This window comes from Xenopus tropicalis, chromosome 7, assembly GCF_000004195.4.
Source record: "Xenopus tropicalis strain Nigerian chromosome 7, UCB_Xtro_10.0, whole genome shotgun sequence".
Lineage (NCBI taxonomy): Eukaryota > Metazoa > Chordata > Amphibia > Anura > Pipidae > Xenopus > Xenopus tropicalis.
In genome coordinates this window covers 85,045,912-85,190,090 of record NC_030683.2, presented here as the reverse complement: position 1 = coordinate 85,190,090, position 144,179 = coordinate 85,045,912, and the positions used below count along the sequence as shown (strand labels likewise).

Below are 144,179 nucleotides of genomic sequence, written 5' to 3'. Positions count from 1 at the left end.
CTGCACAGACATGTAACCAAAATGCAGATATTCTACTTGATAAGTGGAAATCAGTCCTTTTCCATATTGCAGACAAACATAGATTTCCTTCACTTGTACATTACAAAAAATGCCAGCACAAAAGGTTTACAGCTGCACAAAGGGAGGATTGTAGATGGATTGGGCCCACACACCCTGCATATGCTGCCTTGCGAAAGATTATAATGGATCCATTTTTGTTATGTGACCTGTGCAAAGTGGAAAAATTTTGCCATACAGGAGACCTAGAGAATTTTCATAGTAAAGTTTTAAAGTACAGACCAAAACATTTGTCATTCTGAATGGACTCCATGATTGCTAGAACAAGTCTAAAATACCCCAAAATGATGACCTTTAATTGCAGTTGCCCTGGGCAACATCACCAGTAATGCTTCACTCCACTATTTACTGAGAGCTAACCTCCCTGTGCTGCCTGTGTGTGCGTCATGCTCTGGCCGCACTGTCAGGGCCGCCATCAGAAATCACGGGGCCCCTCACAACAAAATTTTCTGGTCCCCCCTCCTTCCATGCCTCACCCCCAATGGCCCTTCCCCCAGTGACCCCTCTCATCAGTCCAAAGGACACACAGACATTGGTAGGCAGGGCCCCCTAAAAAATTGGTAGCCAGGGGTTATGCATTGGTGCCAGGGCAAGGACCCCCTAAAAGATTGCTAGCCAGCACAGGGTCCCCTAAAACATTGGTGGTCCTCATACTATGGGCCTTTTCCCGCTACTTCCTGCTCCCCCACTTCTTTCTCCCATTTCCCCCTATGTCCTCAAGCTCCCCCCAGTGTCCTCCTGCTAATCCCCCAAGCATCCTCCAGCTCCCCCCAGCGTCCTCCAGTTTCCCCCCAACACCCTCAAGCTTCCCCCCAGGATCCTCCAGGTCCCCCCAGCAACCTCCAGATCCCCCCAAGCTTCATCCTGCTTCCTCCAGCTCCCCTCCTCCTTCCTCCCTTCAGCTCCCCGCCAGCATCCACCAGCTCCCCCCCCAGCATCCTCCGCCCCCCCATCATCCTCCTTAGCATCCTTCAGCTCCCCCCAGCATCATCCAGCTCCCCCTGCATCTTACGGCTTCCCCTGCTGCAGCTTCCCCAGCGTCCTCGGGCTGTGACCTCCTGCTGTGTCCCCAGGCTCCCCCGCTGCATTCTCACTTTTATAAGGTTGCGTCTTGTGCATACTGACATCACGTGTACGCACGGGGCATGACTAATAGGATTACTCACTGACCACCAATGACAGGGGCATGGAAGGAGGAGGGGGCCCAGAAAATTTTGTTGTGAGGGGCCCCGTGATTTCTGATGGCGACCCTGTCCATGTATTCATAATTATTCACTGTTTTTATTATAGTACCTGTGAGTGCTTTTTCAGGCTGCAATGTCGTACACTGTGTTGTGTGACCATGAAGCCTTTTTAAAAAATAGTTATACATACATTTTACAAAACAAAAAAAAAATACTTTTAATAATGCACTAAGATAAAACAGCTCAAACACAAATTAGAAACATAAGTAAAAAAAAAAAACTTGAAAAATCAGCTAAACCAGTTAATATAGAAGAAAAACGTGCAACATTACAAACACGGAAGTAATAGAACGCGCATGTGCTAAATTACATTCACGCTTTCGCGGTCATCGCCATAAGAAAGAACGCCATATATATGGTGGTTTTACGCAACACAGAAAAAAACGCCATTACGAAAGTAAGCCGAATTTTACGCCGCGAACAGCAGTGTAATTTTCTGTGTTATAACGCCGTTTTTACCGCACTTTAATAAATATGCCCCTAACTGTGTACTTCCATTCTCTCACAGGGAGTGGCCATAACTGGGGGGGTAAAAGCTCTGCAATAGGATACTTAATGTTAACCTCATGGAGTTTAGGCAAAACCTGGAGCCCAATAACCAGACAAGAAGGTAACACATGTCACAAAGAGACATGAGGGTTGACTTGTTGAGGCTAGGAGTAGAGAGAAGGTGGGTCATTTTGGGGTTTTATGGAGGCAATCAATTCTCCACCCCTCCCAAAAAAAAGCTTACCAACAAAAACCTAGAGAACTTTTATTTTCTACCTGCTTGTGATAAAAAAAAATCCCATTTGGCAGCAAACCAGATAAATCAATTGCAGGAATAAATGATTTAGTACTATATGTCATTAATATTTCATGGCTATTTCTTATTTACTAGATTATTGAATCTAAAACTAATAAAGATTTAGACTGTGCTCTGGAAGAATGTGATTGGAGAACTTCAGTTGATGGTCTTCCATTTGTAATCTCACTGGAAACTTTTCATGAATTTGTGAAGCAGGCATCTTTATACTTTGTAATAGTTCAAAGACATCCTGTTCTTCAGCATTTCAACAAATTAAATAAATTATTACCCCATTTCTTAGTGTAAAACTTTGCTATCCATGCTATTAAACCTTATATATTTAAAAAGTTATTTTTATGCTGATAAACCACAAATTGCACCCAAAAAATCTTTTAAAAGTGGTGTAAATATTTTTAAAATATCTGTAAAAATATAATACTATTTTTTTTATAGTTCTTGGATTTATTTAGGAAAACCAAGCTATGCGTTGTCTCATTGAGACAAGGAATGAAGATTTAGAAATAACAAGTGACCAAGTTGCTCAATTACTTTTTTTCACTTATTGGAAACATCAAAAGGCAGTAAGAGGAAATTTCAATTGTTAAGTTTCGTGAGTTTCTGGAAAGCATTGAAGGTATTTTAAAATGGTTAATTTAAGTATGATTCAAAATATGTGTGTTTTATTATTGATGCTGGTTGGTTAAAATTATGAAATGAATGTCAATGTATTTGTAAATGAAATTGAACTGCAATTTTTCAATGCTTGCACTAGCTAAACATACCATTAAAACAGTTACTAACATTAACTATTTAAACATAAATCTATGTTTAAATATGTAACTAGGTTGAAAGCTGAACTTAATAATTGCAGCAATCACAAGTGGATATGTCACCTAGCTGCCATAGTTTTAGAGGAAGCAGTAGCTTCACTATTATTTTTGGGGACTATAATTGATTAAATACAATAAAGAAGTTACATGTCCTTTCTCTCTCTCTTTCTCTGTGTTGAATAACAGGTTTGTTTATATTATCTGATTTGTTTTTTCCTAGATGGAACCTGTTTTGAAATCCTAGATTGGAAACAACTTTCAAACGAAGAGGTTGAATTTATTAAAAAACTGAAACCCAGCCAAATCCTTCCATTTGCCACGGGAAGTGGTAATATACCTGGTCTAGGATTTTCTCCTAGGCCACGAATATCATTCAATCATGATGAGGAGCATGTCTATCCAATTGCACACACATGCAACAATGAGCTTCAGTTGTTTGTCAATACCAAAACAACCAGTTAATAATTTTTCATATTTCTCATTAACTGCTCTTAGGAATGGGGCAGTATTTAGCACTGTGTAATTAAAATTTAAAGTACACACATAGCTTTCAAGCAATTGCATACCATTCATGAAAACTGTTAAATAGAAATATGAAAAATTATCTTTGGTTGTATGTTTTCTGTTTATTTAAAAGGGAACTATAATGAATCCTTAATAGATGAAAAATAGTTTATGTAAAAAGAATTGTTTTTTTTAATTCTGTAGCATTATAAAGATAATAAATGAAGATAACTAACCAGATCAGCCTTTTTTCCCTTACTTCTGGCAGGCTGCCAAAATATAGGAATACTGTTTACTGCACACTGTTGTCTTATCTTCACTCTGCCTTAAACAATGTTAAAAAGACATACAGCTCTTACTAATGACTTCAAATGGTGGAGGGCCGCTAATGGAAACCAGTTTTGACCACTCCCCTTTTTAAACCACATCCACTTCAAACCATACCCATTTAATCACAACGGTGGTAGTGCAGCAAAAACCCAAATGCTTGGTCCTTACTGCAGGGATATCAACCATCATTCATATGTGAAAGAATTATATTATGTCATATTAAGACATACCCTAAAAACCATATGGCTCCTCCTCCCCTTGTGCATAGCACAGCAACCCCAAGCATATAATTACAAAGCTTAGGGACCATTTAATGGCTATTTCAAACTGCTAACAAACTCCCATAACAAACCCCTGCCAGGTTCACCTCCGACAGGCAGCATAGGGCAAGCAGAGTATGGTATGTGAATACTGCAAGGGGGTGAACAATGTAGGTATTAAAAGGTGTGAACAACACAGGGGATTACATTTTTAAACAGTACAGAGGGTTTACAGCCTGAATCTGAGGTGAGAACCATGCAGGAGGCCAGTTAATCTCAGTACGGATACCATTTAAAGCTTACATAAAGGTAAGTCATCAAAGCAGCCAGACAGGTGGGGGTCCAGACAGAGGGCGGTCGCAGGCCGCCAGTTGGACAGGACTGCTGTAGGAGAATCAACAAATCTATAAATGGAGCACTACAGTCAACACCTGACCATAACCAACTAAAAATTGATAGGGACCTTAAATTGTAAGATCCTCAAATTATTGCTGGTAGTTATGTATAATCTCTATAAAGCAATTGAAATAAAAGATAATTATACTGAGCAATGATGTAGTTAGTCTATACAACTAACTCATTACTGCAAAGATTGAGTTTTATGTAGCGATTCTTAAGGGAATCATCATTTGCATTGCTTTATAAAGATTATAAATCATTACCATCAGTAACTGATCACTCACCAGTTATTTAATGACTTAACTGAAGGGGCAGTGCTCCTGATAGCAAAAAAAACTGCACTGGCCCGGGGTCTCCTTCTTTCTTCACAATCCCATGGCCAGTGCATGCTCAGTAGATTGAAAAAGCCATAGCAAGTGGCACAAAGACAGAAGAAGAGAATCAGTCACTAACAGGTCCCCAGGACTGGTGCAGTTTTAACAAGCACAGGGCCAGGGTATCAGGTAAGAGATTACAAACCCTGGGGGTTCCCCACCATTTTAACATCCCCTAGTGATTGGGAAGTGCCAATGAGTGATGGTCAAAATTATTCAGCAGACGTGGATTTGGGGAGAATTTCAGAATTTCGTGGATTTTTTAGTGGAACGGGCATCAAAATTCACTGCATAAAAATTTGCAACGCTACAAAAAAATATCGGCGCATCAAAAAACATTTTGACCTGTTTGCCAAAAAATTGTCCCACGTGTCAAATAAATGACATGCACAACAATTTTTTTTGAATGCGCGCATTTTAGCCATTTCACCTATTTTGCAGTGACCGAAATGGGACAGATTCTCTTATCACTAGTGCCAATTAATGGGGGGTGCCTTTAAGCAAGGGGCATGTTTAAAGCTTAATTTAAATAAATGACTGCAGCTTTTAATACATTAGCCCATAAATATGCTGTACCATATTAGGTGTATCCCCCAAACATTCCCCTTTATATAGGGACTTATCAATCTGCACCCCATTAAAGTTTTTCAATCTAGAATCTTGACTGTGGGGGCATACAATGCAATCTCTGCCAAGGGTCCACTGGTACCTTAAAGCAGGCCAGACTTTATTGTGCTGTCAGGTTATTTAAAGGACATTTGAAGTGCAATTCATTGGGTTTACTCTACTGCACATCCAACAAGAATCTGCTTTAGGGCTGCCTGGAAAAATATAAATAAGATGCTGGGGCAGTTCTTTTCCACAGTAGGTGCTGGTTTCTCCTAACAGAAGCACATAAGCAATTTATTTCACTGGGGTGTGCCTAACATTTTGATGCGCCCATTGAAATGTGCTTTGCATGCTTATGGGGCTCATTCATCAACACTGGACAAATTGCCCATGGGCAGTTACCCATGGCAACCAATCAAAGCTAAACACTGATTGGTTGCTATGGGTTACTGCCCAATGTTGATAAATGAGCCCTAGCGTGCTTAGATATTGCATGCAGTAATGTATTATTTTGAAGAGAGTTATGTATTTTTATTTTTTTTTTTAGAAAATAGCAAATTCAGATAAAATCAATATTTCATGAATGCTTTATATACTTTAAACTATATATATTTATCACTTGTAGGTGAACCATTACATGCAAGATAATAATTCAACAAAATATATATTTGCTCGAAGACATAGTCCTGCTGGTTTGCATGGGCAACTGTCCATGGCAGAAAATTAATTATTCAAAACATCAAGCCTATGTCTGTTCGTTGTTCATTTGCTTTTCAGCAATAAATTGGCCCACAATATTCACAGCTTTTTCATAAAGTTGTTCACAGTTGTTGAGGTTTACCGAATCCTGTGGTACCTCGGCAGTTAACTGCTCTAAAAGCTCAGGGGGTGCATTCATTCTGACATCTGGTACCTCAACCTGAGTCAGGTGTACTTCTTCCATATTGTTTTCTTCCTCTGAAGTGTCGTGTAAGTGCAGGTCTCTTAGATGGAAGTTTAGTTCATGCAGCTGTAATGGAGTATAGTTTGACTCTGTTGAACACTTTGATTGTTATGAGCTTTTATGTGCTCAGCCAACATATTCTTGATAAACTTTAAAAACCCAATGCAAGCAGAATAAATCTGTATCATTTAGGGGATCAAGCAAGCAGATATTTTCCAAGTGGTAAAAAATTGATCGGAACGCGGAACTAATTAATCTGTTTATGTCTCTCCACAAACGCTCAATCCTTTCATTGTGGACAGAGCTTCCCCTTATTACAGATGTTACTGTTCTATGATGATCTATCATAACTTGCCACACTTTCTGATTTTAACCTCCAAGATCGGTTCTAACATGTATGGGCCATCCACGCACCTCTACTGAGTTTTGAAACAAAGAACAAACTGTATCTGATTTGTTATTGGTGGAACATGCAAGAAATACAATAAGCCTACTAAAGCCATCCATCTCTCCATGGATCACAAGCTTCCACCTGATCAGTTTATGCAATCCATCCAAGTGCCAGATGTAATTGGGGCAGGGTGAATAATACACTCTCCTTGAGATGGCTGGTCTTTTTCTCACTGCAATGACTTCGGGGTCAACTTCATGAAGTATTGATCTCAGCCAATGTCAATGAACATATATTCCAAGTGACCATTTATAAAAACTTCACCTGCATGTATATGACACTTTTTAATATCAATTATCTCCTCTTTTAAGCTAACATCACTAATGCTGGTGAATTTCTGCCATGAAATCCCATTTGCATCCATCAGTCTATAGACCATATTTCGACTGATGTCCAATTGTCTTGCAATTTCCAATATGGTCAGCCTTAACTCAAACAATTTCTTTATATTATTAACTAGATCTCCCTAAAAAAAACATAGTTATAGAAGAAGTGTTTAATTCCTTAATTGTCAATGCATTATCTTTAAAGCTATATGCAAGAGTCTGTGTTAAGATATATCTAGTGCAAATGCTACAACTGTATTTACAAATAGAGATGAGTAAAATATCCTGAAAGCAAAATAATGCCCATAGACTATAATGTACAGTTAAAAAATGTTGCATAGTTTGAAAATTGGTGCAAGAAAAAAACAAATATTGGCAAATTTTCAGCAAAACATGTCAGATTCGCAAAACACTATTTATAACTGTCAATCACCTTTATATATACCCCCAGAATAAATAGTTAGCCAACAGATAGTTTATATCTTTTTAAGCCTAAAATATATCATACCAAACTGGATTATATATATACAGTTGTTTTCAAAATTATTCAACCCCCAATGCTGTAAACGGTTTTAGTGTACATTTGTTATTGTGTTCAGAATGAAATCTTACAAGGACTTTTTAAAGAACCTAAGGCAACTAAAATGACATCAATTGTTTTTGTAATACAGTATTTAAATGCTTTTTTTGTGATTTCTTCATTGACACAATTATTCAACCCCTTAAAGGAGATGTAAATGTTAAAAAAACAAATAATCTATTTAGCCTTAGACTACTATTCTTTACACTACCTTATATTTTAAAATAAGACTACCTTAATCCACCATGTCCAGCACTTCCCCCTGGTGCTTTGCAGTCACATGTGCCATGTTTGAAAGTCTTCAGAAGGAGCAGAAGCCCCAACCCTCCTGGAAAAAAAAAGCCTGCTCATACACAGGCTGGCTCCTGCTGCCTCCAGGCAGGAGCAGAAGGGCTCTCCACTCTGACAAGTTGTCGGTGTTGTGAGAGACCTGAACAGGAAGTGGGGGCGGAGCTTCACTCTGAAGAAGGAAGGAGTGGAATAGAGCAGAATGTAACTCAGCAACCAGGTAAGAAAGAAGAGAGGGACAAAGGCAGACAATCTGGGAAGCTGTTTAGAGTTATTTTATTAATAGAAAAAAAAAGGTTAACTTATTCTTTAAAGACTACCACTCTTAAGAACAGAGGTTCATTCAAGTGTTTTCGATCAGGTATTGAAAACACCTGTGGATGTCAACGAGCAGCAATTAAGCATAATAAGCACCAATTAGGCAGATTTAAAATGACTGTGATACTCAGCTCCTTCTAGACATTTACTGGTGTGTTTACAAACATGGTGAAGTCAAGAGAATGGTCCAGGAAGACAAGAGAAGAGGTGATTTCTCTTCACAGGAAGGGCAATGGCTATAAGAAGATTGCAAAGATGTTAAACATACCAAGAGACACCATAGGAAGCATCATTCACAAATTCAAGGCAAAGGGCACTGTTGAAATGCTACCTGGTTGTGGCAGAAAGAAGATGCTGACTTCGACTGCTGTGCACTACCTGAAGCGCAAAGTGGAGAAAAGTCCCCGTGTGACTGCTGAGGAACTGAAAAAAGATTTGTCAGATGAAGGTACTGAAGTTTCAGCTCAGACAATAAGGCTCACACTGCGTAATGAAGGCCTCCATGCCAGAACTCCCAGGTGCACCCCCTTGCTGTCTCCAAAGAATAAGAAGAGTCGACTGCAGTATGCCAAAAGTCATGTGGACAAACCCCAAAAGTTTTGGGATAGTGTTCTGTGGACTGATGAAACAAAATTAGACCTGTTTGGGCCCATGGATCAATGCTATGTTTGGAGGAGGAAGAACAAGGCCTATGAAGAAAAGAACACCTTGCCTACTGTGAAGCAGGGCGGGGGGTCAATCATGCTTTGGGGCTGTTTTGCTTCTGCAGGTACAGGGAAGCTTCAGCGTGTGCAAGGTACCATGAATTCTCTTCAGTACCAGGAGATATTGGAAGAAAATGTGATGCAGTCCGTCACAAACCTGAGGCTTGGGAGACGTTGGACCTTTCAACAGGACAATGATCCCAAGCATACCTCCAAGTCCACTAGAGCATGGTTGCAGATTAAAGGCTGGAACATTTTGGAGTGGCCATCGCAGTCACCAGATTTAAATCCGATTGAGAACCTCTGGTGGGACTTAAAGAAAGCAGTTGCAGCGCGCAAGCCGAAGAATGTGACTGAATTGGAGGCTTTTGCCCATGAAGAATGGGCTAAGATACCCGTAGATCGCTGCAAGACACTTGTGTCAAGTTATGCTTCACGTTTAAAAGCTGTTATAACTGGAAACGGATGTTGTACTAAGTACTAAGAATGATTGTCACTTGTGGGTTGAATAAAACTGATAATGATGTGAGCACAGAAAAGACATTTGTGGTTATTTCATTATAAATGTTATGTTATATTTGTCTGACTTACAAGTGCCTCTTTGATTTAATTGTAAACAAGATGACTGAAATGATCAAAATTAATGTCAAACTGGCCAAAACACTCAATTTCAGTGGGGGTTGAATAATTTTGAACACAACTGTATATATATATATATAGATATAGATATACTATATATAGTCAATTTTCTATTTAGGGTTACCTAGGATGGTTATATAAGAGCTTTTATATGAGGTATAGTTTTTCTTTAAGTTTTAGTATGTTTTAGAAGATCCTATTACTAGCACATTTACAATTGCAGTCACTGCAGCTTTCAAATGGGGTTTTTACTTTTAGTATTTCTAAGCAAGTTTTCATTTGGTCTTCATTATTTATTTCTTATAGTTTTTTTGAATTATTTGCTTCTTCCAACTCTTTGCAGTTTTTAAACAGGGGGTCCCTGACTCCTGAAATCCAGAAACTATTTCTCTGAGAGGCTACAACTGTATTGTTATGGTTACTTGCTTTTGTTAAGCTTCTTATTAAGGCTCTCTTATATTCTAAATTCATTTATTTATTTAAACCACTACGTAGTTGTTAGGGTAAATAGTATCATAGAAACCATTTAGCTGCTGAAATACCAAAGTGGAGAGTTGCTAAAACAAAAAGCTAAGTAACTGAGATTCTGAAATACAATAAAATAAAGACCAATTGCAAATTTTCTTTGAATAACAATGTCTAAATCATACTAAAAGTTAATTTAGGCTTTAGAAAGAGTAATGTAAAGTTAAGAAAGAAGGGCACAGGGGGTTGGTGCGAAGGGGTTAATGGTCTGGACGGCAAAGGGGGGGGGGCGCGATTGGCTGGTGGAGTCCGCAGTGCTGGGGAGAGCGGGCATTGGTGGCGCAGCGGCAGGTGAGACACCCGAGGGGTTAAAAGCCGCGCTCCTGCGCGGGCTTACCCCTTTCCGTCGGCGAGCATGAGGAGCAAGTGCAGGCTGCGCTTGAGGAACTCCGGCAAGTGTTCAAAGATGGCGGCGGGGAGGAGACTCTCTATGGAGGAGGTGTTGGAATGGATGCAAAAGGAGGTGGGTCAAGAGGAGCTGCTTCTGTTATCACAATTCGTGGCCCCAGCTTCTGACACGGCTTGGGAGGAGGCGGCTGTACTTGTGCCTGCACGGGGAAGAGGAAAAAAAAGAGCACCGGTTGCTAAGCGCTCGGCTAGTGCAATTAAAGCGACAGCAGCGGTTAAAAAAGCAAGAAGCAGGAGAGGGACTACAAGTGTCACTAGGTCTGGGAATTCTTACCAGTGGCCAGCAATATCTCCTCCTGGCTCAGTAATTGCTTCCAACACAGATTCTGTGGAAGTGGCAGGTCCCAGCACTTCAGCAGCTGCAGGCTCAGAACACAGGATAGAGGGTAATACCTTTGTTTCTCCTACTTTGTCATCAGATATAGCTAATGACCTTGGGGGTTATATACACAGTGTGGTGAAGGCTATGTTGCACCCATCACCTGCCATAGTAACCCCTCCCAAGAATACAGGTATCCCAGAAGCTTGCCATAGAGATACAATTACATGTAAGGGTACATCTCTTGGCCTTCATTTACCAATGTCTGTTAAGGAAAACATTTATAAAGGAGAATATATAGATTTATTATCTTTGCTGCCCTCAGCGAAAGAATTCATTAAACGCAAGGGTGACTCAGAAGAGGACAGAAGGAGACCTATAGCCAGAACATTTTCAAACTGGCTGCAGGCCTTTTGTATTTATGCTAATTTATTATCGTCCAAGCAACCACAATTGTCCCCTATGTTGCTTACAAGAGCTTTGGTGGCTTAGGCTGGTTTATATATGAGGAGAAATTCAGGCAAAAAATGTCAGTACACAATGAATTAGAATGGGGAACTAAGGACAGATCTGTGGTTGGGTATGATGTCCTACAGAGTACAGAACCCTACAGCAGTTAGTACCCAAAAACAACCAGGGGCAAAACCCAACACATGCTGGGCATTTAATGACTCGGTTTGTAAGTGGCAAGGAAATTGCCGTTATAAACATGAGTGCTCGGGCTGCGGGGGCAACTATCCTGCCTTTCGTTGCCTTAAAAAATTTGTCACTAATGCCTCAGCAAAAGGACCTGGAAAAGATCAAATGGCAAAAGGCGAAAACCTAGGCCGGGTAGAGGGCCCATTTGATAATATTCCATTGGAAGGTTTTCGTGTGTCACCACTAGGTTTAGTCCCTAAAAAGGAATTGGGTCAGTTTAGACTGATCCATCACCTTTCTTACCCCAAAGGTGATTCTATAAACAATGGTATTGACCCTGAATTATGCTCAGTTAAATAGGCATTGTTTGACCGTGCATTGTCTTTGCTGAATCAATGTGGGAGAGGGGCTATGATGGCAAAGAGTGATATCCAATCAGCATTTCGCTTACTTCCCATTCATCCAAATTGCTTTAAGTTATTTGGTTTTCATTTTGGAGGGCAATATTATTTTGACAAATGCCTCCCAATGGGTTGTTCCCTTTCCTGTTTTTACTTTGAACTTTTTTCTACCTTTTTGGAGTGGGTTGTGATGGTAGAATCTGGTTCAAGGCTGATTCTTCATTATTTAGATGATTTTTTATTTGTTGGTTCAGCCAACTCCAATGTATGTGCGTCTAACTTTGAACATTTTATTTGGGTGATTAGCAAATTTGGGATTCCATTGGCCCAGGAAAATACAGTTTCCCCTTCTAACATTATCCAATTTTTGGGTTTAGAGATTGACTCTCAGAGAATGGAGTTTAGATTACCAGATGACAAACTCCTTAAACTTAAAAAATTGGGTTGTGTTCTCAAAAAATCACACTTAAGCAACTTCAATCGTTAGTCGGTCATTTAAATTTTGCAACAAAAATAATACCAGCAGGAAGGGTCTTTAATAGGAGGCTCGCAGCTTTAACAGCCGGGGTTGATAAACCAAATTGGCACATTCGAATCCCAAAACCTTAGGAAGACTTAGACATTTGGGATATTTTCTTCAGCACTTATAATGGCAGGTCCAGTTGGCAGTCTGAATTTCAAGACAATGAAGCTTTTCAATTGTTTACAGATGCCACGGCTTCCTGTGGTTATGGTGCTTTTCTCCAAGGTTATTGGAGTGCAGAGAAGTGGCCTGAACAGTGGCAGGGAACTGAGTTGCTTAAAAATATAGTATTTTTGGAATTATTTCCTATAGTGGTCGCATTAGAGTTATGGGGGGATATTTTAGCTAATAGGAGGATTATCTTAAATTGTGACAATCAAGGTGTTGTTCAAGTACTTAATAATCTGACCACTAGTTCCCCTCCAGGATGGAAATTATTAAGACATTTCATACTTAAAACTCTACATTTGAACATTTGGTTTAAGGCCAAACATTTGCCAGGTTATACTAACACCACTGCGGACGCTCTTTCCCATTTTCAGATAGAGTTGTTCAGGGAGCTGCAAGCACATGCAGACCAAAGGAATACCCCCTGCCCTCATCACATTTGGGAAATCATCTGGATGGAGTGATGGACTTGGTTGGCAACTCTGTAGCAAGAAAGACATGGGTCGCGTATTGTTCTGCCTGGCATGAATGGGAAATGTTTCAAGCTCATCAAGGGGGTAGTGATACGGTAGCAATGTTGGCGCAATTTATTTTCGAAGCTTACAAAGCAAAACAGTCAGTGGCCAATATTAAGAAAAGGATTATGGGCATTGCTTTTTTCCTTAAATTAAAGGGCTTGTCGGATATTACCAAGCATCATTTAATTAAACAGATGCTAAAAGGTATGGCCAAACAAACACAAATCTTTGATTTAAGAAAGCCCATAACTCTTGACTTATTGTCCAATATATTAGTTGCATTGCAGTCAGTATGCTTTAATGTTTTTGAAGTAACACTTTTTCGCTGCCTTTTTTACCTTGCATACTTTGGGGCATTTCACTTTATAAACATAGGCTGAAGATTATTCTGAAAAAATCCAAGACCGACCAGTTAGGGTTAGGTATAGGTCATATGGTTGGGTCCAATCCAAAACACTTCTTTATGCCCTGTTCATAATTTTCAGAAATTTTACCAAAGATAGAATCCTTTTTCTTTATTCATCAAGATTGCACCCCGGTTTACCAAGTTTCAATTCAACAGAGTTTTTCAGAAATGTTGCAACTTTCTGGGTATTCAGAATTCGCATTTTAGCTCACATTCATTCAGGATTGGCGCTGCGACTCAAGCTTCATTGCTAGGCTTTAGTGATGAACATATAATGAAAATTGGTCGCTGACAGTCACATAGATTCCGCTCCTATGTGAGACCTGCATTTGTTTATTCTGCAACTAATTCATTTCTCTTTGTGCAGATGTACAACCGATGATCGTTTGGATTCTAGGAGATTCTTACATCAATTGGGCTGAGAAGAGAGCCAAAGGGAGGCCATATGGAATCAACTTAGAATTGGATAAGGATACCGTTAAAATTATTTGGTTGGGAGTTCGGGGTTTGGTTTGGGATAGGGTGATCCCAGTTATTGCGCAAATGCATGGGAAGTGGGGTATGCCACACGTAGTTATTGCATGTCGGAGGTAATGATATAGGGAAAGCTAGTTCAATTAATATTATTAGAATGATCAGAAAGGATCTATTTACATGAACCATGGCCAGATGTCATATTCATCTGGTCAGAGATTGTATCCAGATGGATATGGACGGCCAACGGGTACAAACACTTGGAAAAAATGTAAAAAGAAAATAAATTTTTCAGTTGAGAAATTTACAAGGTCATTGAATATGTTAACTTACAGACACGTGGACCTTGAAGGAGGTGGTGCAGGCTTGTACAGCCGGAATGGGATACATTTATCAAACATTGGCCTAGATATATTTAACATTGGCCTACAATCAGCAGTGGAACGAGCTTTACAGAGGTGGGAGGTGGCCAAGCCCCACTAAAATTTGTATAGGCTTTTAGGGGACTTGGCGTGGAGGAGAAGTAATGCTAAATGGCAAACATGGTAAGTCTGGCCTGGTTATGGCAGATTTTGGTTTGATATGTTGTGGTCAGCCTGCTGAGTCTAACAGAGGCTGATCAATCTCATAAGAAATTTTCTAAGGTGTTTTTGTAATTGATTTAATATGCTATAAAATAAACAAGCTGTGGCCTTTGCACCACCTCATTCAATGACTTTGTTTCATTATTACTAACCTGGTTTTAACTTTTGACTCTGAACTACCAACCCCATGTGCCTTTGTAAGTAGTGGATGGGATTGCATGAAAGAAAGAATGCTGATGGCCTGTTATTAGCAAGTTTTAAAATGGTCTTCATCAGTATTTTCTTTATAGATTTTTAATTACTTGCCTTGCTCTCCTGCCTCTTTCCACCTTTCAAATGTGGTCACCGAACCTGTCAGCCAAAGAACTATTGCACTATGAAGCTCCAATGTTATTGTAGCTGTAACTTTCTATTACTTTCACTATATTTCTGTATAGGGCCCTTTTCTACTGAAATCCCAGTCTCTCGTTTCACTGCCTGGTTACAGGCAATTTGATAGCTGCCGAATTTCCAAACTGAAGAGCCACTGCAGAAAATGCTTAATGATTCAAAAACCAGAAAAAAAGAAGACCAATTGCAAATTCTCAGAATATCATTATATTGACAATTAATTTACAGATAAACTATCCCTTTAAATTATAGCTCCCAGAATCCCACCTACAACCTTTCCCAAGAAGGGCAAGGCGAATTCAATGTGGATAAGAATATGTCATTCAACTTGAACATGTGCAGTAATAAGAGCTGAAATTTGTTTATCCCAGGGCAGGTTCAGTGTTTTCTCTGCTAGTGGTTTGCCCATTGGTTTAGAAAATGTTTAGCTTAAACAATAGAGCTATTTCTAGAAGTAGAATATACCTGGTATTGCTGGGCATAAGGAGACCTGTAATAAATGTTTACTATTATTTATATACTTGGTGCAGGGGTGACCTTACAGATTTTGTAAAGCTTTTTTAAGATCCACCAAATATGGTGCAATTATAACTACAGGAATTTAGCTGTCATTGCATGCTGCAATGTGCATGCTGCAATTGGTTCATGAAATACTTACAAAATGATTTAAAAAATGCTACATTGACAAAATATATCTGATCGCACAAAACTGATAAAGTGATCCTACTACAAAGAATGAGTATTAGCTGACAAAATTAATTAGGCAATATACTATAGATATCTGAAAAACAAACACTGATGTTAACCATTTTGTCAAACAAAAGAGGTAATGTGAAAAGATACAAATATATTTTTTAAATTAATAAAATAAAGATGGTTGTACATAATGTATTTGGTGATACCAAAAGCAGCATGTTCTTTTGTAAAACAACGGAAAGTGAGCAAAATGTGTTTGTGCTACAAAAAAGTAATTTGTGCTTTGGTCAAAATAGAACTATTATCAGTTTTGTTCCACAATACATATTTAAGCATGACTACATATATTTTGTGGCACAAAATCTATATTCTCATTTATTCTGGCCAAATGATGCAGAAAATCCTATTATCAGATTCATTTTGCTTACAAAATGTACTTTTTGTCAACAAAATGTAAACCCGACAAATGACACCCCATAAATACCTGTGTAGTCACATATTACCTCTACTTCTTTGTCTATATCTATAATGCTAGCCCCCCAATACCCACCCATATATAGTGACCATTGGACCAGTGCAGATATTTTTGACTACATTCCTAAGCTTTTTGTGCTGGGCCAATACAGACCATCAGTGCCATGTAAGTCCCCTTTCCCCATGGGGTATTACATTGGGGCTGGTTAAGTTACTGTGCTGGGGTATCAATGACTAGCAGTGCTGCATTTGTCTTTTGCTAATTTGTAATAGGAACTGCTGAATTCTTGCCTTGTGCACAACAGTGTTATCAGCACTCCTAGTTATTTTTTGCGGGTTAATGGACTGTGCATGGTGCATACCAGATCCAATATTTTCCTTCTTACCAGAGCCATTATTTTCCCCCTTTTTATTCTCCTCTGTGATACTTTGTGGACTGGTGCTAATGTTCATGAATATGCTGTTCCTGCAAGGAGGCAACATCTGGATTTAGACACAGTTACTATGGCATCTAAGTGTGGAAGGGAAGCAGTTCCTCTGCCAACTTTCAGTTATACTGATTGTAGAGACTGCAATGCCACCTTATGTACTCTGAATATGTGCCTGCTATTTGGGCTTGGTTAGAACTCCTTTATAAAAAATGGATTTGGGCGCTGTTCTCCTCTCTCTTTTTCAGTTCTTTTTTTCCATACTCCACTGATAAGGGCCATATGACATTTTAATTTTACTGTCTTTGCACAACACTTATACATTACACCTATGACATCATTGTGGAAGGTTCTGGGGATTATATGGGCATTTGTAGGATAGGGAAATTGATGTTGTTTGGTATGTCTTGAAAAGGTGCTATTGGTAAAAACCAAAATGTTGATTAAAAAATAAATTATTTTTTTGGGATGCTCTAGGAATCAGTTCAGTATTCACCAGGATTCGCCCTTTTTCATTAGGATTCAGATTCGGCCAAATCCAAGTGCCTGGCTGAATCAAATGCGAATCCTTAAAATCACATAATTTTTTATCACATGAAAATGGAAGTTGATTATTTGCCATGCACGATTCTCTTGAGCCCTTTCTTACCCTATTTTGCATGTGCAAATAAAGGTTTAGATTTGGTTTGGGATTTGGCTGAAATCCTTGCGAAGAATTTGGGATTTGGCTAAATTCCAAAATAGCTGATTGGGTCCCTATTTTTCTAATTAAAAATTCCCCCGAGTGCTCCTTTCATGCTATATGGATAAATATAAATATGTATGTGTGTATCACCATAACAGTCCAATAGGGTTTACTTAAACATAAACAATAAACCCAGTATGATTGTTTTGATTAGGTTTTTGCCTGATACAGATTTGATTTGAAATTTGTGGTTTCACAAATATTTTTTTCTTTTTCTTTGTACAGGTATCGAACCCCTTATCCGGAAACCCGTTATCCAGAAAGCTCCGAATTACAGAATGCCCGTCTCCCATAGACTCAATTTTAATCAAATAATTCAGAATTTTAAAACTGATTTCCTTTTTCTATGTAGAAATAAAACAGTACCATGTAATTGATTCCAACTAAGATATAATTAATCCTTATTGGATGCAAAACAATCCTATTGGGTTTAATTAATGTTTTATTGATTTTTTAGTAGACTTAAGGTATTGAGATCCAAATTACGGAAAGACCCCTTATCCGGAATACCCTTGGTCCCGAGCATTCTGGATAATGGGTCTTATACCTGTAGTACAATATGCAGATTTAGATGTTTGCTTTTTTTATTAAAGGGGACCGGTCACCCTAGGAAAAAAATCCAAATTCTTGTGTTTGTCAAGCTAAATAAACATTACTTACACTATATAAATAATATAAATCTTGTTTCCTTCAGTCTTGGCATAACACAATCACAGCAATTAGGCAGGCGCCATTTTGTGGACACTGTTATTAAGGCACATCATTAGTAACCTGCCATTACTGTGGATAGTACAATCATTTTGCTTTAGATCAGCCCTAAAAAACATCTATCTGGAACTCTTAAAGCATCCCCAGGAAAAAAGTGAGCACATTTAATGAGTAGAACAGATTGTGTTTTGTAAATTCTGTTATTTCTGATTCAGTCACCAGGGGGAAAGGGGCCATTAAATTAGTTAGTGATAGGTTATTGCTGTAGGTAGTGAAAGTTAATGGTAGGGCAGGTAGTCAGGACAGTCGAGCAGCTGAGGCTCAAACGAGGAGAGAGTAAGGGACCATAAAGGAACCCAGTGGAAGAGGGACTATGTTAAATAGAGCTTAGTGTCACAAACACAAGGCTTACCCCTATGATAAAAGTCTGCAAAAGTACAGCATCCATTCCCCAGGAAGGAAGGTTTAGGGAGGTAGGCACCAGGCCGGGCCCAGTGGCCTGGAATACTTAATTCTGGTCAAGTTGTTTGTTGAGTAATTTATGAGGCAACTATTATTAAAGAAGCATAACTGGTGACTGTAAATAAAGTGTTCCTAAGTTAATTTGCTTCTAAAGGAGTGTACTACAACTTTGTCCATTCTTGTGTTGTGATGGTGGTTCAAACACTATTCGGCCATGTGTTCCAAGGAAAAATGGTGCACCACGTTACACACAGGGCAGCTAGTCATATCTCTAAATACAAGCAGCACATTTTCAGTTAATGAAAAGGAACACCCGCATGGTTTCAACTAATAAGTCTGGAGACTCTAGCAATCAAAAATAAGCCCCATCATCCGTATTATTGATACCATATATAATAAAAACACATTTTAGGTACAGGTAAGTACATTTTAGGTACAATTCATATAAATAAAGAAAGGTCATATTTCCGATTCATGCCCATAGGCTCCAAAGTTTGCAAGGTGTGTATCTAGAACTTTCCTTTCTCATAGATAAAGTCTTTTACCCCCATCAAAATTTGAATTTGAGTAGTTTATGAGGTTTTTTTCAACTTTGACAAAACTACATTTTTAAAAAACACATGTATCCTTATTTATTTAAAACGCAACCAACAATATAGACACTGAAATGTGTTAAAAAACATAAATACTTCAAATTATGAACTTTAATAGATAAAAATAGAAAAAATTTAATATCTTGAAGTAAAAAAAAAAATGCCTATGACAGCACCCATTAGAACAGTTCTGCACCAGCACATCCAAAGGGAAAAACGAATAGGAGCAGAGAACCTTTATGTATGCACACTCAGATCAATCAATAAAAATGTGTTTGTCATTGTTAAAAACATTTAAAACCAAACCAAGAAGGGACACCCCAATGACCAAAACAGCCAGAGTTGCTCCCAGCTTGTAAAGAATTGATAGAGGGCTTTCTTGGGCATTACATAGCAATAGGAACAAGGAAATAATTTTTAAAAATTAGAATTATTTGCTTATAATGGCGTCTATGGGAGATGGTCTTTCCATAATTCTGAACTTTCTGGATAACGGGTTTCTAGATAAGGGATCCCAAACCTGTATATATATATATATATATATATATATATTGTAATTACTTTTTTAAAAAAAACAAAACAATTCTTTGCATACTTATTTGACATGGCTTAGAGCAGCAGTGCTGTGCAGTCTTCCAAAACACTTTGGCTTTGTGCCTTTAATTTTATTGGAAACAAACTTTCTAGAAGCCACTCCCAGCTTTTAGACAGAGACTTGAATATCGGTCATTTCAGCTGTGAGGAAACAAACAACATGGGCAGTGACTTCACAGGCAAAGATGTTTATGAGGAGGAATTTGATCCTTGGAGTTATTTAGATACATATTATAACCCAATATCAGGCCTTGTGACGAAGGATGGTTTTTTGGATTTTGCTTTAAAAAAACTTCATGAGACATTTACCATGCGTAAGTATCACATATATTTACTTCATTTCTGCCAGTCTTGAAATTTGTATTTGAAAACCTAGTTCTATTTAAAACTATACAGCTGTTATAAGTTGTTATTTTATACTAAAGACAAGTCACGTGCTTGCTGCCGAGTGGGTTTTTTAAAAGAATAAATAGCTTTGCAGGTTTTAGGTGCAAGCTTTATTTTTTTTTCTTTAAATCCGCTAGGGAAACGTTATTTTAAAAATTATTTCATTTTTCTCTCTAATAATAAAACTCTAGCTTGATCCCAACTAAGATAAAATTAATCCTTACTGGAGCTGAAACAATCCTGTTGGCTTTAATTGTTTAAATAATTTTATTAGCAGACTTAAGGTAGGAGATCCAAATTACGGAAAGACCCCTTATTCGGAAAACCCCAGGACCCGAGCATTCTGGATAACGGGTCCCATACCTGCATTTCCCTATAAGGAATAGGTTTACCAGAAGTGTAACCAGAATCCACAAACACAGAGTAGTAAAACTTTTCTAAAACAGCTACTCACAGCTCCGGGTCAAGTTTTATGTTGATAAACTTAGAATATTGTCAAGAATGTTATCTGCTCCAATGGAAAACAATCAGGTATGCGGGGTAGACACCTCTTCGACCATCTAATTGAGAGAGCTGCTTGTAATACAGAAACTACATAAAACTAAGTCTGGCCATACATGCACAGATATTATCATACGAAACAAGGTTTTGTATGTTATTCGGTGTGTGTATGGTGGATCAACGAGACAACCAATATAGCAAAAGCTTTGGATATTGGTCATCTTGTTCATCACGCGGGACAAAAGATTTTGATTTGGTGCTGCTGAATCTGACGATTCAGCCCTGAACATTAGTGAAGTGTAGGACCATTGGTATCAGGAAAGATTGTAATTGTAACCTGTATGGCCAGCTTAAGTGCAAGGAGACAGGTATATTATTCTGGGGGCTGTATAGAGCCTGTTTAGGGGCTTACTTATCCTTTAAATACTTTTAGCTTGCTGAGTGGATAATTAGAGGAGTTCCATGTAATATAATAATGCACTTTTAAAGAACTAGTAATACAAAGTAACATATATAAAATGTTTATGAACAAGGTTTTCTCCACCAGCAATGAAGCACCTACTATCCATTGGCTTAAATGTCAACCACCTATCACAGGTTGAATTTGCTCTGAAAAAGAGAACAGTAATTTTTAGGCTGAAATCTGTTTGTATTAGCAGAGACTTAGGGGCTGATTTACTAAGATACGAATTCCGACCGAATTGGAAAAATTCAGATTGGAAAACGAACATTTTGCGACTTTTTCGTATTTTTTGCGATTTTTTCGGCGCCTTTACGACTTTTCGGAAATTATCGCGACTTTTTCGTTACCAATACAATTTGCGCGAAAAAATGCGAGTTTTTCGTAGCCATTCCGAAAGTTGCGATTTTTTTCGTAGCGTTAAAACTTGCGCGAAAAGTTGCGCTTTTTTCGTAGCGTTAAAACTTAAAAGGCGCAACGTTTTGCTTAAGTTTTAACACTACGAAAAAAATCGCAACTTTTTGCGCAAGTTTTAACGCTACGAAAAAATCGCAACTTTCGGAATGGCTACGAAAAACTCGCGTTTTTCCGCAAAAATTGTATTGGTAACGAAAAAGTCGCGATAATTTTCCGAACAAATCGCAAAATACCGATCATTACGAAAAAAACGCAATCGGACGCATTCGGCCCGTTCGTGAGTAAGTAAATGGGCCCCATATAGTCGCAATTCAAATCAATAGTAGATCGCTAAGAAGTAAGGGGTGTTGCTAAATCCTGACTACAATAAGGATTAATTATATCTTAATTGGGATTAAGTACAAGGTAGTTTTATTATTACAAAGAAAAAAGGAAAACATTTTCAAAAATGTGAATTATTGGATTAAAATGGAGTCTATGGCCTTTCTGTAATTTGGAACTTTCCGGATAATGGGTTTCTAGATAAAGGGTCCGATACCTGTAGTGCTTCTGAAGCAAAGAGCAGTGCACAGTATCAGGGCATTATATTTAAATTGATACACATAATTTAATGTTTCCTTGTAAAAGGTTACAATTTTTCAGCAGTTTTGCAAAGTGTTCGCCAAATCAAAACGGGACAGATTTGCTCATCACTATTTATATGTCATTACTAAAGCTATGCAGGAAAAATTGCATAACATTTGTAATCTACTTATTGATCAGATGGAGTGAAGGGGGAAACACTTATTGACGTTGGCCATGGACCATCAATTTATCAGGACCTTTCTGCATGTGAATCCTTCAGAGAGATCATTGGTGCTGACTACACTGACCGTAACCGGGAGTACTATGAAAAAACACTGAGAAATGAACCAGGAATATTTGACTGGACAAGTGTTATACAAGCAGTCTGTGACCTGGAGGGAAAGGGGTAATGCACTATTTCATTATGAAAAAATCATAGCCCTTACAAAACATTAGGAATCATTTACTCTATACGGTGAGAAGGCACACAGGTTTTCCAAAGTCGCCAGAGAACGAAGCGACAAGTATCACTTCCCACCAGTACACCTTTAAAAAAGAAGGTGGGTGAGTGAGCTCTAACGTCACATTTTGATAAATCTGGCCCTTTGTATAATGTAGAGAGTGATGATCTGAGACAATTTGCAGTTTTTTTTTTTTTAATAATTTGGAGGCCAACATCTCATTTTTATGATTTTAAAGTTTTTTGAAACCATGAAAAAACTCATTTATGTTAAAACCACAAATGCTGAGTCATTTATTATAAGATCTAAACTGAAAAAGCATGACAAATTAAAACGGGGAACAAAAATGAAAAGAACACAAAAACCTTGAATTTTTTGTAATAACTTTTATAAGTAAAAATTTTATTTTAAGTTTTATTGCTTAATAAATCACACGCTTTTTGAGTAATTGGTTTAATCTACAATTTTTAGCAATAAAAACAAGTGAAAACAAAAAATATAAAAATGTTAGTAAATAGGCTTCTTTAGATTTTCGATCAGCAGCTTTCTGGTTTGGAATTTTTAGCAGCTATCTGGTTGCCAGGGTCTAAATTACTCCAACCAACAACTGGTTAAGCAACCAGAAAGCTGTTTGAATATGATTAGGAGAGGGTTGGAATTGGTGAACTACCCCTTTAATAAAAGTTGCTATTATAATAACGGTTAGTTCGCATACATACAAATTTGCTTCAGTGTTGTAGCTTTATAGCAATAACTGGAAAAGTACAGATTAGACCATTGAAGTAATTAAAGGACAACTAAAGGTAAAAAAAAAAGTAAATCTCCAATTAATGGCAATAAGGAGAACATATACTTACTCTTAATGATTCATAATACTGTCCAGTGGTTTCTCCAGAGTGCTCCTTCGCTTCCCAAAAAACTTTCTACTTGTAGTCCATTCCTTTCCTAATGCGCCCCATGCATGCGCAGTAGCCAGCCTTCTGAAGTCTCCTGTACTGATGCGATGTTCTGCTGTTGCATGGTTGCGATGATCACTAGGTGGTGCATGCGCAGTACAGATCATCAGCAGAGGGAAGTGACGTAAACACAAGTAAAATGGCGCCCGCAATTTGTGAAGAGAAGCCGATCTTTGCATCAGTGCACTAATTCGGTAATTACATTTCAAAAAATAAACCGGCGTTTCAGGAGGGGGGAGTCTAATGAACATTTTAGCATGGTATTTAGAAAACGTCTTTCTTTCTTCTTTAAAGCAAAGGCCTGGTTGCTATGGGTTACTGCGTTAGGTCAATGTTTGCTCCTGGTTTGCATATAAAACCTGTGTGATCTCATGATTAATGTCAGATGTGTAGAAGTAGTTTGCAAAGCAGCTTTGTATTTACAGGACATTACACTTACCGGTTTAATTTACTTTTCAGTACAACAGTGGAAGAGAAGAGAGAAAAACTGAAAAAGACAGTGAAAAAAACTATCAAATGTGATGTAACTAAAAGCAATCCCGTGGCACCGCTGGTGTTGCCCAAAGCTGACTGTGTAATGGCTATTGCTTGTCTGGAATCTGCCTGTAAAGATCTGGATAGTTATTGTAATGCCCTTAATAACATTTCATCTTTGCTAAAAGTGGGGGGGTATTTAATAATCTCTGAGGTTCTTAACTGTACCACTTACTTTTTAGGAGGCAAAAGGTTTTCTTGCCTATCCTTAAATGAGGAATTTATGAAAAGCGCTATAACCAATACCGGTTATGCTATAATAGACCTGCAGGTTTTTCCCAGAAAGTATGATGAAGAGCAGTACAATCTCTGTGATTATGACTCAACCATATTTATTCTTGCAAGCAAACTGAGGGATATTTAGGTTGGAGAGGACGGTATACAGTATATAACTGCTTATGTCTATTCTCTACCAAGGCTGATTTCTTTATAATCATAAAAAAGTCATAAAAAAATATAATAACAATTCTGAACTCTATTAAATAAGAATCATTACTGCTCTATTTAAATTTCTCTATGGGGCTGATACAAGAATGTTCAAAGTTCGTGCATTCTTAAATTGGCCCCTTTGCCATTGTCACCTACTAAGAGTAAAATTTTTTTTTTAACCTCTATGCCCTTAAATAGCAATAGATCTACTTTTCAAAGTACAATAATGGCACATGGAAAAGTAGATCCAAAGCAAGAATGGCAAATTAGATAACAGCAAGATAACTTCTATCACTATCATTGAATAATTCTCTTGATAATTATGTAGGTCTGCTTTGGAGAGCTATGGTTACAGAAGAGTCCGTTTTAGAGAAGGCTTATGTACTCGTTAAGTTTCCTATTAATTTTATTTTATTCTTTAACACAGATTAAAGTAATGAGGCATTATATACCTGCGTTCAAAATGAGCTTAAAAAAAAGTGTTTTCCTTTAATAGTTTCAGTTTTTTGTTATCTTTGTATGATTTGTATCTTTGTTATGTTTGTACTGAAGTAAGCAGAACTACATGTTCAAAGTAACAGAACACAGTACAGGGTAGAAAATCATGTTTTGTCATAATTAAAATTCAAAACAATTTATGGGCCCATATTATTATTGAACTTTCTACAACAGGCAGAAAAGAAAGTAACTACAGTAACTTATTTAATGATTAGACATGTCTCATTGCAATAACCATATATGGTATAGACACAGTGCCATCTAAAGGGAGAAAAAAAACAGATATACTAGCATAATTAATATAACATATCAATTTAATACCTGTTTAGCAACTGTGATGCTCCTGACATCCAATAAATAGGACTGTCGCAACAAAATATTGGAAATGTGAAACTTGAAACCTACAAAAATATGCTGCATTTAGAAAAGCCCTCTTAAATGGCCTAACTAGATGTTACTGGGCCCCACAACAAAGTCATTTTAGCGACCCCAAAATGTCCAGAGGTTGGCCAGTTTAATCAACATATATTTAAATTGCTTTTTAATTAGGGTCTCTTGGGCACCCTATACCTTCTGGGCCCCTCTGCAGCTGCAGGGTTTGCTTCCTCTGTAATTACGCCCCTGCCCCTCTTTACCATTCCTTCTATTTTGACACTCTAGTAATAAAAAGCGTGACATAACAAGACAGTTAGATCACTGTAGAAAAGGCATTGTGGAGCATTGCATTAACCCTAGACATACCTGTAAGATCACTGAAGAAAACTTATTGAAAAAGTTGCATCATTTCCATCAAGTTTTGCCTGTGCCACATGAAAGTTTAGGAAGACAGCAAGTGCCCAGGGAGCTGAATGTGTAGCTAAAGTCTTGTTGTAGGAAGGGTTTGGGTTCCTAGAGCACTGGGCTGGGGTACAATCTATATAGTCATGACGGATGCACCTCTATGGAAGGGGGTCCGCTGTTTTAGAAATAATGATTACGAGGCTGGAGGAGTGTTTAAACTAAATGATTTTTTAGTGTGAGTGAAATGTATAGCCCACTCCAGATACCTTGTGCTTCGGTTTAAACAAAAAATACTTAACTCTGGTTGTTGTGTTCACAAGATTTGTTTTAGATACAAACACATTTAGAGGGGTTATTAATATCATATTACGCTTTATTTTTTTACCCCATAAGACCTCATCTGGGAAGTCTGGGCAGAGGAGGGTGCTCCAGAGTTGAGTGTTTAAACTAGACAAAGGGGGTGAGCTAGAGTATTATGGGGAACTTACTGTAGACCTGGCAGTGGAGGGTGCTCCAGAGTTGAGTGTTTAAACTAGACAAAGGGGGTGAGCTAGAGTATTAAGGGGAACTTAGTGTAGACCTGGACAGAGGAGGGTGCTCCAGAGTTGAGTGTTTAAACTAGACAAAGGGGGTGAGCTAGAGTATTATGGAAAACTTAGTGTAGACCTGGCAGTGGAGGGTGCTCCAGAGTTGAGTGTTTAAACTAGACAAAGGGGGTGAGCTAGAGTATTATGGGGAACTTAGTGTAGACCTGGCAGTGGAGGGTGCTCCAGAGTTGAGTGTTTAAACTAGACAAAGGGGGTGAGCTAGAGTATTATGGGGAACTTAGTGTAGACCTGGACAGAGGAGGGTGCTCCAGAGTTGAGTGTTTAAACTAGACAAAGGGGGTGAGCTAGAGTATTTTGGGGAACTTAGTGTAGACCTGGCAGTGGAGGGTGCTCCAGAGTTGAGTGTTTAAACTAGACAAAGGTGGTGAGCTAGAGTAGTATGGGGAACTTAGTGTAGACCTGGACAGAGGAGGGTGCTCCAGAGTTGAGTGTTTAAACTAGACAAAGGGGGTGAGCTAGAGTATTATGGGGAACTTAGTGTAGACCTGGACAGAGGAGGGTGCTCCAGAGTTGAGTGTTTAAACTAGACAAAGGGGGTGAGCTAGAGTATTATGGGGAACTTAGTGTAGACCTGGACAGAGGAGGGTGCTCCAGAGTTGAGTGTTTAAACTAGACAAAGGGGGTGAGCTAGAGTATTATGGGGAACTTAGTGTAGACCTGGCAGAGGAGGGTGCTCCAGAGTTGAGTGTTTAAACTAGACAAAGGGGGTGAGCTAGAGTATTATGGGGAACTTAGTGTAGACCTGGACAGAGGAGGGTGCTCCAGAGTTGAGTGTTTAAACTAGACAAAGGGGGTGAGCTAGAGTATTATGGGGAACTTAGTGTAGACCTGGACAGAGGAGGGTGCTCCAGAGTTGAGTGATTAAACTAGACAAAGGAGGTCAGCTAGAGTATTATGGGGAACTTAGTGTAGACCTGGACAGAGGAGGGTGCTCCAGAGTTGAGTGTTTAAACTAGACAAAGGGGGTGAGCTAGAGTATTATGGGGAACTTAGTGTAGACCTGGAGAGAAGGAGGGTGATCCAGAGTTGAGTGTTTAAACTAGACAAAGGGGGTGAGCTAGAGTATTATGGGGAACTTAGTGTAGACCTGGACAGAGGAGGGTGATCCAGAGTTGAGTGTTTAAACTAGACAAAGGGGGTGAGCTAGAGTATTATGGGGAACTTAGTGTAGACCTGGACAGAGGAGGGTGCTCCAGAGTTGAGTGTTTAAACTAGACAAAGGGGGTGAGCTAGAGTATTATGGGGAACTTAGTGTAGACCTGGACAGAGGAGGGTGCTCCAGAGTTGAGTGTTTAAACTAGACAAAGGGGGTGAGCTAGAGTATTATGGGGAACTTAGTGTAGACCTGGCAGAGGAGGGTGCTCCAGAGTTGAGTGTTTAAACTAGACAAAGGGGGTGAGCTAGAGTATTATGGGGAACTTAGTGTAGACCTGGACAGAGGAGGGTGCTCCAGAGTTGAGTGTTTAAACTAGACAAAGGGGGTGAGCTAGAGTATTATGGGGAACTTAGTGTAGACCTGGACAGAGTAGGGTGCTCCAGAGTTGAGTGATTAAACTAGAAAAAGGAGGTCAGCTAGAGTATTATGGGGAACTTAGTGTAGACCTGGACAGAGGAGGGTGCTCCAGAGTTGAGTGTTTAAACTAGACAAAGGGGGTGAGCTAGAGTATTATGGGGAACTTAGTGTAGACCTGGACAGAGGAGGGTGATCCAGAGTTGAGTGTTTAAACTAGACAAAGGGGGTGAGCTAGAGTATTATGGGGAACTTAGTGTAGACCTGGACAGAGGAGGGTGCTCCAGAGTTGAGTGTTTAAACTAGACAAAGGGGGTGAGCTAGAGTATTATGGGGAACTTAGTGTAGACCTGGACAGAGGAGGGTGCTCCAGAGTTGAGTGTTTAAACTAGACAAAGGGGGTAAGCTAGAGTATTATGGGGAACTTAGTGTAGACCTGGACAGAGGAGGGTGCTCCAGAGTTGAGTGTTTAAACTAGACAAAGGGGGTGAGCTAGAGTATTATGGGGAACTTAGTGTAGGCCTGGACAGAGGAGGGTGCTCCAGAGTTGAGTGTTTAAACTAGACAAAGGGGGTGAGCTAGAGTATAATGCGGAACTTAGTGTAGACCTGGCAGTGGAGTTAGTAAGAGGTTATAGGGGGGAGAAGAGAGGGGGGCATACAGTTTACCAGCTAAGAAAATCCCTCTTGAAAAAACAGCCCAACAGTAGCCTTAGCACTAACTCTCCATTATGTAATATAAATCTCAGAAGGAAAAGTAGTAACTTCTGCTGTTTGCTGGCAAATGCATGGAGCTTGTCAGGGAAATTAGAGAAGCTGGAGTTTATTGCATGATTTAATTGGTATAACTGAGACCTGGTGGGATGAAATATGCAACTGGTCTATGAATTTAAATGGTTACAGAGGGATTGGAAAAGATGGAGGGGTTTGTCTGTATATATATGTATATGAACGTGTAAGTTCTGTTGGTGATGAATCAACAATGATTCAAAAAGTTGAATAGATTCATCATAGAAAATTTTTAGTGTTTGAAGAACAGTTTGACAATTTACTTTTTTTATGCAGATGTCAACATGTACAACAGCATGTCAATCACCCATCATAAATATAAAGAAAAAAATCGATGGTACTCTACTTGAACTGCACTTAACATGTCTTGATGGACACAATTCACTAATTTAGAGATCTCAGCCAGTGTCAGGATAAATTTCATTTGGAAATGTGGCAATTGCCAATGCTATTGGCTCTTCATTTACAAAAAGTTGATATTTTAATTCAAAAATACAAATCACTTTTATAACAAGCATTCTTTCCACAAACATTAACAAGAAATGCCAACACCAAAGACTGTCTGTCACAGAAAGTAAAGATAAAAATTGGATTACCTCTCACAGTGTATTGGCAAAAATAATTACTGATTCAAACTGTTCAAAGATCTAGCACATATAGAAAAATTCTGCCATACAGGTGACCTTGAAAATTTCCATAGTAAAGGTCTTAAAATTCAGACCCAAAATAATTCATGCATGAACGCACTATGCATGCAATACTGTCACACAATAAAAACGTTGACAGACCACAAGCCACAATTCAAGATCCAACAAAAGTTTTCTAGAAATTGGACAAAAAAAGATTTAAACTGGTTTACCCAAAGAAAAAAAAGGACTGGGTGGCTAAACCAATTAGAGAATGTTTCTGATCATCATTTATTTGAGATCATGTCTGACTCTATTAGGATTGTGGTAGTGCTGTAGATGCTGGTCCATTGATGGGAGTCAAGAAATTCCAATTTCCCTTCCAACATTGCATCTGTTGAAAGGCCGGATAAAAGCACAATAATTGCCAAACACTTGTCAAGATTTGGACGTTTAGTGCAAGAAATGTGTACATAATTCTATAACTAAAATAAAAAAAAATTCATACAATAAAGCATGCATTTTTTTCAGCTAATGTTTGTATGTGTCTATATGTTCATTTAAAAGTTTTTACTATAAAACTATAGATTTAAATTAACTTATTGAATTTCTCTTTAAGCATGTTATCAAAATAAACAAATGCTTTGATATTAATAATGTATTTAGAAAAAAATGTCTATTACATATTCCAAAATGAAAATTTTAATAAATAGAAAAAATAAAACATTTCAAGCATTTTTAAAGATGTTTTTGAATAACTTTGAATGGAAAAAATAATAAATGCATTAAATATAACATAACAGTAAATATAGGGGATCTACTCATAGATATGCTCAGCCGCATAGTCACAGACTCATAGAAAGCCGCCATATTTTCCTTTTGGGTCCGGAAAGGCTGATCTTATAGCTCTTACGGCACACAATGGAATAGGTTTCCGAACACCGGTTCCCAAATATCCATAGACACACGCAGTGAAGCATCTGTAGCTTGTCTTGCATTGTCCTCTGTAAAAAAAATAAATTAATACAATGTCCATTCAAAAAAAAAGAAAAATAACCTTCTATATTCAGAACCTTTTGGTTGCTTGGTCAGGTTAGGATATAGCATCTTAAGATTCAAGTCCGCCTGCTCTTTGTTGGTAAAATGTGTTTCAAAATGGCTACACTGTATGATACAATTACTTCCCTCAGGAATTTTCAACTTAGTGCCCCATATGCACTCTATAGTTGTTGGCATTAGAACACAATTTCCACACCTACACCAGTTAGTGTTTCCAATTCGTTCCTGAGGGTCTATTGTCGATTCACTTTCAATTGACCCTGACAAAGCTTGACTGGTTGCTTCCAAATCTCTTGGAGCTTGAATTTTGACCTATTTCTTTTTTTTCATTGATGGGTTGGTTGTAAGGGAAACTTTCACCTCTATGAACAACATCTGGTCTTGATCTCATTCTTGTGAAAAGATTGTGATTCTAAAAAATATTGTAATAATTATTATTTATAAATATAACAATGAATTGTTGGGGAAAAAAAACTCTTCTTCACATGACATTATAATAAATGATTGTCAAGTTATTCTATAATGAATAAATAATGAGAAAATGTGGTTTAATTATTAAGGTATATTACACATTACAAGGAAAGTCTCTTGGAGAAGCTTGATATAGATGTTATATTTAAAAAATTATTTGCTTATAAAGGCCACCCTACTAAAACTTGCGCCCTAGGCATGGCCCCTAGGAGCCTATATATAAATATGGCCTTAAATAGGATAAATTGCATTTGGTGGTGTCATAATTGAAGCATGTAAAAAAGATCACATGCTTGATCACAGGTAATGGATCAAAAATATTTAAGGTGGTATTTTTTGTTGAGCATCCGTGATCACTGCATCTGTGCCTTGATCACATGCCTTAATAATAACATATGTAATGGGACAGGTATTGTCGGGCACTGCAGCACGCACCGGACAGGAGATTAAGGGGCAATAGATTTTATTCTGGACTTGAAAGTCATATAAACTCAACATGGTATAAATTATAATTAAACTCAATCATTGCTGTATTTATAAAATGTCCTGATAATACTTGAATCATTCATTGGCACTCTTGGAAAACAATAATGTGTTTAAGTTTCACTTCAAACTGGGTGAACAGTTGAAAACAATGATTGGATTAACTTTCCCTTTAAAACTGTGAAATATAAAACAATGAGGGGATAAGTTCCCCTTGAAGCTGGGTGAAACTGTAAACAATGAGGGGTTCATTTGTCCTTGAAAATGTGTCAAGGACAGTGTCACCAGGGCCACCATCAGAAATCACGGGGTCCCTTACAACAAAATTTTCTGCCCTCCTCCTTCCACACCCTGCCCCCAATGGCTCCTCCCCATTGACTCCTCCCATCAGTAAAAAGGACACAGACATTGGTAGTCAGGGCCTCCTAAAACATTGGTAGCCAGGGGTTACGTTTTGCATTGGTGCCAGGGCAGGGACCCCTAAAACATTAAATTGTCTGGGCCTGGGACAACTGTGCCCCTCAGTTGGCGGCCCTGTCTGTTAGACTCCATAGGACTCAATGGTACTTGACAGATCAAACCTGGCGATTTTTTTTAGTTAAAATAATTAACTAAACATGAACAAATCACAAATTCTAAGTTATTTTTGAAAATCACAAATTTTTTGTGGAACAAGAGAAAAAATCAAGTTCTCCTGAAAACCCATTAATAAATCTCGAAATTATCTAGATTTAAGTAAAAATTGCTTAGTAAATGTGCCCCTATTTTTACAAACAGGAATTGCCTCAGCAGCCATTTTAGGAGCATTGGCGCTCATTAATAAAAGCCATTCTTACTATTCTTATAAAGAAATAGTGATGTTCTGTAAGGCAGTCGATATCTATTTGGTGTGTTAACAAAGCTTGTTTAAAAAAAAAGCTTGAAAAAGGCTAGGCGGGCATGCGCATTCGTAACATACATGTGCGTGCTCAACAACGTCACCCGTCAAAATGGCCACCGGGTGAAACACAAAACAAGGAAAGCTATAATGCGACGGTGCCGGTTGTAGGAGGAAGTGGGGGGAGCAGTTTGTATGCGTTTAGGGTGGGGGTAAGTCGCCCTTGGCATTAGACATAATTTAAAACTTAGGGGCCCATTTACTTACTCACGAACGGGCCAAATGCGTCTGATTGCGTTTTTTTCGTAATGATCGGTATTTTGCGATTTTTCGGATAATTGTCGCGACTTTTTCATTGCCATTCCGAATGTTGCGCAAAATCTGCCGATTTTTTCGTAGCGTTAATACTTGTCGCGACTTTTTCGCAGCTTTCGCGCCGAGTACGAAAGATTCGGATTCATTCAAGCTTCAGTATGGTGACTTTTCTTGGGCCAGGTTGGAGCTGCAGGGTGCCATTGAGTCCTATGGGAGGCTTCCAAAATCATGCTAAGTCTGAAAGTTTCGCCCGCCGCTTACGAGCGCTCAATACGAAAAAGTCGCAACAAGATACGAGCGAATCGTAATGGCTACGAAAAACTCGCGTTTTTTCGCGCAAATCGTTTTGGTAACGAAAAAGTCCCTTTTTGTCCCAGTAAGAACCTTCCTCTGAGTGAAGGAATAGTAGGTAAAACTTATTTTTTCTGAATTTTTAAAAACATTTCACATGAGAAACATGAATTGCTCGTCAATTTCAAATTTCCTAATAGACTTCTAATGCATTTTATCCCAGATGTTTTTACAGCTTAAAATAGTCCCCTAGATTTGTTTCTAACTAATATTTTATTGCAATTTTGAGAAAACACTGAGAAATATGGAAGAAACAACAAAAGCACCTAATTGCTACCAACCACTAACTCAACAGCTCTATTTATTAGGATTCTAACCTAGAATTTGAGGAGGCAGATTTACTTAATGATATTTATTTACTTTTTTCAGATAATGTCATCTACCACTTAAAAACAATACAGGTCATTAATTATTAAAAGTTTTAAAGGAGAAGGAAAGGCTGTCACTTGGGGGTGACAAAATGTTAGGCACCTCCAGTGACTTTAATCGCCTACCTTTTACCCCGGGCTGGTGCCCCTGTTAGGAGAGAACCGCACTAACCCGGGGTACCTGCAGCGCTTCCTTGTTCCTTCGGTCGGCAAAATCCCTGGGCCGGCGCATGAGCAGTAGAGTAAAAATCAGACTTAAAGTTTGGCTTTTCACTCTACTGCACAAGCGTGCAAATAAGGAAAAGGAGACACTCACAGCTACCCCAGGCTGGTGCGGTTCTCTCCTAACAGGGGCACCAGCCCGGGGTAAAAGGTAGGCGATTAAAGTCACTGGAGGTGCCTAACATTTTGTCAATGTAAGCGATTAAATCACTTAGGGGTGCCTAGCATTTCGGCACCCCGAAGTGACTTAGCCTTTCCTTCTCCTTTAAGGAGAAGGAAAATTATAATCACTGGGGAGTGCCAAAATAATTATTCAAAGTAATTTTTTGGACGCATGTGACAGTTTTTTTTTAGATGTGCGTTATTTTCACCATTTCGTAAATCTTTTTAGAAGATTTGCAAATTTTTCTGCCAAACGAAACAGGACAGATTCGCTCATCACTAATAATCACAGTCAAGATTACTCCTGCCATGAGGTAAAAAGCATATTAGATATTAGAGGAACACATACTTTAAATATTAATATCTCTATGGTAAAGATGATGTATTATTTATTGAGCACCTTTTAACAATTTAAGTTTCTTCTTTCTCATTGGTTTCTATTTTTGACACCACTCCAGATGTATACACTTTTATCACTTTTTTATTTCATACTCTTTTATTAGGAGTAGTTCTAAGCCATTGGTATGCAGGACTGTGGGATCCACTGGTGGAGTATTTCTTCTTTCCTTTTACCCAGATCCAAGATTATTCATTATTGCTACACAAAGCAGTTACCTCCTCTGCAGGATCACAAGACTATGCACAATTGGCGGGGAAAAACATTCATATTGCAGTATCTGTATTCAATATACTGTATATAGTATATAAAGTTTGTGCCAGGTCTAATAACCCATAGCAATCAGCAGGTAACACTTACTGGTCCCCACTTTTAAAGTAAACATCTCATTGGTTGCTATGAATTAGTAAACCTAGCACAAAGTTTATGAATGGTAGCTACATTACCGTTCTTTGTGTCCAGACATCAGAACTTGTATCTGGTGCAGAGATCATTGAGTTAAAATCATAAAGGTGTTACTAAGCTGCCCATAAATATTACATTTTGTTTTTAAGATACACCCAACTAATTGGTTTAAATGTTATTATTGGCGACTGGAGCGTGTGTTAAGCGATGTTTATCAAGTGCTGTTTTATTCTTGCTAATAAAAATGTAAGTGTGGGAATTTTATGAGCAAACACTTGAATTTGGCAGACATTTGACTGTTTTCCAATATTACTTACTCAATACTACCATGATAATTGAGATCCAATCGTATCTGTTCTGATTTATTAATCGAATTCAGCGCCCCTATAACATCAGTCTCTTTGCTGGCTTTGGTTGCTACGATCTGATTGATTTGAAAGCTGTATACAAGAGCTGTTTTCATTTTAGCATGCTACACGTGCTTATATTAGGCAGGCATTATAGCTCATTTATACAAGAAACCTTTCATCTTGCTCTTTTTGTTCTAGCTGTCCTGATTTTCTACTGATTCTTTTTACCAGTCCCTCTGTTAATTAGGAATTGTCTTTCCTTAAGTTTCATTAAAAAAATTAACTTTTGGTGCCAGCCCTGACATGAAATGTTACATGATAGATGGAAAACCACAGGAAGGTAATGGTAGGTGCAAAGTTTAAGGTCCAAATAACATGGCTGCTTCTTGCTTATGATTAGAAGAAAGGTGCATAGTATAGTAGCACGGATGCCAGCAGATTGATTTAATGATACTGCATTTATAAATAATTATTCATTATCTGCTTCTGTAAATCTCTCAAAGATTTATGCTAATTATACATTATACAGATTTCCCAATCTGCTGCTGAATACAGAAATGGTTCAGCTATAAAGGAGAAGGAAAAGCATTTGGGCATTTTAGTGCCAACAGATTATTCACAATATTGCAAGCTAGAACGCTATATTAATTCTGTAGAAAGCATTAACATACCTGAGTAAACAGCCCTAGTAGCTCCCTTTGTTTGTTTAAGTTAGCAGCTGCCATTTTAGATTGGTTGCTGGTAGCTCATATTGCAGCACAGTTGGGAGCAGGAGAAAGGTGAGATGGAAGGGGGAGGAGAAGGGAGGGGGAGAGAGAAAGGTGGAGCAATCTGAGCAGACTCGCTCCATGCCCTGAAGGTCCCAGAAGAACATGTATACACAAAAGAAGAAAAGATATACTGTGTGTCTTTTGATATAGTTTGGCTTTCTGTTAATGTTGGCTTTATTTACATAGACCTTTCTGATTAAGCTTACTTAGTTTTTACCTTTTCTTCTTCTTTAAGGCATGCTAAAGGTGGATCACCAGTGAGCTCCAAAGCAGAACTGCAAGATGTTGAGCAACAGAGATACTGTATTTTATTTCCTAATAATGGGTTCCATAAAGGTCTTTGCAGCTGGCACTAGAACCTCCTGTTGTTTTAACTTAAGGAATTCAAATGAGTAATTCTACTACTTATGCATATACGAGGTAGAAAATAACTTACTAATCTTTTAATGAGAGGTCATGATTCAGAGTAACTGACAACTAAATTGTGTGGGAGTTTAATCAAACCTGAGGTGTGACACAGTGACATGTAATATGTATAAGTGTGATATCTCATCATCCTCAATGCTATACAGAGTCATTACACTGAATGTGTCCTGTATACTCAGAATATACTTTTATCTTGGGAGAAAACTATAATATGAAGTTTCCATGCCTGCTGACAATAACTTGCTTTCTTTCTTTGGCTACATTGGGTTGCGTCTCAGGTAAGTTGGTTTCATCTGTATAATTGACCCACTACATGTAATAAGTTGGACAGCACTGGCCTAGTGGAATGGGAATGTCCCAGGTGTTAAAAAAGGTTTGAAAGAAAAGATGATCACTATAGTACCGCAACCTAATAATTTGCTATGGGAATAACTTATCCATTGAAAAAGAAACCATAAAATATGATGTTGGCAAATGTAAAGCAGATTGCTGAAAGCATACTGCATACTTTTTAAAACCAAAATACTGAAAGATGCGTGAAATATACCATCAGAGCATCATCTGCTTTCCTTTCTTGGCACTTCTTGTATCTACCACCATAACCATATCAGCTTTCATTCCTAGTTCCCACGGAATGACAATATATAAGAAAACTAATCTAACCAACCATCATCTGTAATTTGCACTTCATGTAAATTTTCCAAAAAATGACAGGTGTCTCTAATATAACTTGGTAAGTCAAAGACCATACCTTTGACATGAAGGTCCACAAATGACATAGGAGAGGCAACTTGATGTCAAAAAAATTTACTTCAGATAAAGTTTACCAGTTGTTACAAAAGCCTAACTGTAATACTGATTTTAACTTTTTCTTAGAGCGGAGGATGAAAAGTTAAAGGCATGTATATAGTGACTTGTCAAACAACAATTGTTTCATTGTTGTAATCATTGTAGTTTAGCACCTCAACGGCACCTCCCTTATTTGTCACTTTTACAATAATCGTGTCATCACATTTTAATCTATCTATCTCAACATGTATATAGAAGAAGTAGGTCTTGGAACTAGGACTTGGAAAAAATTGATCCGGTATCAAAATATATCATGGTCATGTAAAAAAAAAAAGGGAAATATTGTATACATCCCTATACAGGGGGAAAGAAACCCTCCAAAGCTATTATAAATATTGCACTACTCATTATATATACAGTATATATATATATATATTATCAAGTGCTCATGTGCTTTAGTCTATGAGGAAAACGCAAACAATTGTGTTACAGAACATATGTCATGTTTTAGGAATACTATGGAGAAATTTAATGAAGGCAAACTTAAGGGTGATAAAAATTGATTAGTAATACATTATGCAGAGAAAAGTCACAATATCTGTGACTTTAGAACAATGATGGACTATGTGCCCTTGATGAATTGGGGAAAGCAGAGCTGAGAGTCATAGCAAGGTGCAACAAACTTTAGCACCTAAAGAATTTTACACTGTTTATTTAATGGCCAGTTTCAAAGATTAACAATAGTGGGAATATGAGGCTAAAATGTTTTAGTGACTTAATTGTGTAGGTTGGGTTGGAGTGTTTTTGTTCACTTTGTTTTTGATTTTTCTTTCTGCATTAGAGTTAAAAACTCAACATTTAAAGTGAGGGGGAATTAGGGAGGGGATAAACATCAAATAACCGGGTCAAGGGTGGGGTTAAGGGTCTAGGTTTATATGGTTTGCTACTATTAAAAATCAGCATGGTTTATCCCCCTTAAATTAAGTCCTGTTGTGCCGGTATTTTTGTGCTGTTTGGATCGTGGTGGAGAGTGCCGAAGTCTCTCCTAATGCTGTGCACCAGGCAGAATAGAGTAGAAAGGCCAGGGTGTGCTGGTGGGTGTGGATTAGCATAAGGGTCTAGGTAGGTCAGATAGAAAGGGAACGTTTGTCATCTGCTCTCTAGGTTGTCTCCACTGAATTGTAAAATTGTAATTTGTGTGCTTTGAAAAAGGAACTCATGGGGTTCCTAAATGCCAGTAAATATGGAATAAATTATTTTAAAACTCAACAAAAAATGCAAAATTTATTACAGAGTTTGAGAGCTGTTAATGTAAGTCACAATTTACCTTTTCATGTAACCAAAAGATGGCAATGGTACACCTATAAAAGAGCTGTTAATATTCGACACATTATGATTAAGGGTAGTGGCCTTCGAAACACATAAGGTACTATTTTTATTGGAAAGTTGGTTGCTGTCCATCTTTTATTTCTGGAAAGAAAGGCATTGGTTTGGAGCACAGGTGATCACCAAAAGTGGAGAAACCATGGACACATTTATAAAAGTGGTGAAGAAGTACAATTTGCTGTTCCTTTTTTTATACCTCCATTTGCCACGAATAAAGTTCTACAACATTTAAATGCTGCTGTAGAAATCATCCATCAAGGCATGGAACCCTTTATCCAGAATCGTACTATACAGAAAGTTTCAAATTATGGCAAGGTCATCTTCCATTTTACCCAATAAAACTGAACTTTGATGGTAACTAAGCTCCATATTGGTGGAAAAATAATCCAATTATATTTATTTCATGTTTAAATGAGTTTTAGCACATTTAAGATATAGAGAAGACCCCAGGTCTCAAGCATTTAGGATAATAAATCTTATGCCTCTATTTGTAGCATGTCATGGAAAGGTAAAGAATATGTATATAGTCTAAAGTAGGCAATAACTAAAAAAACAAAGCCCCAAATAAACAGACCAATTAGGCCACCAAGGCGGTATGCTAAAGCTGGCTTGGTGTACAAACCCAGAAGCCATCAAGAGAGGACCACTTCAATGCCAGATGTTTTATACCTGCCCAATAAATCTGTCTGTTCACAAACCAGACAGCAGGAAGACCATTGTTTTTGCACCATACATAGTTCAATATGCTCCTGACTCTGTAAAGTGGCCAGGTCAGCAGCCAAGATTGGCCTACATATTGCCACCTTTATATTCACAAAAAAATATTTTAATATAAAGCCATTTTTCCTCTCTTTTCAGGGCATGCTAAACAGTGTTATTCCTGTAAACAATTCAGCAACATAACCAAATGTGACAATCAACCTCCAGAAAACTGCACAGAGGACAAGCCATTGTGTAAAACTCAGCTAGAAAAAACTGGGGTCCCAAACATTGAAATACGTAAGTATGAAATAAGCCATGGCTCTAAGAATTTGGATTGTAGCTGACACATCTTACATCATTATACAGGTATGGAAACCCATTATCCAGAAAGCTCATATTTACAGGAAGGCCATCTTCCATAGACTCCATTTTAATAAAATAATTCAAAATTTCCACATATTTCAACATTTTCTTTAATAATAAACCAGTACCTTGTACTTAATCCCAAATAAGATAATTAATACTTATTGGAGGCAAAATAATCCTATTTAGTTTATTTAATGTTTAAATTATTTTTTAGCAGTTTTAATGTAATGAAAATCCAAATTATGGAAACACCCCTTATCTGGAAAAAAACAGGTGTCGAGCATTTTGGATAACAGGCCCCATACCTGTATTTTAATGCTGCTATAAGTGAATTTTACACTAAATTCTAAGCATATTTGCATCTTGTTGACTAAATATATATTAATCTAAATCATGTGCAGGGGTGCTGGAGCAGATAACCAGAAAACCAAAGAATATCATCCCAGAATTTGATATGAGGCATCAATTATAGTAGCACGTAATTTCAAGGAAGTTAGTTTTTTGTGATATTCACAGAGATGACTTATACATGTAAATTCCTTTATCCTTTTCCAGCCACAATACTCATAAGTTCTTGATGGTTTCCACAGAATTCTAGTAATTTGAAAAGCCAGGTTTCATGCACAATATCTCACAGCTCAGACACATTAAATTCTGTATGTAGCCCCCATAAACTTTGGGAATGAGGTTTAACATAGAACCTATTCCTCCCCACCCCCAAGCAGTTGCAGGGTCTGCTTCCCCTATAATTACATACTCTCTCACTGTCTCTACGTCTACTGTATTCTACAGTACCTGGCTATACTGATATGAATGACTTTGTTCTAAGACTGGCATCATTATAGCATACAAGGATGGCAGGCTAGTTTCATTTTAAATGCACTGACAAAAGTGCAATTTTTAGAGGCATGTATTTTACCCACATGCAATGTTTTCTCCTTAATTCTAGTGTAATAGTGGGCACCCGATAATAAAGTATCTGATTGACATAGGATGCTGTTGGAACCAAGGAATTACACCACCATGAGGTGATGGTACCACTAGGGTTCCCCTGCATCAACTGGTGCACTTCAGGAGATTCACAAGAGGAGGCAGGATGGACTGAATTGTTTCGTATCCGAATGCAGCTGAGGCCATCTTTATGTGTCCACAACTGTGGTTGCCCTTTGTAAATGGCTCCTTAAGTCTCATTCCTCCTTTTTTTCTCAACAATTCTCCTATTGTCTTTAAAGGAGACATTTAGCTATTCAAGGCAGAGACCTCAGTCCTAGCACTTATGTATTTATTCTAACTGATTAATTAATAATAAATGTACTATGCATGATATCTATTTGTTTAAGACTAACCCAGAAACATGGATCCTATGTTGCTGCAACTTGTATGTATGTATGTATGTATGTATAACTTGATAACGTCCTTTCCAGCGAGGCAGATTCTACATTGTTGGCTGGAAAAAACAGGTATAACTCATGTTAAATGCTTCTTTTTCCAACTCTAGTTTCAAAAATTTCCATCACAAAAGGGTGCTCCTCCTCAGAAGAATGCAGTGGGAAAACTGACAGTATATGGAAACCTAAGAAATCCATTCAATGCTGCCAAAGTGATCTTTGCAACACCTTGCTCAACTCAACATCAAAAACCTCAGATGCGGAAAGAAGCCAATTCCTAGCTGTGCTTCTCACTCTAACAGTACTTTCGCTTCCTTTTGTGAGCATGTAAAACAAGCAGTTAATCTTATCTACAGCTCTGAGTACATTTTGTACATAATGTTTGTGTAATACAAAACAAATAAAAAGGCTATGTACTGTCACTGTTTTAAGCAGTAAATTTGTTTGTTATATGTAAATTATAGTTAAATGGATTCTGTCATGATTTTTTATGGTGTATATTTTATTTCTAAATTACACTGTTTACATAGCAATTAATTCACCCCACCATTTAATTTTTTTTTTCTTGAACCAACAAATGTATTTTTTTGGCAGCCGAATCCTTCAACATAGGTGTCAAGTCGCAGCTATGTCATTACCTTCCCATTATTTTGCTGATCACCTGCTGTGGGAAAGGGAGGGGGTTGATCTCAATTTACAATTTACAGTGCAGCAGTTAAGAGAGACTGAAGGTTATCAGAGCACAAGTAAAATGGCTGAGGGCACCTGGGAAACTAAGAATATGTCGAGCCCCACGTCAGATTGTGGCACACTGGAAAAGAACATAGCGAGCCTTATGATTGTGAAATTCGTTCAGATCATGGTATATCTGGCTAAATGGGGCTATCTGTACCCAATTTGTTTTACAGTACAATGTGGTTAGGGTATCAGAATATATATACAGTGGAGGAAATAATTATTTGACCCCTCACTGATTTTGTTAGTTTGTCCAATGACAAAGAAATGAAAAGTCTCAGAACAGTATCATTTCAATGGTAGGTTTATTTTAACAGTGGCAGATAGCACATCAAAAGGAAAATCGAAAAAATAAATTTAAATAAAAGATAGCAACTGATTTGCATTTCATTGGGTGAAATAAGTTTTTGAACCCCTACCAACCATTAAGAGTTCTGGCTCCCACAGAGTGGTTAGACACTTCTACTCAATTAGTCAACCTCATTAAGGACACCTGTCTTAACTAGTCACCTGTATAAAAGACACCTGTCCACAGAATCAATCAATCAAGCAGACTCCAAACTCTCCAACATGGGAAAGACCAAAGAGCTGTCCAAGGATGTCAGAGACAAAATTGTAGACCTGCACAAGGCTGGAATGGGCTACAAAACCATTAGCAAGAAGCTGGGAGAGAAGGTGATAACTGTTGGTGCGATTGTTCGAAAATGGAAGGAGCACAAAATGACCATCAATCGACCTCGCTCTGGGGCTCCACGCAAGATCTCACCTCGTGGGGTGTCAATGATTCTGAGAAAGGTGAAAAATCATCCTAGAACTACACGGGAGGAGTTAGTTAATGACCTCAAATTAGCAGGGACCACAGTCACCAAGAAAACCATTGGGAACACATTACACCGCAATGGATTAAAATCCTGCAGGGCTCGCAAGTTCCCCTGCTCAAGAAGGCACATGTGCAGGCCCGTCTGAAGTTTGCCAATGAACACCTGAATGATTCTGTGAGTGACTGGGAGAAGGTGCTGTGGTCTGATGAGACCAAAATAGAGCTCTTTGGCATTAACTCAACTCGCTGTGTTTGGAGGAAGAAAAATGCTGCCTATGACCCCCAAAACACCGTCCCCACCGTCAAGCATGGGGGTGGAAACATTTTGCTTTGGGGGTGTTTTTCTGCTAAGGGCACAGGACAACTTATTCGCATTAACGGGAAAATGGACGGAGCCATGTATCGTGAAATCCTGAACGACAACCTCCTTCCCTCTGCCAGGAAACTGAAAATGGGTCGTGGATGGGTGTTCCAGCACGACAATGACCCAAAACATACAGCAAAGGCAACAAAGGAGTGGCTCAAGAAGAAGCACATTAAGGTCATGGAGTGGCCTAGTCAGTCTCCGGACCTTAATCCAATAGAAAACCTATGGAGGGAGCTCAAGCTCAGAGTTGCACAGAGACAGCCTCGAAACCTTAGGGATTTAGAGATGATCTGCAAAGAGGAGTGGACCAACATTCCTCCTAAAATGTGCGCAAACTTGGTCATCAATTACAAGAAACGTTTGACCTCTGTGCTTGCAAACAAGGGTTTTTCCACTAAGTATTAAGTCTTTTTTTGTTAGAGGGTTCAAAAACTTATTTCACTCAATGAAATGCAAATCAGTTGCTATCTTTTATTTAAAGTTATTTTTTCGATTTTTCTTTTGATGTGCTATCTGCCACTGTTAAAATAAACCTACCATTGAAATGATACTGTTCTGAGACTTTTCATTTCTTTGTCATTGGACAAACTTACAAAATCAGTGAGGGGTCAAATAATTATTTCCTCCACTGTATATATATTGTAAACTAGCGGGATCCAGGACAGACACTTTCTTGGCTTTAAGGCAGTTTATTTACACAGGGGTGCCCATTTCAGCATACAAAACAAATCATAAAAATAAATCCTGCCCTCTGGGCGCTCCCTTCACACATTATATTAGTTCCCTTACTAACCTGGGCCCCTTGTGGACTACCAGTGGGAAAACACAAATGTTGGGGTCACCCCTGTACTCACAACACTTCTGGGGGAATAGCTCAGCCTCCTGGCTTTCCTTTCAGCTCCTTGGATCCTCAGTCTCTTGGCAGCTTTCTCAAGTCTGGGCTCCCTCTGCTTCTGGCAGTGGCAGGAAGCACCCCCAGCCCCTCTAGGAGTCCTAACACAGAGAGGTGTCCTTCCTGCTCTGTGCCCTGCTCTGAGAGCCTGTCTCACACCTTTCTATACAATTAAATACCTTTTCCACAGGACAGCCTTCCTGTGGAAAGTAAGCTCCAATAGGTGAGCTGGACTACTGGAATGGATCGCCTGATCCGTTTGTTCCTTCCAGAACCCTATAGCTTTCAGGGCCAGACAGCGCAACCTTTTAAACAGAGCAAACCTTCTCGGTTTATCATCCTCTCCCTTAGAGATTACATCTCCCACTATGGAGAACTTGAAGGGAAAACTCACCTTTTCTCTCATTTGTTGGGTCACTCTACCACAATATATAAACATATCTCAATGTATGTGATGTACTGTACCTGGGATAACAGTAGCCATTGCTACTTGCCATTTATACTTTATAATGTACCTCTTCCTTGCATCAATGTAGAAAAAGAATCAATATTTGAGCTTGGTCAAAATATGATTTATTTAGAACATATACATCTGCAAAAAGGGTGACGTTTAGGGCCCCTCTGGGCCCTTTATCAAGCCAGGATGTATATGGGCTATAAATCACAACTCAATTATTGGTGTGCTTCTGGATTTTCCTACATTTATAATGTATTTGGAGCCGCTTTTAATTGTATTTTACGATGGTGATAGAATTTATCCCACAGTATAATGGGCTGGGGTGACACTAAGCATACCCCAGTTGTTTGCTTAGCAGTTATGCTACCATAAGATCCTACTTATCAACAGCCTGTTGAAATGTCAAGTATTTTTCAGCTCTTCCAACATGCAGTTTGTAACAGTTCCCACCATGCAACTTTGTAACTAGCAGAACTTTGAATACATCTAATGTCACAAAACTGATCCCTGAATCTTGACCCAGAGTAGCAATCTGGATAGCAAAGGCTATATGGGTTGTTGTATGCTGCCGCAGACCTTTGATTTATTTTGGGCCTGTGCTGGGCTGCCATAATTTTGAAAACCCGTAAAATCTACAGAAAAGGATTTTATAACTGAAACTCTTGGAAATTTTGTCTCCATTAACATGTTGATTTCATATAAAAAGATCCCATACTGTATATGACAAATCTAAATTTAATGGAATTTAAAGGTATCAAGGTCTCATTTACTATAAATTGCTATATGCAAAAATTCAGTACAATCCACCATGTTTTTTCCCTCCAGAAAACAGTGCTTTGATGATAATTATCCCTGCCAAGAGTAACATGCAAATGATGTACAGGGTACAGGATATACAATGTTCACAGTTTATCAAAAAGAGAGACCAGGCAGGTGTAAGGAGAAAAGGAAGCCCTGGTCAACGTGCAGGGCATTCTTGTGTTTAGCTTGTTGCACCTTGCACTCCGCAGTAATAGGCACAATGAGGTCACCAATGCTAGACACTAGTAGATAATTTTAGGGTGCTTGCCAACTGTCCACTTGCACTGTGTTCTAACAGTACAACAACCCTCATTGTTCTTGTTAATATAAGCTTGTTAATTTGATCAAAGGCTATTGATTTTATATAATTTCAGTAATTTCCTTTCAGTCAAGTTCTATATTTATTTGGAGTTCTGAGGCAAAAAAATTCCATGGAAGCCATAAGGCATCTTAACAGGCACTTCAGCTCTACCAATCTCAACAAAATCTTTGGCATCCAAAACAAGCAGGAATATGTTTTTTTCCTAAGAAAAAAAATATACAAAAGATAATTGATTAAAACTACTGGTCACATAATATACACACATTCCGAACTTCACATCTACTATATAACCATTTGGTTTAAATTAAATGACAACAAGTCCAGAATAATTATGGTTTACTTTTATTTATTTTATGGGATAAAGCTGATGTGAGACCATAGAAACCAGCCTTTATTTATAAGCCCAATGTCAAACTAGAAACTTTATGGAAAATAGTGTGGCATGGTTTACAAAACTTTACAATTCTTGTATCCTGTGTTTTAACACAAATCTTTAAGACCAAGATAGATACTGTCTCTGTTATATTGTCTCATCCTGTCATCTTTGAACCTGAAAATTGTTGTTTTAATTGTTTTAAAAGACACTTAATTTAAATAATTTACACAGCAGTATTTTAAAAACCAGAGATCAGAAGTTATAAAGATAAATATACAACTTCCAGATTTTAAGGTTGTTGTGCAGGGCTATTGTTGCTATTATTATTATTATTAATAATAAGCTTCCTGTTACCTGATGAGGAGTAAGGACTGCAGAGAGAATGACTCCATTGTCCTCTTCAGCTGAATCTGGATAAGGCACAAAAATTGGTTCTGAAGGGTAAAAGCCTTCCTCTTTCCAAACCTTTAGGGACAAAGTGTAACATTATGTAAAGTTATTCATGACATACAAATTCACCGTATTACCAAAAGTATTGGACACCTGCCTGTCCAATATGTCCCTTATAATAATTTATTGTGATCTAACATTAATAGAAATCCTGTGTGGTACTTTGATTTTATGGATATTTTTACCTGCATCCAGGCAATATAACTTTTTGTTAAGTATGTGCTCCTTCATGTCTGTGTGTATAGTATATATAGAAGAAGGTTGATCACAGCAAAAATGCACTGTGTCCCTGGCCTTAAATAATACATATCTATCAAATGGCCCTTAGTGTCCTTATTTATATCAAAAATACAAGTGCAACACTGGGCCACATCTGTAAAAGGGACCAATACCCATCATATAACATACATGTAAGTTTATATGAACTGCCTGGATGTCAGTAAATATTAGCATATACTGAACTGTACTGAAGTGCAACAAAAAAGTGTCCATTTTATGTTGGCCAGCAACCTTCCTCAGGGACAAACCTGAGGTATTTGCAGATTTCAGCAAGAAAATGCATACTTTCATGTTTTCTCGCTGAAATCTACCGTGTATTCATTGACAGGCCAATGCCTTCCAGTCAGTGTTTTTTAGACATGGGGTAGAAGAAGACAGATTACAATCAAGAAAACCCACTTTGCCCCTTAAACAATAATGCAAATGATAGCCCAGTTTAGCTATGTTTTAAAAGTCTAGTGATATGCTATCTCAATAATACTGAAAAAGTATTTTGAAAGGTGAACAAGACACATTACATACACTGAGGGGCAGATTCATCAAAGTACGAGTTTGAATCCCGAAATGGGTAAAATTCAGATTAGATACAATTTCTGGTGATTGGAAATGTCACAAAAATGCTTACGAAAAAATCATAATAGTCACAACAATATTGTATTGGCGATTCGAAAGTCACAAAATTCTCATATCCGAACGATCGTAAACGGCGGGAAAACCTTTCTGACTTTGTTCCTTTAGTGCATGTTTTTGGAAGCCTCCCATAGGACTCAACGGCACTCTGCAGCTCCAACCTGACCCAAGGAAAGTCGCGATATTGAAGCTCGGCGCAACAAATACAAATTTGTCGTACAAATTGTCGCAAGCCATGAAAAACTCGTGCAAATTAATGAAAAAGTCGCAAAAAATACACACAGTACGAAAACTTCGGACTCAATCAAACTTTTATGAATGTGCCCCTAAGGGTGCAAATGTGTTATGCACCCCCCCAGCGAATAAAATAACTTACTTAAGACCACACGCTGGTGCTCCTGTTTGCTAAAAAGAGCAATGGCCCTGCATTATTATCCATTGAGCACTGTTTCATTATCTATGCCTATGTCACTGTGATCTTCTTCACTGTCCCAGATAGCCCCTATGTGAGGTACAGTAAACATCGGAACAGTAGAGTAAAAAATCTAACATATATCCAAACTAATAAATATCAGATATTTTGGCTGAAAAGTGTGCTGGCACCACAGTACCATCTCTTCTAATTTGCCTGGGTCTAAAGTAAGTGTTTATATTCACTGGAGGGTGCCTAACACATTTGCACTAGTGATGAGAGAAATTTTCTGCCAGTCATGGATTCTCTGCGAAATCCTGCATTTTGCTATCAGAGATTTTTTTGTAAAATTTGTTACAAAGAAAAAGTTGCGGTCTCGTCAAATACACTGCGGTCGCCTCAAAAAAAGTTGCGCATGTTAAATAAGTTGTGCAGTAGCCGCATTTCACAAATTTTTTGCCATTTCACAAATTCCTGCTGACACCTAGAGACCAACTGCTTATTCTCCTCTGCTGACCTTTCTACGGTTTTGTTTTTTGCTCTGCTGAGTGTTGCTCCATAGCTGCCCCTTTATTATACACATTCAGCTCATGTTTACACTGACCATTTTTTTAAATCCATGTCAATATCTACCATATGCATCTTTTTTTCACCATTCTTTTATTCCATATCTGCCCTTTCTTACATCCCACTTGCACAATTGTTGGCCTTTCTTCCAGATTGCTTCAACTTGCTTATTCAGTCCTTTTGCTTCCCTTTCACATCTATAAAGTTGCTCAACCCCCTATGTCTTCTTCCCCTTGGTTTTCCTGTTTCCCGTCCAGTCTAACAAACAGCTACCTATTTTTAATCATGTCTGGATTTCTCTATTTGCTTTTGAAACAGCTTACCAAATCACAATCAGAATACAAAACTCTTTACTAAACACAACTAACCTATCCTGTTCAAGTTTAAGTTAATCCATTAGAAATAAAGCATACCTTAGTTTGCTTAGTCTCAATGTCCACTTTGACCAGAGAATCTCCAATGAGGTGCTGAAATCCACATGCATAATAGTAGCGGTACTTTTTGGTGTTGTATTTAGAATAGTTTATCTGTGGAAATTCTATGCCATATTTAAGCGTGTCATCAAGTAGCTTTTCATGAGTACACCACACCTGAAAGCAACCAAACACATGAGTATATGGGATGCTATAAATTTTATTTCACTGTAAGTAGGCATATGCTTTTATCTACACATTTCAGTATATATTATCGTTTTCTTAGCACTACAGTGGGATGATATAAAATTGCAACCTAGAGGCTGTTACACTGTTGATGGACAACAGATCCCAGACCCCTAAACATCTTGTAGCTATGAAGGGGTGCCAGGTAATGTAGTTCAACAACAAATGGTGGACTGAAGGTTAACATTTCTAGTAAAATATTGACCTGGATAAAAGCTCAAACTTGTTTTTTATTTTTCATTTTCCCCCAAACGAGGCCAGAATATATGGAAGAATCTACCTTAGAACTGCACCCAGAATGGGAATATGCCCAGAAAAGCATATTCCAAAGTGTTTAGTCCTCTTCAGAACAATTGAAAGGCTATCTAACTAAAGAAAATAAATTATTTGAAATTTGATGAAAATGTTCAGGTGAAGTAAACCTTCCATAAAACCTTCCCACTGTGCCCCAGCTCTTCAAATTGAGGACCAAAACTTTATTGCAGTCATAAGACATAAAAATCCTTTTGTGCAATTCTTGCTTGCCGATATTACAGGAGGTTGGCCCTATAAAAACAGGCAGGATTCACTTTGAAACATTGTCTTGCATTAGGTATAACACTAGCCATGGAGAGCTAGTTATTATATTGCACCATTGCCCACTGAAAAATATGTTCTAACATTGCCCTCAGGTACCAACCTTTCCATCAGCTTTTCTGACAGCAGTCGCACTTGAATAATTTAAGTACTTAGTTTCTTGTTTACTGTTTGTGTCAGCATTAAGGGGAAGAACAAACCTGTGTGGGTAGGACTTTGGAACTTTTTGATAGATCTAAGGAATGAGAAATAAATTAGTGAGTAACTAGGCAAGTGATAGCATACATAGTATATTTGAAATTATTTTTAAAAACCCAAGATGATTGGCTTAAGAAGATATGGCTTGCTATATTAAATTGTAGAGACTAAGGGGAGTACCCCCCGCCCCTTTTACTAATATACATGGTCTGGGGGCAAATAAATACAAGCAATTATTAGAAGCACATATAAATAGACCTATAGGAGGATAACTGGCATGTCTGCAAAAGTGCTGCCTGAGGTTCTCAACTTGGCTGAAAAGCTTTGTATAGACCTACTTAGGAGCTCTGTTTAATGGGCACCTATTACCGAAAAAGTGTATCCTCCTGAATAGTGCAGGCTAACAGAGCACGCTCTGTGGAAATACTGTGTTTACTGATTCCAACACCAAAGAACATGGACGCATATTTACACAAATGGGGTGTCACTGGAGGATTATTTTGCATTTCCATGCAGTCATGGGATCTGAAGAGCCGGGGAAAAGTTTTATTGAGCAGTATTCTTCAACCCCGATGTTGCCGTGTGCTGGAATTTGCTGTTCAGCAACAACTAAGTAAAGTGTGGTTGCAGCAGTATTTAGTTAGCTTTAAGCACACCAGTAGTTTTCATTACCTGTACCTCTGCATGGTTATTAGAATACACTAGTCTGGTGTAAAAAAATATATTTATGGTTATTCAAAAATGTTTTAGCAGATCGGCACAGAGTACCCAAAATTAAGAAAAACCATAACACATACACATTTTTTATCCAATAGAATAGTACCAGTAAGTAATAGTACCCAAACCAATAATAATACATAGTAAACAAGTAATAAATAACATTATAAGACTTGCTTGTTGGCTATTTGATGTCACTGTTTAGTCTCTAATATCATGAAATCTAAGGGTGCTTAGATTTCATAAAAAAAATATATTCATAGTGCCAATATCACAAATATTATAAATGTTTAACAGGAGAGCACCTCTGTATTGTTGTGTCTGGACAAGGGCACTTACCTGCTTAGTTCTATCACTCAACGTAACATAAACATATTCTGCACTCCCAATTAAAAATACAAAAAAGTTTTTATTAAAGCACGATTAAAAAGTACATACCAGCCCCACTTTTATTTTTAATTGTGAGTGCAGAATATATTTATGTTACATTAATTTGTGCTTTTTCTGTCTTTTAGTGCCAGCTTAGCACTTATTACCCCTCAGCCTTGAAGATATTTTATCACTCAATGTGACAGAAGCGATAGAACTAAGGAGAGAATCACCACAAAACACTTACTGCAGCATTTATCTAATACCCATTCATCCAATCCATGATTAAATATTTACAAGTTTCAAGCAGGTCTGATTTAGGTGTTCTACTTGTGAAATTGGTTATAGCCACCAACAACTAATTTTTCCATGCCTGAAAGCTATTCTCTGAAAGATGATCTCTAAGGACATGGACTGGTTGTAGCAACTGTTACAAAAAGAGAACACATTTTCACCTCAGTCAAAGCTTGTCCAGATTTGCGAAGATTTTGTAGGCTGAACATGTTTATGGCTCCTCCTCCATCCATAGAACAGAGGTCAAGCACGATGCAGTCTTGATCCTCATAGGCATTTATCTGATGAAATGACATGAAGGGCTGGGCACAAAAAGTCACGGGATGTGGCTAAAATCGCAAAAATGTATATTAAATTAATTGAAAAAATTGTGCAGCACTGCAGCATGTATTATTGTACAGGTATGGGATCTCTTACTCAGAATGTTTGGGAACTGGGGCTTTCAGGATAAGGGATCTTTATGTAACTTGTATCTCCATACTTTAAGTCTGCTAAAAAATCATTTAAAACATTAAATAAACCAAATAGAATTAGTTGTATCTTAGTCAGAATCAAGTACAGGACAATGTTTTATTATTTCAGAGAAAATAGAATGCAAATTATTTGATCAAAATGGTGTCTAGGGAACTTTCTGTAAAATGGGATTCTGGATAAAGATCCCATGCCTGTATGTTACAGTTTAATTGACACTAAGGAGGGTCTGGCACAAAAGATTTTTTTTATTACCATGGTCATGTAAAGGGCAGAGATGGAAAATCAAAATGCTGCACCTAATAGAAACCAATGAACTTTGTAGCCAAGGCAAATGACTACTCTATGACACACATCTTTTATATTAAGCAAGTTATTCCTTTAAACGCATGACTACAGGGTATATATTATGCTAGTTCCCTAGGTACTGCACCCTTGCAAATGTGAATTCATGTGCCCCAACACAGCTGCCCACACAATAAGAGTTGGCTCCTGACAGCCTCAGTGAATAGGGTAGCAGCAATTTGGAGGTGACAGTTTGCAGCTTTCATAGTTCTGACACATTGCTTTGGGTGTTATACCTCTCCTGTGTGCTTATTCACCACATGGAATAAAGTTGGCAGATCTGGCTCCCAGCTCATGATGTCTGAAAATGCTTTGCCTTTAATTTGGTTGATGAGTATTTTCAATAAGTTTAACTTCAGAGGTAGCTCTATAAAGATCACATAATTCTCAGTCATTCCTGTGGAAAACAAAAACAATCATCAAGTGAATGTCTAAACTTTAATTTAAATTTGCCTGATGTGTGACCGTTATACTTTTTGAGGTGCTTAAGAAAAAACTGAGACAAACAGATACAACATTGTAACAAGCTAATCAAAGAACCTTTCATGCAGAGCAGCACAGTGGTGCAGTGTTTAACACTGATGCCCTGCAGTAACGTACTGCACAGATTCAGTTACAGATTCATAGATAACCTTATGCATGATATAATAATGCGGCCACACCCATACAGGGTGCAACAGAGAGCAGATGAAAAGCGTCAAGCCATTTGCCTTTTTTTTCCTAATACACAGTAGTCGCCTGCTCGAACTAAACCCAAACTAAGGGGGTGATTTATCAATGTCCAAGGTTGATTTTTTTCATGATTCCAGTTTTTTTAGTGCCAAAAATTTGAATTCTGGTTTCAAGAACTCCAATGTCTGGTATTTAATAAGTGCAAAAAACCCATAAACTTGAATGTAAAACTTCACCATCTAAAAGCTTGCAAATTTCATGTGAAAAAAGTTAGCAGGGCTTGCTGCACATCTCGGGCAGTGATCTGTTGGGGTACGGCCCATCTGGTGCAACCTTAGTGGTGTGATATACAGCTGATGGAAGGTTTTATACTGTATTAATCTGTCTCTGGTAGATACAAGATAGTTGTACATTGTGTCTGTTGCCTCTTCCCAATTGTCTTGGGTGAGTGCTGGTATTTGGGAAGTCCACCATATTTGTGCGTGAAAGGGTTTGGGGCCTGTTGAAAGTAAATTTTGATATAGATTTGAGGTAAGCTTTACTGGGTTGCTAGATTGTAGAGTAGCCTCCACTGCTAAAGAAGTGAGCTGGGGGGTGAGAGTGGCAAATTGGTCCCTGAACGCTGATCGCAACTGCAAATATTTATAAAAGGGGAGAGTAGGTTGTTGAGCTTTCTCTCGGATCTGTGCATATGTTGGGAAGGTTGAGTGTTCCGTAAGATCTCCCAGATATTTAATATTGTGGTGAGGCCAGTATACGAAGTTGTGTAGTGACCTAAATTGTGGTAAATATTGGTTGCCCCAGAGTGGAAGTCTAGACGTAAGTAAGGTTGGCGGGTGTTTGAGTAGTGTGAGTGCTATGGTCCAAGCTTTATGCAGGATAGTTACAGTTGTAGGTAGTGGGGCTGTATCTTTAAGGTGTCGGTATGGAAAGTTGCTTAATCCTTCCAGGGAGCCAAGTATTGTTGCCTGGAGCTGCATGTTTGGGTTGTAAGGGTCATGAATTTAGCACCAGTGTAGGTATTGTCTGTGAGGCTAAGAAGTAATGATAAAAGTGGGGGAGGGCTAGGCCTCCTTCGGCTAGGGGAGCGCATAGTTTCGTCCAGGCCATTCTGGGGGGTCGATTATTCCAAATAAATGGTAGGATAATTTGGTTAAGTTTCTTAAAAAATTTTTTAGGGATAAAGATTGGGGCATTGTGTAGTATGTAGTCCCCATAACCATTCCCCTCCCTCCCTACATGCTACCCAGTCTCTTCTTGGCTCCTTCTCCCCAGTGACTGAAGAGGAAGTCTCAAAACTGTTGTCTTCCTCTCACCTTAGTACCTGCCCACTTGATCCCATTCCTACCAAACTTCTACGTAATGCCAACCCGTCTTATCAAAGCCTTAACTCATCTATTCAATCTCTCGCTCTCTACTGGAATCTTTCCCTCCCAACTGAAACATGCACTTGTAACCCCTATTCTGAAAAAAACCCTCCCTTGATCCCTCCAATCCTACTAACCTCCGACCTATCTCTCTGCTCCCATTCATCTTCAAACTGCTCAAACACCTAGTTTACAACCGATTGACGCTATTCCTCTCTGACAATAACCTCCTGGATCCCCTACAATCTGGTTTTAGACAACAACACTCCCCCAAAACTGCTCTAACCCGACTAACAAATGACCTCCTTTCGGCTAAAGCCAAAAAACACTACTCGCTACTAATACTTCTCAATCTCTCTGCTGCTTTTGACACTGTGGATCACCCTCTTCTCCTTCAGACTCTCCGCTCTCTTGGCCTTCGTGACACTGCCTTATCCTGGTTTTCATCTTATCTCTCAGATCGATCCTTCAGTGTCTCTTACAATGGGGAATCATCTTTTCCCTTGCCTCTTTCTGTCGGGGTTCCCCAAGGCTCTGTCCTGAGCCCCTTACTATTTTCTCTCTATACCTCCTCACTTGGCAAACTAATAAATTTTTTTGGTTTTCAGTACCACCTCTATGCTGACGATATTCAGATCTATCTTTCCTCTCCTGATCTCAACCCAGAGCTTCTAACTCGCGTCTCTTCTTGCATGTCCGCTATCTCCACTTGGATGTCCCAACGTTACCTTTAATTAAACCTCTCTAAGACTGAACTGGTTCTCTTTCCCCCATCCAACGCCCACATTGTTCCCGAGGTATATATACAGGTTAACAATTCTACCATCACCCCATCTTCCCAGGCCCGGTGACTTGGGGTTATCCTTGATTCTGCCCTGTCCTTCACTCCTCATATCCAATCACTTATCAAATAATGTCACTTTCACCTAAGAAATATCTCCAGAATACGATCATTTATCACCCAAGATGCTGTCAAAATTCTTATTCACTCTCTTATAATATCTTGCCTGGACTACTGTAACTCCCTGTAAATTGGCCTTCCTCTACAAAGACTGTCCCCTCTCCAGTCCATAATGAATACTGCTGCCAGGCTCATACACCTCTCCAACCACTCCTCCTCTGCCATGCCACTCTGCCAATCTCTGCACTGGCTTCCCCTACCATCCAGGATAAAATTCAAACTAATGACTCTCACATTTAAAGCAGTTCATAACTCTGCCCCACCCACCCTACATCTCTGAACTCATCTCTAGGTACAATCCAACCCGCTTGTTACGCTCCTCTACTGACCTGCTCCTCAACTCCTCTCTCATTCCCTCCTTCCACGCTCGCATTCAAGACTTTGCAAGGGCTGCCCCCCTTCTCTGGAATTCGCTCCCACAAACTATCAGACTTTCTCCTAATCTCTCTGCCTTCAAGAGATCTCTAAAAACGCATTTATTTAGAGAAGCTTACCCTAATCTAGTTTAGCAATACCCTGTGCCACACCTCTCACAACTCTGGTCATGCCCATTCCCACACCTTGTGTCTCAACCCTTTCTCCTTGTAGATTGTAAGCTCTTTTGGGCATGTTACTCTGTATGTCCAATGTATGAAACCCACTTATTGTACAGCGCTGCGGAATATGTTGGCGCTTTATAAATAAATGTTAATAATAATATGTATAAAAATTTGGGAAGATATATCATTTTTATAATATTTATGCGGCCCCAGAGTAAAAGTGGTAACTTGGACCATTGGGACAGTCGGGTTTTGAGATCTGACAGTAAGGGATCTAGTTTAAGTGGTATGTAATTAGTAGGATCTACAGTTATCCAGACTCCTAAGTATTTAAATTGGTTGGCCAACTTTAAAGGTATATTGGGTATTACTGGTTGTGCTTGTAGAGGGTCTATAGGGCAAAGGATTGACTTATCTCAGTTGATTGGCAGACCGGAATAGTGACCAAAGTTGTCCACTTGCTGCAGCAGAGAGGTCAGCGAATCCCTGGGATCTGCGAAGTATATTAGTCATCTGCATACAGTGGTGTGAAAAACTATTTGCCCCCTTCCTGATTTCTTATTCTTTTGCATGTTTGTCACACAAAATGTTTCTGATCATCAAACACATGTAACTATTAGTCAAAGATAACACAAGTAAACACAAAATGCAGTTTTTAAATGAGGGTTTTTATTATTTAGGGAGAAAAAAAATCCAAACCTACATGGCCCTGTGTGAAAAAGTAATTGCCCCCTGAACCTAATAACTGGTTGGGCCACCCTTAGCAGCAATAACTGCAATCAAGCCTTTGTGATAAATTGCAACAAGTCTTTTACAGCGTTCTGGAGGAATTTTGGCCCACTCATCTTTGCAGAATTGTTGTAATTCAGCTTTATTTGAGGGTTTTCTAGCATGAACCGCCTTTTTAAGGTCATGCCACAACATCTCAATAGGATTCAGGTCAGGACTTTGACTAGGCCACTCCAAAGTCTTCATTTTGTTTTTCTTCAGCCATTCGGAGGTGGATTTGCTGGTGTGTTTTGGGTCATTGTCCTGCTGCAGCACCCAAGATCGCTTCAGCTTGAGTTGACGAACAGATGGCCGGACATTCTCCTTCAGGATTTTTTGGTAGACAGTAGAATTCATGGTTCCATCTATCACAGCAAGCCTTCCAGGTCCTGAAGCAGCAAAACAACCCCAGACCATCACACTACCACCACTATATTTTACTGTTGGTATGATGTTCTTTTTCTGAAATGCTGTGTTACTTTTACGCCAGATGTAACGGGACACGCACCTTCCAAAAAGTTCAACTTTTGTCTCGTCGGTCCACAAGATATTTTCCCAAAAGTCTTGGCAATCATTGAGATGTTTTTTAGCAAAATTGAGACGAGCCTTAATGTTCTTTTTGCTTAAAAGTGGCTTGCGCCTTGGAAATCTGCCATGCAGGCCGTTTTTGCCCAGTCTCTTTCTTATGGTGGAGTCGTGAACACTGACCTTAATTGAGGAAAGTGAGGCCTGCAGTTCTTTAGATGTTGTCCTGGGGTCTTTTGTGGCCTCTCGGATGAGTTGTCTCTGCGCTCTTGGGGTAATTTTGGTCGGCCGGCCACTCCTGGGAAGGTTCACCACTGTTCCATGTTTTTGCCATTTGTGGATAATGGCTCTCACTGTGGTTCGCTGGAGTCCCAAAGCTTTAGAAATGGCTTTATAACCTTTACCAGACTGATAGATCTCAATTACTTTTGTTCTCATTTGTTCCTGAATTTCTTTGGATCTTGGCATGATGTCTAGCTTTTGAGGTGCTTTTGGGCTACTTCTCTGTGTCAGGTAGCTCCTATTTAAGTGATTTCTTGATTGAAACAGGTGTGGCAGTAATCAGGCCTGGGGGTGACTACAGAAATTGATATTGAAATTGAAAATTGAAATTGATAAACCACAGTTAAGTTATTTTTTAACAAGGGGGGCAATCACTTTTTCACACAGGGCCATGTAGATTTGGAGTTTTTTTTCTCCCTTAATAACGTAAACCTTCATTTAAAAACTGCATTTTGTGTTCAATTATGTTATCTTTGACTAATAGTTAACGGTTTTTGATGAGCAGAAACATTTAAGTGTGACAAACATGCAAAAGAATAAGAAATCAGGAAGGGGGCAAATAGTTTTTCACACCACTGTATAATGATAATTTTTCTTTAATATTACCATATGTAAGGCCTCTAATACCCGGGGAGTTCCTGATCAGTATTGTTAGAGGCTCTATTGCTAGGGAAAATAACACTGGTGAGAGTGGACAGCCTTGGCGGGTCCCTCTTTCCAGGGAAAATGAGGGAGATGTAATCAGAGTGCATTTTCAAAGTGTACTCATGTTACCTTCTCCCTACCTAAACAGGTCCAAAACATCACATACATGTCTTTCTCTCCATGAAGCATGCTAAAATCCTGAAAGCATGGCCACACCTATGGCCACACTTAAGAAAAATTCCAGACGGATCGGTAGGTCCACATTCCTGTTTCTGTTGTTGCTGCAAACTGCGTTTAGAACAGTGGCCCCCCCAGCACCGTAGCTGCTCCTAAATTGTTAATTAGCTGTCTATAGAAAAGGCCAGATAATAAACACAAGCACATGCATATATTAAGTTATGGTACAGCTAAAGAGATACTGACACCAGAAATTAAATCTTTTTTTACATTTATCATAACATTGTCTTTGCAAGAACTTTATAATTTTGCCATAAAAGTATTTGCCTGATGCTTTTTACATTACCTGTCTGATCCCCCATGTTCCTCAAAGAGGGGGTGGCCATATTTGTCTGTTTGCATTGGAAGCTATAACTGACAGGCTGAGAAGGGACAGTCAGGTTGGCAAAACAGTCAGGTTTATGAACTTCAAGTAACACATACAAAAGCAAACACGTCAGCAAAAAACCGTCAACACGACCTATAGGTAGCTTTTTATGTATATTCATATTTTGAAAAGTAGTTTTTTCGTGTCAGTATTACTTTAATACTAATAATGAAATCATTAGTATTTCTGTGCAAAGATATATTGTCCATTGTTGAGCCTTGATATTTTTAAAAATCTCACCAAAACTATGATAGTAGGAAGGTTTCCCTTTGTTTTGTGGTAATATGGAGCATATAACTTGTGCACCTTCTAGATTTTCCTCTGTTCCTGACTTTTGAACAGGTACCTTAATGATGTTGTAACGTGTTCCTGAAATAATACAAAGGACAGCTTAATACAAAATTATGCAATAGTTCTGTTTTAAAGTTCAATATTTTTATTTAAAGTTCTACTGCATAGATATAAGACGATGCTGAATTAGGACAATAAAATCTAAGATCTCAAAATAATTTAAGCTCAGACTTAAGTTTACACTAAGAAATAATTCCACATCCTTTTCTATCATGTTAGTTGAGCAAAACACACTTTACATACACTATATAAATCTGTTTTCTTTAGTCTGGAAATGCACAGCAAGCAGGAAGGTGCCATTTTGTGAACACTGTTACTAAGGCAAGTTTTGTATCAACCCAACCTATGCATGTACCAGAATAGGGAGCGAGCAATGCCCATGCACAAGCTACACATCTACACAGGATTGCTAAATAAAGTAATTTACTGCCCCATCTCTATGGGATTTTTTTTTTTTAAGTTCCAGGTTCCAGTAGCCCAGATGGCTGAGCACAAACAAAGCAGTGGTTGCCCTGGGTCCTGATTGAATAAACCCTTAAAGACCTAATTTCTGTTTTAACTAGACTACTAGTACCAACGGACTGGCGACAATTGCTGTTATTTCAGTGTTTAAAAAGGTTTTACTATTTCAAGCTGAAAATTATAAACCTGTAAGTATGACATCTGTCGTGGGGAAGTTATTTGAAGGATTGTTTAGGGATCACATTCAAGAGTATGTTCTGAAGAATGACATTATAAGTATTAATTAGCAGGGCTGAAGGACAGATCACGTTTACTTTTTATAAAAATAAGTTGGAACCTGAACAGCAGGTTTGCAGTAGATGTTAAGACAGTATAGTAGGCAGGCACTCCGAAACTCCAAAAAAATAGATATGAAGCTCAGGTATAACGTAAAATCAGAGTAAATTTATTAACATATACACATAAATGCTATAAAGTAGGCTTTATTGCATTTATGTATATGTTAATAAAACTACTCTGATTTTACTTTATACCTGAGCTTCATATTTACTTTTTTGGAGTTTCTGAGTGCCTGCCTACTTTACTATCTTGGTTCCTATTGGGCTCCCCTATGCTGAGGGTCTGGGGCATGAGCACCTGGACCAACCTTGTACAACGGGTAAGCTTTTTCTACTTTAATCACTTAGACCTATATACCCATTGAAGATTTATTTACAGTAGATGTTACCTACTTGGATTTTGCCAAAGCTTTTGATACAGCATCACATACACTAAACTAAACTAAGGTCTGCTAGTCTTGGTAAAGCTGTACATGAATAGAAAAAAGAATGTGGTGCTTATCGATGGTACATTCTGTAACTGGAGTAGGGGTTCTAAGTGGGGTACTGCAGGATTCTGTATTGGGTCCACTTTTATTCAGTTTGCTCATTAATTACTTAGGAGGTCAGCATTGTAAGGAATGCGCCTGTGTTTTTTTCTGATGACACAAAATTATGCAGCCCATTTAATTACATTCAAACAGGTATGTGGCAGATAAGGTTTAAGTGAAGAGTCACACTGAAAAAATTAAAGTGTATCAAAGTATTTAATATATTATGTACCATTGCCCTGCACTGGTAAAATTTGTGTTTGCTTTACAAACACTGCTATAGTTTATATAAACAAAGCTGTTGTGTAGCTATGGGGGTAGCTATTCAAGCTGAAAAAAAGAAGATAAGGAACAGTTTACATAGCAGAAACAGATACGTTGTGTAGGGGTATCAGTTATCTGCTATGTAACCTGTGCCATTTTTCCATATTGAATGGCTGCTCTGTGGCTGTACAGCAGCTCATTTATATAAACAATTGTCTTTTATAGTCTTTCTGAAGCAAACACAAAACTTTTACCAGTGCAAGGCAATAATACATTATATTTTAAATACTTTAAAATGGACCTGTCACCCAGACATAAAAAGCTGCATAATAAAAGCCCTTTTCAAATTAAACAAGTAACCCAAAGTCATTTTTTTATTAACACATCTATACCCATTATATAAGCATTTAAAAGTCCCAGCTGTCAATCATATGTTGCCTGACCCTCCTCTATGCCTTAGGCATAGGGGTGGGGCAGATAGTTACTTTCACTTTTAATTCAGAACTTTTTAGATGTCACTGCACTCCTCACATTCCCTATTCCTCATCACCATCTAATAGTGTAACCAGTGCATGGGCATGGGTATCAGACTCCCCATACTGGCACAGAAACAAGATTTTGACAGGATGCACAGCTTGCCTTAATAACATTGTCCGAAAATGGAGCCTGCCTGTTTTCTGCAATTGTGAATTCCAGTGCTGAAGGAAATAAGTTTAAAATAATTTATATAGTGTAATTGAAGTTTATACTTGACAAACACAACAGAAAACAATTTGTAATTATTTCTTGGAGTCACAGGTCCCCTTTAATACATTTTAATTTTTTTGTTATTGTTTATTTAACAGTGATAAATGTAGTTAGACACATCTGTTATGTAAAGTAAGTTTGGTAAAACCATGATAGAGAAGGACCTGGAGTACTTGTGGATTATAGACTAAGCTGTACCCAACAGCCGTAATGACCAGCAAGGAATTGTTTGATGTTAAAAGTGGTATACATTAAGAGGAGAAAGGGTAATTGGTTTCATTCACAAACAACTGGTAAAGCCCCATCTTAAATCTACAGTTCCTCACCTTGCTTTCCATAAGAATTTCCCATGTTATATGCAGTACCATCAGGGTCATAATGAGGATGTGCCGTTGCCCCATTTACAGCAATAAATTTTGTCCAGTCAACCTCAAAGCAAATATATAAGATATATAACCCAAATAATTTTCATAAGTTCTTTCAATCATACCCTTAACCTTACTAAATATTCAAGATGCCTCTTGCACAGTGCTAAGGAATATGTGTGCGCTTTAGGGTTCTCCTTCATCTTCTAGCACCCCTAATTAACTTTTGTTGTAACTTAGTCTTCTTTAATTTATGTTCCAGGTGTAGTGTTCTCCACCTTAAGTAACATCTGCTGACAAAAGACAGCAATACAGAAGAGTATATGGGAAGATTGGAAGGCCACATGCAAAATTAAATATTTTACTATATAGTGTAGGCAAAGCTGGCTATGTACTGTACATTTTGTTTGCTTGGTGAGGTTGCAAAATGAGCAGATCTGGTCCTGATTTGGCCACCCACATGCTAGGCCTTATCAGCTGATCCAATTGTTGTATATATGGAGGGACCTACACACCTGTTTGATGGGGAACACATCAACCTGCCGACGCAGACAGGAAAATCAAGCCTACATTCCTCTCCAGATATCGCCTGAGCAGGTCTGTCTGAGGGCCTCATACCTAAGCTGCTGACATGTCCTGGCGTGATTCATTTCCATGAGGAAGACCTAACTAATTCATTTCCAGATTTTCTCATAGACATTAGTGGCATTTCCTTGTGATAAACCATAAAAATAAAGTTTTCTCATCAAACTGAGGCTCAATGAGAAAATCAGGCCACACACTTCTATTGAGTTTTCATGAGATCATTTTACTCTTAAAATTGAATCTGCTCTAATATAAAAAAAAAAAACTTTTTGTTTTGTTACCTTTTCTAAAGTGCTCAGAGTCTCTGGGTCCACCTTACGCATGAAATTGGTCTCAGTGCTAACATAATAATCCCCCTTATACAGCACATAATTGACGCTACAGTTGTCAGTGGAATCTGCAACAAAATATTACATTAAATTAATGTGATTTTGTTTGATTATTCCTACTGCAAGATTGGATTGTACATAAAACCCAATAAAAATTAAAAAAAATAATGTGATTTATTGCTTATTTGTAAATAGAAATATAAACTAATATAAAACACAGTAAGTGCAAAGAAAAAAAGAGAAGTTTTTTCTATAACATTTGCTTCATTTGGTGATGGTTGGCACATTTAGTTGCTGTTATGCCAGATATCAGCAGGTTTGCTAACTTTGGCTTGGTCACTACAGTGCTGCTCTTCAGCCAGCCCTGTAACTGGCTGAAGAGTCTGTAAATAAGTCCCCAAGACTGGCACTATAATAAATAAGTGCACTTATAAAAAAAAATTCCAGTTGAGATCAGCCTGTGTCACACCAGACTAGAAACTGTAGCTGGCTAGAAAGAGCTTTTTATTGTTTTTCTCTGATAAAGTAGCCTTTTATTATTGCTTTGGAAGCAAAGAAACCTTTTACTAACCAGCAACAAGTTGCAGCTACTAATCAACTGGTGCAGCATATTCTTAATCCCCTTTGATTCAAATGCTGCTACATTGCCTTAAATATTGAATTATAAAGATATTTTAATTCTAAAACGAGTGCTATCTTCCCAAACATGCCCCCCAACTCCCAAAAGATGTCATTAACAATGGGATCAGAATAAAGGCTGGGCCCCCTGCGACTGCTCTGGGACCCCCCCCCCTCCCTGAGAAGGATCTGAGTAACCTACATGACTTACTTTTTTTTTTTTACCTGAGTAGAACTATTGTTTTTTTGAATAATATGGTACATTTCACTGTTATAGAATTTATGGATTATAAAACCTGTAATCTCAAAGAGTGAATATGTCAATTACCTATTTTAAACTTGGACATGAAGCGATCATACAAAGACTTGCAAGGATCTGAAGATGCCAAAGTTCCAAATTCAGAGACTACAATTCGATTTTTGCTCTTGTTTACATTGTAAACATCACTTTCTAGGAACTTGCTCATATAAGTGACCGAGCCATTCTTAATTTTGAACTGATGCATAAGAGCCATGCCATCAAACCAGTGATTGTATCTAAAATGAAAGAACCAAAATATAAGGCTAATTTAATCAATGTACTCAAAAAACAGAAGAAACTGGAATACATTTCTTGCATGAAATACAGTGAGCAGAAAAAACAATGGGACAGGCCATTCACAGATTGGGAGGATTTACTAGACAAAAATATTAAGATAAATAAGCCTTTTTCAAAACTATACAAATAACTTATTAATACTTTGACATCATTCCCCAAATCCTTTTCCAAAGCATGGGAGAAAGAGTTAAACACAACCATACCAGATGCCCTTTGGAATAGAATATTTAACCTGGTGCATAAAGCCTCTAGGGCATCCAGAACCCGCAAAGCTATTTACAAATTGCTTACAAGATGGCATTACAACCCGGCTAAACTTCATAAAATGTACCCAAACAGTCCTGAGGTCTGCTGGAGGTGCAACACTGCAGAAGGTACTCACTTACATATATGGCTTACTTGTCCAGTACTCCAATCCTTCTGGCAAGAGGTAATTAATACCATTAAATTTACCTTCATGTCACTTAAGCTAGAAAATCCCCCACTTATTCTGTTATATACAATACCTGAAAAAAACATTACACTCCCTAAACCTTTAACCTTACACCTTCAGCAAATGGCAATAGACTTAATACCCAAGAAATGGAAAACTACTTCCCCCTCTTCTTACTCCGAATGGCTAACAAATGTTGAGGAGATACGAAAAATTGAAGAACTATCATTCATGTTACAAAATAAGAGCTCACAATATTGGAATATATGGTCCCCTTGGGTTAATTTTGTTAAATCTATATGATATTGTTGGAAAGAGAATTTATTTTTGCTTATGGTAACACAACAAAACAAAACTGTACAAAATCGATAAGTTATACTGGCATAAATACACTACTGAATATTGACAAATGTAATTTAGTTATGTTTGATAGCAATGACTTGTCGGATCTTGCTGGTTGATATTTGTAATCAAAAGATGTTCCTTCCCCTAACCCACCCCCTTCTCTTTTCTGTACCCCCTCCACCTTTTGGAAAATACAAAATAAATAAAGAATTGAAAAAAAAAAAGAAATACAGTGAGCAGAAATACATGTTGCTGTTAGTGAAAGGCATACAACATGCACCTACTACATAGGTGATGGCTTATGACAAGACACGTGTATGCACTTATTTGCCCTTTGTTTACATGTGATTAAGGTGGCACAAGAATAACCCTTTGTACTGTAGGTACAAGCTACTAGTAAATTCCTGTACTGCCTGACGAAGGTAGTTGTTAAGTATAGGGACTGGTGCAGGGTGCTAATACAGATGAATGCAAGTAGCATAAGTTATATATGGTGTTTTAATGGCTGCAATTCTTGCACCTAACCCTGCCCTTACTGATTGTTTCTTCCATTAAACAGAACAGATGTTATTGTGGGTACAAAGTGGGTTTGTTTCAAGTGATGATATAAGTAGCATACAATGTAGTTCTGTGCAATATAATTTTCTCTTTATAGCATCATTGATACGTAACCTTTAGTCCTGTCATCTGTAGTAAGGTTCTGAGTAGCAATGTCTTCATTCTGTGCTTGCCTTCTTCACTGACTGGCAAATGTGAGACTTTCAAAAAGCTAAATTCAGGTCATTGGTAAACTGGTTCGTACCATGAACATGTATTTCTAAATGCCTGCTTCACTGATGGGGCAGGATCTTGGGCCATACCGTTGAGATACAAATACAGAGCATATCATTGTGGCAATCGTTTTTAAACCTCTTTCCAGCATTTAGACAGTTCATAACAAGCTCATTTTGCCTTTCCAGCTATCCTGCTGTAAGTCCAAAAATATCTAGAACAGCAAATGCTCAACCCAAATTACACCCTAACTAATCTTCAGACAGAGCCCCCTTTGGCACTTGTCCAGGAGCTAAACCACTAATGCCCCATTTCACTTAAACCAAAGCAGCATTTTTTTTTTGCCTAGGGATTAACTGTATCCCTATAAACTGTGTTGTCTGGCAATTTAGAGGCAAGTCCAGCATCTCTACTAGAACTAGATATGAGAAAAAGATTGAAGGATACAGATTTCAGCTCACCTTGTAATTTAGCCTATATCCAAAAATTATACGAATTTATTTCTTACTTGTCATCTCCGAATTCAAACTGTCCAGGCCCATTCCGTAAGAGACTGCCATTGATCCACGCAGGTATTGTCCCTAAGACTGCTGCTTGTACTGGCTGTGGAGTTTCTGCTACAGTCTGGAAAAGGGGAGCTATGCATTCAATTTGTGCCTGCGAAGAGAAATATACTTGCTGCCTATTGAATAGTTTCTTCAGGCCTGAAAAAGAAAGAAAGCTGTTATACTCATTGAAAACCACATCTGAGTATAAGGTACCACATAGGATCAAATAGTTCCTTATTGTCAAACAATATTATTGCAACAGACAGCTATTTAAAAGGGTTGTTCATATTGGTATTCTGAGACAATTTGCAATTGTTTTTTAATTTATATTTTTTGGTGGTATTTCAGTTATTGCAGCAACTATCTGGTTTCCAGGATCTTGTGTATCTTAGCAACCAAGCAGTGGTTGAAAGGCTGGAATATGAATAGGAGAGGAACTGAATAAAAAGATAAGTTATAAAAAGTAACAATAACACTAAAATTGTAAACTTACAGAGCAACAGTTTTCGTTGCCGGGGTCAGTGACCTTCATTTAAAAGTTGGAAAGATGTAGAAGTGGAAGGGAATTAATTTTGAAAACTATAAAAATAATGAAGGCTAATTGCTAAGTTGTTAAGAATAGGGCATTCTATAACATACTAAAAGTTAATGTAAAGATGAACCACCCCTTAAAATATTTTATGAAATGTAACCAGTCATTAAAGCCTTTAAAATGTATGAATTAATTTTTGCCTATTTCTTTGTTACATCTCTAACAAGTATTAACAGTTCCTGGATAAACCTGTGACAATTTTAAGGGGGTTAGGTACCAATTGTATAAAATTTTGTAAAAGTTCTCCTGGTGTATTATGCATTTCGTATATCTTTGAGATCTGGTTATTGCTTGTTGCCAATCGTTCATAGGAACGTTTTTATTTAGACATTTTTCCCATTTCTCCATTGCAGGGATTTCTGTCCATTCTTTCGGTCTCGTTAAAAGGTTATAGAATCCTTGCCACACCTTTTTTCCTTCTCTCTCCCAGAAGAATTAATTTCTCAAAATCTGATAGTGATTTTAACTTGCTTTGGGGAAGAGATGTTAAGTATGTACGTATTTGCAAAATTCAGATTTCTCTAGATTGTATTCTTCCTTTAGACATTACACATTAGTAATCTTACATAGAAAACTGGAGGGGCTTGAAATAGGGATAGTGCGAAACAACTAGAAAGGGAAGTTTGAGAACAAACTTAATGTTGGGTTGAAAAACATGAAGTCACTGAATGGGCTCTGCCCACTTTCTCTAACCTTGGACCGCAGTTACATAGTAAAAACCACTGTGCAAAGTTTGGGGACCTTGGTTTTAATAGTGTCTGAATGGCAGCAACTTAAATTTCCCCACTGAAAGTCAACGAGTGACATCCGATTGGCGGCTCCACCCCGTTTTTCTAACCTGGAACTGCAATTACCCAGTGACTAACTCTGCAAAGTTTAGGGACCCTAGGATTAATAGGTAAAGAAGAGCAACAGTTAAAATTTAAACCAATAAAACTCAGTAGGTGAATTGTGATTGGTGGTTGGGCCAACTTTTTGTAACCTTGAGCCGAAGTCACCCAGTGACAAACAGTGGGCACCCTGGCATAAATAGTGTGAGAATGGCAGCATTTAAACAAATAAAATTCAGTGGATGAAATCTGATTGGTTGTTAGTGGCCCAACCCACTTTTTTTAATGTTTTTGAACTGCAGTCCCCCAGTGACCAACTTTGCAAATTTTGGGGACTCAGGCATAAAAATTGTTAGGCCGGCAGCAATTTACACTTCACCATTGAAAGTAAATAGGTGAAATATTATTGGCAGTTGGTGGCTCCGCCCACTTTTTTTCCCTAACTTTTGAACGGCTAATACCCAGTGAATAACAACCCTGGAATTAATATTTAAATAATGGCATCAATTTAAATATAAACCAACAAAATCTAATGGGTGGAAATGGATTTGCTGTTTGCACTTGTTCTAACCCTGAATATGTAGTCATCCAGTGACTGACTGTGCAAAGTGTGAGAAAAGCAGCATTTTAAATTTAAAGCAAAAAAATTCAATAGGTGAAGTCTGATCGGCTATTGGCTCCACCCACTTTTTAAAACCTAAAAATGCAGTCCCCTAGTGACCCTGGTGTTAATACTGTGAGAATGGCAGCAGGTTGAATTTCCCCATTGAAAATCAATAGTCAAAATCTGATTGAATCTGCTGTTGGTGGCTCCACTCACTGTGAACCGCAGTTACCTGGTGACTACCTCTGCAAAGTTTGGGGACCTTAGTATTAATATTTAAAGAGTGGCAGCAGTTTAAATTTAAACATATGAAGTCTATAGGTGAAATCTGATTGGCTGTTGTTGGCCCCACCCACTTTCCTAAACTTGGAACATAGTCACCCAGTGACAAACTGTGCAAAGTTTGGGGACCCTGACATTAAACATGTGAGAATGGCAGTAGTTAAAATTTCCCCACTGAAAACAATGAAAGAAATGTGATTGGCTTTTGGCGGCCCGCCCACTTTTTCTAACCTTGAGTACGAAGTCACCCAGTGACTGACTGTGCAAAGTTTGCGAACCCTTGCATTAAACCAATAGAATTCAATAGGTAAAATCTGATTGGCTGTTGGTGGCCCCGCCCACTTTTTCAAAACTAAAACTGCAGTCCTCTAGTGACCAATTGTAAAAAGTTTGGGGACCCTGATTTTGTGAGAATGGCAGCAGGTTAAATTTCCCCACTGAAAGTCAATAGGTAAACTCTGATTGGCTGTTGGTGGCTCCGTCCACTTTTTCTTACCTGTTCCCTAACTCTGCAAAGTTTGGGGACCCTGGTGTTATTACTGTGAGAATGGCAGTAGGTTGGATTTCCACCAAGTCAATAGGTAAAATCTGATTGGCTGTTCACAGGTCCGCCCACTTTTGGGCATCCAACAATCATCATATTTTCATTCAGGCTGACCCCATGACTACGTGATTCAAGTTTGGGGAGTGTAGCCTCAAAGCTGGAAGATTGGCAGCAGTTTCAATTTTCCCATAAAAGTCAATGGGTAAAATTTGATTGGCTGTTGTTGAAAATCTTCCCTGTCAAATTCAATGGGAAAATTGGGGTGTTTGGAGCGGCGCCACAAAAAGACAGGGGGCGGGATTGCTTAGAAAAGCACAAGCAACCTGCTCCACTAAAGGGCGAAGAAGTGTGGAGAGTTTGGGTGTTGTACCCCTAAAACTTTAGGAGGAGTAACGTTTAGAAAATGGGGGGCGCTAAGAATAAGAAGAAGCGGAAGAATAAGCCAAAGTCGAAGAACAGTATGTTGGAGTTTTCAACCCAACACAAATAAAAGTAGTTTAGGTAACAGCAGTTTTATGGCAGCAATTCTTCCCATCCAAGAAATAAATAAGGGCTTCCATGTAATTATTTCATGTTTAAAAGCTTGCATCAATGGGAGAAAATTAATAATAAACAATTTATCTGGATGTTTTGTTAATTTTATACCCAGGTAAAATACATCATCTTTCCACCAGTCAAACTGACATTTTAATGAAGATTGATCTATAAGTGGATGTTAAATATCATAGCTTGTGATTTATTCTCATTTATTTTATAGTAAGAAATGTCTCCAAATTCTTGTAATATTTGTTTAAATTTGGATAATCTCTCTTATGGATTAGACAGTACTATAATAATGTCATCAGTGTATAAACCTATACAATGATCTTTAGAACCAATTTGAATACCAGACAATTCACCTGTATCTCTTATTTTCTAAACTAAGAATTCTATTACCAAGTTAAAAATCAATGGGGAGAGGAAGCATCCTTGATGTGTACCATTAGAAAGAGAGAATTTATGGGAAAGTAAACCCTCATTGGTTATTCTAGCTGTAGGATTGTGAAATAGTACAGAAATAGAATGTATAGTACAGTTAGCACAAGCTAATTAAAATAAAACCTTTTTTTATTAAATTCATGTTGTATTCTATCAAAGTTTTAGACTTGTGAATTGTATGTATTAAATCTATAAATCTTCTAGTCTTGTCAGGGGATTGCCTGCCTTTAATAAAACCCACTTGGACACTATCCAAGATCTCAGTTAGAATATCTTGGAACCTATTTAAAAAAAAATTTGAATAAAATTTTAAATCACAGTTTAGCAAAAAATATAAATTTAGTATCTGTTGGGTCTTTCCCCTCTTTAAGTATAACCGTTATTGTAGCCTGTAGCATTTCTTCAGGAAAATGGCCTCCTGATAGTATAGTATTAAATAATTCTATTAATTTTGGGACGGTTTAGCTATAATTTTACCGTTATCAAGTTTTATCCCTCTTATTTTAGATTTAACTTGTCTAGCTTTTAAATATTTTGCCATAAAATCTGTCAATTTATTTGCTTTGTAGTAGTAAGTAGTTTTAAGTTTCTTTATACGAAATTCAAAATTATACACACACCAAAAGGATTATTAGGAACACCATACTAATACGGTGTTTGACCCCCCTTCGTATTCAGAACTGCCTTAATTCTACGTGGCATCGATTCAACAAGGTGCTGAAAGCATTCTTTAGAAATGTTGGCCCATTTTGATAGGATAGCATCTTGCAGTTGATGGAGATTTGTGGGATGCACATCCAGGGCACGAAGCTCCCGTTCCACCACATCCCAAAGATGCTCTATTGGGTAGAGATCTGGTGACTGTGGGGGCCATTTTAGTACAGTGAACTCATTGTCATGTTCAAGAAACCAATTTGAAATGATTCGAGCTTTGTGACATGGTGCATTATCCTGCTGGATGATGGATCCATGTTCTCATTCTGTTTACGCCAAATTCTGACTCTACCATTTGAATGTCTCAACAGAAATCGAGACTCATCAGACCAGGCAACATTTTTCCAGTCTTCAACTGTCCAATTTTGGTGAGCTTGTACAAATTGTAGCCTCTTTTTCCTATTTCTAGTGGAGATGAGTGGTACCCGGTGGGGTCTTCTGCTGTTGTAGCCCATCCGCCTCAAGGTTGTGCGTGTTGTGGCTTCCCAAATGCTTTGCTGCATACCTCGGTTGTAACAAGTGGTTATTTCAGTCAAAGTTGCTCTTCTATCAGCTTGAATAAGTCGGCCCATTCTCCTCTGACCTCTAGCATCAACAAGGCATTTTCACCTACAGGACTACCGCATACTGGATGTTTTTCCCTTTTCACACCATTCTTTGTAAACCCTAGAAATGGTTGTGCGTGAAAATAACTGAGCAGATTGTGAAATACTCAGACCGGCCCGTCTGGCACCAACAACCATGCCACGCTCAAAATTGCTTAAATCACCTTTCTTTCCCATTCTGACATTCAGTTTGGAGTTCAAGAGATTGTCTTGACCAGGACCACACCCCTAAATGCATTGAAGCAACTGCCATGTGATTGGTTGATCAGATAATTGCATTAATGAGAAATTGAACAGGTGTTCCTAATAATCCTTTTGGTGAGTGTATAAATCCAATTTATGGAGTTTATCCCATAAGGACTGAATTTCTTTGCATCTTGTTTTAGTAGAATTAATTTTATTTTGAGATTCTAATTGAGCCAGATTGTTTTCCAATGTTAATCTTTCCATTTTATTTTTTTCTTATAATAGGATACTTTTTGAATGAACATCCCTTGTTGCTTTGTGGGCACACCATTGAGTATTCATAGAAGTATCATAAGATAAATTAAGTTCAAGATATTAGAATAACACTCTCCGTCTTTTAAATTACTCAATAAAGCCTCATTTAGTCTCCATGTACTTATTGGAATATTTTTTGTGGGTTCATTAATACTTATAGATAACGGAACATGATCTGACCACGTTATAGTACCATACATGGAATTGAGGGCATACTTTTGACCTTATCCGGAATACCCTTGGTCCCGAGCATTCTGGATAACAGGTCCTATACCTGTACATAATTTTTAAGATTTGTTACTTGGTGATTTCTTTCCACAAAATTGTTTTCCTATGCTTGTGTCAGAAAGAGACTGAGGATTTCCCAAACTTCCAGTTTCCAGATATGCTCATTTTGGCTTCAGACATGACAGATCAGTCTAAGATATGGCATAGGTGAGCTGCGTCACAGTAATTTAAAAAAGATAGGACCCCTAGAGCTCCCTAAATGGGTCCTGCCACGGGAACTAATTAGATGTATGCTGCTTATTGCCCCAAATACATTGAGTGATAGTATGAGTACCTTTTGTTCTGAAACTGCTTTTATTAAAGTGAAAATAAAATCCTAGCAAACCGCAAAACAAGGATGATACAATTAATGTTTATCTGGGATTATTCCTCTGTATCTTACTTCTCAAAACTCTAAGACTCTTGGGTTTTATGAGTAAGTTAATATTGTGAGTAACACCTTCTGGTTATTTGTTTCCTGAAGTGAGATTACAGTCTCAGCCTGTCAGCCAAAAACTTTTGCTGTTCGATTGCATATGGGTAAAAGCTTATCTGTTTTTTTATGTTTATGCAGGTGATACTATACATAATATGTAGTGTTAGCCATAATGCCGAGTCTATCTGCCCAGAGTCCACAGATATCCACCACCACTGTATCTTGTTTACTAGAAGAGCCAGGAATTCATGGCAAATATGTGAATCTTACTGTTAATCTTAATGTGGCTGGTACATTGGAGGCTTGGTTCCATCACAGATTGTGCGTTCACATCCCAGTATTATAGTATTAGGGTTAAGGTGTAGGGGTGTAGAGAAACATGCACCCTCTATGAGAACTCTTCAGCTAGACACACACTTTCAATGATACAGGGGATATACATAGTAGCATAGTAAGTTAAGTTAAGTTAAAAAAAGACATACGTCCATCACGTTCAACCATAATGTCTATATGTAACCTGCCTAACTTCTAGTTGATCCAGAGGAAGGCAAAAAACCTCTCTAATTCCTTCCTGACTCCAAGATGGCAATCGGACCAGTCCCTGGAACAACTTGCACTAAGAGCTATATCCCATAACCCTGTATTGCCTCACTTGCTAAAAAGCCATCCAACCCTTTCTTAAAGCTATATAATGTATCAGCCAGTACAACTGATTCGAGGAGGGAATTACACAACTTCACAGCTCTCACAGTAAAAAATCCTTTCCGAATATTTAAATGGAACCTCCCTTCTTCTAAATGGAGTGGGTGCCCTCGTGTCCGTAGGAAGGACCTACTGTTAAATAAAGCATTAGAGAGGTTATTATATGATCCCCTTATATATTTATACATAGTTATCATGTTCCCTCTTAAGCGCCTCTTCTCCAGTTTAAACAGACCCAACTTGGCCATCTTTCTTAATAACTGAGACTTTCCATACCCTTTACCAGCTTAGTTGCCCTTCTCTGGACCCTCTCTAATTCAAATTCAAATGTCCCATTTAAGCACTGGAGACCAAAACTGAACAGCATATTCTAGATGGGGCCTTACCAGCACTCTGTAAAGGGGAAGAATAACACCCTCCTCCCATAAATCTATACCCATTTTAATACCGCTCAAAACCTTGTTTGCCCTTGCAGCTGCTGCCTTGCATTGCTTGCTACAGCCAAGTTTATTATCTACAAGGTCCTTCTCCATTATGGATTTGCCTAGTGCAGTCCCATTAAGGGTATAAGTGGCTTGTATATTTTTACACCCCATGTGCATGATCTTACATTTATCCACATTAAATTTCATCTGCCACTTAGCCGCCCAGATTGTCAGTTGGTCAAGATCATGCTGCAAGGATGCCACATCCTGGATAGAATTGACTGGTCTGCAGAGTTTTGGGTCATCTGCAAACACTGATACATTACTTATAATACCCTCCCCTAAGTCATTTATGAACAAGTTAAACAAAAGTGGACCCAGTACAGAACCCCGAGGGACCCCACTGAGAACCTTACTCCAAGTAGAGAATGTACCTTTAACAACCACTCTCTGTACCCAATCCTGTAGCCAGTTTCCTACTCATGCAACTCCTGCAAACGACTTCACTAAGACCAATAGACCTTAGTTTAGAATGCAGTTGTTTGTGGGGAACAGTATCAAATGCTTTGGCCAAATCCAAATAGATTAAATCCACTGCATCCCCACTGTCCAGCTTCTTACTCACCTCATCCTAAAAAGCAATTAAATTGATCTGACATGACCTGCCCTTCATAAAGCCATGCTGATTATTGCTCATAATGCCATTCTCCAGCACATAATTTTGTATGGGATCCCTTAACAAGCCTTCAAATAACTTGCCCACCACGGATGTCAAACTTACAGGCCTATAATTGCCAGGCTGAGATCTTACTCTCTTTTTAAATATAGGAATTACATTGCCTTCTTCCAATCCCTAGGTACCATATCTGACGAAAGAGCCTGAGAATATCAGAAACAAAGCCCACTGTAAATCTGACCCTAGCTCTCTGTACCTGAGGGTGTATTCCATTTGGCCCAGGTGCCTTGTTCACATTTATCTTGTGTAACCCTTTAAGTACCATATCCTGTGTCAACCATTGTGTAGTTGGAGCTGAGGAAACAGTGTAGCTATTGAGTGGGACTTGGCACTCTGGCTCCTCTACTGTATACACAGGAAAAAAAGAACTGGTTAAGCACATCTGCCTTTTCTGTATCCGCTGTAACCATATTGTTACTATAACTCAATGGGGCCACACCCTCAACCTGCATCTTTCTACAATTAATATACTTTAACTTTTTGGGGTTAGTCTTGGCCTCTGCCGCAATGTGCTCTTCATTTTCTATCTTAGCCTTCTGGTTTGCTGTTTTACAACACTTGTTATAGTGTTTATATTCATTAAATGCAGCTGCTGTCCCCTCTGACATATTTCTTAAAAGCTTTCCTTTTTCTCCCTATTAACTTCTTTACCTCAGAGTTAAGCCACATAGGGTGATTCTTAACACTTCTACTTTTCCTTATTAATGGAATAAATTGAGAACAGTAATGATTTAATATCATTTTAAATGACAACCATTTTTGCTCTGTTTTTTATCAGAAAGCATAATGCCTCAATCTATGCCCTGAAGCGCTGCCCTTATAGGGGTAAAATTTGCCTTTCTAAAATTCAGTGTCTCTGTTGCCCCAGTGTACATTTGTTTCCTGCACTAAACATCAAATGAAATATCATTATGGTCACTGTTATCCAGGGGTTCAACCACTTACACATTTGCTATACGTTCTGGGTCATTAGAGAACACTATATCCAATATAGCATGGTTCCTGGTTGGCTCCTCAACCACCAGTGACATAAAGTTGTCACAAGTTTATAAACTTGTTCCCATTTACTGTCCTGGCAGTACTATTGCTCCAGTCATTATCAAGATAATTAAAATCCCCCATTATTATCACTTGCCCCAAACTAGCAGCCTTTTCTAGTTGCAACAGGAGCTGAGCATCCTCCTCTTCACTTACATTAGGGGGTCTATAGCATACCCCTATAATTAGGTAGATTCTTTATTATCTGTGAGAAGCTCAACCCATAAGGATACAGCTCTCTCTGTTACCCCCATCAATGCCTCCTTAATACACTCAATTCCTTAATACAGCCAGGGACCTATTTATTATATAGTGTTAAATGATTAACACCAGAAAAAAAAAACTGTAAAAAAACTGAAATAAATTACAAATGAATCAAGTCAATTGGAAAAAAATTGAGACAAGTAAATTCCAGTGCAAATAAAATGTTGAAAAGGAATGTATGAACGTACATGTTATCACCTTCAATCACAATGTTTCGTGTTAGGTGCAAATACTCTCAGAACTACCCCAATACTAACACATTAAATATACATGTAGTACCAAGCTTGTTGGTATCATTTACATTTCTTTATATTTATTTTCTAATATAAAAAGAGTCTAATACGAGGATACATATTTCAAATCTATACGATACTGGCCTACTTAAAAAATAAATAACTGTACTGGTTGTTCTCTACTTGTTTAGGGATATCCTCTACTAACATCCCTTATCCCCAAATCACAATAAGCCATTCTTAAAAACAAAAGACAACAAAAAAAAAATAATCTGGGTTTCATGATTAATTTGAAAAGGACTTATACAGCTTTTTATGGGTAACAGGTCCACTTTAAGTCACTGGACCCTAACTGAAGAAGCCTAGGTTTGATTCCTGGTAATCCCTTCTGAGCCTTGGAAAAGTAGTCTCCTAGTGCTTAAAGTACCAAGCTGTAGGGGTCAGGCACTATATATAATTCAAGAATTACTAACCATTACCACATTCTTTTATAGTACGATATTCATAAATGTTATAAAAGGAACATTTTCCAGTTTTCATTATAATCTTGATGAAGGTTTTTTTTATCAATTAATGATTGATCATAATGGACTCATTTACAAAAATGTATTTCACCGTTAATTTTCTGAATTATTTCCCAGAAAACTGGCACAATAGAACATTCCTGTCACTATCCCACTATACCTAGACAATTTATGAACCAAAGTCTGATTTAAATTCACTGACATCAGAATGTTACAAGATAATGGGACGTGTCGGAGGTGTTTTTAAAAAAGTTAGCTTTGTAGAGCTGTGCGTAGGTCAATTATATACTATTATGAGCTGCAATCAATCTCTACAACTACTATGAGTAATATTTGCATATTATTAATCCTTCCAATGGGTTACTAATTCATCAGTGCTTATAGTAGGCAGAGCCAGATTAAGTCTAATGGAGCCCTAGGTAAGGAAATGTTTTTGGGTTACCCCCTTCCCCCAAAAGAAAAATAAATCAACAAATATGTGCTGCACAAAGTGCAGGAAAATTTCCTTTTGGCCTCCTTCACTCCGTGACCATACCCCCAAATACCACGTCCATTTTACAAAAAATACACCCAATTCCATATTTGGAATTGCACTAGAAGACACAGCGGCCATTTCGTAATACAAACAGCGGCACCTGCATTTCAACACAGAAATATCACTGGAGAACTACATTACCCCTAGCCTTGCATTAAGCCTGCTCTCAATCCCTACCACACCCGACCATACAGCCTTATCTGCAGGCTGCAAGCCAGAAGATTTTTAAACAATTCTTTTTTTTCTCAGCTCAGATGTAGCACTACACTTGCAAGCTAGCTCATGGGAGAGGCAGGCAAAGCGCGGCAATGGAAAGGCCGCCCCATACTCCACACACATAAACAACCACATACACCCCAAACCCTGCGCGCAACAATCTACCCAACTCCCGCCAGCGCCCATGTCTTTTATTTGCTTGGCTGCCCTTCCCCTTCATGTCGTCATTACGGCGTGGGCGTGCATACGTGTCGCGTTAGTGTCACTCATCGCAGTCAGAAAGGGGAGGGAAAGCCGGCTCAGCAAGCAGTAAGTGACTATGGCGGAGCAGAGCCGCAGAAGATAACAGTGCGTTACCCAGAGCACTCGACTAAAACCTGTCGGGCCCAAGGCAACTCTTGTGGGTAATGCGGTCCTGACAGCAATATTTGGCCATTCTGTAACACACATTGTATCTATAATTCTCAGCGACATAACTTTGTATGTGATATAACAGCATTGAATGCCAGGGGCTGCCAATGTCTTGCATAAACACATAAGCATTCAGCACCAAGACCAAAGTTCAACTAGCAAAAAGCAGTCAAAAGAACAAGACTTAAAGTAACTCACATGCAGCCCCATTCCTCAAAAACTGCGATGCGCCCACCACCCTCATCATGCTCAGCGATAGCCCAGCCACCGACCCGACTTAGAAGCAAAACAAAAACCTGACAGAAACCTTTGGCAGGGAAAATGCTTTGTGGTTCGGTATTGGCTGTGTGCCCTAAATCCGCCTCGCTATTGGCTGACCAACACATCAATTGGTTCCACAAGCCCCCGCTGACACTTTGCCTCGATTCCTAACCGTGTCAAAGTTTTGTACCGGCGCTGCACTGGTTACGTAACCACAGGTATCCCACTCATCAGATATTAATAGCGTGGTAATAAGTCTAGTGCAAGCATTGCTAATAGTTTTAATACACTGTTCCTAAACTTACACCGCAGCATTCTGGGAGTTGTAGTTTATCTTACTTGGGCACGCTCGCAATTATGGATTCACTGAACATCAGAAGGAACTACAACACCCACAATAATGTTATTTTCCTACGTAGCTCATCCTCCGGTTGCACAAGAGCCTTGCTGGCCTTGCCTGAAGGTGATAGGGTTTTATATGGGCAGTTAGGTATGTCTGTGCCCTGCCAGCAACACGCTGAGCCGCAGGTATGTTTGTAAGGATGCGGAGAATTTGACAAGATCACCGATAGGCAAAGCGCCCCTACATGCTTTGTAGCTATGGTTATTCCAAAGGAATAGTGCTTTAGTAACGCTTAATTCAGAAACTGAATAAAAGCGGAGCGAAAATATGTGACCAATCAGAGTGCTGGCTATGGGGTGACGTCTTATGGCTGGAGGAGGGGCTCTCGCTGGTTTAGGGCAGAAAATTCCAGTAGACTTGGGCCACTGGTCACATGCTATGGGGCGCCGACCCAGAATGGAGTAAAGAAGGGAACAGTCAGAGCAAAGGATGGAAGGGGTTACTTAAATTTTATATGAATATGAGGAAAATAGATGGATAGGGCAGATGCAATATCTTTTGCACTTTAGAGGTCCCTGCTGCAGCAGAGATTGTTCTGTATTTTTCAGCAAGATATATAGATCTATAGATTGTGTAATGGGCAGTTAGGATGGTGACAGGCAGGGGCATGAAAAATTCACAATTTAAATTGATGTATTAAGGCTTAATACTAGGCATGGAGGTGCCCCAAAACTTTGCACTTTATGTATATGTATACAGGCTAAATAAATCACCTTTGCACTGCTAAAATTATTAAGATGTGCATTATTGGTTGGCTCATATATGTATATATAAATATCTAGACCCAGCTGCAAGGGAAGGCTCTTTTGGACAAGCAACCTAGGGGCACATTCATCAAAGTACAAGTTCGAATCCCAAAATGGGAAAAATTTGGATTAGATACAATAATTTCTAATGATCTCAACTTTCAGGAAAATGCTTACGAAAAATTGGAATAGTCACGATAATATCGTATTGGCGACCCGAAAATCACAAAATTTTCATATCGAACGATCGTAAACGGCAGGAAAACCTTTCCGACTTTGATCCTTACGTGCATGATTTGGGAAGCCTCCCATAGGACTCAATGGCACTCTGCAGCTCCAACGTGGCCCAAGGAAAGTCACGATACCGAAGCTTGAATGAATCCGAAACGTTCATACTCGCGCGAGAGTACGAAAGAGTCACAGAAAATACACACAGTATGACCAAATACGAATTTTTTGTATTTCGTACCTGTCGTATTTTGATAAATGTGCCCCTAGCTTTACAGTGGGTTGAGCTCCCCATTATTGTGCATTTAAACCTTTCTCAGTGGCTGTGAATCAGTTCTGGAATTCTGTTCCTGAATTCCTCTGTAGAATAATTATTTGCTTGTTGTAAACCTGTGGAAGAGGCTATCCCTAGTGAGGTTAGTTCCATATACTAGCAATTCATTTTCAACCACTGTCTTTTCTCAAAATATTTTTCTTTTCAGTCTTTATTCAGCAGGTACCTTCGCTGGGTTGATATTTTGGACCCTACAACTTTACTTAGTTCAGATGTAAGTTGCCCAGCAGTGTAAATTGGATACATGAAAAAAAGCATCTGCACTAATGACATTTCTGTTGCCAAGTCCATGTGTTTTATTCTTACTCAAGATTTAAGTATTGGCCCTACTATAATTGTGTTAAGCAAGGTATAAACCCATTACTATGTGATAGGACTTGGGGAGTTCCAATACCAATCCTATAATATAAGAAGCTCGGCTAGTAGTGCCACTACATTATTCTGGACAGGTATTGTGTAAAAGGTTTACAGGGGGCATACTACCACTTAGCAAACATCAAAGTTTAAAAAAAAAGAGCTTCTTTTCCCTGCAGGATTCTGTTGGAATACATTTGCAAAAAATATTTATATAATTAGATTTCTTTTTTTTATATCCCATTCCTTGCTCACCCCTTACAACTTGGACTACTTTGTGCCCACCCTGTGTAGTAGCCTATTAAAACATTTTCATTTAAAGAGCGACCGGTTTTATACCTTCCTAAATGTTAGTATACTTTTGTGATTCTTGGTTCAGACTCTTACAATTGTTTGTTACTTGGCTTTAGGCAGAAATAAAGAACTCCAGGGCCTTACTGGAAAGTCTAGGAATCACCAATAAAGATTTTACGCAAGACAGAAAGGTAAGTGTTTATGCACAGTTGAACAAAACTGTGCAAATATAGGGCCATGCTTAACCTTCCTTGATTTTAGGGTAACAATTACATTAAGCTAAAGGGAACAGAGCTATTTTTAAAGCATGTTACTTAATTATATACACTTTGTCAAGTTAAAACATATATTTGGGGAAAGCATCCCTTTGAATTTTTTTGGGGGGAGGGGTTAAGGGGGTAGTCACTGTGGATAAAAAAAATCCATCAAGTTTAACCCTTCCATAAATATGTTTTATGCAGGTCAATGATGCACAGAAGTTGTGTGAGGTGAGTGGAGAAAACCAGACGTACTGTTATCAGGCTGTACCTGAACCATGAACACATGCATATTTTTCATGCAGATATCTACGAAAACATGCATTTCCATGTATTCCGATACTGATAAACCAGAACAAAACAAAAGCCATTAAAACAAATGCATACATCTAAATTGCTAGCAAACATGGTGAATTAATGTAGTTACGATAGTTACTGTAGAATTTAGTTTTACACGTGATGTTAATACGTGGCGTTATTTTATTTAATTAGGTCCTTGTATTCATTGTATGCAAGTCAAAGTAACATTTAATTTCTTATTACTTATTAAAATATTCAAGTTTTTTGGGATGTCACCTGACTCATCAAATGTCTGGAAACTGTACATATTTGCACCTAAAGAATCACACGCTGGTGTCATTTTGATGAGCACCAAATTAAAATGCAGATGGTTCGGCAAAATGTGCAATTTCTTGCATTTTTATGCATCAGATGCACCAAGCACAACTAACCCCTGAGGTGGTAATTATCCTGAAATTGTGCGGAAAAATGCTGTATTGTGGTTAAAAACACACTATGGGCCTGATACACTAAAGGGCGATAAAACGTGTGCTATTTTTACCACGGCTTAATTCTGGCGATTTTTCGCACGATTCACTATAAGCATACTCGCGCTTTTTTACGCGCGATATTGCATGCGTTATTTAACTCGCGAAGACTATTTCAATGCGGTATTTGCTGGTACATGTGCTAAATTACGCCCGCGAATAGTCGCCGCATATGAATGGTAGCATAGAAATAGTGTATAAAAATTGTCGCCGCATATGAATGGTGTATATAAATATTAGCCACATATAAATGGTAGCATATAAATAGTAGATGCTTATAAATAGTAGCCACTAGTGATGAGCAAATGTGTTCTGGTTATCTTTAGTGAAAAATTAGCAAATCTTTCGAAAGATCCACGAAACGGCAAAAATGTTGTGCGGGCAAAAAAAATTGTTGCTGTGACTATTATTTTTTGACGCTTGTATAAATTTTTGTATGTGCGGTGAATTTTTGCGTGGCAAATTTTTTCATGCGTTTTGCCATTGGCGGATTGTTTTGCGAAACGCATGAAAAAATCCGCCGCAAAAAAATTCAACGCACGTCCAAAAATTCGCTGAGAATCCATGCCTGGCGAAACATTTCATCACTTGTAGCCAAATATAAATAGTCGCGCAAATGAACGCACGCCATGTTAGCCATACACGCCAATACTTGCAGAAAATTACTGTATTAAAAATGAACATTTCGCTGCAAACTGGCGGCTGCGTCACTCTAGGGGAAACACAAACTTGAATAAATAACACTGTAAGTCCAAAAAATCATTTACTGTACTTTTTCGCCTGCCTGTAGTAGGTGTTAATTTTCGCATTGCCGAATGCGATATTTAGCACACAAAAGTTATAGTGAATCATGCGATCGTATTCTTTTCAGCGCGGAAATTAACGCATGCGGTAAAACTAGTGCGAGAAATAACCCATGCGAAAATGGCGATTTTTCGCACGCAATAATACTATGGTGAATCGTGCGCAAATTATTTTGCATTTTTTAACGCAAAAAAGCGTGCGATAATTTTTATCGCACTTTAGTGAATCAGGCCCTAAATGTGTTAAATGACTCTTTATGCTATGAAGGCTCACATATGGAAAGCATTTATTGCTATTGTCTATTTCTCTAGGTATCTGTGCACCCAGACACTGGAAATGTCATCCCTACAATTTTTAGACCACCAGGTGAGAACACATCTTGGGCCCTATGAGGGTAGAAAATATGCTGCATGTTGTGCTTTGACTGACATACATAGGAGCCCTGTACCTCAAAGCTAACCCTTTTCTCTATTTCTGTTAAATGGGTAGTTCCCTATTAAGTTAACTTTTAGCATTTCATAGAATGTCCTATTTTATTAGCTTTTCAATTGTTTTTTATTTTTTATAATTTTTGAACGATCTACCTTTTTTTTCAACCCAAGACTTCAAATGGGGGGGGGGGGGGGGCACTGAACTTGACAGCCAAAAATCTATTGGTCTGCAAGGCTAAAATTATATTGTTATTATTACTTTATATTACTTATCGATCTATTCATCTCCCAGGCTCTCATTGAAACCACTGCCTCATTGCTAAGATAAATTAGACTCTAGAAACCAGATAGCAGCTGAAATACTGAACAAAAAACCCACAAATAATAAAAAAAGACCAATTGCAAATTGTCTCAGAATATCTCTGGGGGGGGGGGTTCGATGATAACCATGGGTCAAATATGTTTTCATTTAAATTCTATTTATATTTACAGCTTTCATGCCATTGGCTACCCCGCTGGTAAGTGTAGAGAAATGTGAGCATGATTGTGTTTGCATCATGCAGAAGAATGTGTTTAGAATCTTGTTGTTAGAAGAGATTTTAAGCAATATCTGTTCAATGTACTTTCTTAAACACATAGCCACTTTAGTCAGTCCATTTGATATAGTTGTGCAGTACATGTAAACTGCAGCTCCGAGAATTTTTATCTGTTTGCTAGCTTACACGTTATTTTCCATTAGTGAACATTAAGCTACGATATCATTAGGAAGTAGGTGTTTTAATGCTAAGTAGATGGCAGCTTGGATCTGAAAATGTAGGTAAAGTGACCAAGGGGTACTTGTGTTCTAAGTGAGAAGGTTTTGGAGACTATTGTGGATAACAGACAACACTAGGCAACGTCAATAAGTGCTAAAGCTAATAAAGCATTTTCTAACAATAAAAAAAAGACATTAGGACTCATTTATCAACAGTGGGCAAATTTGCCCATGGGCAGTAACCCATAGCAACCAATCAATGATTACCTTTTTCAGCCAGCTGCAGGTAAAACAATGAGTGTAACAATTTGATTGGTTGCCATGGATTACTGTTGATAAATGACACATTGATTTTAGAGATGAAAACAGAATTGTTTTTCATTGTGAGGGTGGTGGGACCGTGGAATGCAAAATAATTTAACAAACTAGTGTGTGAGGTATAAATGGGTTCTGTTTTGGTTTTTGTGATCTTTATTGAAAATATTCAGTTTACATGGATATATAATGATTAGCACAAAAAAATACTTCCAATGACATTTACATATGTGTTTCTCTTTCTTTTCTTTACATACTAATATATAGTCTTTGTTAGAACCAAGAAAGCTGTGTTGGATGCTTTGAGTTATTTTACTAGAAGAAAGCATGCTCTTACTACATAAGCCCAACAAATGGGGTAAAGACATTTAACACACTGAAAATAAGGGCCCTGCATTAATCCAAATGCCTTGACATGCAGATTGTGTGTGGTCAATGGACATTAACAATCAGTACCTGCTTTCTCACAGTGTCTGCTGTCTTTTTTGCTGCAGGCTGTTGCCACTCTGCTTCCCCATATAGGAACCAAGCCAGCCTTTTTTTGGCAGGTAAGAGACCAATACAAAGATTAATCCTAGACCTTATAACTAATGTCATTACTAAACTGCAAATGTCTGCCTTTTGCAGTTTCTCTTCCATACTTACAGTGCTGGATTCAACCTGCACAACAGGAATGGAACATGCAAAGTAAGTTCCTTTGCTCTCTGATATTTAGTTCTGCAGGAAATAGTGAACACTGACTTGTGCCTTTACTGTTTTTTAGCCAAAGAAAAGCCAGCCATTTCAGTCAGTGCTTCTTGTTGGCTCTGTTACCTATTTTGCTTTCCTTGGGGTAAGTACTGTCTTTGTCTTTTATTGAAATGCTTATTACATGGTTCAGCAGTAATATGTAACGGATTCAAATACAAGTCAGCCAACTCACTTGATTAGAACAGCCAGGCCATAGTGACATTTGGCAAAATCAATGCTAACATGCAGATGTGCATGAGGCCTTAGTACACTGTATAAGCAGCATATATAACTGCATCTTTCCTAAACTATGTATAGCATACATAAATTGCCTTAGTTTTTTCCAAGGCTTATCCAGTGTGCAGCTCGATGTATTTTGAACGTCAGCTCCCAATCACCTCTGTAAATGGAAAGCTGCTAGAAGTTGATAGGCATTCTAATTTAACATAAAAGTTTGAGTCGCTGTATTCTGTCACTGTATTGACCTCCTCTGATGAAGCACCCAGTGGTGCGAAACACATTAGGAGTGTGGGTACCATGAGGCACTGGGCACATTGTTTGGTATAGTATGTTTGATCTTCTTTAATTGTTTGAGCCAATAAATGGTTGTTTATCCCACTGAATACTTTGTTGATTGATTTTATATATATATATATATATATATATATATATATAGTTGTGGCCAAAAGTTTTGAGAATTACATAAATATTGGAAATTGGAAAAGTTGCTGCTTAAGTTTTTATAATAGCATTTGCATATACTCCAGAATGAAGAGTGATCAGATGAATTGGATAGTCCTTCTTTGCCATGAAAATTAACTTAATCCCAAAATCCCAAAAAAACCTTTCCACTGCATTTCATTGCTGTCATTAAAGGACCTGCTGAGATCATTTCAGTAATCATCTTGTTAACTCAGGTGAGAATGTTGACGAGCACAAGGCTGGAGATCATTATGTCAGGCTGACATGTTAAAAGGAGGGTGATGCTTGAAATCATTGTTCTTTCATTGTTAACCATGATGACCTGCAAAGAAACGCATGCAGCCATCATTGTGTTGCATAAAAATGGCTTCACAGGCAAGGATATTGTGGCTACTAAGATTGCACCTAAATCAACAATTTATAGGATCATCAAGAACTTCAAGGAAAGAGGTTCAATTCTTGTTAAGAAGGCTTCAGGGCGTCCAAGAAAGTCCAGCAAGTGCCAGGATCGTCTCCTAAAGAGGATTCAGCTAATCCCACTAATTCTTACAAACTCCAAGAAGTGATTATGAAAGAATGGGTTGCTATCATTCAGGATTTGGCCCAGAAGTTGATTGAGAGCATGCCCAGTCGAATTGCAGAGGTCCTGAAAAAGAAGGGCCAACACTGCAAATACTGACACTTTGCATAAATATTATGTAATTGTCGATAAAAGCCTTTGAAATGTATGAAGTGCTTGTAATTATATTTCAATACATCACAGAAACAACTGAAACAAAGATCTAAAAGCAGTTTAGCAGCAAACTTTGTGAAAGCTAATACTTGTGTCATTCTCAAAATGAAAAATATTAATCACTGTATTCACAAACTTCCATTGGTCCAATATGGCTAGTGCCTAATGCAAACTCCAAAATGCTCCTGTCATAGCACAATAGTAATTTTAGTAAAATAGGAAAAAATGGAGAAAACCTGAAAGTAGGACTATACTGCAAGTAAATATATTAAAGTGTGCCAAAAACTTGTCAACTTGCAGAATAGCTGCTGCTTATGTTTTCTTCATTTTCACTTAAAAAAAGTGTGATCCACAGGCTAAACACACTATCCCTGAAAAGTATGGTAACATATATGTATAGTAGGTCTAAGTGCACTGCCCTTAAAGTGGTTTACAATACTTGGGTATGGGTAACTGGTTTTCACAGTAGTATTGGTAATTGGATTGTGCCTTTGAAACTTTCCCCCTTACTGCTTGTGTGTATTTGTGTTGTGTTTTTGTTAGTTCATATTTATGGTAAAAATAAACTAAAAATACAGGCAACTAAAAAAAAAAAGATACATTAACGATCGCAGGCCGAGGGCAAAGTGCAGGAAAGCATCATTCACACACACATTTTAGGATGTTCTGACGTGCATTTTGTGTAAATGACCCCTTTAGTCTCAGGAAGAAAACTCCTCTCATAATAGAAAGTTAGCTGTGTGTAGCTTTGATGTCACTGGAAGTGAAGCTGGCTGATGCTGGTGATGGTTCAAAGAGAATGTGATTGCCTACTGCTTATCAATGTACTGAGGATTTTTGCTCTCCCAATCCTACAGGCATTACCTCAGTTCCTCATGAACAGATACAAATTCCGCAGCACAGCAATGCAAACTTTCCTGGGCAGACTCCTCCCGGTGCCTCTTGTCAGTAAGTATGGGTTTGAATCGTTTGTTTGCACCCCCAGCTCAGCACACCACTTTATGCACTGTGACCTCTTCTATATCCATTACTCTATATACTCTTCCTCCTGTATTATCCACTACTCTGCGCACAATATAAAAAGTACAGTGCATGTCATGTAAAAAAGTAATTTCAGCTCCTCTGTTGAGCATAGGAAACACTGCAAGTAAGAACAAGAAAATAATTATAATACAGTTTGGTTTGTAAAAATCACTGTAACATCCATGTGATGCAACTGAATATGCACTGCACACAACCACACATATGTTTTCCATATAAATTCATAGGAGTCATTAAGAAATACTGGCTTGACAGGGTTCATGAGGCAAGAAATTGAATGTTATTATTAACATTTATTTATAAAGCACCAACATATTCCTCAGCACTGTACAATAAGTGGGTTTCATACATTGGACATACTGAGTAACATATAAAGCAATCAATAACCGACAAAAGAGCTTACAATCTACAAATATAGTACAGGTATGGGATACCTTATCCGGAAACCCATTATCCAGAAAGCTCCGAATTACGGAAAGCCTGTCTCCCATAGACTCCATTTTAATCAAATAATTCAGAATTTTAAAACTGATTTCCTTTTTCTCTGTAGAAATAAAATAGCACCTTGTAATTGATCCCAACTAAGATAGAATTAATCCTTATTGGAGGCAAAACAATCCTATTGGGTTTAATTAATGTTTTTTTTATTTTTTAGTAGACTTAAGGTATGGAGATCCAAATTATGGAAAGACCCCTTATCCAGAATACCCTTGGTCCCGAGCATTCTGGATAATGGGTCCTATACCTGTACAAGATCTTTATTGCTATGTATTTTGCATGGTATCCACCATGCTTCTTCAGCATCAAAAGGAAAGAAGCTCCCCTATGGTCAATTTGTTTCCTAAAAAACCCTCACGTGAATGACGTTGGAAAGGCTGCCCACAAAAAGTGGCTTTCCTTCTGTATGGGGCCTGCATGTGGTCCTCTTACAAGCTGAATTATGAACATTGCTATTGGTCAGTTTCTGAGAGCATGAATGAATGTTCAGTTATACAAAGGAGGTCTCAGGCCAAATGGTATAATCTATGCTCTAAGTTAAGGAGTGAACTTTTAGTAAGTAAGTCTGGGCCCAAGAATCTATTTAAAGGGGTGGTTCACCTTTGAGTTAACTTTTAAGGCGATATTTATTATGCTGTGTAAAAAACGGCGAGAAAATTTGCCACACATCGCCAGGCTTCACTGTGTAAAAAAAAAAGCGTAAAATCGGCGTAATTTTTTACGCGTTTTTTCTTTCGCCAGAACCTACGTAAAATAATGGTGTAAAATCTGGTGTTCAGACAGCAATCTTCTCTGTTTATTTTGCACAGCTTTTTACGCTGTTTTTTTCAGCAAATTCGTTTTACACAGCTTAATAAATATGCCCCTTAGTATGTTATAGAATGGCCAGTTCTAAGCAACTTTTTAGCTGCTCTTCATTATTTATTTCTTATAGTTTTTAAATTATTTGCCTTCTTCAAACTCTTTGCAGCTTTCAAACAGGGGTCACTGACACCGGCAGCCAAAAAACTATTGCTTTGTGAAACTACACTTTTGTTGTTACTTTTTAGTACTTACGTTCCTATTCAGTCGCTCTCCTATTCATATATCAGACTTTCATTGAAACCACACCCTGTTTGCTAAGGTTATTTGGACCCTAGCAACCAAAGAGCTGCTGAAACTCCCAAAAGGAGAGCTGCTGAACAAAAACTAAAATAATTAAAAAACTACAAATAATAAAAAAAAGAAGATCAATTGCAAATTGTCTCAGAATATTACTCTGTACATCATACTAAAAGTTAACTCAAAGGTGAACAATCCCTTTTAATGGCGTGGTTTTTACATACCGTATAAAAAGTCTTCTAATCAGGTTAAAATGATTATCAGTAAATACTGGTATGGGACATCCTATTTTGGGCGCTGTCATGGAAAATAGCGTGGTTTGTTTTATTAAGAATATATTATCACCTCCTAAAACATGGGGTTAATGAAGTAAAGCCATTCAAGGGCACCTGTAGAGGCACAAAAAAATGTGCAATGTGTAAATGTGTCATTACACACCAAATGGAAGGGTTTGCCTGAAATAGACATTTTTATTAACTGTTGTTTTGTATACATTGTGTATTAAATCATCTGTCCATGTCATTAATTTTATGTGGGTAGAACCATTTGCCAAAGTCATTTAGAGTGTCTTTTAAAGATGGTTTGTGACCCTAAGGGGCTGATTTACTAATCCACGAATCCGAAAAATTCAGATTGGAAAACAAACATTTTGCGACTTTTTCGAATTTTTTGCGTCTTTTTCGTAGCCGTTACGACTTGCGCGAATTGTCGCGACTTTTTCATAGTCATTACAAATTTCGTGAATTGTCGCGACTTTTTCATAGCCATTATGACTTTCGTGAATTGTCGCAACTTTTTCATTGCCATTACAATTTCGGGAATTATCGCAACTTTTTCATAGCCAGTACGACTTTCGCGAATTGTCGCGACTTTCGTATTGAGCGCTCGAAAAAGTCGCAAAATACCGATCATTACGAAAAAAACGCATTCGGGCGCTTTTCGGACGTTCGTGGATTAGTAAATGTGCCCCTAAGGTTAACAACAATTCATTATACTAAGACAACAAGACAACTGCAGTTTATACTGCAGTTTATATTACCCTGTGTGCTCTGCCTCCTGTAGTATTCGTTACATTACCCTTTGCTCAAGCAGCAAACATTGTGTACTCAACCATTTCTGTTATACATTATTCCTTATACATATCTTGCATGCTTTCCGTTACTCTGTATCCCTTCTCTTGTTTGCCTTCACAATTTACACAGTGTTTTTCCTTCTATGCAGCTTTTCTGAGTGCATTTAATGTGGTAGCTGTAAGGCTGCAAGAGACTGAGGATGGAATAGAAGTAAAGGACAAATCTGGGAATGTTATCGGTACATCATCACAAGCAGGATACAAGGTGGGTAAAATTTCTGTTGTGTTTGGTAAAGCAGCAATCTTAGGTGTGTTTTGACTGGTCTTCACGCTTGATGGCATTTTGAAAAGAGCACAGAAGTCTCGGCTTCTTCTCAGCTGCAAGGTCTGATCCCTTATCCCCTAGGTAAGGTACTTGCAACATTTAGGTGTGACTGGAAGGTATACGTGATAACTTTCTACACAGTATATTGCTATCTGTATAGCTCTTATTTAAGAATCTTTTGAATGGAACCCTTAAAAGCTCAACCCTCAAAATCACACCAAAAACATACACAAAGCTAACCACAGAATACTGTAGCCTTGGACGTTATGTTTTTCTAAGAAGTCACCCAAGTCGAATGAAAGTTTGAATGAAAGTTCAGTTGCTCAAATCTAAAGGGGTGGCCTATTTGTTTTTTTCTGTGTAAAAAAGACCCCTCATTTTATACGTCTATAACGTATTTGTAAATGCCCACCCCCAGGTCATTTATAAACAAGCAAAGCAAAGGACCAAGGACAGAGCCCTTTAGTACTCCACTAACAACACTTCTCTCTCCAATAGAGATATTATGTTTCCAGAAAATATTCTGTAATCAGTAATTGTCTATGTGGTACTGTAGATCACATCCATTGCAAACCAAATCTCCAGGTTTTTGCTCTGCTCCTCATAAAAGGCAATATAATTTGTCTGGCAAGGTATGTTGTGCATGAAACCATGCTGGCACAGAGCATTGTGATTTATGTACATTCAATTCATGAATTATGTATTTTAAAGGAGAAAGAATATTACTGAAACAGTTTCTTCCCAGTAGTCAATCACAAATATTTGAAATGATTATAAGTTAAGCTTGGTTAATTTATATTTGTGCTGCATTATAAAGGTTTGTTTTTTGTCAACCCCTATCCTCAGTCTAATACATTAGGCTTTTGTAGCACTAATATCTTCTTTGCACAACCATGTTAATGTTGCTCTTCTGATTGCCTTTTCAGGTATCTCTCTTGTACTTACAACAATGTGTTTCTTGCAGGCCGTGAAAGAAACTGCTCTGTCCAGAGCAGCGTTGATGGGGATAACTGCTGTAGTCCCTGCAGCACTGCACCCCTTGTTGCAGCGGTGAGTGCAACAAGCCCTTAGCCACTCCACTGCTACTTGTAACACTCCCTTGCTTTGTTCATTATTTTCCTTGCTGGGTGCAGACATTTCCCAGAAGGTTAGGTGGTTTGCAACACATGCATGGGGTTTGGTATGCACAACAGAGCAGTTCTGTGAGTATAACATAGGCACAACATTACCCCAACACCTGTCCCATTTGCATTGTGCATAAGCTAAAGGTTAGTTTGGAGCAACACAACAGCTGAAACTCTAAATTACAGGGCCTGCTGCAGGTCTGTGTGTTGTGTGTAAACAACATAACAAAATGTGCTTGACTGGATGCAGCTTTTTGCATATTATATACAGAATGCGTGTTTTTAGAAGCTTTGCTCTCTGTAATTGCATCAAGTTTCTTCAGGGTGCTTGGGCTCTATCTACAGTCTAAAAATATAGAAGCAGGTAAACGATACCTTTAACTGAGGTGGGGGCCTCACATTTTTATATTATGTGGGTCTGTCTGCCTTATGGCTTTGCATCTGTTGATGTAGCAGCCCTTGACACTGCTGATGAGCTGGAGATTGGGCAACACTGCTGTAAAAGCTACCTCCTGTCATCTTGCCTATTGTCACCATCATGTGTGTGCTATTTGCCAGTCTAACTACCTAAAGAGTATGCCAACTGGTGCTTGGCTGGGTTCTAGGCCCAGGCACCTGCCAAACGTAGATTTCTGGCAGTTTATTAGCTTCTATTCATCTTCACTGGTGTCTTTGTTATTGGAAGATTACACGTGAATGTGGATGATTAACCCTTTGATTGCCGCAGATCAATATGCAGATACAGGGACTGACTGAAGTGCCAAATGTCGTAGATTTAGGCAGCAAAGGAGTGGCTTTTAAAGCTGCTATTTGTACCCTGTTGTTCACCCACCCTAGACCACAAGGAGAAAGTGGTATCAGTTCGCTCCTCCTGGGGCGCAGTTGCCCAAAGGACACAGATACATGAATTGCATGTTTGCTGTTGTCTATTGTTGTATCTTATTCCTGGATCAGCTGTGTCATGATTTCCCTTTTTTGGTTCCTGTGATTTTCCAGTAGCTCCAGCGCTATTTTCTTCCTTTCTTTTTACACTAAGACAAACTTACATTTACACACACAAAATATAATTTTTGTGCAGTTTGAATAAATATACACACTCAGAGTACCCGCACATACTCAGATACATACATGCATTCCAAATGTGTATTTACCTGTTATTTTACCCTTTTATCTTTCCTTTGCAGCTCACGCTTCTTTCTAAGGAATTCTGTGGCCTTGGCACCCATTAAATATGTAGCAACAGCACTAACCTTTGGTGCAATGATTCCTGTATCCTTTAGTCTCTTCCCACGACAAGGCACAGTGAGTTTCTCATTTTTTCTTCATTTAGTTTATTCCCTGAGTTAAGGACAAATATAGGCATGTCCACTGGTGATGGTATTAACTTGTTAGATACTTTCCCCCTCCAGTAAATTTAGTCACTATCTTTGGATTGCATAATGGTGTTCCTCTTAGCTGAATAACACCAGTGCCATCTTGGGCATCTTACTATAAGGTGTATGTGCGGGTCCTAGACCATGGAAGGTGAATAGTGAGAACCAAAGAAGCACATGAACAGTACGAGGAACATATCACAGAAAAGATACTCCAGGCCAGTGTGTTTTTCAGCAAAGATATGCATTGGTATTTTAACCAGGTAAAGTGCACAATATACAGCGGCTTGCAAAAGTATTCCCCCCTTGAACTTTTCCACATTTTGTCACATTACAGCCACAAACATGAATCAATTTTATTGGAATTCCATGTGAAAAACCAATACAAAGTGGTGTACACGTGAGAAGTGGAACGAAAATCATACATGATTCCAAACATTTTTTACAAATAAATAACTGCAAAGTGGGGTGTGCATAATTATTCAGCCCCCTTTGGTCTGAGTGCAGTCAGTTGCCCATAGACATTGCCTGATGAGTGCTAATGACTAAATAGAGTGCACCTGTGTGTAATCTAATGTCAGTACAAATACAGCTGCTCTGTGACGGCCTCAGGGGTTGTCTAAGAGAATATTGGGAGCAACAACACCATAAAGTCCAAAGAACACACCAGACAGGTCAGGGATAAAGTTATTGAGAAATTTAAAGCAGGCTTAGGCTACAAAAAGATTTCCAAAGCCTTGAACATCCCACGGAGCACTGTTCAAGCAATCATTCAGAAATGGAAGGAGTATGGCACAACTGTAAACCTACCAAGACAAGGCCGTCCACCTAAACTCACAGGCCGCTGATCAGAAATGCAGCCAAGAGGCCCATGGTGACTCTGGACGAGCTGCAGAGATCTACAGCTCAGATGGGGGAATCTGTCCATAGGACAACTATTAGTCGTGCACTGCACAAAGTTGGCCTTTATGGAAGAGTGGCAAGAAGATAGCCATTGTTAACAGGAAACCATAAGAAGTCCCGTTTGCAGTTTGCCACAAGCCATGTGGGGGACACAGCAAACATGTGGAAGAAGGTGCTCTGGTCAGATGAGACCAAAATGGAACTTTTTGGCCAAAATGCAAAACGCTATGTGTGGCGGAAAACTAACACTGCACATCACTCTGAACACACCATCCCCACTGTCAAATATGGTGGTGGCAGCATCATGCTCTGGGGGTGCTTCTCTTCAGCAGGGACAGGGAAGCTGGTCAGAGTTGATGGGAAGATGGATGGAGCCAAATACAGGGCAATCGAGAATCTGTGGCAAGATCTGAAAACTGCTGTTCACAAACGCTGTCCATCTAATCTGACTGAGCTGGAGCTGTTTTGCAAAGAAGAATGGGCAAGGATTTCAGTCGCTAGATGTGCAAAGCTGGTAGAGACATACCCTAAAAGACTGGCAGCTGGAATTGCAGCAAAAGGTGGTTCTACAAAGTATTGACTCAGGGGGCTGAATAATTACGCACACCCCACTTTGCAGTTATTTATTTGTAAAAAATGTTTGGAATCATGTATGATTTTCCTTCCACTTCTCATGTGTACACCACTTTGTATTGGTCTTTCACGTGGAATTCCAATAAAATAGATTCATGTTTGTGGCTGTAATGTGACAAAATGTGGAAAAGTTCAAGGGGGCCGAATACTTTTGCAAGCCACTGTACTTGCATTTTGGTATCTAACCTGTTCTGTAGAACACTGCTGGGTGCTAGGAATGAGACGGTGGTGTAATCAGGAAATTGGTTGATTTCATGTGGCTCTTTATTACTTACATTCTTCTCTACTCCATTTCAGATTCTGAGGTCTGAGCTAGAATTGGAGCTCCAAGAAAATACAAGAGAGCCTGTGCTTTTTTACCAACGAGGCCTTTAGCTTTCAACTTTACCACAACCAAGTTCTGTCCAACGAGAGACTGCTGTTAGCCCAGTTTCCTGCTGAATCCACATCCTAAACCAGAAGCTATAAAACCAAAGCCTGAGTGGGTTTTGTTAGAGGTTCATAGAGATAGTGAATATACTGACTTCTAACTAAGCATGACTCTTGTGGATTAAAGGGGAAGTTCACTGTTAAATTAATTTTTTTTTGTCTGGTCAGGACAACTTTTGAGCAATCTTTTTTTTTTTCCTGCTTTTTTTTAATCATTTCAAACCATTCAGTCTCTGGCACATTGTTACATTTAACTTCTCTGAAATAATTACTGTATGATCTGGGGCTTATGTGGAGCTACTCATACCTTTTTAGTTTACACAGCACAGATTTAGGCAGACATATATATTCTGCTGAGACATAAAAGAGCAGTACAAAAAATATATTTTCGAAAATGGCTGATCCCATCAGTTAATGATTGAATAAATATTACTATACAATGTTGGGGTCTAAATAGAAGTTTTTTGATTTGATATAAAGTCCTGTTGAGTGCAGTACCATGTATATATAATATACAGTTCAGTCATTTCCCTATGGGGCCAAACTGTAAATTATATCCTTATAAACAGTGGTTAGTGATGTGATCAGTTGTATTCTAAATTTAAATAAAGTACCCCTGTTGTAAAATATGGGGATATTAGAAGTCAACTCGGACTTCCACGGCCTGCTGATGAGCTGGAGGTTGGGCAACACTGCTGTAAAAGCTACCTCCTGTCATCTTGCCTATTGTCACCATCATGTGTGTGCTATTCGCCAGTCTAACTACCTAAAGAGTATGCCAACTGGTGCTTGGCTGGGTTCTAGGCCCAGGCACCTGCCAAACGTAGATTTCTGGCAGTTTATTAGCTTCTATTCATCTTCACTAGTGTGTGTTTGTTATAGGAATGTGGATGATTAACCCTTTGATTGTCGCAGATCAATATGCAGATACAGGGACTGACTGAAGTGCCAAATGTCGTAAATTTAGGCAGCAAATAAGTGGCTTTTAAAGCTGCTATTTGTACCCTGTTGTAAAAGCTGCTATTTGTAACCACACTGTGTACCCTCTTTACACAGTGTGGTTTCAGCAAAGCCTTGGTTGGGTACTTTTTTCATTTATGTCTTGCCCCACCATATTCTAGTGCTGACACACACTAAACAAGTAAGTTATTTTTTATTGTATTTATTATGGTGCATACGCTATAAACTCGTCACTGGAGGCATGACTTAGCATTGATGATGTCATCATGGAGTCGATCCATCAATACAATTTGGAATTTTTTTACAAAAACTGTGAATGCTGGTATAATCTTTTAACTTTGCCAATTGTGTATGTATCTGTCTGTTATCTAATACAGCACAATTTTGTTTCTTCTGCTGTCTTATTTTCTGCCACTAGGTGGTGGTCAAGAAATTGTTTATTCTTAACCATATTTTACAAAATTATACATATCTGGTCATAAGAAAGGTGTAAGTATTATACCAAAAGATGATATTTAATTATAAATCATATTTAACGTACAGTATATCAGGGGTGGTTCACCTTCAAGTTAACTTTTAATATGTTATAGAATGGCTAATTCTTAGCATCTTTTCAATTGGTCTTCATTTTTTATTTTTTTTATAGTTTTTGAATCATTTGCCCCCTTCTTCTGACTTTTTCAAGCTTTCAAATGGGGGTCACTGACCCCAGCGTAACCTATTGCTATGGCTACAATTTTTTATTACTTATTTTTAATTCAAGTCCTCTCCTATAAATATATCAGTCTCTCGCTCAAACCACTGCCTGGTTGCTAGGGTAATTTGGACTCTAGCACCCAGATAGCTGCAGAAATTCCAAACTTGAGAGTTGCTGAACAAAAAGCCAAATAATCAAAAACCACAGATAATAAAACATGAATACCAATCGCAACTTGTCTCAGAATATCACCCTCTGTATCATACTAAAAGTTAATTCAAAAGTGAACAACCCCTTTAAGTCAACACACACACACAATCTCCTCTGATAACTAACTGGCTGCATTTTACATACTGCTCCCTTCCCAAAATTATCCATTAAGAGTTTGTTACAATAGTTGTGTGTGTAAAGGAATCTATGAACACTCACAGGCTAATTCTCACAAGTGTCGGGTGAGCCCATTTAGTAAAGCTGCCTATGTTTATCTTAAGGAAGAATCGATGAACACGCTTAAGAAGCTTCCACATAAACAAACATAACTGCAGGATGGCTGAGTTGAAATTCTATTAATTGTATCTGAGTGCAGACCAGAGTGTATGGAGGAGGTTTTAATACCTCTATCTCTCCCCCCCCCACCATATGCAAGGAAGGAAGTTGTACTATATAATTCTTACTCATATGCAGTGACTTCAGGTTCCATGTAGAATGAGAGTACACACAATTTAGTTGTGAATATAGCATAAACAGCAATGTGCAGTCACCCATAGATTTCAATATAATTTTTTCCATATCCGCCAATTACTTTTGTTTTAACTGTGACTTATTAGATATATTGCAAAATACACAGCATACTGACCTTTGAAACATTCACATTAGGTTAATAAGCGTTAAGTTTATTTGATTTTTAAGGCATTAGGATATATAACAAAATATTGTTGCTGTTCAGTGTCTTAACATTGTGTTTGGTACATATTGACATTCTCACAAGAGAGTATGTTTTTGTCATTCATAGTTCAGCTTTGCAGACTGTTCCTGGGCTGTAACAACTCATACTAATCAATGAAAGTGAAAACATCAGACATAGGTCTTTGTAGCATCCTGCCTGGATCTGAAACTGTGACTTTCAGTTTAGTATTTAGTCTACTACAGATCTACTCTTTATGAGCATACAGTTCCTGGTTCAGTGCTTTGGCATCCTTGAGTATTGAGGTAGGCATGGCTTGTTTCTACTGTTATTAATCTGGCCACAGATGCTCAGAGTTTACAGTCAACCTGAATAGATTTCCTGGTTTCCAATGCTGGTCTGTTCCAGGTTACAAGTTTGACTCACAATTATTTGGTTATTTATGTGGTTCTGACCCAGCCCATCTTACTACGCCTAGTCTGTTTTTACTAGCTCCTTCTCTGAGTTCTGTGTTTGGCTTCCTTGCTTACCCCAGTGGGAGTCTCTGGATTCTCATTCAGTTTGAACTAATAGCACTTAAGTAGCTAAGGGCAAGGTCTAAAGCCAAAGCTGACTTAAAGGCAGAAAATTTGGTTTGACTTATATAATGACACAGGGGACACATTTTCTGCTAGTGTCTCAGCCAGTGTAGGAAGACTTGAAAATGGAGATACAGCATGGCATTTACTTAAGTTGAATCTGCCTGTCTCTTGCAGTGACACTCCAATTTTGGTTAGAAATGTGCATTTAAGAACATTTTGGGGGCTATTTTGCAACCTTGTACATTTCTTCCTGGTCTACATGATTTTCATAATACTAAATAAAATCATATTTACCATTTTTCTCTGAATTCAAACCTTTACGTAACAAATACTGAATATCCTGATATATGAGAGTAACAGGTAAGCATGTCTGAGTTTTGTAACCAAGAAAATGTATTTCACTGGAATCAATCTGGTAACTCAGTTCCATTCATCTGAAATGTGTTTAACTTGACTTGCGATGCTGATGCACTGGAGCCTCTTTCAGTCTAAACAAGCACTGTATAAAAGAATTAATGCTCTTTGATTGTCTGGGTGATAATTGATACCTAGAAAGGCACGCTTTTATCAGAGATACAGACTAGATAAAACGATTGATATGTTTTCTTGTCAGTGCTATGTGAAGGTTTCATTCAGATGCAATCCAGTGTCAAATGTTTTTGATGTTCTGCATAATGTAATTCGCTTACATTATTAATTACAAGGGCCCAAGCCACCTAACTTTTTGTAGATACACCATCTTTTTAGCTACCTTGATCTACAAAGATGCCATGGAATCCATAAGGCATGTGTACAGGAACTTCTGCTCTGCCAATCTCTGCAAAGGTCTTGGCATCCAATATAAGCAAAAATGTGCTTTTCTCCTAAAAGAAAGCAAATAAAATGTATAAATACCAATGCATATTTTGCCTTCTAAAGAAGCCCTATGTTTTTTCACTTATCCTCAGCTTTTCAGAAAAAGGGGCCATACAGGGGCAGGTTTCACCTGCCGATTCAAGTCCTTCTGACCGATTCGGAAGCTTATCTGCCTGTGTATGGGCACACTCGATGGGCCTACCCAACCAATATCCGGCCTAAAATTGACGAGATCTTGATGAGGCAGGTTTCATTTTCCATCAGATTGAGGACCACATTGGCTTGTTGATGTGATCCTAGGTCCAACAGCTCCTATACCTGCCACTGTAATTTGATCATTTGGCCCTAGGGCCAAATGATCTAATTAGCTCAGTATCACCCACCTCAGGTGGGTTTACATAAAAGGGAAAGAAACCATCAGTTGGCAAATGCCAGAGGGGGTGGGGGACGTTGGAGCCTATTTTGTACAATAATCTCAATGTTCTAACAATAAGAAACCTATTGTATCTATAATTCAGTTTTGGATGCCCACTTTAGAGAGCTGGGTGGGGTGGCAAACTATCAGTTTCTAATCTCTATGCATTTGCATGCAAAGTGAGTATCCAAGTGATAATATTATTTTCAGGACTCTGGGAAGCAGACAAACTGAATACTTTTGTAAAGAAAAGCATGTGGTTGAAAATGGACCCATAATTTGTATTTTAAAAAATAAAAAACGATACAAGCAAAACATTTTAGCATGTTGACTCTCAAAATATAATAGCTCTAATTCTAACCTGGTGAGGGGTGACAACAACAGAAAGGATCACGCCGCTATCTTCTTCTTTTAAATCTGGAGAGGATACAAAAACTGGTTCGGATGGATAGAAACCTTCTTCTTGCCAAATCTAGAATATAAACAAAAATCAGTACAGGTTTTAGATTAGTGTGTGTGTGTGTGTGTGTATATATAAATATATATATATATATGATACTGTAGATCAGTGAGCCACATTCAAATGGAAAAGCATGGAAAAAGTTCCTGGGGGTGCAAATAAAAGCTATAATTGGCTATTTGGTAGCCCCTGTGTGGACTGGTAGCTTATAGAAGGCTCTGTTTGGCTTTACACTGGGTTTTATGCAACCAAAACTTGCCCCCAAGCCAGAAATTAAAAAATGGGCGCCTACTTTAAGGCCCCTGGGAGCAACATCCAAGGGGTTGGAGAGCAACATTTTGCTCACGAACCACGGGGGATCACTGCTGTAGAAAATACACATTTATTATGGGTTGCTCTTTGCTGTTATCAGGAAACCCATTGTCCAGAAAGCTTCAACTTATGGAAAAGCAATCTCCCATAGACTACATTTAAATAAAATAATTCTAATTTTGAGTTAAGATTTCACTGATTTGCTCTGTAATAATAAAACAGTACTTGATCCCAACTAAGATATAATGGTAATTAATGCTTATTGTAAAACAATCCTGTTGGGTTTATTTAATTTTTAAATAATTTTTAGTATACTTTAGGTATGGAGATCCAGAATATGGAAAGAAACCTCATCCGGGAAAACCCCAAGTCCTGAGCATTCTGGATAACAGGTCCCATACCCCTAGTACCATGCCTAGATTGTAGGAGCTCTTTAGGAAGATGGTTATACTGTAAATGCCTGAGGCAGGGAAGAAATTAAAAATGAATAAACTAGACATCAATCATTCAACAGTCCAATTAATCATTTGCAAATAAAGAGGATTTCAAACAACTACCAAATTGCCCAGGCTAGGCTGTCCCAGCAAGTTCAGCTCAAGAGCAGAATGCAAGATGTGAAGTCTCTAAGATTCCCAGAATTTCATCATCTCTACTAATGTTGCAATGTATAATTCTACCATTAGAAAGAAGCAGCACATATCAGATCTGCATGAAGGGTTTGCCAGGAGGTAACCTTTTCTGTGCAGAAGGAACATCAGAGCAATATAAAGTTTGCCCATGAATACCTTAGCAAACATTGGGAGTAGCTCACACTACTCAAATTAACAGATTAGCAATGGTTAGTAGTGTATCCAGTCAGTAATTAGTTTTGATAGCACCTACTGCTGCTTTGGGGAACTCCACTTGTACAATTTAGTGCCTTTGTTATTAAATAAGCCCTATGATTTTTACCTTTAACTTCTTGGTCTGAATGTCCACTTTAATTAGAGAACTCCCAATGAGGTGTTGAAACCCACACCCATAAAAGTAGCGATACTTCTTAGTGTTGTATTTGGAATAGTTAATAGCAGGGAATTCCAATCCACCTTGTTCCTCCATTGTGGTATCATAGAGACTCTCAGGGGTGCACCACACCTAAACACAAAAAAAAAGTGGTGTACAAATATAAAGCAGGGTTATGCACTTATTGAAGTACCATTTTGCCTGTCCCCTTTTCACATTTGCCTGTTTAATGAATAAGGCAGTTGTTAACAAAAGATGTTTGAGTGCTCTGGTAGAAAACAACAGATAGGCAGATAGTACATGCATGACAGTGAGTATAAACTGCTTTAGCAGGATGTAGAAAGCAATAACAAGTATCAGTAGGATCACTCACCCCTATTTACTGAATAGTTATTAAGCATCTAAAATGCTGTTTTCAGACAGACCCCATAGAAGTGTGGAGCCACTTTTCTATTCTTTCAGGCCAACATCCAGAAACTGAAGAAGAGCTGCAGCCCTTTTACTTCCTTGTAGATGCACCATAGACTCACTGACTGTATATTGGTAGATTACGTTTTTAAACATGTCCAACCATATACTATTGAATAAGGAGAAGGATTGGTTGAAATGGTCCACTGACATACATGTCCAGATAGAGAAGGATGGTCAAGACTGGCAAAACTACCCCACCAAATCTGGCCATGTATGAAAAGCTTTAGACTCTTGAACTCATTCCTAAGTACGACTAGAAAGACGCTTTTGTAGCAGTTTTATGCACTGAATTGGCTCTTCTGTGGTGTTAAAGCATTTAAAAACATTACTTATACACTGGTGCTTTTTATACATTAGTTTAATATATGATGAATTTTATAAGGTAAGTAATAAAAGATCAATCCCTCAGATGTTTACAGGAAATAACATTCCATCGTATTTTTGTAATTGACCTACCGTCCCATCAGCTCTATTTGTTGCAGTGGCTGTTGTATAACTTAAAGAAATCAAGTTTCTATCCTGTGGAGTATTGGAGTCAGTGTTTAGAGGTAGAACGTATCTGCATGGGAATGACCTTGCTGCTGAATTGTAGACCTGCAACCAAAATAACAAGAAAATGTGAATATCTGAATGGAGTTTCAATTTCTAAACAACAGAAGTTTCATACATAGAATTATTAAAAAACTATATAAGGAATACAATGAACAATGTATGCACATGTATGAGCTATTGGTATATACAGTATGTGTATATATGATGCAAGTGATACATGTGCAATGGGGTTCATGGGGTTCATATGGAGGGGTTGAACTTGATGGGCTATGTTTTTTTAGATAAGCCTATTCTTAGCACCCTTTCAACTGTACACAAAAGAGAGAGGGGGGGCTGATCAATGCACATTCCCTGATCCCTTGTTGTGGAATTGCTTATCATTCTATTTAGCCCCTCTACTCTTCATCTTCAGTTCTAACTTTCAAGCTGCTGCATGGATGCTAGGGCAATTAAGCCGTATGAAGCAGTTGGCTGCAGAATAAACATTAAAATAATTTAAAAAAAAATTGAAGATCAGTTTGTCCTAGGATAGCACTGTATACATCAAAAACACAAAAAGACTGACATGGCTGTTAGGTTGGATTATTTGAGCAAAGTTGAATCCATTGTGTTTTTTAACCATGTAACCTTGCTATGTAACATTATATATATATACAGTGGATATAAAAAGTCTACACACCCCTGGTAAAATGTCAGGTTCCTGTGCTGTACAAAAATGAGACAAATATAAATCATTTCAGAACTTTTTCCACCTTTAATGTGACCTATAAACTGTACCACTCAACTGAAAAACAAACTGAAATCTTTTAGGTGGAGGGAAGAAACTAAAAAACTAAAACAATGTGGTTGCATAAGTGTGCACACCCTCCTCTAACTGGGGATGTAGCTGTGTTCAGAATTAAGAAATCACATTCAAAATCATGTTAAATAGGAGTCAGCATACACCTGCTATCATTTAAAGGGCCTCTGATTAACCCCAAATAATGTTCAGCTGCTCTAGTTGGTCTTTACTGAGATTGTTTTAGTCGCATCCCACAGCAAAAGCCATGGTCCCCAGAGAGCTTCCAAAGCATCAGAGGGATCTCATTGTTAAAAGCTATCAGTCAAGAGAAGGGTACAAAAGAATTTCCAAGGCATTTGATATACCATGGAACACAGTGAAGACAGTCATCATCAAGTGGAGAAAATATGGCACAACAGTGACATTACCAAGAACTGGACGTCCCTCCAAAATTGATGAAAAGACGAGAAGAAAACTGGTCAGGGAGGCTAGCAAGAGGCCTACAGCAACATTAAAGGAGCTGCAGGAATATCTGGCAAGTACTGGCTGTGTGGTACATGTGACAACAATACTGCACATCACCAAAAGAACACCATACCCACAGTGAAGCATGGCGGCGGCAGCATCATGCTTTGGGGCTGTTTTTCTTCAGCTGGAACTGGGGCCTTAGTTAAGATAGAGGGAATTATGAACAGTTCCAAATACCAGTCAATATTGGCACAAAATCTTCAGGCTTCTGCTAGAAAGCTGAACATGAGGAGGAACTTCATCTTTCAGCATGACAATGACCCAAAGCATACATCCAAATCAACAAAGGAATGGCTTCACCAGAAGAAGATTAAAGTTTTGGAATGGCCCAGCCAGAGCCCAGACCTGAATCCGATTGAAAATCTGTGGGGTGAGCTGAAGAGGGCTGTGCACAGGAGATGCCCTCGCAATCTGACAGATTTGGAGTGTTTCTGCAAAGAAGAGTGGGCAAATCTTGCAAAGTCAAAATGTGCCATGCTGATAGACTCATACCCAAAAATCAATTGAGTGGTACAGTTTATAGGTCACATTAAAGGTGGAAAAAGTTCTGAAATTATTTATCTTTGTCTCATTTTTGTACAGCACAGGAACCTGACATTTTATCAGGGGTGTGTAGACTTTTTATATCCACTGTTTATATAAGTCCAAGCAGAGGTAGCACATCATTCGATGAGGGTTATTACCTGGGTGCCCATGCAATGAAGTCACATATATACATATATACAGTACTTTACAAAAAAAACCAGCTATATATGCTTAAATGAATACACTTGTTTGATTTTTATAAATATCCCAGCGTTTCTGGTCTTTTTTGTAAAGTACTGTATATTCCTTATGGTTCAACTTGGTAAGATTTTAAAAAGGTGTACCACCCGTTGTATTACACGGAATCCATGAAGAGAATAATATTCTAAGATGCTTTGCAATTGGTCTTCATTTTTAATTATTCTTACTTATTTCAGTTTTTGTTTAGCAACTCTCCAGTTTGGAATTTCAGCCACTATAGAAACCAAAGAATGGCTTATATGAGAGACTGGAATATGAATGTTTTTTTTAAACGAGTGTAGAGACCCATAGGGTTAAATGACCCCTATGGCTTTAAATCCCTACAGGTTCAGTTCCCTTAGTTGCTGGGCAGAAGGGATTGTATCTATTATTATTTATTATTAACATTTATTTATAAAGCGCCAACATATTCCACAGCGCTGTACAATAAGTGGGTTTCATACATTGGACATACAGAGTAACATATAAAGCAATCAATAACCGATACAAGAGGTGAAGAGGGCCCTGCCCAAAAGAGTTTACAATCTATAAGTAACATATGTGTGCTATTGGTTAGAAGATATGGTGACCACATCCTGCCTCACTTTGGTATAGTGCTGGGAAAGGAGTGGCACCTTCCTGTTTGCTTCCACCTGAGGAACAGGGTGGATGTGTGCTGAGAGCCCAGGGCACAGGCCCAGTTAAAGTCGGGGAATAGGGCCCCGTGAATGAGGCATTAGATAGTGGCAGGTGTAGCTCCCTTTATAGTACACTCTAGGAGTGTAAGGCAGTTAGGGTTGAGCTAGAATAAACAGTTCTGAGTTCCGGCATAGGACTTGCAGTTTTGGAGATATCTCTCCCAGGCCATATTGCCTGTAGTGTAGGGATCCAAGTGAATAGGGAATCAGGATAGAGAATTCCCTGAGGGATCCACTACGGGGTGTTTCGCAAAAGTAAAGTGAGATTCCTGCCAGTCTGCCCGCAGGGGAGTGTCAGTCTGTGTTACACTCTGTATGTGTTGCCTGTACCACTGGCCTCTGAAGCTGTATTGTGAGTAAACCCTGTGGATGTTCAATAAACACTTATTATTTTGTTATTTGCAAGAACCTCTTGCGCCCTCTGTTTTCATTTTTCTGCATAGCAGCAAGAGAGGTGTTGTTGCACAACACCCTGACCTTCCTCTTCCACTTAGCAAAGGCCCATTCTGGGTAAGAGAGTACAGTGTTACCCATGTTCTACTGGTACTAGTCCAGGAAGGCAGCTATTGAGCTGAAATAGAGGTTACACGAGTAATAAAAAGTAACAGTAAAATTGTAGCCTCATAGAGCAATTGGTTTTTTTTTTGGCTGTCAGGGTCAGTGACCCACATTTGAAAGAGTCAGGAGAATATGATACAATTGAAAAGTTTAAAAGATAACTTAAACCTGAACTTCCCCTTTAAGGTATGGTGATTCAATCTAAGGAAGACCCCTTACCCAGAAAACCCAAGATCCCAAGCATTATAGACAACAGATCCTGTGATTTTGTGCATATACATTAAAAATGTAAACTGGTTTTAGCATGATTAAGTTAAAAAAGCGATACATTGAGAATGGAGCAATTAGAGTTATTAAATGTCGAGATGAGGCAAAAACTGAGATCAAAGCAGTATACATTTCATTTTACAGTCCATAAACATGTACCTGGTCTAAGGCTTGCCCAGCTTTGTGCAGATTTTGTAGCTGATACACACTTAGAATTTTCCCATCTTTGAGAGAGCAGAGGTCAAACACAATACAGCCTTTATCTTCATATGCATTGATTTGATGGAACATTCCAAATGGGAGAGCATGGAAAGTAACAGGGTGCAGCTGCAGAAGCAAAACAATCTAAGTATTTCAGAATACATTTCCTAGATATTGATACAAAGGATACACTACTTGGATTCAGCAGTGTTAATACTTTTAGCCTAAAGAACAAACACTTAGGGGGTGATATATCAACAGTCAAGTTTGATTTTTTTTCTCAATTCGAGTTTTTTGGTGCTTAAATTCTCAAATTCAAGTTATGTTTTGAAAACTTGAATGTCAGGTATTTATTAAATGCAAAAAACCCAAAAAATCAAATATAAAACTTTGCCACCTAAAAGCTTGAACATTTCTATAGATGTCAATGGGTCAAGCCATATGTTCAATTTGAGGTTATGCATTTTATTAAAGTTTTTTTCTTTTTATTTGCACGAGTTTACCAATTTAATAAATAAGCAAGCATTCGATATGCAAGTTTAGTTGATTTAGAAAAACAAACTCGAATTCACAAATATCGAAACTTGATAGATAAGCCCCTAAACAATTGTTTCAAACATTTACAGAAAGTTCATTGGTCACAACTAGGTGTCTTTGAATGGCCAGCACAGTTATTGTAGATAACATGAGAACAAAGGTTTGGATGTAGTTTAATCAATTCTCAAAAAATTGTAAAAAAAAAATAGCATTCCATCTTGAAAAACAAAATAATATGGTTTATTCTTTATAGCTATATAGTAGTGATGTGCCGGTCGACAGAAAGTTGATTGACAACCTGCTGCTGCACCACCCGCACCCAACCCTAACCTGGTGTGCCTCTGAATTTATAGACCCTTGTCTGCTCCTCCCCGCTATGTCATGAAAGGGGGTGAGGACAAGCACGTACAAGTCTATAAAAGGTAAAAGAAAGAGCTCAACTCAATAATGCGAAAGTTGGCCAAACCCACCCAACCTGCGGGTGTCAGGCCGGCCCACACATCACTATTATACAGTACTGTATTGTCTTCATGTTTTAAAAAAACTGTACAAACTTTTCTCTAAAATCTTTTATTAGGGTGGTCATGCACGTTCCATCTGGACCAAGTCAGCAGTTTATTGGCCTGTGTATGGTGCTAGCTGAAAGCCCTGCCAAACCAATGGGCAGATAGCAGTTGGGCAGGTTTGAAGATGGGCATATCGGTGAAAGATGCACTTGTTTGATGACCTCGCCAAATGAGCACATCTTCACATGTGTGGCAAGCTCTATCTCAGCTTCACTGAATTCTACAACAGTTTGTTATTTACTTTGTAGCCAATAATTTCATATGAATGCATGGAATTACCTCTCCTGTGTGTTTATTTGCCACATGAAATACAGTATCACATGATGGATCCCAGGTTATAGAGTCTGCTATTGATGCACCACTTAAGTTGCTGGTAAGAATCCTTAGTACATTGATTTTTATTGGTTGCTCTACAAATATGATGTAATTTTCAGTCATTCCTGTGGAAAACATAATATATAATATAATTTTTAATACTCTTTTTGAAATAAAGAAACAAAATCTAAAAGGGTCATTTACAGGGGCAGGATGCAAAAGATGGGTACAAAAAAGGCACTCTGCCTCCCCAATAAATATACTGTAGTGCTGCCTGAGTTCAGAAGCTCTGTATTTATGAAGGGTGGGTTAGGGGTTTGTCCCCCAATAGGTGTCCTCTCTTCTGTCTGTTACTATTCAGAATTTAAATATTCTGTTTCTCATTTACAAATTAGCAAATTTCAATCTCAATAAATGTTTTGTGTTGAAAAATGCATTTGACATCTAGTGAATATTTGGGCAGATCCAATTTGATGAGGAAAGCTCAGCTACTAATTCAAATCCAGATTTTCCCATAGAGCTAGTTGTAATTGAGTGAAAAAAACTTATCTCACTGTATATCGCATGAAAATACTATTGAAGTCTATAAGGGAAAAAACTGCAACTTAATTAGAAGAAAAGTTTTTTCACCTCAAACTAAATAAGTTTACATGTAATAGACCAAAATATAAACATTTTTTAGGCCCATTGTCTCTAATTGTCTCTAACTAATAGCCTTAGGGTATTCATAATGATAACAATGCGAAACACCTAACTGCAGCCATGTAAGTAAAGATGGCCATACACAGGCAGATTTAAGATGCCGATGGCTGTGTATTGGGAACCCTGACAGGCTACCCCAACCAAAATCTAGAGGAAAAAATGCCCAGATATGGATCTGGCAGGTTTGATTTTCCTGTCAGATTGGGGACCACATTGGTTCATTAATGCGCCCTCACTCTGACGGCTCCTATACCAGTTATTTTAATTTGATCGTTTGGCCAATTAGTACCTTACTTGGGCACAACGGGAGAATGATCCACTCATTTGGCAACCTCACGAAACGAGTAGATCGGAGCATGTATGATTACCTTTAATTTCCCACATCTATATAAGCAAATCTTTATATAGATTCTCATTCATCCAGGTTATGATATGCAGTATCTAGTAATAATTAAGTCTAAAGTGGAGTTTTCTTGAAAATCTTTCACCACTTATCCAAGTGGCTTCTTCAGTTCAACTAAGTGGTAGGGAATTCCCCACATTTAAACCCTTTGGAGAGTAGTACAGTCACAGACATCCAATCACAATGGTTCTATTGAACTTATTCGGTTAGGTGTGTGGAAGTGTGATCATTAGTTGAAGTTGAAGTTAGTAGATGAAAGGTGGGCTCAAGGCAAATAACTTTTTTGCCCCTTTATTAAAACAGCCCTATCATGAATAGCAAGTCAATAAGAATGACTGCTCACTCAATATGCTGTATGTGAAATAATTGTAGGCAATTATTAAATTTGGATGCTAACTGCACAGGTTTCAGAGCTACCATGTATTACTAATATATATCAATTACTAGACAGCTTTATATTGTGACATTTATATTCTGTATATACAGTATATTGTATGTCATGACAGCAGCACAGAGCATGTTCAGTGAATCAGCAGAAAAGAAGATGGGGAGCTACTGGGGGCATCCTTAGAGAAACAGACCTTCCCTGCTAAAGGGCTGTGGTTTCCTTGGGCTGGTACAGAAGCCCAAAACATAATATGTATTTCTAGCCTTCTAGCTTTCTTTTGTTAGGCTTTAATTTTTTTTAAATATAATTTTGTCCTTCCTAATAGTATTCTAGTTTGAATGACCAGCAAGAGGTTCAGTTTGATATCTCCCATTAAGTTCAACAGCTATGTACAATCTGAAAATGTATTTTATCTTTTCTATACTTCTAAACAAATAAAGTGAAGGAAAAAAATCTGCATAAAAGCACTTACCAAAGCTGTGGTAATAAGAAGGTCTCATTGTATTCTTTGCTGGTATACAGCACACAATCTGCACCCCTTGCAAAGTGCCTTCAGTCTCAGGCCCCGTGGCAGGTATTTTTATGATGTTGTAATGAGTACCTAGAGAAGAGAAACGATTGTAAACTGTCAATGTATGATGTTTTGGTCCAAATATAACCCTTAATTCTAATATTAGTTGGGATCTTATCTCTGGAGTCCTATAATGCAGAAACTGCAGAAAAAATATTTTACCATGTCTGTCATTGAAAGAAGTGTAAATAAGATGGAATCAGTTAGATTTAAGTAATACCCTTTTTGGCTAACTGAATAGATTTGCATAGTTTCACAGATTTTGTCCAATATTGTCTGAAACTGAATAGTTTCATTACCCACATATTTCTTCTACGTTTACATTTTTTAAATTTGGTTTTAGGTTATCTACATTTGCTGTCTCCTCCAGCCTTGTAAATACACAGAGCTGTATTTATGGACTGCTTACATAGTTCAGACAGCATAATGTATTTATAGGAAAACAAAAGCCTAAAACACTTGGTGATGTAAATTTTTAAAGCACCCCCCTTGTGAATAAATTCACAGTTTTTTTACCCGTGGGCAGCTCACCTGTTCTTCAGAAAATGTGCTGGCCCATGGAACTTTCCTAAGGAGTGTTGAACTACCATTTTCTCCCTGCTCTGACTCCTTTATCGCTTTAGGCTTTTCTTCTTTTTTACAGTTGCAAATCTTGTACCATGTTTAGCAACCTATACAATGGTAATATGTACTTGGCCCCTGGTTTGAAAGCAAACAATTCGACTGGGCTACTACAGGTTTCTAGGCATGGTACAAACTTGTAAAACATTCCCCATTAATTAGTGCTACATCTTTTCATGTGTCACATGGCCCATTGCTCCCACTAGCCTCTGCCCTACCGTACAAACCTACCAATAGATGGTTGAAACTTTTAGGTTAATTTTGTGAAGTTCTGCTTTGTAACTTTAAGACAAATAAAAAGGCATCTCAGTTCTAACTCTCCATGGTGATATTTGATGCAGTTGCTAAAACAAATATATCATTTTAGTAAGTTACCCTGTTTTCCATAGGAGTTGCCCATGTTGTATGTAGTTCCATCAGGATCGTAATGGGGGTGAGCAGTAGCTCCATTCACTGCAACATACTTGCTCCAATCAACCTGCAAATAAGAGAGAGATTTTCCATCTGAAGAACTACAAATCGTGTTTATCAGGCAGAAATGATGGACACATGACAGGCAAATAAAAAAAATGAAAATTGCCTTTCTCTTTGTAGTCATAAAGCACCACAAACCTAAGCTGTGGCTCTAAACACCAAGTAAACTTGAAAAAAATATTCCACCTGCACCGCATGACAGCAAATGAAGCTTTAATATCACCTCTATAAGGACCATCACACACCATGTAAACTATCACCTGCAGTAAATCTGCCCAGCCGGGGCAAACGAACCACCTGTAAATACCTTCCCCTTTTCTAACATTCAGGCTGCTGCATGTGAAACACATTACTCAGGGCAATATGGCTTAATTATGGAAAAAGACGGAATTTTCCCATAATTAAGATGGATCACTGTGTGTACTATGTTGTTCTGGTCATCCCCAGCAGTATAGCAATTACCTCTCCCTTTTGGATAAGGAGAAGAAAACAAACAAGCCCCCATACCCATAAATACCTCCAACCCTCCCCATCTTTTGTTTTGTTCTGGTGGTATTTATGTAGGTGCAGGTAGGTTACGCATGGATTCTTTGTAATCTGATTACTGGGTGTACTTCTTTGTTGCTCCCTCCACCCAAAGCTCAGCTGATATATTACTGTGCAGAGGGAGTTGGGGGGGATTTTGTTTGTGGACATTTCTTCTTTGGCACTCTATCGCTTCCTTCAGTGGCACACTGGAAGTGAGGTCATTAGGAGCATCTTTAGTTTTTAAGTCTGTGCGGTTCTGGTGTTCTGTGCTTTACTGAGCCCTGATAAAGCCACAACATGGATCCGGGCTGCCAGCAAGTGTTCTGCATCTAAATCTTTTGGGTGTGTGCCCTACCAGCATTCCTATGTTTTCTCTAGGAATCTGTGAAAAGAACTGTTTGTTTATTATTATTACTTTCATTGTGCCTTAGTGACCCTGTCTCTGCTGAACAGGAAAGGGGGGAAAGTGCAGATTTCAGATTTTGTAGGACATGTGACAACCCTGCTATGAAACATAAGATACATTGCTTTCCAGAATACTTTAATTAAGTATTATAAATCAAACTTATTGTTTCCTTCAGATAATCAGTTTGTACAGTCTGTCCTTGCAACTTCTTTTGATTAAATTGTTTCAGCATGATATGTGTCCCCTCCCCTGTGTTATTATTGCTTGGGTATTACCAAAGGGTTATTGCTATGCTGCTGGGGATGACCAGGAACGGAGAAAATTGTTTCATAGTCACAGTAATTTCCTGGTCATCCCTACGGCTGCATCCCCACGCCAACTTTTATGTGCTTTGTGCACACAAGGCGGGGAGAGTTGGAGGAGAAGGTATTTATGGGTATGGGGGCGTCTTTGTTTTTTTCTTCCTATCCAACAGGGAGAGAGCATACCTGAAAGGTTATTGCTATACTGCTATATGACCAGGAAAGGGAAATTCCAGTAAATATGAAAAAAAAATCTCCTTTATATGCAGCAATCCAAATGTTGGTTAAGGTGAAGTATTTCCAGGAGATGTGTTACCCACAGTAGTGCAGATCAATAGCGTGGCACAAATCTTTGGTCTGCCTTCATCATAAACTAACTAATATTTACCTCTTCCATAACTTGTTGCACATGGAAATGAATGTGCCTAACATTTCTGGCAACCCCACATTGAACTAGGATTTACAAGTCTGTTAAACAGTAAAACATCCTATTTTGCTGTACAAAAACTATCTGCCTCCAGTAAATGGCAGTAGACAGCAGCTTTTCTTACCACTGTTTCATTATGTTTTCAACAGAACCCTCTAGGGGATGACTTGTTTTCCAAACATCCTCGCTGGGCTCTCAGCCTCAAAGCTACAGCCTGTGCTTTCCTTATCGTCGCAATTCTGCAATCAAGTTGGTCAGCAGGGACCATCTAACTGCAAAACATTTTCTTTTCAGCTTCTACTGTAAGAGTTGACTCAAGGGATCCTATTGAAGGTTTCATACCCTAGGTGTAAGGTAAGTAGCTAACATTCTTAGTCAGCCTGTCAGATCTTGTTAGACACAATAATATACAACTGCATTAAACAGAAACACTGTAGGAAAGAAAGCAGGAAATGCAAAAAATTGTAGCATTGTCAAAATGTCAAAAGCTGTCACCTTTTCTTTTGTTACTAAAAGATCAGAGTTCACTTTATGCATCAGATTAGTCTCAGTGCTGACATAATAGTCATTTTGGTACTTCATAAAGTTTATACTCCCATTGTCGGTAGGATCTGAAAAACAATAACAATATATATATTTAGGTATACTAGAATGATGGCATTTGCAAAGTCAAAAGAATGAGATTCTAATAAAATAATGTCTTTACATACTAGGCATTTCAAATCTTGACAAGAAGCGATAAAAGATGCTTTTGCAGGGGTCTGGCATGGCTGTTGTTCCAAATTCAGAGACCGCAATCCGGTTTTCACTATGGTTTGTTTTATAAGAGTCACTTTCAAGAAACCTACTCATGTAGGTTACATTTCCGTTCTCAATTGTGAACTTATGCATGAGAGCCATGCCATCAAACCAGTGATTAAACCTTGAAAAGAAGTGGAAGAAAAGTTGTGAAAAACACACACACACACATATGTGTATATATATATTTTTTTGTCCCTGAGGAAGAGCACAGTTGGTGCTCGAAACGTTGGATCTTTTTCATTAAATATTTTTTTGTTTTCTAACAAAGTCCCTGTGTGTGCGGCTCATTGTCTTGCTATACACATGGTTTTTGCAAGCACCCAGGGCATTTAATTATTATTAGGGTGTAATTTCTGTATTTATATTTATACGTAAGTATATTTTATCTGTACATATACATTAAATGACAGACATCATCCTTTCTTTTAAGGTACACACTGAGTTGGCTGCTTCATCTGCACACATGATATTTTGGAAAAAATCACTCAAGAGGTGCAAGCTACAAAGTGTAAAAATGTGGTCCATAATGCATCATGTCCCCACTTTTGTGCACACCCCTGTCAGGTACATAGCCCTTATATATATAGGGGGTCCAAAGATACACCTGACTGTGAATGGTGCACCTGCACATAGCTATCCCCTTAGATGTCCGTTACCTGCACATATGCATGGTGCATCTGAAGCCCTATACTTAAAGAATGTTGCAAGTGCCAGGCTCCTCCAGCAAGGCAGGTCTGTAAACTCTGCTGGCGTTTATTACATTGTTTCAAACGCCAGAGCCACCAGGGCAGAGAATAGAAAGGACAGGCATACACTGCATTTAATAGCAATTATATATACAAATAACTAAAAAACCATTACAAATATGTAATGAGTGTATATTGTAAAGTTGATTAGAATTAAGTTTTATTTTATTAGGCAAAAATTTTTTTTTGGGGTTGACATGTCCTTTAAGGATTTTAGTTTAACAAGTAAAACTTTTGAGATGCCATTTTAACGGAATAATATAAAATTGTGTTTAGACCTACACACCAAAAACATTTAGAAGAAAGTAAAAATTTGTTCTCACTTGTCTTCTCCAAACTCAAATTTGCCTGGCCCATTGCGCAGAAAGCTTCCCTTGATCCAACTGGGAACAGTCCCTATAATCTGAGTAGGGATGGGCTGCGGCGTTTCCTCTACAGTCTGGAAGAGCGGTGCAATGCATTCTAAGTTTGTCCTGCCTGTATAGGACAGTTGCTTTTTCTCTTCGTTGAAGTAGTTCTTTAAGACTGAGGAGAAGTGAAGTATAAAATTTAATTGTGAATGTTCTGTGGAATTGTATCCTAGTCTTCCAACCTCAATGGCTGTGTGCTGAATTCACATCTTCCCAGTGCTGAAACTGACAATTTTTTCCCCATTCATTAAATGTCTGAACTAATTGTAAGATTGGTGGCACATGCACCAGCATTGCTCACTCAAATAACATAGAACTGAATAGGCCCACACTTCTGGCTTATGTATTAAAACTGGGCAGTTCAGTTGCCCATACATGAGCTGTTAAAGCTGCCAACTTGGCCCCTACAAACTGAGAAAGCAGTTTTTTAGCCTGCATATGGGGCCTTTGGGAAGGCATGCCTGACCTGCTCTACCCAGAAATTTTCCAGATACAGGAAATAATAGGCTTAATTTGTCTATAGTGTGTATAAGAGTTAAAGCAAAGGTTATAAGAATTAATATTAGTTATTTTGCATGAAAATCCGTATGTTTGATGATTACATGCAAATATGCTGGCGCTTTATAAATATGTGATGATCATAATAATAATAACATAATTGCCACCACGGCCCAGGAGACTTAGGGAAATGTTTTATTGAGCAATATTCCTGCAAAAACTTATTAAATTGTGATTTGGCAGTACAGTGGGGTTTAGAGTCCCTTTAAGAAAAAGCACTATAGTCACTGTTCTTCTTAATACATGAAGCTCAAACTGGAAAATGTCATATGCAATTACTCGTTCAAGACTAACACTGTGGCAATACACATGGTATGCATTTTCACTAACTGTGCAGCTGCTGTAACTTGACCTTGCTGAGATGAAACGAAGCTCAGGTATATCAGGTATATTCCTACAGTGCACCACCTGTGATGCACTTCTCTTGCATGTGCCAGTATGTAAGTGATCTTCCTCTTGTTGCACTTTTACTCCCTGTATAGTAATTATCATATTGTATTATTGTAAAATTCTGAGCACATACAAAATAAATAATGTTATATTATCCCAGCAAGATGCTTGAATACTGTGGCCTGTGCCAGTTAGGTTAATGACACATGGAGCTACTTGTCACGGCTACAAAATAGACAATACTGATAATTGTCTCTACGTGAGTTGTAGAGTATTGTTTTTGGCAGTGTATTTTCTGGTGTTAGAAGCTGGCTACAAATAGCTCTGTATGTCATAGCCCTTACCCTTATATGGCCTTTAATATCACAGGGGCCCTAAACTACAGCATGAGCATGTATGAATTTATAATAGTATTTATCTGATTGCCTTCAGCATGCAGGTTATAGGTGGAAGCAACGATGGAATTTTAAAAATATGAATACAGACAGTTCCAAAAGTTCAAACATCATTCTCTTGACATGTTCTCTTACACACATGAACACATCATTCTTGATTAGTTTCTTTAAAAGTGATATGAACACTGAAATGTAACTTAACAACCAGCAAAAGCATAAGTTATACAGAATATGTGAAATATTTGATTTCTTGGAATGCTTATGTTTTCTTTAGCAACTCTTTTTATTTGGGAAAATACTTAATAGCAAAGGAAATGAATTAGGTATCATTTATTAAGTGATTCCTGATAAATAAATAAAAAAATATATATATATATACATTTCTTATGGGGGAAACAATAATTTTCTTGAAAAAAAAAACCCTGCCAGTGCTAGGCTACCTGCACAGGAGGGTACCCTGGGCTGTGCCAGGTGTGACCTTTAACATCACACCTCCCTCTTCAAGCATAAGCAAGAAAAGAGGCTCACAGACTGACTTCAACCTTGCTGCAATAAATAAACATATCTCTATAAAACATAGCTGGGTCAATGCCAAAAATACATATTAACAAAATTAGAAATAACATGACCACCCTGGCCTAAAATCTCTCTCCTTGGGATCTATACCAGCATTTGCCAAGGAACTGGAGTGGTATGCACTTACTTACAATTCTTACTTACCCTCTGTCTTCACTGTTACCACAAGGAGTGCGGGTTTGGATACAAGGCCATACTGCAACTGCTCCCACTGAGCTTCAAGCCTCTTTCCCTTACCCCCTTCTCCTGCTTTTCTCTAGTTTCTCTCTTTTCCTGGGCGTATATTTAGTTATCAACTGACAGGGTGCCAGTCCCTCATAATGTGCACCATCACACTTTTATTTATGAGAGGCAAGGGTGTGCTGGTGAGTTGCTTTATGGCATTGTAGTTGTAAATAACGCAAAACACAGCAATGACACAAGAGAAGCATGGTGGCACAGTGACTAATATTGTTGCCTTGCACCAGCATGGAGTTTGTACATTTGCTCCATTCTTGGGTGAGTTTCTGAAGGATGCTTCTATTTCCAAGAGGATAAGATTACAGAAGAGTATTACAATTAGAAAAGAGTTAAAGTATCAGCTGTCCATATGTTTAATATAAATTAGGACCAGTCTGCATTAGTTTTGAAGTCCAGGTAGCATTTCTTTTTTACATTTTTATTGCTCACTGTCTACCTTTACCTACAATGATGCATTTTAATTAAACCAGTTACCTTCTGTGTGGTGCTGTATCTAATGCTTTATCAACATCTATGTATATCACATCCACTGCCATCACATTGTCTAGGCATCTGCTCACCTTCTTATAGAATTCTTATAGAATTAAATTTGGTTTAACAAAATATATTGTTTAAAAACCACACTGATGCAAACTCATGTATTGTTATTTGAAATGTGTTCCAATTTCATATCCCTTATTATTACCCACTCCAAAAGCTTTCCTACCACTGATGTTTAAGCTACCTGACCTATATTTTTCATGCTGGTGATCCCTTTTTAAATAGTGGCACCACATTAGCAATTCACCACAATCTCGGCAAATTGCCAGACATCATAGATACATCCTGACTACCTTCTGAAGTAATCAACAGTTGGTGAGGAATCTCAGGTACAAAAGTCAACTGCGGAATGTCAGACAGCAGAACCTCATTCTTTTTTCAGTTTCCTTTTCCCTTACATTAAACTTCATTAAAATCTAGGAAGTCTGTCTTTGAGGTAAAGTTGCTGCCCTGAAGTGCTTGGATAAGAGATAAACAAAGGTCAGGCAAAAGACTGGACTTTGGAGCCTCACAAACTTATCCATTGAAGCGAAAGCACTGGTACTCCTAAATGGCAACAGAGGTAAGAGAAAAGTAACTTACAAGGAGCACCGTAAAGTCTTTGTGTCAAATTATTTGATGGCTGCTGCTCAAGAGAAAATCTTTTATTTTTTCTGATAAATATATAAGAATCAATATTGCTCTTTTTGTTACTTGAAAGCTAATAACCTTATGCTGTCACTTAGGCATGCAAGACAGAATGTGTTTATCAAGGAAAGGGTGCCTTTGGTTTAATTTTTAAGCCTTCTGCAAAAACTTTTTCAGGTTTTCTGTCACATGGGAGAGGTGGGCAGGTGAGGGTATACCTTTAGACCACTGTAAATTAAAGGTACTCAGAATACAAGCTGGGTATCAGTATAGTATCAAATTGACCATCCTCCCATTTATGATAGTTCCCATTTTAGTCTGAAAGAGGATGAACTGTCTTACATAAAATGATAAATCAAGCCTTTACTGTAAAAATACCAAATTGTTAATCCCTACAGCATAGCTCTTCTGTTTAAGGAATCTTCCAAGGCTTTGATGTACACTTTAAGCATGTGTCAGGAATTGGGACAGCACGGATCACAATAAACCCTATATTAGGGAAAGCAGTAGGAATTAAATAAATAACAGAAACAGGTGGAAAGTGAAAGCAGACAGAAGAGCAAAGCACATATAAATATAGAGGTAAAAAAAGCAGCAATGCAAACTAAAGAAACATATTAGACACAGGACAAGGCAGAACAGATTTACCTTGACAGATATTAGTACAGGGATAACAAAATTAAATTAAAAAAGTAAATTGTTCTGGGACAGGATGAATACACTAGGTAAGAACAGGGACAAGATGGTAACAGTCTGAGATAGCACAGTTGTAAAAAAAAATCAAGGAAAGTGTCTGATCCTGAAACCCTTGTTTGTAAATGTAAATTTGTAAGTTACCTTCCTATTTTAATATTATTGTAAAAAAACGTAATTACCTGTTGGCATTAAATTAATGAATGATGGTAAAACACACAAGTACCAGCCAAGCAGTACAAGGTTAGGACCTAGGTTTCCTCCCATACTAAAGACATACAGGCAGGTTAATTACCTCTTTATGAAACTGACCATTCTGTGAATGTGATAGGGGCATGAGCTAATAAATAAATATTCCAATATCTAGGCACTCACTGGCATCAATATCAGTGAGGATCTGAGTTGGTCTCACCATGTTGGTGTGATCACAAAAGCTGCAAGACAGCGGCTCTTCTTTCTGCGGCGCCTGCGAAGGTTCGGCATGGACTCCAGAATACTCACAAACTTCTATCGATGCACCATTGAGAGTATTCTGTCTGGCTGTATCACCACCTGGTATGGCAGCTGTAATGCTTTGGACCGCAAAGCTCTGTAGAGAGTGGTGAGATCAGCAGAGCGCATCACCAGGACTGAACTGCCGGCCATGCAGGACCTGTACAGACAGCGCTGTAGGAGGAAGATGCAGCGGATCCTCTCTGACCCCAGCCACCCCAGCCACAGTCTTTTCACGCTCCTACCATCAGGTAGGCGGTACAGGAGCATCCAGACCCGCACCAGCAGATACAGAGACAGTTTCTACCCACAAGCCATCAGGCTTCTGAACTGCTGACATTCTACCCAAACCAACACACACTCCCCATAACTACTGGACTCTTCACAGTGTCACTTTAAGCAAAGCCACTTTAAATCCTCACTGCACAATTTCAAATATTGCATTGCATTTTATTATTGTAAATACTTGTACCTTTATTGCACACTTTTATTATATTTAATATTTGTATTTTTTTGTTTTTTGTTTTGTTTGTCTATGTAAAGTTCGGAGGAACACGGGTCAAAAAAATTTCATTACAGTAATGATGCTTCATTGTTATTTGTATATGACAATAAACTTGAAACTTGAAACTTGAACTTTACACACTCACCAAGTACAGGAACAGAAAATGGACACTCTGCAGGTTGCATTAAAGAGGCATTGTAGGTTAGTTAATCTATGGCTGACAATGGCAAATTTTAGTTTTAGTAACTATGGCCCACTCCCCACTGCTTCCTGCTCCCCCACTGCTTCCTCCAGCTCCCCCCCAGCATCCTCCAGCTCCACCTCCCCAGCATCTTCCAGCTCCCCCTTCCCAGCATCCTTCAGCTCCCCCCCAGCATCCTCCAGCTCCCCCTCCCCAGCATCCTTCAGCTCCCCCCCTAGCATCCTACAGTTCCCCCCCTAGCATCCTCCAGTTCCACCCCTCAGCATCCTCCAGCTCCACTCCCCAGCATCCTGCAGCTCCTCCCAGTGTCCTTCCCAGCATCCTCCAGCTCCCTCCAGTTCCAACCTCCTGCTTCCTCCGTTCTTGGGCTGCGTCTGTCCCCCCAGCTCGCCGCTGCAGCCCACACTTTTATACGGTTGTGCCCCGTGCACACTGACAATGCGCACACATGGGGCGCAAGCAATCAGGGCCAATAATTCTTTAAAGGGGGGCAAAAAAACTGTATCATGGCTGGGGCCCCCTTTAAAGAACAAGGATCATCCGGGCCCGGGACAACTGTCCCCCCTGTGCCCCCATGATGGCGGTCTTGTATATATATATATATATATATATATCAGTAAATATTGCCCTTTTATATCCTTTCCCTTGACCCACCATTTAGTGATGGGCTGTGTGTTCCATCAGAGATCACATAACCAGAAATAATGCAGCTCTAACTATAATGGGAAGAAGTGTGGAAGCAAAAGACAAAACTCTGTCCATTCATTGGCTTCTGTGACCTAGCATGTATGTGTGCCTTGGCTTGTTTGTGTGCACTGTGAAACCTGTGATCCTAGGAGGCGGCCCTGAGTACTCAATAGCACATACTACTAAAAATGTATATTTTTAAGAAAATCATTTATTTAGATAAAGCAGGGTTTTACATATGTGTTGTTTATGCAATATATTTTTATAGAGACCTACATTGTTTAGGGGTATTGTTTTCCTTTTATTAAAAAGGTGCTCGTTGCACTTTCACTCAGTGCTGCAAGGTCCATCCCACCTCCTGTTGCAGACTGAGCATAATGCACCTATTTATGCAGGGAAACCCTGGAGCTACCACCACCTGCAGTGATGGCATTAACTCTGTGCCAATAATAACAGATGACAGTTTGTGGCAGGAGTGATGATTTCTGGACTACGAACATTTTTGGCGCAATAGTGTCAGGGTACATCTCCCCTGGTCACTGCAGTTAGGCTGGAATTATGGGGAAAATGCTTCATTGTGGGTATAAATGTGGCAGTTGCATCTAAAAGTGCACTTCTCATACTGAACTTGCAGGTTGGAAATGACACTGGAGGAGCCCATCCAAATTGGAGGTACAGACGCCATTGGCATTCTGCTCTGCCAGACATTGTCTTCTGCTACCAGTACAAATTGAATTCAACTTTGAAGTTATACCTGTGTCTGTTTTTCTTGATTCTGGAGCTACAGGCAACTGACTTCAGCTTTTGTCAAGCTGCAGGATATTCCCCCTCAGTCTGCACTTTAGCGTGTCCTGGACATAGATAGTAGAGCCTTATCTTCTGAAACTTTCAAAAAGACCACTGTAGAGTTAAATTCACTAATGGGGAAGTCTACAGAATTACTTGTTATCCATATGACCATTTTGGTCAAAATTAAGCCAAGGGTTCATACTGTCTTCAGCATTTCCTGTCTGCCATACAGTATGTCAACCTGCCTGACAGTGATTCACAAATTCTGCCAGTTGCCCATAAAGACCTCACATCTCCTCTGTCTGTTCGTATCCTAGAGTATAAAACTGTGTAGCAATGCTGGGATGTGTCTTCTAACAAGATGCAAAGAGATGTATTTTGACCACACTAGGTCTAAAATGAGTCCAGCACACCAGAGTGGGACATAGCTGATAATGTATGCTTATTTGTCTTTGCTGGATTGTTCTAGTTATAAAAGCAAACAATCAAGTCCCTCTTAATCAACAAGCAGCTGTGGTGCATTATACAAACAAAGCATAAACTATTCTTTTGAGTAAAAGATCATGTGGAAATACTAAAATAGCAACTAGTTCTAAATTAGTTTAATTTTTTGTGATAATTCCATAACGAAACGCATCATTCTATGAGTGATTGAGAATAATTACTGGCTCATAGTATATCAGATGAATTCAACAATTTTGTTTTTCAACAATTCTGTTGAACAGCCCTTGAGCAGCCCTTCCCCATCGACAACTACTGGCATGACAATAATTGCAATTGACAGGTATACAAGATCATTAAATTAACATGCTTGTATGATTCTTTTTATTCAAGGTATTTTCTTCTAGAGTGCTGCATCACAATTTTTTCCACACTTCCAGGTATCCCTTTCGGATGTTCAAGCTGGGTGCATGGGTAAAGGAATAAAGGAGAACATAAGAGGAACATAAGAAAAGGTCTGTGGCGTGTAGAGAGAAAGTAGGCAAAAAGAAACTGACAAGCTAAGAGAAAAAAAGATAAATAAATAGAACTTAGACATATTCAAAAAAGAAATAGATAAATAAGAAAAAAGAAGAGAAAGGAAAAGAAAGGCAGATGGAAGGAGGATTTAGGAGAAATCCACTTTGCAGATATAATTTACCTCCAGCTTCTTCCCACTAGTACATATCTAGTAAAAGAGATGTACCCTTACTGAGAATTAGAAGGGTATTATATGTTGTGTATAAAAGTACATGGCCTGTTTGTGGGGGGTAATTTGCATGATTGGTTGAATAATTTAATGGCATAAGAAGTAGCTTTGGTACATAATGCTAAAATTACTACTTTAGATAAATATCAAAACACACATTCTCTATACTTTCACTCACATTATCAAATATTTCCATAGCATAAGGGATTTTTTAAAGCAATTACAATAATTAGTATACGTGAAATTAAATTTAGTGAAGGCTGCTAAGGCACTCATGATAATTGGTACTTTGGTACAGATGATCCAGTAATAAATAGAGCCAATAACAAAACTAGTTTTGTGGCATATACCTGGTCAAATATAGCTGAAGCAGGACAATGTTCTGCAGATCTCTAGGAATGATGTGATTATGTCCAACAAATTATTTCTAAATAAGAATGTTCTGCAGAAGAGGAGCACTGAAGTTCTAAATGATGCTTATTCATTAAATGCATAAAATTGAATTATTGTTATAACATATTATACAACACAACAAACAATAGGGCACTCTGTCCTATTTTCTGATGAAAGAAAGTTGCACTATGAGATAATGCCACCACCATATATCACTATACGTATTTAGGGTAATTTAAGGTATGAGAAGTATTAGATTTGCACCACACACATTCAAACTTTGCTCCTAAAAATCTCGGTCTTATCTGCCCAGAGAATATAATCTCACAGTGTAACAGGGTCACTCTTGTTCTTTCTGGTAAATGGCAAATGTGCTTTGACATGACTTTTGTTTATAGTGGCCTCTTTTGTTCCACCTTCCTTTACAGAACAATACACAGCTTTTGACACAGTGACCTATATTTACAGTGACGTAATATGATGGTAGCTTGATGCTGTGAGGGGCTGCTTTTCATCAGCGGGAACTAGGCATCTTTTTAAATTGGATGAAAAAAAGTACACCATTTATTTGTTTAATTGTCTTATTTTATAAAAAAAAAATATAAGTAAAAATTACTGTATGTACATTTTTATTTATATAGCACTACTTATATATACAGCGATGTACAACCGAACAGTAAACAGAGGTCATTACAATAATAAATACAATTAAATTCAATCTATTGGGATGGGTAACTTACATAAATATGAGGATTTAAAGTTCTCTATTTGTATAAGGTTAAATGAATATCATTCAATGCACATCATCTTTTACTGTACATGAAGTCTCATATAACAAAAAATACAATAGATAATTATTACATTCTTGTTGTTATTGAACTCTGTAGAACAGAGATTGTAAGCTCTTAGAGGCAGGGATCTTGTCCCAATTGAATATTAAAACCTTCTAAATTATAACTCTACCCCTGTTGTGCTGAAGCTCTGTGGTGCTATGTAAATAAATACATTTGCGCCAACCTGTTTTCTAGCATCACTGCATTTGTATATAAACCCACAAACAGTAGCCTATTTGCAAAACAGCTGAATCATTGAAACAAAATGCAGAAATAGCAACTTACCTGGTATATTGTGAATAACAGATGTGATGAAATCCATAGCTATTCTAAAACCATACAGACTCTTGTAGTTATCCTGGCTGGAATGTGGTCGGTGCAGCTTACCGAAGGTGAATGCATTAGATGGGCATCAGCAGAATCCTCTGCTTATATAAGCTGACAGGCTGTGTGTTGGGAATAGCTGCCTAAGCTACAGCACTTCACAATAAAAGTCCTGTATGATGCATGCATTAGTGAGCTCATTTTTTCTTTAAAGAAAAAACTACAGCATCATCCAACAATCAACATTTGAGCAAATGAGCTTTTTATGCTATAAAAACATAGCAATGTGGTTTTTTTTGTGGGTTTGTTAAGGGCCCCAAAGGCTGTGAAAATAAATCTATCAGTGGAAAATTATTTGTAATGCTTAGGGTCCCAATTTTCTCATTATGGACATGAGTGTGAAAGAACCGAGTTCTTACTCTAGTTTTAGTAACCCACACCAACTAGTCATTAGATGATAGTGACTCATCTTCTGTTTTGTGGCAAATATCTGATTGCCTGCTGTGGGTTAATAGTCCTAAAGCACTTTTTACTGCATTACCCCTTAGGGTGAAGACACACGGAGCTGCTAGTAGCAGCTACTTGTCACAGCTACAAAAACAGACAATGCTGATAATTTACTGATAATTGCTACTACGTAGGTCTGTGTGTCTTTGCCGTTATAAGGCAGCTTAGCATGCTGACAGGTAGATGAGTATCAGAATTACTAAGAAAAAAGAGTTAATAAAATATTGTATCCCACAATAAATAATTTAACAACTAGCTAGGTTCATTCATCTGAAAACTAAAATTTTAGTATATAAAGAATGATATTTGCAAATCAAGATACATACACAGGGGTTCCCAATATATGAAGAAGCAATTTATTAAACTTGCAAGATCTGTGTTAATATTTAATTACAGGAACAAACCTAAGCTTATAAACAATAGTACAACGTTTCACAAAATGTTCATGTTTACGATAACATTGCACTGTATTAACATCACAAAATCTATACTTAATATCATTAAGATTTATATTAAGGTACAGAATATGACTATAAACTTTGTAGGACAACTAAAATGTAATTTTTATCTTTGCAGTGTATTTGCAATCTTTGTAAGGCGATTCCTGAGGCTTTCTCGCTTCTGTTTTAAATGAATTTCTACTGATCTAGCTTCTTTTAGGATTCCATCAAACTCAAGAACATAAGCTGCATCAACTTCAGATCTTTCACTTGATAAAAATAAAAGAACATTTGAAATTAAGGTCAAAACTTTATATGCAGAGTTGTTGGTTTTTTGTAAGTCAGCAGCAGCTTGTTAGATACAGGCTGTAGGTTTAGGCAACAGTAAATTGTCAAGTAAAGTGACTGAATTGTGGGCTGTTCTAAGAGACCCCCACTACACAAGACTAGAATTTCCAAAGTGACAAAATGCTCCAAATTGTCCTTAAAGCATGCTGAATGTTGGCAAATAGAAACAAGAGAGGTGAATGGGACTTCACTGCACAGCAGTAATCTTTAGCCTGTGGTTTTTTAGCAGTTGACAAATTACAAGCCCCAGTATGATGTCATAGCGCCAAACCTGCCCCTTAGTTGTCCCAGCTCACTGCTACTGCATAGGCCTTCCTATACCAGCCAGCGGTGGGGACAAAGAGTAACTTTTTCGGCTTTTTGGAGTTGTTATAATCTTTCAACAGGCTGCAGTATACAGGTATGGGACCTGTTATCCAGAATGCTTGGGACCTGGGGTTTTCCGGATAAGGGGTCCGTAATTTCGATCTCCATACCTCGAGTCTACTAAAAAATCATTTTAACATTAAATAAACCCAATAGGCCTGTTTTGCTTCCAATAAGGATTACTTATAACTTAGTTGGGATCAAGTACAGGGTACTGTTTTATTATTACAGAGAAAAAGGGAATCATTTTTAAAAATGTTAATTATTTGCTTATAATGGAGGCTTAGGGAGATGGCCTTTCCGTAATTCAGAGCTTTCTGGATAATGGGATAAATGGGAAAAAAGTCAAACTGCTGAGAATCCTTCTGGAATCCCTAGTTCAATCATTTATAAATCCAACATTGATGTACAGTAGTATTTGTAATCAACATTCTCAGCAGTGAATTTCTTTTGCATCATTAAATACTTTTTTTGTCAGTAGAATTCTCATTAGTGAATTTTATTGCTTGTTTAATTAGGTTTTTTGTCCAATTCTGTTGGGTTTTAAATTTAATAGCATCCAAAATATATAGAAGGAAAAAGCTAGCTATGCCAGTTTACGCTGATAATCACCCATGTTACTGTTTGTATCAGCATGGTAAAAAACAAACTATATTAATACTTACTTCAGAATCTTTGCATACTTATCAAAAAGAAGATTTATTTCATTGTTCAGACCTGTCAATCAAAATAAATTAGTTTTGAATGAGTGAATAAAGTAAGATTTATAAAAGTAGCAGCAAAAGCAGATTTGATAACCTTTTATTAACATTTCTACATCTCCAGCTTGAAAGTTGTCAGATGGGGAGGAACATGGTGCATGTGTTGAATCTTCGGCCTATGACCATTGAAAAAAAATAAAGAAAATGTAAAAATACAAGAGAGATTGAAAGCATTGTATTTACACAAAATACTGATTTTTGGTTGTCATGGGGTTTCTATACATGTAATCCAAGTGGTGCACTTTAATGTTAACTAGTAATTGCCTGGGTACTCAAAAACCACGTGTAAGTCTACTTTCAGTATTTGCCAATTCCGGCTAGTAGGTATGAGCACGGGCACATGTGACTCCAACACACAGACGGGGCCTTTGCAAAATGGAAGGTATGCACTTGTGAGATTTTGCTGAACTGCAACTCTTCACTGCCACAGATTGTATATAATGTAATTATGGACGCCAGAGGTTCTTTTGTATTGAACTAGAACTTGGTTTATTTATGGTATACAGCATATGCAGGGTTAATACTCACAGCACTGAGGTAGAATAGCACAATTTGTCAAATGCAGTTGCAAAGTAGCAGAACAGTGTAGCACCACGGTGGAGAGAGATATGGGATAATAGACAGGAGTCCCAGGTTGTCTACCTTTACTGGACCGCATCCCTACAGCCAATGGTGGTTCAGGGGTTAAGACTAGCCTGAAACCTGTGTCTGAACTGTGGTCCCTACAATAAGGCAGCAGAGCCTTGGGTGTACTAAACCTACTAAATTCTCCTTTGTTGGAGCACACAGCTGCTCTTGCTAAATAGCCCTGAACTAAGTCACACTCCTAGAGCATGCTATGACAGAGTCTAACCTGCAGGTAACTTCACCTCACTCACGGGGTCCCTGATCCCCAACTTAGAATCTCTAGATGGATTGGCTTCCTCTAAGGCACAGGCTTCTGAGCCTAGTTGAGGTCCCAAGCTCAATGTGCACAACCTTCTGTTAGTGATAGGAATGCCAAAGAGAAAGTGCCCACGCCCTGCATAACACTATATTGAAGTTTGCAGGAAGTGGTCATCCCAGCTAAGGGCCAATAAATGAATAGCTTAACTTGAAACATAACATTCTGCTTAGTAACAACATATAGGGAATTGTAGGGCTAAGACCATAGGGAGCTTTAAGCCTATGGGTCCCTACACAGTTACTTTCACTTTCAATTCAGAACTTCTTAGAAGTTACTGCACTCCTCACATTCCCCCTCCCTCCTCACCATCTTATTGTGTAACCAGTGCATGGATATGGGTATCAGGTCCCCCCATAATGGCACAGAAACAAGATTTTAGCAGGATGCACAGCTTGCCTTAATAACACTGTCCACAAAATGGAGCCTGCCTGTTTTCTGCAATTGTGAATTCCAGTGCTTAAGGAAATCAGTTTCAAATAATTTATATAGTGTAACTGAAGTTTATTTTGCTTGACAAACACAATAGAAAACAATTTGTAATTATTTCTTAGGGTGACAGGCCCCCTTTAAGGCTAGGAAGGATCCTAGCAACAATCCATAGTGCTATTCTTACCTCTGGCTCCTTCTTGCGTTTAAAACTTTTATTTTCATCAGATTTCTGTGGTTTACTTGCCATTATGACCTAAAAGGAAAATGATTTTGTAAATCTTACCATTAAATCAAGTCTGTATTATTCATCTTACAAAGTCACTTACTGAACAAGTAAAATTCATCTTCCCTGAGATGTCAGTCATTTGTGGCTATATGGAGAGACAATGGAGAATATAGGTATGGGGTATATCACCCAGAAACCCAACATCCAGATAGCTCCAAATGATGGAAATAGACTATTTCCCATAGAGTCCATTTTTATCAAATGCTATTTTTAAAATAATTAACATTTTCTCTATAATAATACAACAGGATTAGATTGTATGCATAAATTCATATTGGTGGCAACACAATGGTTTTTGTAGGCTTAAGGCATGGTTAACCAAATTACAGAAATAAAGGTATCTGGAAAAGCTAAGTACCCAACCAGATGACAGATCTCATGTATTTATGTTTTGCCAGAGGAGGACACCCCACAGCTCATGCATATATAGGGTTGTAGAGGACTTTTCTCTGGTGTGCTGTGGTGAAATATCTGTTGAACTTTTAATACACCCCAAGGAAAAATGAGGCAATAATTACAATCAATTTACATTAGACATGCAAAAAAAATCAATATATGTCGATTTTTATACTAAATAAAGGTTTTTCTTATTTGTGTCATTGTTAATGAAATCCTCCCTCAGGGGCAGCAGACATTTGGTTTCGTAAGTTTCTTTCACTACTTCCAATGTTGCCTAAAAACAAACATGCATATGCACTGAGTAGAGTGAAGTGTATTGTTTTAATAACATTGCTATTGCAAAATTTAGTATTTTCATTTGGGATGAGAAACAACAACAGTCCGTTAGTTCAGCCCCTCCAAATGATTTAGTTATGGGCATCTGCAGAAATCATTTTGTTGCTGAGGCAAGTAGTGAAAAGTATTACAGGTAATACTTGCCAGAAATTACACAAAAAGCTGATGTAGGTATGTAACCTATGTGTTACCAGAAGGAGTTAATCTGCCTTCCTTAAGATGGCTGCTGGTTACTGTCTGGCTCAGTGAGGTCATCAGTGTGCTGCTCCCATTCAGGGCTGGAAGGAAGAACTCCTCCCAGGAGAAAAAGAATTAGGAAGAGGAAGTAGTAACTGGAGAAAGTGTGCTTTCTGGTGTGAGGGGGCTGTGGACTGAAAGGAGAGTAAATTGCAGGTTATATGAACCATAGTCATTCCACAGGGGACTTTATTAACTTATGTAACTACTGTGGCATTTACCAACTAAGAAAGTGTTCCATATCTGTACCGATTCCTCTTTTAATAAACAGACTATTGAACTGCATCTGATAACTGATTTACAATCCCATACTGAATGGAGACACCACCCCTACATTCACAGAGCATTCCGTTCTCCCATCAGCAGAAGCTCCGGTTTGCTGTTACCTAGGGTTCACACACTACTGTAAATATATATTTCCACCAAAGTTACGCTAAGATCCGCTTTTTTAAAATATACAATGGGTTATTTTGTTTACCCTGGGATGCAAGTGCAGGCCCTAACTTCTTTATATGAAACTATTCAGACATGGGGATAAAGGACATATTTATTCAGTGCTGGGAAAACTTTACAACTCAGGAAACTGCAGAAACTAAGAACACACAGCCAGATTTCCAAGGATCAGTTGTAATTTTTGTTGGAGGATTATTTTGCATATGAATGCATCTGCGGGCCCAGGAGAAAAGTTTTATTTACAGCTGATGTCCCCTTTAATAAGCAGTTCATAGAAAGAGTTTAATTAATTAATGTGCTAATTAACAGTCAGTGAGTAAGTTTAACCTCCTTCCTGCCCCTGATCTGCGCTGCCATTGCTTGATATGAAAGTTAAGTAAGTTTTTGCATAAGTTATGTAAACTGCATAAGTTTAGAGGCCGAATAACTAGTCAGTAGTGGTTCATAAAAATATAGTAAAAATAATGTGGTAATAAGTCAGTCTTAAGCGGGGGTCAGTGGAGCTTATATGTAAGTTACGCAAGCTTCATTGCACAAGTTACGCAAATTGCATAAGCATAGGGGCCCAATAACCAGTCATTCCCCTGCTGAAACTTGTAGGAGAAACTAATAAAATTCAGTAAATAGCTCCTAAAATAAATAGTTAAAATGAATAATAAATGTGTTTATAAGTCAGTCAGTTTATTGGGGGGAAGTAGAATTTACCTTTAAGTTATTTAATTCGTTAGGGGTAAGTGGAGTTTGCCCCTGTCTGCCCCTTCTCTGCATTGACATTTGCTTGTACGCAAGTTACCTAAGATTCTAGGAAAGTTATGCCAGTTTCTCAAGTTTTCTAGGCAAATTTTGTGGAACTTACATAATTGCTTAAGTTTTTAACGTAACTTTACGTAACTTTCACACTGTGGCCGGGCTACCTTCCAAAGCAGATTATTATCTTACCAAGTTTAATTGATTTTATAGAAAGAAAGCGGGGATACATTTATGTGGGTAAAGGTTTGCCACAATTTAAAAAAACAAAAATCATTAAAAGTCCTTGCCATCTGTTTTCCCCTGTACCAACAAATTTCTTATCAATATAGATAGTGGTTTTATATCCGAATGCCGGCCACTGCAAACACAGTGGGAGTGTGAAATAAATCAAACCACCAGAAATGAAATGGCTTATCACTCACCATTTGCTGTGACAATTCGGAGCAATCAAACTTAGATAAAATAGCATTTAAAAGTGAAACATACATACAAAGATGTCAGTTCATTAATGTGCATGTAGTATATATAACATTTTTTTTAAAATAAGTTTTGTGATATTGCGGGCCAAAAGTGAGGGCCAAAGTAAGGGATGAAGGGGGGGGGGGATACACCTAAAAAGGAGGAGGAGATGTGGGAGAGCCGGAAAGAACCGGGTGAGTTAACCCCTTAGTGCATGGATGAAATTGTGTAAGGCAGTTTTGGTCCACAGTCTCTCAGCGCCTTCATTAAGCATTGCAGTGCTTTCCAGACTGCAGAGATTTATTCACTCCCCTCATTATCTTTCCAAGTCGCAATGAACTGAGAAAGAACGTGAGAAAGAACGCAGGAACATAGTTATGTGGGTAAAGGTTGGCCACAGCTTTATTTAGAAAAAGCACCATTAATAGTCCTTGCCATCTGTTTTCCCCTGTACCAACTGTTTTACTGTATATTCAAATGTCGGCCACTACCAACACAGTGGGTATGTGAAATAAATCAAATAACACCCGAAATTAAATAGCCAAGGACTATCACCTGCCAGTGGGAGTTCATGCACCCCTACACTGAACTGTGACCTCGCCCACCGCTCTATGCCATCTTGACATAACAGATTATCCTTACATTGAGCCGGCACGCATGATCAATGTCTGACAGTGACCAGCAGCAGTGCAAATCAAATTTTATTAACATTTTAAGCTTACTACCTTGACCACACATAGGTCATTGCTCCCTGCATGGATGTCCAAATGGCCACTGTAAATGCTGCTGAATAGGAAAAATTTTGGCCAACACAAATCACAGAACTACTGTCATATCAAAACCTGAAAGAGGAAAAACTAACTTACAATCAAATTAGGGTGAATGTATGACGAAAACCAGCTAGACTTCCAACCAAATATTTCACAGCTGATTCATTAAGCCCCCAGGCACAAGCTTCAGTTGCCTTGCCAGTCCTAAGGAAGTGTGTACTAAACTCCATCTTATTTAAACCAACACGTTAAAACAAACATCTGTTAAAGATTCTCTTAAACTCCTAATGCAAGTGGAGAACTGTCCTCTTCAAATAACATTTGATCTGCCTATAAGAAATCTTATAAAATCTCCACTCATCCTATCAAAGCATCCAGCTTTTTTCTGTTAAGAGAACAAGCTCTCTAATGCAAAGTGCCTCATGGCTAAAGGCCACCTGAAATAATGCTGTCTTATAGGGTGACTTGCAAATGACCTGCAGGAGGGGTTAATAAGTGCTGGAAATCCACTGGTCAACTTGTATATCTTTTGGTTCCCTCTCGCTTCCAGCCATTGAGGTCTTGCCTAATTACAAATTGTTTGGTGACATCCTAACAGATTAAAGAAAAAAGCCAGCCTGTGAGATGCTTTTGCGCAGACTGAGCAGCTACTAGCCCTGAGAGCTAAAAGGTATTTAATAGCATAGTCAGCCAACTGGCATGTATCCAATTCCTACCTTTGGTGAGAATTGGAACCACACAAAGTGTTGATGGATTTACTGAGTACCTCACCAAGCTAAGCAGTTGTCAACCACCAGATTCTATAAGAACACTGGGCACTGCGCTCTTTCCTGGTTCACCTCGGGCACTTATTCCATGAAGGTCAATTTTGGGAATCTAGAAAAGGGCATTAACAGCAATGTTAACACAATCTGGCACAAAACTAGATGTTAAAGTCAAGGCAATGCAAAACCAAATGCTGTAACAAAGCAAGTACAGATACGGATGAAGAGGCCAACTTATTTATGGCAAAGACTATGATTAGGTTATCAGTCCACAAATATATCTTTTTACATCATGTGTCCCCAGTGGAGTTGCAAACACGACTGTACTTTAACAGCAAATTGTAGGGCCATTGTTTGCACACCAGTTGCAAAAAATTGTGCCAAACCCAACGGAACCTGCGGCACCAATGAACAAACACAGGTCTTCATTTAAAACTTTTGTGTCCATGAGGCAAATATGGCAATAGCTATCCAAAAAGGTTTGCCAAACCCTTAAATCCTCACACAACTTCTTTGTGATTCTGATAAAGCAGTGAGGTTGTTCAATCCACCTTGTGGACAAGAATATCCTCCAAAAAGAGACATTGCTGTTAACATTTGAGATGCTGTGGATTTTAAAGGTAGAAAACCAGCGCCACTGTGTCAATTTCAATGCTGAGAAAATAGAAAACAGACTCTGTTTTTTTATTTTTTCACAATGGTACTCGAAACTTATATCAGTCTTGCAGTACAGTAAAGCAGACAGGTTGTTAACAGTTGACCATCTTTATTTCTTACACAGAGACTAGCTTCCCAGTCTCCTCTCACGTTTTCCCAAGGCTGCAACATTCTAACATCCTTCAAAAGCATATAACGTAATAAAACATAACACAGCTTGTGCAAATACATAACACCATCATTCATGGATTTGCCTTTGGGGTGGGACAGATGGTGTAAAAGTTGGAATTTACAGGGCTCCTGTTTCTATTCTATTTAGGTTCAACCTGTCTGCTCTACAACCTGCTCCCTGCTCTGTATAGTATGAGATTGTACCATTATCTACTGTGATGGGGGTGGCTGCCATTTGTTACTTTCTGCAGTTGATCCTTAAGGTATAATTCTCAGGATCTCTTAGGGCTTCTGAGAGTTGTAGTTCAACGCACCCATATGTATATCATATCTGGGGTTAATGCAACATTCTGAATCCATTTCTGTAGTGACTTCCCAGCTGGACTGGACACAGAGGGCAGGGAATTGTCAGTCATCCCAGTAACTGGAGAGGGGGCATAGGGCATGGGTAGTGATTATATGCTTTAAAAAGGCATGTTTCCCATATATACTTTCAATTTTTAGAGTTATTTTTCTTTGTGCATATTGGGCTATTTTTGGACTACTTTCGAAGTGGCTTTTGGCTAGTTTTGGGCTGGTTTTAAAACTAACTTTGGCTGGTTTGGAAAAATAAATCTGGTAACTCTTCAGATCCATGAGTGAGTGAGTAACCAGCAACTCTGCCTTGCATTGAGTTCCAGACCTTAAGGAGAGAGGTCTACTAAGTTGCTGGTTACTGCTGTTATCTCCGTGTGAGTCTCCGGTGTGTCCCCTGTGTGAGGACAGGTGTTTCTGTAGTGCCTGCTATGTTGGAGCAACTGCCTATCCAAGGTAGAGGTACTTTGGGCAGGTAGCGCTACCTGGGGAACCTAAATGAGCTCTGGTGAAGGGACTCGTCAGGACTGACGTGAACAAGGGTATTTCCGCCAGGAGTGGAGTGTGGGACTGTGTCCTGGGAGAGACTGAGCCAGCAGTTGGCTAAACCCACATGGCTTTCTCAAAGCAGGATTTATTACTATTTTCATCTAACAGTTATTGCATTTTCAACTTTTTTTCAACTTTTTTTTACTGAAAAAACTGTATGTGATTATTTTCCAAGTGGAATACCCCTGAGGGATGCTCCTCAGTGTCCACTAGGTGGGGACATTGCGCTGTAAATCCCAGTTTCCTAGTATTTTTTTATACATATATGCAAAGTGTACTCAGCCTTCTGAACTAAGCACAAGCCATATAAGTGAATGTAATCCAACTTCTGCAGAAGTGTGCCGAGAAAGGGTTACACTACTCATCTACATCTAATGAAGTAAAAATGGATTCGGCTGCTAAAATAATGTAGTGTTGTAGTGATGTACAAAACATATTTAGGTTGGTTGTGGCTGGGTTCTTCCTGCCGCCCTCCCTGCCTGCAACCTAACTGTGAGAAAGGACCAGCAAGGTCTGAAACGTTGCTTCAGTACCATATGTGAAATAAAGTTGGTTTTATTATTATTAAGGGGTTGTGCTGCAATTTTCATAACGTATACTTGCAACCTGTGCCCCGCTTTGATACCTGCCCCACCCTGCCTCCTCCGTGATGTCAGAGATGATGCAAGACAGGCCTGGGAATATAACTAGATGCGGATCCATGGGCTGGGCGTAGGTAGGCCTTGGGAGGGTTAGGTGTGAGTCGACAAATAACTATACTGTTTTTAAAAGGCTATTTTTGCCAATTCTTTGAATATTTTATTATATGAGGCCTCATTTATTAGTGCCTCTTTGCACTGCTAGAATGGAGCTCAAAGGGTCTGCTTTGCTCTCTCTACAGAAATAACTGCAAGTAGGCTTGTGAAGGCCAGGGATCACAAAGTGCAGCTGAACCCTGTACTCAATGCCTGACAGTCCTAAGTGATTTGTACCCAAATTCTAGGATCTATTCAGGTCCTCTCCTATTCATATATCACTCTTTCATTCAAACCGCACCCTGGTTACTGAGGCAATTTGGATCCTAGCAACCTAATAGCTGCTGAAACTCCAAGCTGAAGAGCTGCCGAACAAAAATTTTAAAAAAATTAAAAAACTACAAATAAAAAATTAAGATCAGTTGCAAATTGTTTTAGAATATTACTCTACTTCATAGTTAACTCAAAGGTGAACAACCCCTTTAATGCTCTTGTTTTAGGTTACAATATTGACTGAGCACTTTTGAGAAATAAACAAAGATGGGACACACCATTTTTACACAGGTGTGTAAAAATAAAATCACACTTTACTTTGTTACTTAAAGAAACTCAGACAAATATAAAAACACACAAAGCTATGTGGCTATGTGCAAATATTTATGTAGGAAACCCTTTTGAAGCCAACATCACCAGTGCAATTGCCTATAGCAACCAATGAGATCTTTGCTTTTGTTTTCTAACTTGTAGGTGACCATTCAAGTCTAGTTGCTGATTGGATGCTATGGGCAACATCACTGGTGATTTTGGATTACATACTATAATAAATATGCCTGTTATTGTACTGAATCTTACCGTGCTTGGGATCTTTTTAGGCAGCATCTATCAATAGCACATTCATCAGGAAGGGAGGGAGTGCCCCCCGAAACATTGATTTTTTGTGGTACATTGGCATAATAAATGGGGTAAGCTCCCCAGCTGAATTTTGTTTGAGTGCAGTCTCTATTTTTGCTTTTTTCTATACATTGTTGAGGCGCTGCCATACGTCTAGGACTTTGCACCACAGAAATTTGCCTAAAGTGTGTGCAGCTGTGAATTTTTTTGTTTGCTACAATTGAGGTTCAATAGAATTCATTGCAAACAACAATTTATTTTCACAGTTATTAAAAGATTTTCTGTGATAAAACGTATATTAGGTTTACTAAATGTTTTCTAAATAAGCTAGCGTTAGAGTTTTATCGCATTTTTTTTGATTTGTCGTTTTTTTTTTAATGAATGCAAATTTTTATAAATCGGCCCCTTAGTTTCAATAGAGTATGCTGCATATGTTTGCATATGTTTGCATATATCCTATGGCTTGAGTATAGGGTTCCCATCTTTTCTGGGAAAAAACACCAGTGTTTCAATATTTTTAGCTCTCTTCCCTATTAATAGCATTGGCATCAAGGTGGCAACCGTTTCTGTATGCTCTATAATACACGTCTATTTTTGCACACCTTTGGTTAACTGAACGTTTAGTATTCTTACATCACTGTTTGTATTGTAGTAGTACTTATTAGACTTTTTGCCTATAGGAGGTACTTTCCGAATTATGGATAATAAAGCAACAGTGCATTCATTATTTATCATATATTTGTAGTAAATGAGCTCCTTTATGTCACTTGTGACCACATTATCAGTTACACTGTTTAAACGTTTAAATAAGCTTCCAAGCCAATCTGCCATGCCCTGGCTGTAATGTGTGTAAATTCCCAATAAGCTAAAAATAATAAACTGAGGCTGTGACAGAGCACATTATGCATATCAGGATTGTTTCCCAATGATAAGGATTTTTAAGTGTGCAAGGGAAAAAGCTTTTTATTTTAACGTTTATTGGGGAATGTAATACACACTTTGTACATCACCTAGAAGCCTCCACACTGCTGCTCAAACATTCAGCAGGTAAAAGTAAAAGTGGACACGTGTGCCCTAAATGCTAAATCTGGTGATGTTGCAGAAACTATTCCAGAGCCACTGGGACTATAGGCGTTCCTGTGGTTGCTAACCTGTGTCTGAACAAAAGGTAGAATTATAGCCACCCATTTTTTTTGTAAAGGAAAGCACTTTTACAAAGGAGGTTTCTGAGACAGTCCTTGATTTTGAAATTAAAGAAAGCAGGGAGAGAGTAACACTGTGCATGTTGTAATTAAAAGGTGGGCTGGTGAAATAAAAGACACGAGGAAACTATGCGTTAAAATAAATGGGTAGAATACACAAGATAATGAACTTGGAGTCTATTATTTTGGTGCCTAAGAACAAGGTAGTTGATACTGCCTGTGCTTAACTAGATCATCATAATGACTTTCCAGAGATTCACTTCATAGAGGCAAAGCTTTTGTTTTAAAAGTATTTCTTAGACTTAAACTGAAGCCTCTTTCCATGCCAGCCAAACTATCGTGTTTTTGTTGGTGAAGTTTCTAGATAAGTTTAGGTTGGTTAATGGCTACATACTTTTAACCAGATTCTTTTTCATTCCTTTGAGGCTAAAGTTGTAGTGGCTAACCATAATTCCGTGCATAAAGTAAAAGAGATAAATGGTCTATTAAACCAGCAAGTTAACCTGTGGGTAGAGTATCTGCGGGAACCCAAGTTTTTGTGATAGACAAAACAAATGCCATTATTTGTAATCATTGCTTAGTGAAGCCACTTGTATCTCACAACTCTTTGATGTACCCATATTTTGAAATAAATTAACCCTTCACTCTTTAAATGCACACTCTGCCTGTGGCCTTTATATGTCATCGACAGCCACAGTCTATTTCACATTGTTTCTTAAAGTGATACACTAAAAAACTACTCTGCATAATATTCATGTACATGTAACCACACTGTTTTGCCAACCTGACTGTCCCTTCTCAGCCTGTCAGTTATAGCTTCTAATGCTAATGGACTCCTGCTGCACAAATATGGCAGCCCCCTCCTAGAGGAAAATGGGGGATCAGATAGGTACTGTAAAAGCATCAAGCAAATACTGATATGGGCAAAATAAATAGTATGTATAAATAGTATGTATAAATAGTATTTATGTATAAATAAACAGTTTGTGTAGACAATGGTATGATAGATGTAAAAAAGGATTAATTACAGTGAACTGAACACCCTGTCAGTGGCATATGTAAGTGCCCCACATCAATATTAAGGGCCCTACAGAATTTGAACAAGATGGCATTTTTTACAAACATATCAGACCACTTATGATGACTCCCCAGTACTCACTAGGGCTTATTCACTAATGTAGGTAACAAACTGCAAAGTTGATGTTGTCCACAGCAATTAGTGGTAGTTTACTACTATTACTAAAAAATAAGAGCAACAATCTGACTGATGCTATGGTACACTTCACTGGTACAACCTAGCACTTTTATTTGTAAATCAGTGTCACAGGGCCACAGGCTATTTCTCCTATTGTTTTACGGCTGCACTGTTCATATCTCTGGTTATAAGCATGTGGGGAGTGAGCAGAACTGTGCAAAGACAAAGGCACTGTTGCACTGATCACTTCCTGAACATATTGTCCTTATGTTTTTAAAAGAGTAATCAAAGGTGGTTGCCAATGTGTTACGTGATACCCAGTGATTTGTATTACATAACTAAGACCCCCGGACGTTTCTCCTGTTTTCTGAAAACTGCACCAGCCAGGGTACTACTGTAGCACCACTTTCATCTTCTTTCTCTTTGTGGATCACTGTATAGCCCTGGGCTGTCAAAGTCACTCTACTGCACACCATCACAGTGCACATCAATTGTAAGAAATCCTTGGGAGACAGAGAAGATTGTAAGGTGGCACAGTAACTCACTGCAGTGACTTTTAATATGTTATACTATTCCCATATAGTCCTATTCCTAGCAACTTTGCAATTGGTTTTCATTATTTATATAGTTTTTGAATTATTTGCCTTACTCTTCTGCGACTTTCCAGAATTCAAATGGGGGTCACTGACCCTGGCAGCCAAAAGCTATTGCTGTGTAAGGCTACATTTTTATTATTGTTAATTTTTCTTACTCATCTTTCTTTGCAGGCCCTCTACTGTTCTTATTACCATCTCTCATTTTAACCACTGCATAGTTACTAGGGTAAAAAAGATCCTAGCAACAACATAGGTGCTCAAATACCAAATGGTGAAAATGAAGACCAATTGCTAATTGTTTCAGAATATCAATGTCTACAACATATGAAAAGTTAAATTAAAGGTTAACAAACCAATTAAGAAGTGGAAAGGAGTCTAAGAATTTATGTTATGACTGATAGTTCATAAGAAGTCCACTAGATGGCATTGAAACTGCACTTCATCTAAAATTTGTCACAGTTGTATTTAGTTACCAGCAGTTATGTTCAAATGAAGGAAAAGTGGCTACTGCCAGACAAGGTTGTTTTGATCTTCACAGATCTTAATGAGAGCAAATTCATTTAATGTATTGTAATAATAATAATTATAAATGGCTTAATGTTTTAAAATGGGTTATTACTGACTGCCATTGTAATATTACTCTCTCTTTAATACCTAATGTAAACTATTAGCATTGGTGTTGTCTTTTTTTCACCTTTCCAATAAGAGTGGGCAGTGTAATCTATGATGAGGTAATGTTAATAATTATGTATGAGTTTTATCCAACCTTCATTTTGTTACATATATATAAGTCAGAGATTTGAGTATAGAGTACAAGCACACTTCAGAATTACTCTAATTTAAGCAAAGCCATTCCAATTCTGAAAAGTGTTAGTAGTGATTAGCAAATCTACCAAATTTTGATTTGCCAAAAAATTGGCAAAATTTCATGTTTTTTTTTCCATGCTTTTTTTCGCAACAAAACCAAAAAACATGGCGAAAAACTTCATCACTAAGAGTTAGTCTTACCAGAAAGTGGGCACAGTTTTGGTTGGGTGAAGGTTAAGATTGGCCATGGCTAGGTAGAACTGGGGCATGGCCTAAGTTGTAGTGATGTTCCCATTAAGTGTTGGGAATGCAGCTCTGTGTTTATATTGATCTCTATATATTTAAAATATGCTTAAAAACGAAATAATGTTGGAAATATGCTTAAAAACGAAATAATGTTGGAAGACTTAAAATAATGGGTTCCTAAATCTGTACATATCTGAACACATAAAAATATTCTAAACTAAATTCTAACAAGTTGATGAGCAATGAATCTGGGCTTCTAGTCATTTCCTCTGATAACTGTGCCGCCTGCTCGTCGCTTGTCCCCCTCCCCACAGCAAGAGAGCGAACACTCACAATGCAAGCAGTTTGCCTCGGGTGTGCTTCTCCCTTGGTCCGGCACTGATCTTTTACAAGAAGTAGTCTGAATAGTGACCAAACCCACTGGAGGTTTGTAGTGGGTCTCTGGGGGTAAAATGCAAGCTAGGAATGTGCAAGACCTGTGCAGGCCTCTAGCTTGATGCAATTAAAAGAGAATTCCCTACAGCATCTCGCCTTTCAGTTTAATGGCTGCACACATGGCTACACAGCAGCTTATTTATATAAACTGTAGCATGGTTTCTTAAGGAGACATACAGTTTTTACCAGTGCAGGGTTACAGTGCATTATATTTACATGGGCTTTTTCTGCTTTATCCTTTGCATCTGAGACTGAATAGAATTTTAATATACCGTGTAATACTTTCTTTGTGAAACTTATTACATATACAGGTATACCACATGTAACTCTCGTTCTGTCTCTGTCTTGGGAAAAATCCAGACTGAATAAAAACTACATTTTTCTGTACTTTCATTTTTACCCCACAATCACTTTTTGTTTTAAGAACAGATGTTGTAGGTCACCACTAGGTCTCTTGCTTTACACCTAAGCATTAATAAAATTAAGTGCTATATCTCCAGTGTCTTCCTTTTGTTTATTTCTAAAGTCCATGCTAACAAACTTCAGTATATTCAGTGATTTAATAATGATTTTCAAAAAATTTCACTCACAACTGTAGATGAATCATAATCTCCTTTTTGTTAGAAACAAGCATTTTGATCATTGAGAATTCCTGTAAGGCATACATATTCTTACCCACTGTTTTATATGGCAGACATTTTATTCTTTCATTTTTTTTCCATCTACTTTTTATTTTGTGCCTCATTTACACACAGGGTAAAGGAAACATTAGTGATGATTCACCTTTTTTTCCTACGGTACAGTTTTCAGTTTTGAACCCTGGTATAAATTATGACATGAAGAGTGTGTTTACGTCATGGGTGTTCTCCAGTAATTGGATGTTATTATTGCAAAAGAAATAGCTGACAGAGAATGCAAATGTAATCTAATATTGGGCCAAAAAGGTGACATACTATACGTTACAGTGACACAGCACAAATGCTTTCCACATACCAAAGGTACATTGTACCTACGGGTAGTAAATCTTCCCCTTTTTCTACAGGTTCATAGAAGATGACAGCACACTGAGCAGTAGTGAGTACAGATTGCAGAGGGGGAACAGGAAGGAATCCTGCTTCAGAAAAGATATGAAATTCAGTGCAGTTAACAGCATCCTTTAGCCAGTTGAGCATTTAATAGTGCATCTGGCAAGCAGCAAAGGAGATTATGCAGTAAGTACATGGATCCAGATGCTACATCAGGCACTCTATATAGTTGCAGTGGTATGGCAATCTAGAAAATATATGTTACTGCACATTGCATCTTTTATGTGATTTACTGTCAGACTCAGATCATACCCCATTTGGAATCGGCCAATGTCGTATAGGGGGTTTTCTATCATTAATAATGTTCTTTAATTATAACAGATATGCATAATATATCTGATTTACAGTTAATCAAACCTTAGGTTAAGTAAAGTACATTAAAGGACATGTAAAGCCTACATTTGCCTACAATGTATCAGTTATACACGCCTCCCCCACCCAAATGTCATAATTTGTACTGCATATATCCCCTCCGTTTGCCAGCACCATCACATTTTCCTAAAGCAAATAGCAGCTTTCACCCAGTGTCCATTTTTTTTTTTAAATCCGCAAACAGCATACACACACAGACACACAGACCCTTATTCAGAATACATTTCATCAAGAATGCAGCCTGACACAGGCAGAACTGTCTTTGATAAAAGTTCTGCTTTGTTTGAGCTGAGCTCAGGAGAGGAGGTTGTGAATAAAGATTGAAGCAGACAGTTAGAGCTGACTTTCTATGGGAACCAGCAATGCCATCTCTTCACTGGCTGCTAGACTGGACGGAGTGTTTAGTAATCTGAGCTTAGAACAACTGAGCATGCCCACAAGCCAGAAGTCGAAGCAAATTCCTAAGGGAGGGGGGCGAGTGGGTTACAGGAGGAGAAGGAAATCTAAGTGATTAAGGAGATGTTGCAGCCTTACTATTAACCTCTGGACAGCCAGTGTGGCAGATATTGAAAGATTTCAAAGAGGCTGTTCACTGATTAAATTTGTGTGTGCGGGGTTTACATGTCCTTTAAGATTAGCTAAAAGCCCAGGGTCCCTAACATACATATGTTGCTGGGTAAACAGAGGTATGTTTCCCCAGTAAACATTCCAAAGACCAACCAAGATTTAGCAGGCAACTTTAAAATTAGACAAAACATTGATTAAAGGTCGCCATACATGTTAAGATTTTTTATCTTCCTAATGACCAATTTCAGTGCGATCCGACAAATCTGTCACGTTATGGTAAGGTTAGTGGGCACAGAACGATCGCGCATTAACAATGGAGTTTGCCTATTGTCCAGTTGCTTATAGGAACAAGCAGGTAGTTTTCCTAGCGTCAACTAGACGATATCACTTGAATTGGCCGTTTCCATTGATGGACAAATCATACTTTTAAATAATCGTTTCAGGATAAGCTTGGTCCTACGGTAAAGAAAAGATCTTAATGTGTATGGCTAGCTTTAACCTTTAACTATTTTATCTCATATGATTTACAAAGTACTGTTGATTTTGATTAGCGGCTGCTGCTAAAATATTATTGAATAAACAATATACAAAAAAGAGTAAACCCTGCACCACATATAAGTCAATGGGATTTCCTAAACCAGGGAATAAAGTATGCTGGTTACACAAAGAGATATAGATTGGATTTAAAGGAGAAGAAAAGTTATTTTGGCATTTTACTGCCAATAGATTCGCCACATTAGTGCCACCTAGAACATATCATACCTGAGTAAAGAGCCCTAGAAGCTTTCTCTGTTTGTTTAAGATTGCAGATGCCATTTTAGCTTGTTCTTCATAGCTTTCTGCTTGCAGTTATTGCTCTGATTATATAGTTCAAAGAACCCGGAGAGTACCATTATGTGCAGTGAAACAGTGTGGTTTATTGAGACATCTTTTAGCACAACATGTTTCGGCTCAAGTTTCGGCTCACCAGCCTTCCTCAGGTGCACCTGAGGAAGGCTGGTGAGCCGAAACATGTTGTGCTAAAAGATGTCTCAATAAACCACACTGTTTCACTGCACATAATGGTACTCTCCGGGTTCTTTGAACTATATTTGTAAGCTACACAGCCAGCACGGGGGCTGCTACCTGTTGAGGAGTACTCACTGAGTAAACTAGAAGCTACGGTAGGACTTTTGAATTTTCTGGATATTGCTCTGATTACACATTCAAAAGGGTAGGGGGAGTGAGTTTTATGAATCCTTATGGGAGGGGGGAGAGAGGAGAGTGCTGGGCAGACTCTGGCCCTGGGAATGAATGATTTTTCTGAGAGAGGAAGTAAGATACACTAAGAACATGTTTTCAAAAAAGGAGACAAGAAATCCCGTGTATAGAGAACTCTGGCTGTATGTACATAGACCTTTCTGGTAAAGCTTACTTAGTTTTTACCTTTCCTTCTTCTTTAAAACCTAACTATTATATAAATCAAGCCCATATCATTAGTATCTTTGCCTATCTAAGTTACCTCAACCAATACTAGTGTACCACAGCGAGCTTCACGCTTTAAAAAAAAACTGTCTCTGGGCAAATTCTCAGGTGGTGGTAGGCATTGTATCAGTAATATTAAGTTATAGGTCACTGGTGGCTATTCTGCAAGTTACACTGTGGCTTAAGAAAACCCTGCCTATGTCTGGTTATCCGCCACCAGACCATTGCCTAGGGAAGGGGGGAGGTGTGGTAGCAGCATAGCCATAATATCTGAACCCTTTGAACAACCAAATTCATTAATGTGGAACCATGAGGTAAGCTTTCACAATACTTAATTGTTTTCAATGTCAATTAAACATTTTATTAAGCCTGAGGGTTCAATAGAATAAGCTGTTTAAGAACAAGTGTCACTCATATATTTGTGTTTGAGGAATGATGAAACTATGTACAGAGTTCTGCCATAGGAACAGCCAAAAGAAACATCTTGTACCCATCAGATTTGTAAATTGCATAAGAAGAAAAAGGTCATTGAGTGAAATCAAAAAGAGAGAATCTGTGAGAGGGATGTTCAAGGGACTTTTTGCATTGCATGGAGGTGTGGGAAGCAGATACACTATACTCTACATTAAAACCACAGTTTCCTGTCACTGAAGTAAAATAAAAAAACACAAACCTAGAAACCATAACCCATTTTTAATGGCACAGACGTATTGCTCCGTCAAGCACTGCATTGCAGCTGGTAAGTGTCAAAAATTTTTATGTTTATGTAATGTTCATAGTATTACAGTAACTAAAATTCAGATAGCATCAGTTACTTTGCTTGCTTTAGAACACTGATTTTCCTTGGGCCAAAGTCACACTATAGGTGGCCATATACTGGCAGATTTCAGCTGCCAATTAGGGTCTTTCAACCTGATTCAGCAGCTTATCTGCCCGTGAATGAGCAACCCCGATGGGCCTTCCTGACCAAAATCTGGCCTAAAATTGGCCAGATCTAAATTTGGCAGTTCTGAATTTCCACAGTACCATCGGCTCTGGATGCAGTCCTTGCACCAATGGCACCTGTGCCTCACAAACAATTGAATTAACCCAATATCGACCACCTTAGGTGGGCACATCAGGAGAAGATTTGCTAGTTTGGCAACCTTGCCAAACAAGCAGATAGCAACATGTATGGCCACCTTAAGTTCATGCTCTCTCTGCCTGTGTTTTGTAGGCAGGTGGAAAGAAGCAGATCCACTCCACAGTTTCATGTAGCTGCACCATGCTTGTGTATTGAATTCAGTAGAGCCATTGCATATAAGTCAGGGCAGAATGGGAGCCAGAAATAGGGGTAGGGAGGAGAGGCACATGCCTAGGGCATGACAGTAAGGGCGCCAGTCACATACCTCTTCTGCTCTTACCTAGTTCCAGCCCTTCTGTAAATTCGGACATCAGTTCAACAAGCAGAGGGTGGGATTTGTTGCATACTGCTGAGCAGGGGGTAATCTGTGGTTGGTTAGGAGCTGAGTGGGAGAGAGGAGGTGGTTGTAGGCACAGGCTTGCCTGAGGGGTCCTTACCTATTGGGCCAGCACTGTCAAACCTTATATAAGTAGTTATGTGGAGTGCTTATGAATTAGACATTTGTTTGGTAGCACAAACTGCAAGAATTAAACAGTTTCTAGGCACACTCCAGAACATACAGGCAGCTTAATTTGCTTCTAACTAAACTGACCATAGGTATGTGAATGTGATAGGGAACTTACATTGTAAACTCCACTGAGGGATGGAGCTGATATGTATCTGTAAAGCACTGTGGAAATATGAGCACAAATAAATAACTAGTGCTTATTATATAAATATAGTAAATATTAAATAAATAGTGCTTGTTGTATTTATGTGTGTGATAGGATGATAAAGAATATGGTTAGAAGCAGTGTCATATACATACTGTGGTATATACATACTGCGGTATATAGTCACAGGGTCTACAGAGTAAGTGTACTGATTCAGTTTGTGATTCGGCTAAATCGAGGACTTTTTTAGCATGAAGAATGCAGGTGCCTGGCCAAACCTAATCCGAACCCTTACAGACTTCCTTCCCTCAGAAAAATCCTTCAGGGCACAGCACAAGCCTGTTCAGTTTACTCCTCTCTCCTCCTCCCTTACCTTGCTGCTGTAATCTGAGTCTAGAGTACCGAGAATATGAAACAGCAATGGACAAACTGAGTGAGAAATATGAATCAAAGTATATTTTTATAGGACAAGGTAACCTTAATTCATTGGGAGAAAACACTATGTTAGGCACCCCTGCCAGTAAATTTTCTGGTTTGCTAATACATTGGCACCACCCTCAGTGAATTAAGGTCTCCTTGTGGCTTAAATGGTTTCCTAAATGGAGAGGAAATTGTATTTTCTCATAGGTCCTGAGAGCTTTTGTGACAGAAATTATATGGATATAATAGTCTCTGCATGTTTCAGTATTATTTTGATTCTCTAAGATAATGTATTACAGGTGTGGGACCTGTTATCCAGAATTGGATCTCCTACTTAGAAAATTATTTAAACATTAATTAAACCGAATAGGATTGTTTGGCTCCAATAAGGATTAATTATATCTTAGTTGGGATAAAGTACAATGTACTGTTTATTATTACAGAGAAAAAGGAAATCATTTTAAAAATGTGCATTATTTGATTAAAATAAAGAGTCTATGGGAGATGACCTTTCCGTATATAAATAAAACTTTCTGGATAATGGGTTTCCGAATAAGGGGTCCGATACCTATTGTAGGGTTGCTCTTAGTGGCACTCCAGTGGCTGCTGGGGCTGCATCACAAGTGCAGAAAGTGCAATTGCAAAAATCTGCCTCTGGTAACTTGTTTTGGAGTGGAAATTCTGCTCTTAAAGTTACCAGAGGCTTTTATCAAGCCCTGCAAAAAAAATTGCCCTGCATATCTTGGGCCCCCT

The 144,179-nt window shown here is 38.3% G+C and overlaps 5 protein-coding genes across 9 annotated transcripts; 2 read left to right on the top strand and 3 right to left on the bottom strand.

Annotated features, from left to right (window-relative positions):
* The first annotated feature begins 19,711 nt into the window (after window positions 1-19,711).
* Window positions 19,712-25,064, top strand: LOC594886 (nicotinamide N-methyltransferase). The gene is made up of 3 exons (XM_002942905.3): window positions 19,712-20,033; window positions 22,247-22,454; window positions 23,925-25,064. Exons 1-3 carry the CDS (start codon window positions 19,880-19,882, stop codon window positions 24,361-24,363), a joined length of 801 nt encoding a protein of 266 aa, XP_002942951.2. The 5' UTR covers window positions 19,712-19,879; the 3' UTR covers window positions 24,364-25,064.
* A 19,447-nt stretch (window positions 25,065-44,511) lies between these two features.
* Window positions 44,512-76,831, bottom strand: bco2 (beta-carotene oxygenase 2). Of its 2 annotated transcripts, none has more exons than XM_031904995.1 (12): window positions 76,654-76,831; window positions 64,870-65,065; window positions 62,543-62,751; window positions 61,549-61,664; window positions 60,644-60,746; window positions 57,866-57,994; window positions 51,499-51,659; window positions 50,608-50,775; window positions 48,972-49,103; window positions 48,047-48,223; window positions 45,650-45,760; window positions 44,512-45,121 (listed from the first exon to the last, which is right to left on the bottom strand). In XM_031904995.1, the coding sequence occupies exons 1-12, from the start codon at window positions 76,730-76,732 to the stop codon at window positions 44,999-45,001; spliced, it is 1,704 nt and encodes a 567-aa protein (XP_031760855.1). In that variant the 5' UTR covers window positions 76,733-76,831; the 3' UTR covers window positions 44,512-44,998.
* A 37-nt stretch (window positions 76,832-76,868) lies between these two features.
* Window positions 76,869-94,367, top strand: sfxn4 (sideroflexin 4). Of its 4 annotated transcripts, none has more exons than XM_018095977.2 (14): window positions 76,869-77,135; window positions 78,467-78,532; window positions 79,083-79,157; window positions 79,428-79,454; window positions 81,166-81,220; window positions 81,778-81,803; window positions 82,849-82,902; window positions 82,982-83,041; window positions 83,118-83,186; window positions 85,376-85,466; window positions 88,380-88,495; window positions 89,520-89,605; window positions 90,864-90,981; window positions 92,886-94,367. In XM_018095977.2, exons 1-14 carry the CDS (start codon window positions 76,965-76,967, stop codon window positions 92,961-92,963), a joined length of 1,092 nt encoding a protein of 363 aa, XP_017951466.1. In that variant the 5' UTR covers window positions 76,869-76,964; the 3' UTR covers window positions 92,964-94,367. The 4 variants fall into 4 exon arrangements, with proteins under 4 accessions (XP_017951466.1, XP_017951465.1, XP_017951468.1 ...); XM_018095976.2 differs by having other exon boundaries at window positions 82,825-82,902; XM_018095979.2 differs by lacking the exon at window positions 76,869-77,135 and adding an exon at window positions 77,165-77,448 and having other exon boundaries at window positions 82,825-82,902.
* A 1,179-nt stretch (window positions 94,368-95,546) lies between these two features.
* On the bottom strand, window positions 95,547-121,896 carry bco2l (Putative ortholog of beta,beta-carotene 9',10'-dioxygenase (EC 1.14.99.-) (Beta-carotene dioxygenase 2) (B-diox-II), 1 of 1). The gene is made up of 12 exons (XM_002942755.5): window positions 121,616-121,896; window positions 112,135-112,336; window positions 110,975-111,186; window positions 110,760-110,875; window positions 108,503-108,605; window positions 107,408-107,536; window positions 105,407-105,567; window positions 103,983-104,150; window positions 100,131-100,268; window positions 99,153-99,335; window positions 97,791-97,901; window positions 95,547-97,022 (listed from the first exon to the last, which is right to left on the bottom strand). Exons 1-12 carry the CDS (start codon window positions 121,650-121,652, stop codon window positions 96,903-96,905), a joined length of 1,680 nt encoding a protein of 559 aa, XP_002942801.3. The 5' UTR covers window positions 121,653-121,896; the 3' UTR covers window positions 95,547-96,902.
* A 598-nt stretch (window positions 121,897-122,494) lies between these two features.
* On the bottom strand, window positions 122,495-127,719 carry urpta-1 (up regulated post tail amputation-1 protein). The gene is made up of 5 exons (XM_018096041.2): window positions 126,664-127,719; window positions 125,636-125,704; window positions 124,114-124,192; window positions 123,981-124,032; window positions 122,495-122,870 (listed from the first exon to the last, which is right to left on the bottom strand). Exons 2-5 carry the CDS (start codon window positions 125,696-125,698, stop codon window positions 122,726-122,728), a joined length of 339 nt encoding a protein of 112 aa, XP_017951530.1. The 5' UTR covers window positions 125,699-125,704; window positions 126,664-127,719; the 3' UTR covers window positions 122,495-122,725.
* Between the last annotated feature and the right edge of the window lie 16,460 nt (window positions 127,720-144,179).

What these genes read in the sequence shown, in the direction of transcription:
- sfxn4 (XM_018095976.2), top strand. Translation starts at nt 76,965, where the DNA reads ATGGATTCACTGAACATCAGAAGGAACTACAACACCCACAATAATGTT. An exon ending in TGCCATTGGCTACCCCGCTG is followed by an intron (nt 81,804 to 82,824) that starts GTAAGTGTAGAG and finishes GCTTTCTCACAG; the next exon opens with TGTCTGCTGTCTTTTTTGCT. An exon ending in CTGCACCCCTTGTTGCAGCG is followed by an intron (nt 89,606 to 90,863) that starts GTGAGTGCAACA and finishes TTTCCTTTGCAG; the next exon opens with CTCACGCTTCTTTCTAAGGA.
- bco2 (XM_031904995.1), bottom strand. Translation starts at nt 76,732, where the DNA reads ATGTGTTGGTCAGCCAATAGCGAGGCGGATTTAGGGCACACAGCCAAT. An exon ending in CATGTCCAAGTTTAAAATAG is followed by an intron (nt 61,665 to 62,542) that starts GTAATTGACATA and finishes ATTTTGTTGCAG; the next exon opens with ATTCCACTGACAACTGTAGC. An exon ending in TGAATAAGCACACAGGAGAG is followed by an intron (nt 50,776 to 51,498) that starts GTATAACACCCA and finishes TTGCGATTTTAG; the next exon opens with CCACATCCCGTGACTTTTTG.
- bco2l (XM_002942755.5), bottom strand. Translation starts at nt 121,652, where the DNA reads ATGGATTTCATCACATCTGTTATTCACAATATACCAG. An exon ending in TTTTAGTAACAAAAGAAAAG is followed by an intron (nt 108,606 to 110,759) that starts GTGACAGCTTTT and finishes TCTTATTTGCAG; the next exon opens with GTTGATTGGAGCAAGTATGT. An exon ending in CAAATAGAGCTGATGGGACG is followed by an intron (nt 99,336 to 100,130) that starts GTAGGTCAATTA and finishes TTTTGTGTTTAG; the next exon opens with GTGTGGTGCACCCCTGAGAG.
- LOC594886 (XM_002942905.3), top strand. Translation starts at nt 19,880, where the DNA reads ATGGGCAGTGACTTCACAGGCAAAGATGTTTATGAGGAGGAATTTGAT. An exon ending in TCATGAGACATTTACCATGC is followed by an intron (nt 20,034 to 22,246) that starts GTAAGTATCACA and finishes CTTATTGATCAG; the next exon opens with ATGGAGTGAAGGGGGAAACA. An exon ending in TGTGACCTGGAGGGAAAGGG is followed by an intron (nt 22,455 to 23,924) that starts GTAATGCACTAT and finishes TTTACTTTTCAG; the next exon opens with TACAACAGTGGAAGAGAAGA.
- urpta-1 (XM_018096041.2), bottom strand. Translation starts at nt 125,698, where the DNA reads ATGGCAAGTAAACCACAGAAATCTGATGAAAATAAAAGTTTTAAACGC. An exon ending in AACGCAAGAAGGAGCCAGAG is followed by an intron (nt 124,193 to 125,635) that starts GTAAGAATAGCA and finishes CAATGGTCATAG; the next exon opens with GCCGAAGATTCAACACATGC. An exon ending in AAGTATGCAAAGATTCTGAA is followed by an intron (nt 122,871 to 123,980) that starts GTAAGTATTAAT and finishes ATTTTTATCAAG; the next exon opens with TGAAAGATCTGAAGTTGATG.